Source organism: Hordeum vulgare, chromosome 5H (assembly GCF_904849725.1).
Source record: "Hordeum vulgare subsp. vulgare chromosome 5H, MorexV3_pseudomolecules_assembly, whole genome shotgun sequence".
Lineage (NCBI taxonomy): Eukaryota > Viridiplantae > Streptophyta > Magnoliopsida > Poales > Poaceae > Hordeum > Hordeum vulgare.
In genome coordinates this window covers 293,337,563-293,481,741 of record NC_058522.1, presented here as the reverse complement: position 1 = coordinate 293,481,741, position 144,179 = coordinate 293,337,563, and the positions used below count along the sequence as shown (strand labels likewise).

General features: G+C 45.9%; 1 protein-coding gene and 1 long non-coding RNA gene across 6 annotated transcripts; one reads left to right on the top strand and one right to left on the bottom strand.

Annotated features, from left to right (window-relative positions):
- The first annotated feature begins 48,702 nt into the window (after nucleotides 1–48,702).
- LOC123397889 lies at nucleotides 48,703–51,558 on the top strand. Its single transcript, XR_006610035.1, has 2 exons — nucleotides 48,703–49,183; nucleotides 51,089–51,558. It is a non-coding gene; the product is annotated as an uncharacterized LOC123397889 (long non-coding RNA).
- A 318-nt stretch (nucleotides 51,559–51,876) lies between these two features.
- LOC123397888 (tRNA-uridine aminocarboxypropyltransferase 2) lies at nucleotides 51,877–100,372 on the bottom strand. Of its 5 annotated transcripts, none has more exons than XM_045092407.1 (3): nucleotides 99,479–100,372; nucleotides 98,285–98,599; nucleotides 51,877–52,172 (listed from the first exon to the last, which is right to left on the bottom strand). In XM_045092407.1, the coding sequence occupies exon 1, from the start codon at nucleotides 100,339–100,341 to the stop codon at nucleotides 99,562–99,564; it is 780 nt and encodes a 259-aa protein (XP_044948342.1). In that variant the 5' UTR covers nucleotides 100,342–100,372; the 3' UTR covers nucleotides 51,877–52,172; nucleotides 98,285–98,599; nucleotides 99,479–99,561. The 5 variants fall into 5 exon arrangements, with proteins under 5 accessions (XP_044948342.1, XP_044948344.1, XP_044948343.1 ...); XM_045092409.1 differs by having other exon boundaries at nucleotides 98,448–98,599; XM_045092408.1 differs by lacking the exon at nucleotides 51,877–52,172 and having other exon boundaries at nucleotides 97,719–98,384; nucleotides 98,448–98,599.
- Nucleotides 100,373–144,179: the final 43,807 nt, after the last annotated feature.

Below are 144,179 nucleotides of genomic sequence, written 5' to 3'. Positions count from 1 at the left end.
TATGATTGTTTTTTTTGTGTTTCTTTTTGCGTTTGTGCCAAGCAAAACCATTATGATTAGTCTTGGGGATGATCGTTTGGTCATGCTGGAAAAGACAGAAACTTTCTGCTCACGAAAAGAATTTTCATTTTTTTTTCTGCAAGAGATTTTGAGTTGATTCTTTTTCTGCTGATTTCTACGCAAATTCTTCAGGCTGTCCTAATTTTTCAGAATTTTTGAAGTACCAGAAGTATACGAAGTATACATATTGCTACAGACTGGTCTGCTGTTAACAGATTCTGTTTTTGTTGTGTTGGTTGCTTATTTTGATCAAACTGTGGATAGTATCGGGGGGTATTAGCCATGGAAGATTGAAAATATAGTAACCCAACATCAACATAAGTATAATTTAAGTTTGCTACAGTACCTAAGGAAGTGGTGGTTTGCTTTCTTATACTAATGTTATCACGAGTTTCTGTTAAAGTTTCGTGTTGTGAAGTTTTCAAGTTTTGGGTGAAGTTCTTATGGACAAAGAGATAAAGAGTGGCAAGAGCTCAAGCTTGGGGATTCCCAAGGCACCCCAAGAGATTCAAGGATGTCGTAAAAGCCTAAGCTTGGGGATGCCCCGGGAAGGCATCCCCTCTTTCGTCTTCAATCCATCGGTAACGTTACTTGGGGCTATATTTTTATTCACCACATGTTATGTGTTTTGCTTGGAGGGTCTTGTATCGTAGTAGTCTTTTATTTTTGTTGTGTCACAATCATCCTTGCTTCACACCTAGAGAGAGAGACATGCACTCACCGTGATTTTGTCGAACTTCACTTGTATCCTTTGGTAGACAATTCAGCTCACATGTGCTTCACTTATATCTTTTGAGCTAGTTGATTTTGCTCTATGTGCTTCACTTACATCTTTAGAGCACGGCGGTGCGTGGCTTGGTAGTTGATCTATGCTTTAAAAGTAGTCTCAAAAGGGGTAGTTATCCAAAGGGATATGAAAACTTCCACCTTCATGTGCATTGAATAGTTAGAGAAGTTTGATTCATCTCAATTAGTTTTGAGTTGTGGTTGTGGTAACATTGAAGTTATGCTAGTAAGGTGTTGTGGATCTAGAAATACTTGTGTTGAAGTTAGTGATTCCCGTAGCATGCACGTATGGTGAACCGCTATGTGATGAAATCTGAGCATGATTAGTCTATTGATTGTCATCCTTTGCGTGGCGGTCGGGATCGCGCAATGGTTTATACCTACCAACCCTTCCCCTAGGAGTATGCGTTGAATGCTTTGTTTCGATTACTAATAAAACTTTTGCAACAAGTATATGAGTTCTTCATGACTAATGTTGAGTCCATGGTTTAGATGCACTTTCACCTTCCACCATCACTATCTTCTTTAGTGTCGTGCAACTTTCGCCGGTGCACAAAACCCACCAGTAGCCTCCCTCAAAACAGCCACCATACCTACCTACTATGGCTTTTTCAAATTCATTCCGATATATATTGCCATCCAACTACCACCATGACATGTGCCACCACTTCCACATTGCCATTGCATGATCGTAAGATAGCTAGCATGATGTTTCCATTAATGTCTATGCCATGCTAGATCATTGTCACGGTACACTACCGAAAGCATTCCATATAGAGTCATCATTCCATATACCTACTAAGTGCATTGTCCCATGTGAGGAAATAAAATAGGCCAAAGATGCCCACCAAAAAAAAAGAGGCCAAAGAGCCCACCAAAAAAATGATGAGAGAAAAAGAGAGAAGGGACAATGCTACTATCCTTCCACACTTGTGCTTATTAAGCAACATGATCTTCATGATTGACAGTCTCTCGTTTTGTCACCACCATATAGCTAGTGGGAAATTTTCATTACATAACTTGGCTTGTATATTCCAATGATAGGCTTCCTCAAAATTGCCTTAGGTCTTCGTGAGCAAGCAAGTTGGATGCACACCCACTAGTTTTCTTTAAGAGCTTTTACATACTCTTAGCTCTAGTGCATCATTTGTATGGCAATCCCTACTCATTCACATTGATATCTATTGATGAGCATCTCCACAGCTAATTGATATGCCTAGTTAATGTGATTATCTTTTCCTTGATTGTCTTCCAACCTCCACCACACTCCACACCACTTATAGTGCTAAAACCATGGCTCACACTCATGTATTGCGTGAGAGTTGAAAAGGTTTGAGAAAGTAAAGGTGTGAAAACAATTACTTGGCCAATACCGGGGTTGTGCATGATTTAAATTCGTTGTGCAATGATGATAGAGCATAGCTAGACTATATGCTTTTGTAGGGATAACTTTCTTTTGGCCTTGTTATTTTGAAAGTTCATGATTACCTTGCTAGTTTTTTTGAATTATTATTGTTTCCACGTCAATAGCAAACTATTGTTTTGAATCTAATGGATTTGAACATTCACGTCACATAAGAGGAGTTACAAAGGACATCTATGCTAGGTAGCATGAAAGCATCAAAAATTCATTCTTTATCACTTCCTACTCGAGGACGAGCAGGAGTTAAGCCTGGGGATGCTTGATACTTCTCAAACGTATCTATAATTTTTGATGGTTTCATGTTGTTATCTTGTCATCTTTGGATGTTTTATGTACCTTTTATATCTTTTTTGGAACTAACTTATTAATTCAGTGCCAAGTGCCAGTTCCAGCTTTTCTATGTTTTTGGCTCTTTTTATATCTGATTTTGGAACGGAGTCCAAACGGAATAAAATCCCCGAAATAAATTTTTCCCGAACGGAAGAAGATCAGGGGGCTTGAGGGCCAAGCCAGGAGAGCTACGGGGGGCCCACAAGCCCTTTAGCCGCCACCAGGGGGTGGCGGCTAGCAGGCTTGTGGCCTCCCTAGCGCCCCCTGACCTAGCTCCTTCACCTATATATTGCCTAAAATACACAGAAAAATCAAAGAATCCAAGAAAACACTTTTCCGCCGCCGCAAGCTTCCGTTTCCGCGAGATCTCATCTGGAGACCCTTCCCAGTGCCCTGCCGGAGGGGACTTTGGAGTTGGAGGGCTTCTACATCAACATCATCGCCCCTCCAATGACTCGTGAGTAGTTCACTTCAGACCTACGGGTCCGTAGTTAGTAGCTAGATGGCTTCTTCTCTCTCTTGGATCTTCAATACAAAGTTCTCCATGATCATCATGGAGATCTATCCGATGTAATCCACTTTGGCGGTGTGTTTGTCGAGATCCGATGAATTGTGGATTTGTGATCAGATTATCTATGATATATATTTGAGTCTTTGCTGATTTCTTATATGCATGATTTGATATCCTTGTAAGTCTCCCCGAGTCTTGGGTTTTGTTTTGCCAACTAGATCTATGATTCTTGCAATGGGAGAAGTGCTTGGTTTTGGGTTCTTACCGTGTGGTGACCTTTCCCAGTGACAGTAGGGGCAGCAAGGCACACATCGTGTAGTTGCCATAAAGGGTAACAGATGGGCTTTGTCGTAGATATGAGATTGTCCATCTACATCATGTCATCTTGCTTAAGGCGTTACTCTGTTCTTTTGGACTTAATACACTAGATGCATGTTGGATAGCGGTCGACGTGTGGAGTAATAGTAGTAGATGCAGAAAGTATCGGTCTACTTGTCTTGGACGTGATGCCTATAGAAATAATCATTGCCATAGATGACGTCACGACTTTGCGTGGTTCTATCAATTGCTCGACAGTAATTTGTTCACCCACCGTCTACTTGCTTTCATGAGAGAAGCCACTAGTGAACACTACGGCCCTCGGGTCTATTCACACTAATCGTTTCCACTTTTGCTTTCACTTTGCTTTGTTACTTTGTTGCTTTCAGTTCTCACTTGGCAAACAATCTATAAGGGATTGACAACCCCTTCATAGCGTTGGGAGCAAGCTTTTTGTGTTTGTGCAGGTACTCGTGATACTCCTTCACTGGATCGATACCTTGGTTCTCAAAACCGAGGGAAATACTTACCACCGCTGTGCTACATCACCCTTTCCGCTTCGAGGGAACTTTGGAGTTTGGAGACCCTTCCTGGTGCCCTGCCGGAGGGGACTTTGGAGTTGGAGGGCTTCTACATCAACATCATCACCCCTCCAATGACTCGTGAGTAGTTCACTTCAGACCTACGGGTCCGTAGTTAGTAGCTTGATGGCTTCTTCTCTCTCTTGGATCTTCAATACAAAGTTCTCCATGATCTTCATGGAGATCTATCCGATGTAATCCTCTTTGGCGGTGTGTTTGTCGAGATTCGATGAATTGTGGATTTGTGATCAGATTATCTATGATATATATTTGAGTCTTTGCTGATTTTTTATATGCATGATTTGATATCCTTGTAAGTCTCCCCGAGTCTTGGGTTTTGTTTTGCCAACTAGATCTATGATTCTTGCAATGGGAGAAGTGATTGGTTTTGGGTTCTTACCGTGTGGTGACCTTTCCCAGTGACAGTAGGGGCAGCAAGGCACACATCGTGTAGTTGCCATAAAGGGTAACAAGATGGGCTTTGTCGTAGATATGAGATTGTCCATCTACATCATGTCATCTTGCTTAAGGCGTTACTCTGTTCTTTTGGACTTAATACACTAGATGCATGCTGGATAGCGGTCGACGTGTGGAGTAATAGCAGTAGATGCAGAAAGTATCGGTCTACTTGTCTTGGACGTGATGCCTATAGAATTAATCTTTGCCATAGATGACGTCACGACTTTGCGTGGTTCTATCAATTGCTCGACAGTAATTTGTTCACCCACCGTCTACTTGCTTTCATGAGAGAAGCCACTAGTGAACACTACGGCCCTCGGGTCTATTCACACTAATCGTTTCCACTTTTGCTTTTACTTTGCTTTGTTACTTTGGTACTTTCAGTTCTCACTTGGCAAACAATCTATAAGGGATTGACAACCCATTCATAGCGTTGGGAGCAAGCTTTTTGTGTTTGTGCGGGTACTTGTGATACTCCTTCACTGGATCGATACCTTGGTTCTCAAAACCGAGGGAAATACTTACCACCGCTGTGCTACATCACCCTTTCCGCTTCGAGGGAACACCAATGCAAGGCTCCAAGGCCACGGGGAAATCCTTTGCATATTTTCCTAGGAAATCCCTAAAGGCGTAGCCGTAGCAGAAGGATTCCTGGTGCCGTTGCTGAGGAGTATCAAGACAAGAACAGTCTCCCGTCAGCACGTGTTTCTGGCGCCGTTGGAAGGTCTTTTGTTGCAGTAGCAGGCCCCGAGATACCTCTCCGTCACACGGAGTGACAAATCCAAGTCTTGATCCATACTAACTCAACGGACACCTTCGAATATACTTGTAGAGCATCTTTATAGTCACCCAGTTATGTTGCGACGTTTGATACAAACAAGGTATTCCTCCGGTGCCAGTGAGCTATATGATCTCATGGTCATAGGAATAAATGCTTGACACGCAGAAAAACAGTAGCAACAAAATGACACGATCAACATGCTACGTTCATTAGTTTGGGTCTAGTCCATCACATGATTCTCCTAATGATGTGATCCCGTTATCAAGCGACAACACTTGCCTATGGTCAGGAAACCTTGACCATCTTTGATCAACGAGCTAGTCAACTAGAGGCTTACTAGGGACAGTGTTTTGTCTATGTATCCACACATGTATTGTGCTTCCAATCAATACAATTATAGCATGGATAATAAACGATTATCATGAACAAAGAAATATAATAATAACTAATTTATTATTGCCTCTAGGGCATATTTCCAACAAGTGCTGGCATGCCAAAGGGAGCTACTTATGAAGATCAGAGAAAGTTCCAGAAAGCCAACACTATGTTTGTGGGATGCGTTGTGAGTGTTCTTGCTGACCATCTGTGTGATGTGTACATGCACATGCAAGATGGAAAGACACTGTGGGATGCACTGAAAGCTAAATTCGGTGTGACATATTCAGGCAGTGAACTGTACATCATGTTGAATTTTCACGACTACAAGATGGTGAATAACCGTTCTGTGGTTGAACAAGCTCATGAGATATAGTGCAGTGTTAAGGAACTGGAACTTCTCAAGTGTGATCTACCCGACAAATTCGTGGCTCGGTGCAGATTGCAAAGTTTCCTCCTTCATGGAGAAACTTCGCCACCTCTCTGAAACATAAGAGACAGGAGATATCTGTTGAAAGTATGATTGCATATCTTGATGTTGAAGAGAAAGCTCGGGCTAAAGACACTACTGAGAAAGGAGGTGAGGTTCAGCCTACCGCCAATATTGTATAGAGGTACCCATAAAACAAGAACAAAGGAAAGAACAGGTCTGTTTTCAACAAGCATGTAAAGACTACTACCTTCAAGAAGAAGAAGTTCAACAAGGATGAGTTGGAGTGCTACGCGTGCGGGAAGCTCGGTCACTTTTCCAAGGAATGCTCAAAACATGCAGATCGTAGAGGGAAAACGGGCTCCAAAACTGTCAACATGGTGACCGCTAGCAATACTAATGGGTATGGTAATTTACCTATTGTGCTTTCAGTATTTCAATCATATTCATGGTGGATTGGTTCATGTGCTAATGTCCATATTTGTGTTGACGTCTCTTTGTTTACTTCTTATTAGGTCACAAGGGATTCTCCCGTCCTAATGGGGAATGGGTCACGTGCTTCTATTCGTGGCATTGGCATGGTGGACCTGAAGTTTACTTCCGGAAAGATCATGCAACTACCAACTAAGGAACGTGCAGCATGTCCCTACTATGAATAAGAATCTAGTTAGACTCTCCCTTCTATATCAAGATGTGTTTAAGGTATTTTTAGAGTCGAATAAAGTAATTATGTCGAGATTTGGAAAATTTATAGGCAAAGGCTATGAATGCGGAGGCTTGTTCCGTTTTTTCCTTTCATATTTTTGTAATAAGTCAGTAAACCAAATTTGTGCTAGTATTATTGATGATACAAGTGTTTGGAACTCTCGTTTATGTCATATTAATTTTGGTTTAATGTCTCGTCTATCCAGTATGAGTTTAATTCCTAATTTCACTATTGCCAAAGGTTCTAAGTGCCATAGTTGTGTGCAATCAAAGCAACCTCGAAAGCCTCATAGGGCTACCGATGAGAGAAACTTGGCACCTCTAGAACTCATACATTCTGATCTATGTGAGATGAATGGTGTGTTGACAAAAGGTGAAAAGAGATATTTCAGGACGTTGATTTATGATGCAACTAGATTTTGCTATATTTATTTGTTGCAAACTAAAGATGGATCCCTAGTTTACTTTAAGATCTATGAAGCATAAGTTGAATCAACTAGAGAGAATGATCAAGCGTTTTTGGCCGGATCGCGGTGGAGAGTACTTTTTCTAAGTATTCGACGAATTTTGTGAGGAACATGGTATTATTCATGAGAGGACACCTCCCTATTCGCCCCAATTGAACGGGTTTGTCGAGAGGAAAAACTGCATGTTGACTGACTTGGTGAATGCCATTTTAGACACTGTTTGTTTATCTATGGAATGGTAGGGGAGTCTTTGTTGACTTCATGTCATGTCATGAATAGAGTTCCTAACAAGAATAAATAGAAAACCCCTAATGAAAAGTGGGTCAGGAGAAAACCATCACTTTCTTATTTGCGCACTTGGGGATATTTGGCAAAGGTCAATATTCCTATTCCTAAGAAATGCAAACTTGGACCAAAGACAGTGGATTGTGTCTTTGTGGGTTATGTTGAGCGGAGCATTGCTTATAGGTTTTTAGTAGTGAAATCTGAGGTTCGTGATATGCATGTAGGTACTATAATATAATCTCTTAATGCAACATTTTTGAGAATATATTTCCTATGAAATATATGCATAGTATTGCTAGATTTTCTTCTCAGATAAATTCCGAATCTAGTAAATTTGATGATTATATTGAACAATCACCTGAGGAAGTCCATGAGAAGGATAGCGATGAAGTTCCTGTGAGGAGAAAAAGACAAAGGGTTGCAAAATCCTTTGGTGATGATTTCATTGTATACCTTGTGGACGATACTCCCAAGTCTATTGAAGAGCGTATGCATCTCCGGGTGTAGATGATTGGAAAGAAGTGGTTCATAATGAGATGGACTCAATTATTTCTAATGGAACTTGGGAGCTAACTGGACGACCTTATGGTTGTAAACCTGTGGGTTGTAAGTGGGTGTTCAAAAATAAGTTAAGGCCTGATGGTACTATTGATAAATACAAGGCACGTCTTGTGGCCAAGGGCTACACACATAAAGAAGGCGAAGATTATTTTGACACCTATTCACCTGTGCTAGAATGACCACCATTTGGGTGCTACTTTCCCTGGCTGCCTCCTATGTTCTGATCATTCATCGGATGGATGTGAAGACAACTTTCCTAAATGGAGAGTTGGAAGAGGAAATTTATATGGATCAGCCTTATGGGTTTGTGGTAAAAGGTGAAGAGAGTGTGCAAGTTGTTAAAATCTTTGTATGGTCTAAAACAAGCACCTAAGCAATGACATGAGAGGTTTGAAAGAACTCTGACATCTGCGGGGTTTCTCATTAACAAGGCTGATAGGTGTGTTTACTATCACCATGGTGGGGGCAATAGTGTCATATTATGTTTGTATGTGGATGACATATTGATCTTTGGTACAAACATTGTTGCGATCAATGAGTTCAAGTCTTTTCTATCAAAAAAATTTGACATGAAAGATCTTGGAGAAGCCGATGTGATCCTAAACATCAAACTTATTAAGGATGAGAGCGGGGTTACTCTAACGCAATCTCACTATGTTGAGAAGGTCTTGAGCCGTTTCGGCCTTATGGATAGCTAGACTTCTCGAACACCTTATGATCCCAGTGTGACACTTTGAAAGAACAAGAAAGAAACAAGGGATCAATTAAGATACTCTCAGATTGTCGGTTCTCTCATGTACTTAGCTAGCGCCACAAGACCAGACATCTCTTTTGCTATGAGCAAATTAAGTAGGTTCATGTCCAACTGAGGTAATGATAATTGGCATGCACTTGATAGGGTCTTGCGCTGTCTCAGAGGTACGATGAGTTATGGAGATGAGACTCCAGAGAAAAAATGAAAAATGAGGGAGGCCAAATGAGCCCACCAAGAAAAATGAGGGATGAGACTCCTTAAACCTACAAAGTAGTTTTATTCTTATTCTAGGTAAAGCGAACGTTGAGTTTGCGCAGGGTTGTATCGATGATCGATAGAACTTGAAGGGAATAGTAATTCTACCTTTAGCCATCCGTTGGGTTCGACACTCTTACTTATCGAGAAAGGTACAATTAACCCCCTATATTTGTGGGTTATCAAGGCCATGTATAGGTTCTGTAAGGTTGTGATTGCAGTGTTTAGCCCTGAGTATTTGAAAGAGCCAAATGTTGCAGATACCACCCGCTTGTTGGCAATGAATGCGTGCAGGGGTTTCTCGGGGATGCTTGGTAGCATAGACTATATGCACTAGGAGTGGAAGAACTGCACTTCTGCTTAGCAGGGGCAGTTTAGGGGCGACGTCAAAGCTTGCACCATCATACTCGAGGCCGTGGCTTCACAAGGTCTCTGGATTTGACATTGTTTCTTTGGCATGGCCGAATCTCACAATGATATCAACGTGCTTCAACGCTCTCTGGTGTTTGCAAGGCTTGCTGAAGGTCTCTGCCTAGAGATGAATGTTAACATCAATGGCCACAACTAAAATAAATGATACTACGTAGCTGGCGGTATGTATCCTCAATGGACTACTCTTGTGAAGACAATCGCCACCCTATAGAAGAGAAGAGGAAGAGATTTGTCCAAGAGAAAAAAGTGCTAGAAAGGATGTGGAGCGTGCCTTTGGTGTTCTGCAATCTCGACCGGACATCGTTAGGTATCCTCCTAGAACTTTAAGCACCAAAAAGTTATGGGAGAACTTTGAGCACCAAGAAGTTATGGGAGGTGATAACTGCTTGTATGATTATGTACAATATGATCATAGAGGATAAGCGTCCAAAACGTATCTATGACCAAGGAGTTCACTTTTACGGTGACAACATCGTGCTTGAACATAGAGGAGCGACAACGTTTGCACAGTTCATCAAATTTGATCGTCAAATGCGTGATTGGAAAAGTCAAATTCAGCTGTAAGATGATTTATTTAAGCATATATGTGCTCGCGATGCCAACCAACAGATGTATCTTTTTATGTATTTGATATAATTTAATTTTTATTTGACTTCTGAACTATAAAATATTTGTTTTATTGTCAACTTTACAAAATGTTTGTATTTTGTTTGAATTATATAAACTGGTATTAAATTTACATATATTTAAAAAAGACCAATCACTAGGACCAAAATGCGTCCGTGCGTTGTGTGCCTGATCGACCCAAATACAAAAGTAACTGACGACGAATAGACGGGCGAGGACAAAATGGACGTCCGTTCTACTCAGTCAAGGTTACTCCTAACATTGTTCGGTCATCGAGCTCGAGCCCGACGACAGATTTGGTGGCCAGCCCTACCCTGCCGAACTGCAAGAAGATGCAAGACAGGCAAAAAGGGCAAGTAGCTGTAGGCAGCAGCACTGCATCAGCGGCAGTGTGTCTTCTCGGGTCCTGGGGACATCGATGCTGGCGGCTGTGTCATTTTCCTTGGTGGAAAAGGCATCGTTTGTATCGCCCCAAGACCAGCTCGTTGACCTGAGTCTGGGTATTTTTTGGAATGTTGGCAGGACCTGAGTCTGGGTACTGGCACTGTGCAACATGCAAGTCAAGCAATAGATGCCTCTTCCGAGTGTGCAATTTGGTTCCGGTGGCGACTCCAAGTGTGACGGAGTATTTAACGAAAAACTATCATATTTTAGGCAAACGTGATATCACTTTACGATTTTGTACGAAAAACTATCATTTTTTTCTTAATCTATCGCAAAAAACTATCAAGTCGTCTAACCGTCCGCTTTATCCACTCTAAGCTCGAATCTGACCGGTTGGGCCCACTAACCAGCTGCCACCGGCCAACCGTGCACTGCCGCGCATTAACGGCCGTTAACGACGCGTTTGCGGTCTGAAGAGGTCGGGTGAGGTCAAGATCTGAGCCAGCCCCCTCTCGCTTCACTCTCTCCCTCTCTCTGACCTAAGGTGTCGGCCGCCATGGCGTCGGTGATTTCGGACGGGGGCGGCGGCGATATGGGTGGCGGCGACGGCGACAGCGACGACGGCGACGGTGGCACAAGTTTGGACGGTGTAGGCTCTTTCTCTGAAGTTGATAACTGGTTAGGGAGCACTAGTTACGCGATGCAGGCAGGCTTGCAGCAGCCGGAGGTACCGCTTGTCCAGTCATCGCCGACGCCTGGATGTTTTATGGGTTGCAGGTATGAAAATATCATCTGCTTGGTAAGATGTGTTTGTAGGAGCATGTTTTCTTCAATCTTAGATTTGCCATTAAAGTAGGATATTTCTGTTTTTTGAACATGTATAGTAAATTGTATTTCAATTCAAGTCATGAGCACTTATTTATGGAGTTTGGCTGACCAGAAGTGGGACATATGGTTTCATTTTAACGAAACAAACCCTATGAAAAGGAGTATATATGAGACAGATATTTCTTTTCTTAATCTACAATCACTCATTGCTAGTGAAGGGTATGGGGAGAGTGATTACATGTACTATGTGAAGGAGGAGGGAATTGGATATGAAAGAGTAAAGTATTTAGGTAATGAAGCTAGTGTTCATGAAATGTTGGAGGTTTTTCATCATGTGAAGGTTGTGAACATAAAGGTTGTGAGAAATGTTCAACCTGCAAGTAGTACACAGGCTAATGAGAATTACATGAACACTCAAGAGAGATGCAGTGTGAAAAAGGTAGTGGAGCAATCTGAGCTTCAGAATCAGATAAATGATAGAAAGGCTCGGCTTGAGAGGAGCAGTATTCAGAAAGAGACAGATTTGAACCACTTTGAAGGCGACACTGAAGTGTCTGAATTTTGTTCTGATAATTCAGTTCATTCAGATGGGAGTGTTGAAGCTGTTCAAATGGAAATAGAGTGTGCCTCTGAAGAGGATAGAGCATTGGAAATAGAGTGTGCCTGTGAAGAGGATAGAGCATTGAAATTAACTACTGTTGTGAAACATGTGAAGAATCCTGGTCCAACTAGCAGATGTCACAATGAGGTAAAGAATAAACAAATTCAAGATTGGTTTCCTGAAGAAGATGAGTTTTGTTTTGCTGGTGATTTAGGCATAAGTCATGAGGAAGAACAAGATGAAGTTGAACTACCATACCTCCTGAAGAAGCCAAAGAGTAATAAGAAAAAGATGAAGGATAGGGTATGGTTTGACTCATCAATTCCCAATTCACATTTACTGTTGTGCAAGAGCTTGTGTTTTGAGAGTGTTTACCAGTTCAGAGAAGCATTAAGGGATTTTCATATAAGGACTTCGAGGTCTTTTCACTACCACAGGAACTCCCCAACAAGAATTATTGTTTGGTGTTCACAGAGAGAGCATGATGTCAATTTTTCATGTGTGCCTCCAGGATAGCTCATGAAAGTACTTTTTGCATTAAGAAGTGTAACATGAAGCACACTTGTCCAGCATCAGCAGAGAACACAAAGGTTACTACTAACTGGCTTTCCAAAGCAGTTGAGCCTTCTCTTAGAGTAGATCCTAGAACACATGTGGATGCACTTATTAAAGACAGCAAAGTCAAGTTTTCAGTTGATGTATCAAGGAGTGTGGCCTATAGGGCAGGGAGGAAGGCTATTAAGGTTGTGCAAGGTGACCAGAAGGAGCAGTACTACAGACTGAGGGACTACCTACAAGCAGTTATTGATACAAACCCTGGTAGTAGGTGTATAGTTACAACATTTGAGGACACGGAAAACCCTGCACCAACTCCTAGATTTAAATACATGTTCTACTGCTTGCATGCATTAAAGCAAGGATTTCTTAATGGATGCAGGCCCTTTATAGGTAAATTTACAACTGCATTTTATTCAGAATATCTTGTTGAGAAAATTATGGTAGCTAATTTGGGTATGCATGCAGGGATTGATGGTTGCTTCATCAAGCTAATCACTGGACAACAAATTCTTGCAGCCACAGGAAGAGATGGCAACAATAACATCTACCCCATAGCCTTTGGTGTGGTTGACAAGGAAGATTCTGATTGTTGGACATGGTTCCTAACCCAGCTAAGATGCTGCATTGGAAGTGGAAGCAAATTTGGAATCTACACCATTATTTCTGATAGGCAAAAGGTATGCACCCTGTCTCTGCTAGTAGTTCAGAAATATTGCATGAAGTGTTCCCTGATTCCCCTCAGAGATACTGCCTTAGGCACATATATGCAAAATTTCAGTCAACTGGCTTCAGAGCAGCAGAACCAAAGAAGCTAGTAGATCAGGCTAGCTACTCATTCACCAACATGGCCATGAATTAGCAATGGCAGAGCTAAAAGAAGAGTGTGAGGATCCCTGCAATTGGCTTGAGAAAATTCCATAGGAGACTTGGTGTAGGTCTGCAATGGATTATAATTGCAAAACTGATCTTGTTGTGAACAATCTTAGTGAGGTTTTCAACAAAATGATCCTTGATGTTAGGGCCAAACCAATTAGAACAATGTTTTGAAGGAATTAGGACTAAGCAGATGATCAAAAGGCAAAAGACTAGGGGAGTCTAGAAGGTGGATGATCACACCCAACTATTAGAGAAACTGAAGGAGAATAAGAAGTATGCCAAATTTTACGAGGCACATAGGGCTCGTCCTGCCATTTGGCAAGTGTCGAGTGGTGAGAAACACTATTGTGTGAACATTGCTACTAAATCATGTTACTGCAGGAGGTGGGACATGACAGGTGTGACATGCAATCATGCAATAGCAGCAATCGGCAAGCTTCATATGCACCCAGAGGACTTTGTGCATGATCTTTTCAAAAAAACACTATATATTAAAGCATACAAAGACATTGTGTACCCTGTCCCTGGTCCTGAATTCTGGCCTGACACCCATACCCAGGATATTGAGCCCCCAGTGTTCAAAGAAAAAGCAAGCAAGAAACAGACAGCTAGGAGGAATGGCCAGTTTGAGGTGCCTCCACCAAAGGACACAAGCAGGATGGGAACAATTACATGCAACAATTGTGGTCTACAAGGTCATAGATATACAAACTGTGGGAAACCTAATGTGTTTAGCGTTGCATAGAAAAACCTAATGTGTTTAGCGTTCACACATCCCAGCCTCATCTACTCCACCAGTTGGTCCTAAAGCAACGAGGAACAGAAAAACAGCAGCACCTAAGAGAGGTTCAGCATCAACAGTCTCAACATGACCAATCAAGTCTTCACGAGCACCTAAGAGAGGTTCAGCATCAACAGTTTCAATAGGACTAGCCAAGTCTTCACCAGCACCTCCAAGAGGATCCGCAGCAACAAGAGCTCCAAATGCAGTAAGGGGATTCAATGCACCAAGAACATCCACTCGAGAACCTGTGATATCATCAGGCAAGAGGAAGAGGAGACCTACTAGCAAGTTTGCAGCCTATTTCAGTGCAAGTAGAAACCATTGAAACTATATTCTGGTACCTGAATGTTGAGTGTATGCTACTAAGTTTGTGTTCTGCTACTTGAATGTTGATTGTATACTACTAAGTTTGTGTTCTGCTACTTGAATGTTGATTGTATGCTACTAAGTTTGTGTTGTGCATGTCAAATGTCAAATGATTTGTGACAGTGGCAAGTGCATGTTCTGAAATGTTCATATGAATCAGTAGTTACACTCAACTTCATTTTCTAAAACCGGAAAAAACAAATAAAAAAACAAAAATAGTTTGGCCTGGGGCTCGAACCCAGGACCAGTGTGTTGTAACCCTGCGTGCAAGGCCAATGGGATAGTGCAAGTGATTTGTTTGACTAGCATCGGCCAAACCTAATGTGTTTAACATTGCATATCTGTTGCCATTTCGGATTCTCAGGCATTAATACGTGTCCGTCGACCGCTATCTTTGCCCACTCGTCGCTCGCACCACCCACTACCCTTCCCCTCTCTCGTGTCAAAATCCACGCCGACAACCACCCCACCGCCATCACCATGGACCAGACCTGGGCTGGAAGAAGGCCGTCGAAGAGCTCACCGGCAACAACCAAGAGTTCTGCGCCCAGTACAGGGAGATCGCGCGCTTGTTCCCTAGTGTCCAGATGGTGAGGAACCACGCCCGCGGCCTTGTGAAGGTCATGATGGCTGCTGAAAAGTAGCGTGACTTCCCTCACGGCTTCACCGTCCCGCCAGCGACCATTCTTTTGTGGGCGATGCGCGGGGCTCCCCCGACCCTAGGCAGCGCGCCCGTTGGTGGATGTACCGCTCATCCACCACGTCACCGGCAGGCAAGGATCCTGCGCGCGTTGCGTACAGGGTGGATCACGTCACCGACGCTATCCTTGCTCTCCCAGATGACGACTCCGAGGTGGACTCATGTAATAACTCTGACGACGAAGTGGAGGAGCTCGTCGTACTCTCTGACGACATGCCGGATGTGCAGCTGTTGGCGCCCGTACTCAACGCAGTGGAGGGGCACAAGAACCTCCCAATTGACGTGGAGAAGCCGTTGGAGGTCGCAGATCTCCCAGAGGTCGTCGTCGTGAAGCAAGAAGTTCTGGAGGAGGATGTTGTCGTGGTGTTGGCACCGGGTAAGAAGAAGAGGGCGACGGGGAAGAAGACTGTGGTGCGCCATTCCGAACGCTTGAAGATGCTGAAGAAAGAGGAGTGAGATGCTATCTTAAGTTTCGTCGATGAGATGCTATCTTCAGTTTCGTCAGTTAGATGCTATCTTTAGTTTCGTCGGTCCTATGTTAGTTTAGTAAGTTAGACTGTCGGTTTGGTCAGCACTATGTCAATTAACTATCTATGTCAGACTATCTATGCCAGTACTATGTTATCAGTTCACTAAGTTCAGTAAGCTAGATATTGATAACACATCCTATCTATGTTATCATTTCCAAGTATGTCACTACTGTCACAGTCTCATCATAGATAAAACCTTCTTACTTACTTAACTTAGTATAGTAGGTCTTAACATAAAATTCGTTACATCATAGATAAAACCACCTAGTTCTTAAACCATCATAGATAAAACCATCTTGATTCCAAGGCCAGCTATATATATAGGCCTAATAATTACTTAACTAACACATCAAGCACTTCACTTATCCATATTGCCTTGATCCTCTCCAGCTTAACTTTGCTGCCATGCCCATCCTTGAGTAGATCAACAATCATATACTCCGGCTTCTTCTTCTCTTCCTTAAGTAGGTCCCTGTCCCCCTACACTTGTTGGGGAACGTTGCATGGGAAACAAAAAATTTCCTACGCACACGAAGACCTATCGTGGTGATGTTCATCTACGAGTGGAGATTAGATCCACATACCCTTGTAGATCGCTAAGCGGGAAGCGTTAAGAAACGCGGTTGACGTAGTGGTACAGCTTCGTGATTCAAATCACCGTCGTCCCACGATCCGTTCCAATCTAGTGCGGAACGGACGACACCTCCGCGTTCAGCACACGTACAACTCGATGACGATCTCGGACTTCTTGATCCAGCAAGAGAGACTGAGAAGTAGATGATTTATCCAGCAGCGTGACAGCGCTCCGGTGGTGGTGATGATCTACTCCTAGAGGGCTCCGCCCGAGCTCCGTAGAAATCCAATCTAGAGGAAGACCAATGTGGTATAGGTTTGAGTTGCACGTGGCAAAGTTGTGTCTCAAAAGCCCTAAAACCACCAATATATATAGGAGGAGGGGAGGGGCTAGCCTTGGGGCTCAAGGGAGCCCCAAGGGTGCCGGCCGAAGGGAGGAGGTGGACTCCCACCCCAATTCGGTTTGGGGAAGGAGTCCACTCCTTCCTTCCCACCTCCCTCTTTCCTTTTTTTTTCTTTCCTTTGGTATTTTCCACTTGTGGCGTGATGACCCACAAGTGTAGGGGATCTATCGTAGTCCTTTCGATAAGTAAGAGTGTCGAACCCAACGAGGAGCAGAAGGATCTGACAAGTGGTTTTCACCAAGGTATTCTCTGCAAGCACTGAAATTATCGGTAACAGATAGTTGTGTGGTAAGTGATACGTCCATTTTGCATCATGTTTTCATGTTGATATTTATCGCTTCTTGGGCTGTTATTTCACTTCACGGTACAATTCTTATGCATTTTCTCACTTATTTTGCAAGGTTTACATGAAGAGGGAGAATACCGGCAACTGGAATTCTGGCCTGAAAGTGGAGCAAGTTTGAGATACCTATTATGCACAACTCCAAACGCCGTAAAAATCAACGAGGATTTTTTCCCTATTTATCAACAATACTGGGCCGAAGAAGTGCCAGAGGGGCGCCAGGGGGTGGCCACAAGCCTGCACGGTGCGGCCACCCCCCAGGCCGCGCCATGGGGCTTGTGGGCACCCTGCTGGCCCACTTGCCCCCCTCTTTTGCTATATGGAGGGTTTCGTCCAGGAAAAAAATCAGGGAGGAGCTTTTTCGTGGTTTCACCGCCGCCACGAAGCGGAACTTGAGCAGAACCAATCTAGAGCTCCGACAGGACGATCCTGCCGGGGAAACTTCCCTCCCGGAGGGGGAAATCGTCGCCATCGTCATCACCAACACTGCTCTCATCGGAGGGGACTTGTCTCCATCAACATATTCATTAGCACCATCTCATCTCCAAACCCTAGTTCATCACTTGTAACCAATCTCCGTCTCGCGACTCCGTTTGGTACTTGTAAGGTTGCTAGTAGTGTTGATTACTCTTTGTAGTTGATGCTAGTTGGATTACTTGGTGGAAGAGTTTATGTTCAGATCCTTGATGCTACTCATTACCTCTCTGGTCATGAATATGATTATGCTTTGTGAGTAGTTACTTTTGTTCCTGAGGACATGGGATAAGTCATGCTAATAGTAGTCATGTGAGTTTGGTATTCGTTCGGTAATTTGATATGTTGTATGTTGTTTTTCCTCTAGTGGTGTTATGTGAACGTCGACTACATAACACTTCACCATTATTTGGGCCAAGAGGAAGGCACTGGGAAGTAGTAAGTAGATGATGGGTTGCTAGAGTGACAGAAGCTTAAACCCTAGTTTATGTGTTGCTTCGTAAGGGGCTGATTTGGATCCACTAGTTTAATGTTATGGTTAGACTTTGTCTTAATTCTTCTTTCGTAGTTGCGGATGCTTGCGAGAGGGGTTAATCATAAGTGGGATGCTTGTCCAAGTAAGGGCAGTACCCAAGTGTCGGTCCACCCACATATCAAACTATCAAAGTAACGAACGCGAATCATATGAACATGATGAAAACTAGCATGACAGAAATTCACATGTGTCCTCGGGAGCGTTTTTCCTCCTATAAGACTTTGTCCACGCTTGTCCCTTCCTACAAAAGGGATTGGGCCACTTTGCTGCACCATTGCTACTTTTGTTACTTGTTGCTTGCTACGAATCATCTCACCACACAATCACTTGTTACCGACAATTTCAGTGCCTGCAGATTTTACCTTGCTGAAAACCACTTGTCAGATCCTTCTCCTCCTCGTTGGGTTCGACACTCTTACTTATCGAAAGGACTACGATTGATCCCCTATACTTGTGGGTCATCAGTAAGATGATTCGTAGCAAGTAGCAAGTAACAAAAGTAACAACGGTGCAACAGAGTGGCCCAGTCCCTTTTGTAGCAAGGGACAATCCTGGACAAAGTCTTATAGGAGGAAAAGCGCTCCCGAGGACACACGGGAATTTCTGTCATGCTAGTTTTCATCATGTTCATATGATTCGCGTTCGTTACTTTGATAGTTTGATATGTGGGTGGACCGGCGCTTGGGTACTTCCTGTACTTGGACAAGCATCCAACTTATGATAACCCCTCTCGCAAGCATCTGCAAGTACGAAAGAAGAATTAAGACAAAGTCTAACCATAGCATTAAACTAGTGGATCCAAATCAGCCCCTTACGAAGCAACGCATAAACTAGGGTTTAAGCTTCTGTCACTCTAGCAACCCATCATCTACTTACTACTTCCCAATGCCTTCCTCTAGGGCCAAATAATGGTGAAGTGTTACGTAGTCGACGTTCACATAACACCACTAGAGGAAAAACAACATACAACACATCAAAATATTGAACGAATACCAAATTCGCATGACTACTTATAGCATGACTTATCCCATGTCCTCAGGAACAAAAGTAACTACTCACAAAGCATAATCATACTCATGACCAGAGAGGTAATGAATAGCATCAAAGATCTGAACATAAACTCTTCCACCAAGTAATCCAACTAGCATCAACTACAAAGAGTAATTAACACTAGTAGCAACCTTACAAGTACCAATCGGAGTCGCGAGATGGAGATTGGTTACAAGTGATGAACTAGGGTTTGGAGATGAGATGGTGCTAATGAAGATGTTGATGGTGATGAGTCTCCTCCGATGAGAGGAGTGTTGGTGATGACGATGCCGACGATTTCCCCCTCCGGGAGGGAAATTTCCCCGGCATGATCGTCCTGCCGGAGCTCTAGATTGGTTCTGCTCGAGTTCCGCCTCGTGGCGGCGGCGAATCCTCCGAAAATCCTCCTCTTGATTTTTTTTAGACCGAAACCCTTCTTGTAGCAAAAGAGGGGGGGCAGTGGGCCAGCAGGGAGCCCACAAGCCACCTAGGCGCAGCCAAGGGGGTGGCCGCGCCTAGCAGGCCTGTGGCCACCTGCTGGCGCCCCTCTGGCACTTCTTCGGCCCAGTATTTTTTATGAATCCCAAAAAAATCCACGTTATTTTCACGGCTTTTGGAGTTGCGCAGAATAGGCATCTCAAACTTGCTCCTTTTTTAGGCCAGAATTCCAGCTGCCGGCATTCTCCCTCTTCATGTAAACCTTGCAAAATAAGAAAGAAAAGGCATAAGTATTGTACCGTGAAGTGAAATAACAGCCCAAAAAGCGATAAATATCAACATTAAAGCATGATGCAAAATGGACGTATCAACTCCCCAAGCTTAGACCTCGCTTGTCCTCAAGCAAAAGCCTAGATGAGTAAACATGCCCACATGTTTAGAGAGAGAGAGGTGTCGACAAAACAAGATACGAACATGCAGGCATAATGATCATGATCAGAACAGCAATACAAACATAGAATCTCTCATGCTAAAGTGACAATTCCTTCATAAAGTAAAGTATGGACCAAGAACCTTACTGAGAATTAGCAACCGAGAGCCTTTAGTCATTGAAGCAATTGCAATTTATCACAACATCAGAAAGAGTCAAATAAGAGCTTGTAAAGAAAATCCACATACTCAATCATCTTTTCGTTCTCTACAATTGCTACAACTCACGTGGTACTCATGAGATAAAAGTTTCAGTTGGACACTCCTGCTGGCTACGCCTATAGGGATTTCCTTGGCAAGTATGCAAAGGATTCCCCCGCGGCCTTGGAGCCTTGCCTTGGTGTTCCCTTGAAGAGGAAAGGGTGATGTAGCACAGCGACGGTAAGTATTTCCCTCAGTTTGAGAACCAAGGTATCAATCGAGTAGGAGGATCGCGTCAAGTCACAAGTACCTGCACAATCACTAAGAGCTTGCACCCAACGCTATGAAGGGGTTGTCAATCCCTTATAGATTGTTTGCTAAGTGATAACTGAAAGCAAAAAGTAAACAAAGCAAAGTAAAAGTAAAAGCGGAGATGATAATTGTGAGTAGACCCGGGGGCCGTAGTGTTCACTAGTGGCTTCTCTCATGAAAGCAAGTAGACGGTGGGTGAACGAATTACTGTCGAGCAATTGATAGAACCGCGCAAAGTCATGACGTTATCTATGGAAATGATCATACATATAGGCATCACGTCCAAAACAAGTAGACCGATACTTTCTGCATCTACTACTATTACTCCACACGTCGACCACTATCGAGCATGCATCTAGTGTATTTAGTTCATAAGAACAGAGTAACGCCTTAAGCAAGATGACATGATGTAGATGGACAATCTCAAATCTATGATGAAAGCCCATCTTGTTACCCTTGATGGCAACAACACGATGCGTGCCTTGCTGCCCCTTCTGTCACTGGGAAAGGTCACCGCATGGTATGAACCCAAAACCAAGCACTTCTCCCATTGCAAGAATCATAGATCTAGTTGGCCAAACAAAACCCAAGACTCAGAGAGACTTACAAGGATATCAAATCATGCATATAAGAAATCAGCAAAGACTCAAATATAATTCATAGATAATCTGATCACAAATCCACAATTCATCGGGTCTCGACAAACACACCGCCAAAGAGGATTACATCGGATAGATCTCCATGAAGATCATGGAGAACTTTGTATTGAAGATCCAAGAGAGAGAAGAAGCCATCTAGCTACTAACTACGGACCCGTAGGTCTGAAGTAGACTACTCACGAGTCATTGGAGAGGCAATGATGTTGATGTAGAAGCCCTCGAGCTCCAAAGTCCCCTCCGGCAGGGCACCGAGAAGGGTCTCCAGATGAGATATCGTGGAAACGGAAGCTTGCGACGACGGAAAAGTGGTTTCGTGGACGCTCTTAGTTTTTGGGATTTTATGGAATATATAGGCGAAAGAGCTAGGGCAGGGGAGCTCTAGGGGGGCCACAAGCGTGGTAGCCATGGACCCCCCTTGCCGCGGCTATAGGGCTTGTGGGCCCCCTGTGGGCCTCCTGCCTTGGCTCTCAAGTCCCCCAATCTTCTTCTGTTCTGGAAAAATTCATTTCGGGGATTTTATTCCGTTTGGACTCCGTTCCAAAATCAGATCTGAAAAGAGTCAAAAAGACAGAAAAAACAGGAACTGGCACTTGGCACTGAATTAATAAGTTAGTCCCAAAAAAGATATGAAAGGTATATAAAACATCAAAAGTTGACAAGATAACAACATGAAACCATCAAAAATTATAGATACGTTTGAGATGTATCAGACACACAGAAAGATAGGGGCTTATAGTTTCGCCTCCCAACCATTTACCTCAAGGGTAATGTCAACAATAATAATTCATGAGTACTTACCTCCAAGTTGACATGTGAATATAGATCTTTTCCAAGCATATGACGTTAGCCAAGATAAAGGCGAAATAAGGAATTGGTGAAGATCACCATGACTCTTTCTAGGGCAAAAAGTAAATGTACATGATAGGCCCTTTGCAGAGGGAAGCAGAGGTTTTCATGCGCTTTTGAGGTTTGGATGCGTGTCCTCTTAGTGCGGAGGAACATCACTTTATATTGCCTCCAGTGATAAAGAACTTTATTATGCAGTTTGTCGCTTTTATGTCTTCCTCATCACAGGTTCGTACAAAGCTTATTTTCCACACACTAATAAATCATACATATTAGGGAGCAATTTTATTGCTTGCACCGATGACAACTTACTTGAGGGATCTTATTCAATCCATAGGTAGGTATGGTGGACTCTCATGGCAAAACTGGGTTGAAGGTTTGTGGATGCACAAGTAGTATCTCTACTTAGTGCGGGAGGTTTGGCTAACATGAGGTGGAAGCAATCGTCACATGCTAAGGGATCTCTAATCATATAACATTGTTCGAAACCAAGCAAACACAATTCATTATGTTGTCTTCCTTGTCCAACATCTACTTCTAAGCATGTCATAGTTTAGTGAGTGTTCACAATCATAGATGGTGTCAAAGATGATATATTTGTATGTGAAACTCTCCTTCCTTATCACTTCCTATTAATTGCAACAATGACCAAGGTCTACGTTTGTCTACCCTCAACAAGTTTCAATCGTCATTCTTTTTATATGCGAAGCCATCACTTCCCATAAGATCATTACATGATCTTTCATGCTTTTGTTCTTTTCTCATCCTTTTGATCATGGCATGAATCAAGGCCCTTAGCTAAGACACTCGTTATTATATGGCTCACGAGCTTGAATACATCGGGGTGACACAAAGGAAAACTCAAGCCTAAAACACTAAGACCTTTATTCTACTAGAGAAAGAGAAAACTGAAAAGGAACAAACTAAAAAAAGGTAAAGGCAAAAGATGTGATGGTGATACGATACCGGGGAAACTCCCCCAAGCTTGGCACAAGCTAAGGTGATTGCCCATACCCATGCTTAGTTGTCTTCCTTTGGAGGTGATGGTGGTGGAGTTGTTGTAACATGGGTCTGATCCTCCGTCTTCCAAGGCATAGGTGCTCCATCATGGAAAGATGAACGAGTCTCCGGAATCCTCAAATCTACAGCCAACCATATTCATTTAAATCTATACTCATACTCACAGTTTTGGTTCTGCAGGTCATAGATCTGGGCTTGGAGGTGATCAATCCTCTCATAGAGCCTGGAGGGGTGCTTCCCAATGTCATTGGCATCAATCTTGTGCTTGTTGATGAACTCCGTGATCATCATGTGGTTGGCGTTGAGTCCACACTGCACCATCTGTCACATCCATGGAACAATAATCAACTATAGCATTGTGCTCATATCTTCTTTGCATTGCATCCAAGAAAATTGCAACAAGATCAAAGCAAGTGGTGAAGCAAAACTCAAAAGCCCTAGCCACTTCTCAAATTCAAAGAAATTCTAAACTTGTTCAAATCAATGAACCCTAAATGGCCTCAAGAAAAGTTCAACTTTTCTAATAATTCATGGAAGCAAATAAGCAGTGAAGAAAACTATTTTCATAACACTTTTGGCATTTTATTTAAATGCAAAAAGCTACTGGATTCAAGTTTAAATTTGAATTCAAAACCTTTAAGTTTTCAAAGATGCTGAAAATTCTGGAATGGTTGGATATATTCCAACAAATATTCTGGTGTGTTCAAAATAATTTTATAAACTATTTTGGAGCTGAAATAAAAAAAACAAATCGAAATAGTTAGTAAATCAGAAAACAAAACATGAAAAGAAATGAGGAAAGACCTACCTGACGCTCACCTCGCCCAGGCCCAGTCCCTGTGTTGTCTTCCTCCTCGCCAGTAGGAGCAGGAGGTGGCCGCCGCGACGTCGGGCGCCTCCACGCAGTTCCCTGCCTGCCTGGCCGCCGCTTCACGCTGGCGCGCACGGGGATAACCTCCCTGAGCACTGGCCTATCCATTCCCGTGCTCCATTTTCCCCCTCTCCTCTCGCTTTCTTCCTCCCCTTCTGCCACCATTGACAGGAGCTCGAGCTCGAGCTGCCCGTGCCTCAGGCCACTAGTTCTTTCCCCCGAGTGCCCCATTCACTCCGCCTCGACGAGCTGGTCCTCCCTGCAGAAGCCGAAGGTCCCCCGAGCCCTGCAACGCCCACGACACCGTCGTCTTCAAGCTTCGGCCGCCGGCGAGCTTCGATCGATTCGTCGCCTACAGCGCCTCCCCGAGAAAGCTAGCGCCACCACTGCACTCCCCGTGAGCTAGCGCAACTTTTCCCCAAGTTTTCCCTGTCGATCTCTTCCTCTAGGCCTAGTTCCACCGGAGCCCGACGAGGACCGCCGCTGCAACTCGTCGCCGGTAGCTTTCCGGTGAACGGTTGGTCCATCTGAGGCCACCAGCAGCTTCAGGCCGTCGCGTAGATGCTTTAGGAGCCTAGCATCGCGTGATTTGACCCTATTTTCGATGACCTCGACGATGGCCGAGCATTGGTCGCCGCCGAGCTCGTCGCCGGCGTCGATTCCGGCCACCCCAGCCCCTGGGGTTTGCCCCATCGTGCGCACCGTCGAGTGGCCGATCTCCCTGTGGTCTCCGCCGTGCGTTTGGTCGTCGGAGACGAGTTCCGATACCCTCCGCCGTCTCTAGTGTCGCCGAAGGCTCACCGCCGGCGAGGACGACCTCGCCGCCGGTGGATCTCAGCTGGCCTGAGCCACTGACGCGTGGGGCCAGCCTCTCGATGATTCTAGTTAATAAAATTAAAATTAATTAAACTATTAAGTCACTGACATGTGGGTCCACTTCTGTTAATTAGCTAATTAAGTTTAAAACTAATCTAAAACTGACCAGGGTCACTGACCAGTGGGTCCCACTGGTCAGGTTTGACTTTCAACGGCCAGTTGAACCTGCTGATGCCATGCTCACGCAATAAGTGAATTTTCTGTTTCAAAAGAATTCCAGAAAATGCCCAAAACTTCTAAAACTAGTAGAAATTAATCTGTAACTCCAATGAAAATAATTTATATATGAAAAAGTATTAGAAAAATCCAACGAATTTGAATATGTCATTTTCAAATATGTTTAAAAATGTCAGTGGACCAAAACATGTAGAATAATGAATAGGTTAAATTAAATAACGGCTTTGGAGTTGGAATTTGAAAATCATTTGAATTTCACTTCAAATGCTATGATCAAACATTGTTCAATCACTACCAGCAACTTAACATATCATTCCCATGCATGTTAAAAACAAGTTGATCTAAGCATCAGGTCGAATCAATTAAAACGGTATTCAAGAATACCTCGTTTGAAGTGATATTGAATCTTATTCAAATCAACTTCAAACCTAATAAATGTTAGCTATATTAGCATACCACCTTGCATCCTCATACCATGCTCATGCATCATCTTGTTGCATATGATTGTTATTGATTGTTGTCATTTCTATCGGTAGGCTCCGCTCCTCTGGATTCCACTGAATATCCGACTGACGGATATTGTCCCTCCTCTAAGCAACAAGGCAAGCAACCACTTTGATCATCCCGATAAATCCCATGTTCTGGCTCCTGCACTTACTTATTGCATTAGGATTAAATGCTCAAATGCTTTTGCCATGTTAGTTGAACCCACTTCCTTTGCATGACCTGTCTTTGTCACAGTAAATAGCTGAACCTTGCAACCTAGCATACCTGGTAGATGCTTGAGCCATGATGTGCCTTATCCTTCTATGCATGCTATGCTTAGAGTTGTGTATGGTCTGTCATCTGGGAGATGAACAGAATTGTGAGAATGCGTTCAGTAAGTAAAGGTTGTGTGTTGAACCTGATTTGCTAAAGGTACCGGTGAAAGGCTATGTAGGAGTACATGGTGGGTTGTTTCATTGGAACCGTCCTTAGGAACTGAGTTCCGTGTATGTAATCCAAGATGAGATACTACCACATGATTGGGCCTGAAATATGACCCGCTTGACTTACTAATCGCTTAGTACTCAGTCCAGGAGTTGCAAGTAGTTTCTGGTGTTTATAGTCATGTTGGAGGCCGTGCATAGCGCTGACCTGAGAGGTGGGCTATGATGCGGTAGGCAGTGGCACGGTGTACCAAGTGGCACCCGTATGTTGGGCTTGGGAACCCTGAGCACATCGTTTGGGGCCATGGCAGAAACCTCGGCCGGACTTCCGTGCGGGTTACCCTCAGATAGGCGATAGACCTGGACCAAGTACTAGTGTGGTTAACGGTCGTGGCCGACTCCCTCGCTGGGCTTCCGCTTGAAGGTTGCCGAGGTGCATGACGTGCACATGGCGATAAGTGGCGAGAGCGTGTGTGAAGAAGTACACCCCTGCAGGGTTATGATCTATTCGAATAGCCGCGCCCGCGGATATGGACTACTTGGAGACATATGTTGTTCATAGATAACTTCAATGGCTACTCATAAAATCGTCAAGATAAGCGTGAGTGTCGTGGACGACATTTCCGATTGGAGACGGACTGATTCCACGATGGAGTATTGTTGTGGTGTTAGTGGACTCGTGTGCGAGAAATCAAGTTGTCAAAAATTGTTTTAAAATGCAAGTTGTTTAGCCACGAGTCAAATGCTGGCTTTCCGCATGAAACCCCACAAATCCTTATTGATACATTGCATAAGTAGATAGTTATCCTAAAGTCTTGCTGAGTACCTCCGTACTCATGTTTGCTTAATATTTGTTGCAGAGATTGTTAATGACCCTAATGGAGGGTTCTTCCTAGACATCGACGACGACGAGTAGCTAGTATCCCAGCTACGATCTGGCCCTAGGGTGGTTCTGTAGTATAATCAGGCCATGTGCCTTCTAGTTTCATCTGTCTGTACTCAGACAGCTTATCTACTTCCGCTGGCTTGTAACTTGAATGACTGTTATGATGGGTCCTGAGACCCCTATTGTGTAATATTATGTGTGTGGCTCTTCCGAGCCTTTTAAATAAAATCTTGTATGTTTATGGTTATGTTGTGATGCCATTGATGTATTTGTACATATCAGTATGCCATGTGTACGTGTGTCATACTTGATATGTATGGGGTTCGATTACCTAGCCGTAGGCTTTAGCAGCATTCCTTACAGGGAAATGCCCGTTTGTGATCCAACGAGCCATGGTAGTTCGCTACTGCTCCGAACACCTTGGTTGACCGGCATGTGTCCTTCTTAGCTGTTGTGTGTGTCCCCTTTGGGGAAATGTCACGCGATGTAATGGAGTCCCTGTACCTTGCTACGACTCGTCTACATTCACTGGTGACCGACACCTGCTTTGCTGGGTCATGTATGTGTGTCCCTGTGCGGAACTGCCACTTTGGTTTATGACTAGACATGTCGATCCGGGTTCTTTGTCATTGGATTGCTAGCGACACAACTGCATACGCGAGTCAAAAGGCGCGAACGGTCCCGGCTAAGGTAAGGCTGCAGTCGCGGGGTTAACCGTGTGTGAGACAGCAAGGAGATGCGATGTTTTACAGGCTGGATTCCTATGGCTTAGGATCGGGGTCCCGACAGCGTTGGTATCAGAGCCTGACTAACTATAGGACTACTAAGCCAAACTGGTCGAAGTTGAGTCTAGAATTGCTTTAGTTATATATAAGGGAATTGTTTGTGGAAGGGAACGTAAGATTCTTGTTCTCTTCTCAAGTTATTCTATTATGGTCATCCTCGTCTTTTCTGCGGGAATTAAGGACTAGGTTACTCATCTTCTTCTAGGCTTGTGTTTCTGATCGGTAGATTATAAGACTACGGGTCGATAGATTTTGGGTTTCTTTTATTCCTAGGAAAAGGAAGTAAGTTTCACGATCAGAGAATTGAACTTGATAGTTGAGTGGTTACGCTATCCTATTTGTGGGGTTGTCTCAAAATTATTTTGAGCATTTACAGCCGTTATGCTGCCCAATTTTGCATTCAGAGCTCTAATGCTTTTGCATTACTCTCTATTTTCAGATGCCTGGCCGTCCTTCTCGTCAGGTGGTTCGTCTGACCAGGTGCATTGATGTGTCGAGTCATACGGCCATGCCGGTCAGGGTGATGTCGGTGTGCGGTTACCGCTGGTACCCAGAGTACACAGTGGAGGAACAATACCGAGACTTCAACCAGAGCCAGTATATCTGCACTGTTAGGGTATTTCCAGACTACCCTAGAGCTGAGGAGCCAATCCATTGGTCCTATGGATTGGGAGTCACTGTTGACATGGCAGTACAAGATGTTGTCTATTCAATGCTGACCATTATGAGGGCGAGACATGCACTACTGCAGAATTCAGAGTTCTGCTATGTTCCTGCCTCTCAGCCAGGTGAAGAGGGATACCTCAGTGGGGTCTATTTTGATTCCTCTATGGAGGATCCGCTATTGCAGTCCACTGCTGAGATGCTAGACAACAGAGACAGGGATGCTCGTGCTCTCCGCATGGAGCTTTATGCTACACGTGCTCGTCTGTGGACGGCTTTGACGCAGCTGGCACCGGTAGTCCAGACAGGGTACGGAGATATGGAGATGTTGAACCCTGTTAGAACCCATCTTCCGGCCCATGTTGACTGGCCCGCTATAGGAGGAGTCACCCCTCTTCGGGGACCCCTACTACCACCAGTCAGGGGACCAAGGCCACATCCGTGTCCTTACGGATCCCAGGGATCTCAGGCCAGAGTATTTCCTGATCCGCAGGTGGAGCTTCCAGGCCATGGAGGCAATCTTTATGAGATGTTCTATGCGGATGCCTGAACCGTGAGTGGAAGGATGATATGGTAGTAGTTGTACGTTCACAGTCCTGTGTGACTTGTGAAGTATGTTTGTGATGTGAAATGAATTCCGGAGGCCTAGATAAATAATGTATAGGAAGCGTGTAAGCCTCTGATGAGTAGTTTCATAATTTCAGTAGTTTGCTCTTCGGTTAAGGTTGTACTGAACTATGTAAGGGTGTGTATGAACCATGGTGTATATATAGCAGTTGCTTGTTACAATGTTGTTCGGATATTCATTTCCGCATTCCATGTGTTCAGTGCATTCTTAATCCATAGCTAGCATTAATGATGATTTTGGTCTAAACTGTGAGTTTGCTTCTCAGGATGGTGTTCACCAGGTTGAACCGTGCCCCTGCTCATGAGCAAGGGGAGGGTAGTCAAGCGTCGCAGGAAGACCTGCCTCACCCGCCCTCTCTGGCGGAAGTGATGCTTGAGGCAGAGAGAAACAAAAGGGAGACCAACCGACTGTTAGAGCGTATTGAGCAGAATACGACTCGTCAGCCTAGGAATGTTGCAGTGTCCCTCAATGACTTTGTGAAGCTGAATCCTCCAAAGTTCCATCACTCCGTCGATCCCCTCGAAGCTAATGATTGGTTGTGCAGTATTTCACGTAAGATTCGCTCTGCGAATGTTTCTGAGGCCGACAAGGTGACCTTTGCGACGTATTTTCTGGAAGGACCCGCCAATCTGTGGTGGGAGAACTTTGAAGCTATGCGTCTTGCTGAACCAGCAGCCACATGGGCAGACTTTAGTGCAGCCTTCCGTCTGCACCATATTCCAGAGGGCCTGATGGACAGAAAGAGAGAGGAATTATGTGCATTCACCCAGGGCAAGTTGACCGTGGATGCCTATAGCCGCGAGTTCGGTAACCTCGCCCGCTATCCAACATAGGAGGTGTCTACTGATGCCAAGAAGCAAGCAAGATTCCGTAAGGGTCTGAGCCCTGAGCTTCGTCGTGATTTGCGCCTCCATGAATGTACAAGCTTCCAAGCCCTGGTTAACAAGGCGATTAGTGCTGAGACTGGCCATACCGACTTCGAAGCCACAAAGAAGCACTCCCGTGACTTTGGCTCGTCATCTGGTTCCGCGTTTCCAAAACGCAGGCTGTGGGTTCCAAACAGTTCTCTGCCGCCAAGATACACTCCGAGGCCATCCTATGTGGCGCCTCAGACGAATCAGTCTAACCCTCCAGTAAAAACTTATGGTGGTCTAGCTAGCAATGCTGCACCACGTGCCAACCAAGTGATATGCTACAAGTGTGGAGAACTAGGGCACTATTCCCATGAGTGTCCTCAGAATGTGGGTGCCAAGCAACCCGGAAATTCTGTCGGGCAAAGCTTACTATGTGAAGCCAACTCCTGCACGTGGTCGTGTGAACTATGTTTCAGCAGAAGAAGCTGCAGAGGATCCCGACGTCATTTTGGGTACGCTTCTTGTTAATCATCACCCAACGTCTGTTCTTTTTGACACTGGGTCTTCTCATTCCTTCATTTCATAAAGTTATGCACAGTTGCATAACATGTCTTTCTATGATATGCCAATTCCATTGGTTTTCCAAACTCCTGGTAGTAAGTGGAAAACCTCTAGGATAACCTCTGACAATAAAATTCTAGTAGACAGGCTAGTTTTTCTAGCCTCATTGATAGCCCTGAAATCTTCGGATATTAATATCATCTTGGGTATGGACTGGATGTCAGCTCACTATGCCAAGATTGATACTCATTCTAGAAATGTTCAGCTTACCCATCCCTCGGGTGAGATAGTCAATGTCTCTACTCGAGTTGCCAAATGCCAACTCTATTCCCTCAATGCCAACCCTCTTCCGGAACTTGAAGACATTCCGGTAGTCCGTGACTTCCCGGATGTTTTTCCAGAGGAACTGCCAGGAATTCCACCTGACAGAGATGTAGAGTTCGTAATAGATCTTGTTCCGGGAACTGTTCCAATAGCCAGAAGACCATATAAGATGGCACCCCTGGAGCTAGCCAAACTTAAGAAGCAACTAGATGAGGCCTTGAATAAAGGTTTCATTCGTCCTATCTCTTCTCCTTGGGCTTGCCCTGTCCTCTTCGTCAAGAAGAAGGATCGAACGGATCGGATGGTTGTAGATTATCGACCAGTGAATCTGGTCACCATAAAGAACAAGTATCGGCTCCCCAGGATCAACGACCTGTATGATCAGCTCACTGGATCCTCAATCTTCTCAAAAATGGATTTGAGGTTGGGATACCATCAAATCAAGATCAAGAACGGGGACATTCCAAAAACGGCTTTTGTTACTCGTTATGGCCAATACGAGTACACCGTCATATCCTTCGGTTTAACCAATGCCCCAGCCACCTTCTCTCGCTTGACGAATTCAATCTTCATGGAGTATTTGGATAAATTCATCGTGGTATACCTCGATGATATTCTCATCTACTCGAAGAACGAACAAGAACATGCCGAGCATCTAAGGCTGGTATTGATGAAACTTCGAGAGCATCGCCTTTATGCCAAGTTTTCAAAATGTGAATTTTGGCTACCAGAAGTGACCAATCTGGGTCACGTAATCTCTGGTAAGGGTATTGTTGTCAATCCCGAGAGAGTTCAAGCTGTCCTTGATTGGACTCAACCAGCACGGTTAAGCAAGTTAGGAGTTTTCTTGGTCTAGCGAGCTATTGCCGCCGCTTTGTCGAGAATTTCTCCAAGGTTGCAAAGCCTCTAACTGAACTCCTCAAGAAGGATAAAAAGTTCAAGTGGACACCACAATGTGAGCATAGTTTTCAGGAACTGAAAAGACACCTAACTTCCGCACCTGTGTTGCTACCACCAGATTTTTCTAAGGACTTTGTTATCTGTTGCGATGCCTCCTGACAAGGATTAGGTTGCATTCTCATGCAAGATCGTCATGTGATTGCATATGCATCTCGACAGTTGCGTCCACATGAGGATAATTATCTTACACATGATCTTGAGCTTGCAGCTGTAGTACATGCACTTAAAACCTAGCGACATTACCTTCTCGGTAATCATTGCGAAGTATTCACTGATCACCAAAGTCTGAATTATATCTTCACGCAGCCGGATTTGAATCTCAGGCAAAGACGGTGGGTTGAGTTGATCTCGGATTACGACTTAGGGATAACTTACACCCCGGGGAAGGCCAATGTTATGGCTGATGCACTAAGTCGTAAATCTTATTGTAACAATTTGATGCTACAACAAGGTCAACCACATCTCTATGAGGAATTTCGGAAGTTAAATCTTCATACTTTCCTCAAGGATTCCTTTCTACCCTGGTGGTGAAGCCTACCCTTAAGGATCAAATTATAGCTGGCCAAAAACGTGATAGGGGTATATCACGGATCAAGGAGAATATTATTAGCGGAAACGCTAATGAATTCTCCATGAATGATCAAGGTGTTGTGTTCTTCCAGAATCGTCTAGTGGTTCCTAAGAATCCACATCTAAGGCAGTTAATCCTTAAGGAGGCTCATGATTCTCCTCTCACCATTCATCCCGGTAGTACTAAGATGTAGCAGGACCTACGCCAGAGGTTCTGGTGGACTAGGATGAAGAGAGAAATTGCTGAGTTCGTTGCTAACTGCGACGTTTGTCGTTGAGTTATGGCAGAACATCAAAGGCCTGCTGGCACCCTTCAACCTTTAGCTATTCCTGAATGGAAATGGGATAAAGTCAGTATGATTTCATTACCGGATATCCCAAGACTAAGAAAGGAAATAATGCTATCTTTGTGGTCATTGACCGTCTCTCCAAAGTAGCTCATTTTTCTTCCAGTTCGTGAGAGTATAACAGCTAGCCAGCTAGCAGAGTTATATATCTCTCAAATAGTGTCTCTTCATGGTGTTGCCCTGGAGATTAACTCAGACCGTGGGAGTATCTTTACTTCTCGTTTCTGGGAAAGTTTTCAGAATGCTATGGGGACTCACTTATCTTTTAGCACTGCTTTCCATCCGCAGTCAAGTGGTCAAGTAGAAAGAGTGAATCAAATCCTGGAAGATATGCTCCGAGCTTGTGTTATGTCGTTCGGTATGAATTGGGAGAAGTGCCTTCCATTCGCCGAATTTGCTTATAACAATAGTTATCAATCAAGCTTGGGAAAAGCCCCTTTTGAAGTTCTTATGGACGAAGATGTCGAACACCTCTTAATTGGTCAGAAATCGGAGAGAGGCAACTCTTTGGGCCGGATATGATCCCGGATTCAAAAGAGCAGGTTCGCATTATTCGTGAAAAGTTGAAAACAGCCCAGTCTCGTCAAAAGAGCCAATATGATCGTCATCATAAGGCTGTGACCTTTGAAGTTGATGAGAAGGCTTACCTTCGGGTTACAGCTTTGAAGGGTACCCATCGATTCGGTATCAAGGGCAAATTGGCTCCTCGTTACATTGGTCCTTTTCGCATTCTTGCCAAACGAGGAGAAGTTGCCTACCGGTTGGAACTTCCTCCGCATCTTTCCAAGGTTCATGATGTCTTCCACGTCTCGTGACTCAGGCGTTGTTTTTCGGATCCTATCCATGAAGTGGACCACGAAACGCTTGATCTCCAAGATAACCTTTCATGCCGAGAATACCCTGTGCATATTCTTGATCAAGCTGAGCGTACCACTCGACGTCGAAACCTTAAGTTTCTTAAAGTTCAATGGTCAAATCATTCTAAAAAGGAGGCAACATGGGAAAGAGAGGATCGTCTCCGACTTGAGTATCCCGCGTTATTCCCGACGACTTCTAAATCTCGGGACGAGATTCTTTTGAGTGGGGGTGAGTTGTCACATCCCTGGAACCCTAATCAAGTATAACATTGTGCTCATATATTCTTTGCATTGCATCCAAGAAAATTACAACAAGATCAAAGCAAGTCGTGAAGCAAAACTCAAAAACCCTAGCCACTTCTCAAATTCAAAGAAATTCTAAACTTGTTCAAATCAATGAACCCAAAATGGCCTCAAGAAAAGTTCAACTTTTCTGATAATTCATGGAAGCAAATAAGCCGCGAAGAAAACTATTTTCATAACACTTTTTGCATTTTATTTAAATGCAAAAAGATACTGGATTCAAGTTTAAAATTGAATTCAAAAACTTTAAGTTTTCAAAAATGCTGAAAACTTCTCGAATGGTTGGATATATTCCAACAAATATTCTGGTGTGTTAAAAATAATTTTATAAACTATTTTGGAGCTGAAATAAAAAAACAAATCAAAATAGTTAGTAACTCATAAAACAAAACAAGAAAAGAAATGAGGAAAGACCTACCTCACGCTCACCTACCGAGGCCCAGTCCCTGTGTCGTCTTCCTCCTCGCCAGTAGGAGCAGGAGGTGGCCGCCGCGATGCCGGGCGCCTCCACACAGCTCCCTGCGTGCCTGGCCGCCGCTTCGTGCTGGCGCGTGCGGGGATAACCTCCCTGAGCACTGGCCTATCCATTCCCGTGCTCCATTTTCCCCCTCTCCTCTCGGTTTCTTCCTCCCCTTCTGCCGCCATTGACACGAGCTCGAGCTCGAGCTGCCCGTGCCTCTGGCCACTAGTTATTTCCCCCGAGTGCCCCATTCGCTCCGCCTCAACGAGCTGGTCCTCCCTGCAGAAGTCGAAGGTCCCCCAAGCCCTGCAACGCCCACGGCACCGTCGTCTTCAAGCTTCGGCCGCCGGCGAGCTTCGATCGATTCGTCGCCTACAGCGCCTCCTCGAGCAAGCTAGCGCCACCACTGCACTCCCCGTGAGCTAGCGCAGCTTTTCCCCAAGTTTTCCCCGTCGATCTCTTCCTCTAGGCCTAGTTCCACCGGAGCCCGACGAGGACCGCCGCTGCAGCTCGTCGCCGGTAGCTCTCCGGTGAACGGTTGGTCCATCCGAGGCCACCAGCAGCTTCAGGCCGTCGCGTAGATGCTTTAGGAGCCCAGCACCGCGTGATTTGACCATGTTTCCGGTGACCTCGACGATGGCCGAGCTTTGGTCGCCGCGGAGCTCGTCGCCGGCGTCGATTCCGGCCATCCCAGCCCCTGGGGTTTGCCCCATCGTGCGCGCCGTCGAGTGGCCGATCTCCGTGTGGTCTCCGCCGTGCGTTTGGTCGTCGGAGACGAGTTTCCGATGCCCTCCGCCGTCTCTGGTGTCACCGGAGGCTCACCGCCGGCGAGGACGACCTCGCCACCGGTGGATCTCAGCTGGCTTGAGCCAGTGACGGGTGGGGCGAGCCTCTGGATGATTTTAGTTAATAAAAATAAAATTAATTAAATTATTAAGTCACTGACATGTGGGTCCACTTCTGTTAATTAGCTAATTAAGTTTAAAACTAATCTAAAACTGACCAGAGTCACTGACCAGTGGGTCCCACTGGTCAGGTTTGAGTTTCAACGACGAGTTGGACCTGCTGATGCCATGCTGACGCAATAAGTGAATTTTCTGTTTTAAAAGAATTCCAAAAATGCCCAAAACTTCTAAAAATCATAGAAATTAATCTGTAACTCCAATGAAAATAATTTATATATGAAAAAGTATCACAAAAATCCAAGGAATCTGAATATGTCATATTCAAACATGTTTGAAAACGTTAATGGACCAAAACATGTAGAATAATGAATAGGATAAATTAAGTAAATGCTTTGCAGTTGGAATTTGAAAATCATTTGAATTTCACTTCAAATGCTATGATCAAACATTGTTCAATCACTACCAGCAACTTAACATATCATTCCCATGCATGTTAAAAACAAGTTGATCTAAGCATCAGGTCGAATCAATTAAAACGGTATTCAAGAATACCTCGTTTGAAGTGATATTGAATCTGATTCAAATCAACTTCAAACCTAATAAATGTTAGCTATATTAGCATACCACCTTGCATCCTCATGCCATGCTCATGCATCATCTTGTTCCATATGATTGTTATTGATTGTTGTCATTTCTATCGGTAGGCTCCGCTCCTCCGGATTCCACTGAATATCCAACTCACGGATATTGTCCCTCCTCTAAGCAACAAGGCAAGCAACCACTTTGATCATCCCGATAAATCCCATGTTCTCGCTCCTGTACTTACTTATTGCATTAGGATCAAATGCTCAAATGCTTTTGCCACGTTAGTTGAACCCACTTCCTTTGCATGACCTGTCTTTGTCACAGTAAATAGCTGAACCTTGCAACCTAGCATACCTGGTAGATGCTTGAGCCATGATGTGCCTTATCCTGCTACGCATGCTATGCTTAGAGTTGTGTATGGTCTGTCATCTGGGAGATGAACAGAATTGTGAGAATGCGTTCAGTATGTAAAGGTTGTGTGTTGAACCTGATTTGGTAAAGGTACCGGTGAAAGGCCATATAGGAGTACATGGCTGGTTGTTTCACTGGAACCATCCTTAGGAACTGATTTCCGTGTATGTAATCCAAGATGAGATACTACCACATGCTGGGCCCTGAAATATGACCCCGCTCGACTTATTAATCGCTTAGTACTCGGTCCAGGAGTTGCAAGTAGTTTCTGGTGTTTATAGTCATACTAGAGGCCATGCATAGCGCTGACCTGAGAGGTGGACTGTGATGCGGTAGGCAGTGGCACGGTGTACCAAGTGTCACCCGGATGGTGGGCTAGGGAACCCTGCGCACATCGTTTGGGGCCGTGGCGGAAACCTCGGTCGGACTTCCGTGCGGGTTACCCTCAGATAGGCGATAGACCTGGACCAAGTATTAGTGTGGTTAACGGTCGTGACCGACTCCCTCGCTGGGCTTCCGCTTGAAGGTTGCCGAGGTGCATGACGTGCACTTGGCGATAAGTGGCGAGAGCGTGTGTGAAGAAGTACACCCCTGCAGGGTTATGATCTACTCGAATAGCCGCGTCCGCGGATATGGACTACTTGGAGACATATGTTGTTCATAGATAACTTCAATGGCTACTCATAAAATTATCAAGATAAGCGTGAGTGTCGTGGACGACATTTTCGATTGGAGACGGAATGATTCCACGATGGAGTATTGTTGTGGTGTTAGTGGACTCGTGTGCGAGAAATCAAGTTATCAAAATTTGTTTTAAAATGCAAGTTGTCTAGCCACGAGTCAAATGCTCGCTTTCCGCATGAAACCCCACAAATCCTTATTGATACATTGCATAAGTAGATAGTTATCCTAAAGTCTTGCTGAGTACCTCCGTACTCATGTTTGCTTAATATTTGTTGCAGAGGTTGTTAATGACCCTAATGGAGGGTTCTTCCTAGACATCGACGACGACGAGTAGCTGTCATCCCAGCTACGATCTGGCCCTAGGGTGGGTCTGTAGTATAGTCAGGCCATGTGCCTTCTAGTTTCATCTGTCCGTACTCAGACAGCTTATCTACTTCCACTGGCTTGTAACTTGAATGACTGTTATGATGGGTCGTGAGACCCCTACTGTATAATATTATGTGTGTGGCTCTTCCGAGCCTTTTAAATAAAAGCTTGTATGTTTATGGTTATGTTGTGATGCCATCGATGTATCTGTACATATCAGTATGCCATGCGTACGTGTGTCATAGTTGATATGTATGGGGTTCGATTACCTAGCCGTAGGCTTTAGCAGCATTCCTTACAGGGAAATGCCCCTTTGTGATCCAACGAGCCATGGTAGTTCGCTACTGCTCCGGACACCTTGGTTGACCGGCGTGTGTCCTTCTTAGCTGCTGTGTCTGTACCCTTTGGGAAAATGTCACACGATGTAGTGGAGTCCCTATAGCTTGCTACGACTCGGCTACATTCGCTGGTGACCGACACCTGCTTTGCTGGGTCATGTATGCCTGTCCCTGTGCGGAACAGCCACTTTGGTTTATGACTAGACATGTCGATCCGGGTTCTTTGTCATTGGATTGCTAGCGACACAACTGCATACGCGAGTCAAAAGGCGCAAACGGTCCCGGCTAAGGTAGGGCTGCAGCCACGGGGTTAACCGTGAGTGAGACCGCAAGGAGATGCGATGTGTTACAGGCTGGATTCCTATGGCTTAGGATCGGGGTCCCGACACCATCTCTTGAAGACCTGTTGCTCCATTGCTTCGAGCCTCGCCTCCATGCTTTCGGTCTTCTTAGCCCCCTCAACATCACGGATGTGCAACATCCCCTCACGCATCTCGATAGATTGAGGGTGTTGCAGCACTCCCGCGAGGTAGGGATTGATGACCTTCTCGAAGATCTTGTCCTTCGGAGCTTTTGGGGACGTCATAGCGATCTAGATCAGCAGCAGAAACAAGCTCGAAACGAAAACAGAGGAAATTTGCGTGATACGAGGGTCAGACCTTTCGGGAGAATATATAATGATTTTTTCCAGACCAGAAGGAGTATTCTGCATGAAAACGGAGTCCGGGAGGCACACGAGGTGGCCACAAGCCCCCCAAGTGCGACCAGGGGTGGGCCCGCTCCTGGCAGGCTTGTCGCCTCCTCGCGCGCTTTCCGGACTACTTCCAATTTTTCTATTTTTTCAAATATTCCAAAACGGAGAAAAATTCCTACTGGAAAAGTTTTGGAGTCTGTTTTCTTACCAAATCACATACCTCTTCATTTTCGGAGTCTGAAACAGGCTGATATCCCTTAGGTATTCTTCCGGAGTTATGGTATTGATAATATTGCTTTCAACATTTATGGGAGTACCTGAGATATAATGCTTGATTCTCTGCCCATTTACCACTCCCGGACAATTACCTTCCGTGTTGTTGATCTTGATGGCACCGGGACGATATACTTCCTCAACAATGTAAGGACCTTCCCATTTAGAGAGAAGCTTGCCTACAAAAAATCTTAAACGAGAATTATATAGCAAGACATAATCACCTACATTGAACTCACGTTTTTGTATCCTCTTATCATGCCACCTCTTAACCTTTTCTTTGAACAACTTGGCATTTTCATATGCCTGAGTTCTCCATTCATCAAGCGAGCAGATGTCAAATAACCTCTTCTCACCAGCAAGTTTGAAATCAAAGTTGAGCCCTTTGATTGCCCAATAAGCTTTATGCTCTAGCTCAAGAGGTAAATGACAAGCTTTACCGTAGACCATTTTGTATGGAGACATGACCATGGGATTCTTATAGGCAGTTCTATAAGCCCACAGTGCATCATCGAGCTTCTTAGACCAATTCTTTCTAGACCTATTGACAGTCTTTTGCAGAATTAGTTTAATCTCTCTATTGCTTAGCTCTACTTGACCACTCGACTGAGGGTGATATGGAGACGCAATTCTATGGTTGACATCATACTTAGCAAGCGTCTTACGAAAAGCACCGTGAATGAAATGTGAACCACCATCAGTCATTAGATATCTAGGGACTCCAAATCTAGGGAAAATAACTTCTTTAAGCATCCTGATAGAGGTGTTGTGATCGGCAGTACTAGTGGGGATAGCTTCTACCCACTTAGTAACGTAATCAACAGCAACTAGGATATGAGTATACTCGTTGGATTTTGGAAAATGTCCCATATAATCAAAGCCCCAGACATCAAATGGTTCAATGACAAGTGAATAGTTCATAGGCATTTCCTGACGTTTACCGATATTACCTATTCTTTGACATTCGTCACAAGACAAGACAAACTTATGGCCATCCTTGAAGAGAGTGGGCCAATAGAAACCTGATTGCAATACCTTTTGTGCAGTTCTATCTCCCGCATGGTGTCCTCCATAGGCCTCGGAGTGACACTTCTGTAGGATCTGTCCCTGCTCATGTTCAGGTACACAACGTCTAATAACACCATCTACTCCTTCCTTATAAAGGTGAGGATCATCCCAAAAGTAATGTCTCAAGTCAAAGAAGAATTTCTTTTTTGCTGGTATGTGAAACTAGGTGGTATATATTTGGCAACAATATAGTTAGCATAATCAGCATACCATGGTGCACTACGTGAATCATTGATGACATTCAATTGCTCATCGGGAAAGCTATCATCAATAGGTTGTGGGTCATCAAGAACGTTCTCCAACCAAGACAAGTTATCTGCTACGGGGTTATCAGCACCCTTCCTGTCGACAACGTGCAAATCAAATTCTTGTAGAAAGAGAACCCATCTGATAAGTCTAGGTTTAGCGTCTTTCTTCTCCATGAGGTACTTAATAGCAGCATGGTTAGTGTGAATAGTGACTTTGGAATCAACTATGTAAGACCTGAACTTTTCACATGCAAACACGACTGCTAAAAATTCCTTTTCCGAAGTAGCATAGTTTCTTTGGGCACTGTCTAGAGTTTTACTAGCATAGTGAATAACATTCAGCTTCTTATCAACTCTTTGCCCTAGGACAACACCAACAGCATAATCGCTAGCATCACACATGATTTCAAAAGGCAAGTTCCAATCAGGTGGTTGAACAATAGGTGCAGTTATCAAAGCCTTCTTAAGTATTTCGAAGGCTTCCTCACAATCATCGTCAAAAACAAAAGGAATATCCTTTTGCAAGAGATTGGTAAGAGGCCTAGAATTCTTAGAGAAGTCTTTAATGAACCTTCTATAGAAACCAGCATGACCAAGGAAACTTCTTATACCTTTGATATCTTTGGGGTATGGCATTTTCTCGATTGCATCAACCTTAGCCTTATCGACTTCAATACCTCTAACAGAAATTTTATGACCTAAGACGATGCCTTCATTAACCATAAAGTGTCACTTCTCCCAATTCAAGACAAGATTGGTATCTTTACATCTCTGCAAGACCCGATCAAGGTTGCTGAGGCAATCATCAAAAGAAGGCCCGTAAACGGAGAAGTCATCCATGAAAACCTCGACAATCTTTTCACGAAAGTCACAGAATATAGCCATCATACATCTTTGAAAGGTGGCAAGTGCATTACATAAGCCAAAGGGCATACGTCTATAAGCAAAGGTACCGAAAGGGCAGGTGAAAGTGGTTTTCTCCTGATCAGATTGTGCAACTGGTATTTGGGAGAAACCAGAATAACCGTCTAGAAAGTAGAAGTGTGTGTGTTTAGATAGTCTTTCTAGCATTTGGTCGGTAAAAGGCAAAGGGTAATGATCTTTCCTAGTGGCTTTATTCAATTTCCTAAAATCGATCACCATCCTATAGCCAGTGATAATCCTCTGTGGGATCAATTCATCCTTATCATTTGGGACAACGGTAATGCCTCCCTTCTTAGGTACACAATGCACCGGACTTACCCAATCACTATGAGCAACATGATAGATAATACCCGCTTCCAGGAGCTTTAGTATTTCTTTTCTTACTACCTCTTTCATCTTAGGATTCAATCTCTGTTGATGATCAGCAACTGGTTTGGAATCAGGATCAGTTTTAATCTTGTGCTGGCATAGAGTGGAACTAATGCCCTTGAGATCATCAAGAGTATATCCAGTAGCAGCACGGTCCTTCCTCGGAGTTTTTAGTAACTTCTTTTCTTCATGCTCTGAGAGGCTAGCACTAATAATAACAGGATATATATCTTTTTCATCAAGATAAGCATACTTAAGAGTATCTGGAAACTGTTTAAGCTCGAACACATGATCGCCCTTTGATGGGGGTGGTTCCCCAAGCAGTTCAACGGGCAAATTATTCTTAAGGATAGGATATTGTTCTAAGACAGCTCTATCTATCTCATCCCTTTCATCCATATGCATATCATTTTCATGCTCAAGCAAGTATTGCTCTAAAGGATCAGTAGGAGGCACGGCAATAGAAGCTAAGGCAATAGTTTCATCCTTACTAGGCAACTCTTTTTTATGAGGTTGTCTACCAAACTTGGAGAAATTGAACTCGTGTGACACACCTTCAAAGCCAACAGTGACAGTTTGCTTCTCACAATCAATATGAGCATTGACAGTATTGAGAAAAGGTCTGCCAAATATGATGGGACAAAAGCTATCTTGAGTGGTAGCAAGAACGAGGAAATCAGCAGGATACTTCGTTTTACCACACAAGACTTCAACATCCCTAACAATTCCCACAGGGCAGATAGTATCTCTATTGGCAAGCTGAATAATGACATCAATAGGCTCTATCTCAATAGGTGCAATCTCGTCTTTTATTTCATCATATAAGGATTGAGGTATTGCACTAACACTAGCACCCACATCACATAAACCATGATAACAATGATCTCCTATCTTAAAAGAAACAACAGGCGTGCCAACAACAGGCCCATGTTTGTCTCTAGCGTGAGGTTTAGCAATTCTAGCAGCATCTTCACATAAGTGAATATCATGGCCATAAACATTGTCGGACAGCAGATCTTTGATAATAGCAATACTAGGTTCAACTCTAATTTGCTCAGTGTAGGTGTTCTAATGTAGCCTCTACGTATCACAGTTGAAGCTTTAGAATGATCCTTTATCCTAACAGGGAAAGGTGGTTTCTCAATGTAAGCACTGGGAACAATAGGATCATTATAGGCAATGACTTTCTCTTCAACTGGATTGGGCTTAACTACATTGACTTCTAAAGGAGGATGATATTTAAACCACTTCTCTTTGGGGAGATCTATATGAGCAGCAAATGATTCACACAGTGAAGCTACTATCTCAGAGTCAAGTCCATACTTAGCGCTAAAATCACAAAAAGTATTTGTTTCAACAAAGGATTTTACGCAATCAAACTTGAAATTCATACCTGACTCCTTACCTTCTTCAAGCTCCCAATCTTCAGAGTTGCGTTTAATTCTCTCCAATAAATTCCATTTGAACTCAATATCTCTCTTCATAAAAGAACCGGTACAAGAAGTGTCAACCATGGTGCGATCATCATGAGAAAGCCGAGCATAGAAGTTCTGAATGATAGTTTCTCTCGAGAGCTCATGATCGGGGCATGAATATAACATTGATTTAAGCCTCCCCCAAGCTTGAGCGATGCTTTCTCTGTCACGAGGCCAAAAATTATAAATATAATTCCGATCACGATGTACTAGATGCATAGGATAAAACTTTTGATGAAATTCCAATTTCAACCGGTTGTAGTTCCACGATCCAGTATCATCACATAGCCTATACCATGTCAACGCCTTATCCCTCAAAGACAAAGGAAAGACCTTCTTCTTGACCTCATCCTCGGGCAAACCTGCAAGCTTAAATAAACCACAAACTTCATCTACATAGATTAGATGCGAGTCTGGATGTGATGTTCCATCTCCTGTAAAAGGATTAGCCAGAAGTTTCTCAAGCATACCCGAAGGAAATTCAAAGAAAATATTTTCAGTAGGTGCAGCAGGTTGAGGAGCAACTCTTTGTGCTTCCGTTCGAGATGAAGATACCCCGAACAAGCCCCTCAAAGGATTAGTTTCCATAGTGACAAGTGACAATAAATTTCAGCACACTATATGAATGTATCCTTACCAAGTTCCACTTATCAAAGGCGCTTCATTCCCCGGCAACGGCGCCAGAAAAGAGTATAGATGACCCACAAGTGTAGGGGATCTATCGTAGTCCTTTCGATAAGTAAGAGTGTCAAACCCAACGAGGAGCAGAAGGATCTGACAAGTGGTTTTCAGCAAGGTATTCTCTGCAAGCACTGAAACTATCGTAACAGATAGTTGTGTGGTAAGATGATTCATAGCAAGTAGCCAGTAACAAAAGTAACAACGGTGCATCAAAGTGGCCCAATCCCTTTTGTAGCAAGGGACAAGCCTGGACAAAGTCTTATAGGAGGAAAAGCGCTCCCGAGGACACACGGGAATTTCTATCATGCTAGTTTTCATCATGTTCATATGATTCACGTTCGTTACTTTGATAGTTTGATATGTGGGTGGACCGGCGCTTGGGTACTGCCCTTACTTGGAAAAGCATCCCACTTATTATTAACCCCTCTCTCAAGCATCCGCAACTACGAAAGAAGAATTAAGACAAAGTCTAACCATAGCATTAAACTAGGGGATCCAAATCAGCCCCTTACTAAGCAACGCATAAACTAGGGTTTAAGCTTCTGTTACTCTAGCAACCCATCATCTACTTACTACTTTCCAATGCCTTCCTCTAGGCCCAAATAATGGTGAAGTGTTATGTACTCGACGTTCACATAACACCACTAGAGGAAAAACAATATACAACACATCAAAATATCGAACAAATACCAAATTCACATGACTACTTATAGCATGACTTATCCCATGTCCTCGGGAAGAAAAGTAACTACGCACAAAGCATACTCTTACTCATGACGAGAGAGGTAATGAATAGCATCAAAGATCTGAACATAAACTCTTCCACCAAGTAATCCAACTAGCATCAACTACAAAGAGTAATTAACACTACTAGCAACCTTACAAGTACCAATCGGAGTCGCGAGACAGAGATTGGTTACAAGTGATGAACTAGGGTTTGGAGATGAGATGGTGCTGATGAATATGTTGATGGTGATGAGTCCCCTCCGCTGAGAGGAGTGTTGGTGATGACGATGGCGACGATTTCCCCCTCCGGGAGGGAAGTTTCCCCCGCAGGATCGTCCTGCCGGAGCTCTAGATGGGTTCTGCTCAAGTTCCGCCTCGTGGCGGCGGAAAATCCTCCGAAAAGCCTCCTCTTGATTTTTTCAGACCGAAACCCTTATTGTAGCAAAAGAGGGGGGTCAGTGGGCCAGTAGGGAGCCCACAAGCCCCCTAGGCGCGGCCAGGGGGGTGGCCGCGCCTAGTAGGCTTGTGGCCACCTGCTGGCGCCCCTCTAGCACTTCTTCGGCCCGGTATTTTTTATAAATCCCCAAAAAAATCCACGTTAATTTTCACGGCTTTTGGAGTTGCGTAGAATAGGCATCTCAAACTTGCTCCTTTTTCAGGCCAGAATTCCAGCTGCCGGCATTCTCCCTCTTCATGTAAACCTTGCAAAATAAGGGAGAAAAGGCATAAGTATTGTACCGTGAAGTGAAATAACATCCCAAAAAGCGATAAATATCAACATGAAAGCATGTTGCAAAATGGACGTATCATGGCGCCATGGCCCTCTTGGGCTGGCCTCGCCAGCCCACTGAGGGCTGGTGCGCCACCCTAGGGTCGCTCGGCTCACTCCCGGGTGGGTGGGCCCCTCCCGGTGAATACCCGAAACCCATTCGTCACTCCCGGTACACTGCCGGTAATGCCTGAAAACTTTCCGGTGACCAAATGAAACCATCCTATATATCAATATTCGTTTCCGGACTATTTCGGAAACCCTCGTGACGTCCGTGATCTCATCCGGGACTCTGCACAACCTTCGGTCACCAACACATATAACTCAACTATACTAAACCATCATCGAACCTTAAGTGTGCACACCCTGCGGGTTCGAGAACTATGTAGACATGACCCGAGACACTCCTCGGTCAATATCCAATAGCGGGACCTCGATGTCCATATTGGATCCTACATATTCTAATAAGATCTTATGGGTTGAACCTCTGTGCCTAGGATTCATATAATCCCGTATATCATCCCCTTTGTCCTTCGGTATGTTACTTGCCCGAGATTTTATCGTCGGTATCCGTATACCTATTTCAATCTTGTTACCGGCAAGTCTCTTTACTCATTATGTAATACAAGATCCCGTGACTTACACTTGAGTCACATTGCTTGCAAGGCTTTTGTGACGTTTGATACATAAGGTATTCCTATGGTGTCAGTGAGTTACATGATCTCATGGTCATAGGAATGAATACTTGACACGCAGAAAACAATAGCAACAAAACGACATGATCACATGCTACGTTTATAGTTTGGGTCTATTCCTTCACATGATTCTCCTAATGATGTGATCTAGTTATCAAGTGACAACACTTGCGTATGGTCAGAAAACCTTAACCATCCTTGATCAACTGGCTAGCCAACTAGAGGCTTGCTAGGGACATTGTTTTGTCTATATATCCACACATGTATTTATGCTTTCATTCAATACAATTATAGCATGGATAATAAACGATTATCTTGAAACAGGAAATACAATAATAACTATTTTATCATTGCCTCTAGGGCATATTTCCAACAACACTTCCTTCATGGCTTTCCTCATGTTCTAAATGATATCTGCTTGGTTTTGAAGAATGCACCTTTGCTCCTTGGCAAGCTTTAGCTTTTCCATACTTATCTCAATATTTTGCCTGATCCTCAAGTTCTTTCTTCTTTTTATTTAGATCATTGATTGCCTCACTGGTATACTACATGTCATGAGACATCTTGCTATCTTGATAGTCAAAATGCTTGGATACATCTTCCACCAACTGGCTGTAGCTGTTTGACACGAAGTCAATTTCCTTCTTTAGCTTGCCCACCTCTTTCTCATGAACTTGTTTGTCCTTCACCCTACCCAAGTTCTGCTCATGGTACATGTCCCAAATCCTTGCTAGGCACCTTTGTAGAATCTCTGGCCAAGTACCATCCACCCACTCCACCACCCCACAGTTGACACCTTCATCCTATAGAAGCTGTTTTTTAAAATTAAGCACCTTACTAACAAACTTAGTACATATAACGGAAGTCATAAACTCAGTTTAGTTAAGTCAAAACCTATGTTTAGATCAATGCTCTCTGAATTCAGCTACCAGAATCTATAATTTTACAAATCTAAGCACATAGCACCTTATTTAGCAGCAGAGATAAATCCAGTTAACAGTTATATTCAGTTAACAGATATATTTAGTTAACAACTACTATATTCAGTTAACAGTTAACACTTGTTCTCGGTTTCAGTCAAGTGTTTAAATTCAGTTAACAATAAGGCACTTGTCTCCACACATCACGCATCTATGCACAACTTAATACCTGCTGCACCGCACATCTCCACCAGCAAAACACATCACACACCACACATCTCCACCAGCAAAACAAGCAAGCGTTCAAGATTTAATACCTGCTGCACAGGACAACCGAGGAATCGCCTCCCAGTCAAAGTACCTTCGAAAGCTACCATCTTCTTCGGCCTCTGATGATGCATCATGCACGTCACCTCAGATGCAGTGAAAGAACCACAAAAAGATGGATCCTCCATAGTGTCGGGGGTTTCCTGCAAAAGAAACTTGGAATCAAACCAAATGAAACTTGGAATCTCGAATTTGGATGACCTAACCGTAACCCTAACTATGTTCCATCATTAAGTACTTACAAAGAGATGAGTATCCATTGAAACCATGCGTACGTCTTCGTCCGAGCTCTCCTCGTCATTCCAGGATGCCATCCTCAAGTTCTACCGGCAACAATGTCGGCGACGGCGACGGCGATATGCTCAGAGGACGAGGGAAGAGTGAGAGGATGAGGATGAGTGAGCGAGCGAGGAGGGAGAGAGTGGCTGAGCTCGCTCTCACCATGGGCCCACTTATTGGACCACCAACAGCCGCTTCCGACCGCACACGCGCCGTTAATGACAGTTAATGCGCGGTCGTCCACCGTTGGCCACGCTGGCGCCTGAACTATGTGCCGGGCTTGGCAGAAACGGGGTTAAACGCGGCGAAGTGGGTGGTTAGACGACTTGGTAGTTTTTTTGCGACGGATTACAAAAAAAGTGGTAGTTTTCCGTGCAAAATCGTAAAGTGGTCGTTTCTGGACACGTTTCCCTGAAATGTGGTAGTTTTTCGTTAAATACTCAGTGTGATGCCACCAGACGAGAAGCTAGAGCTACACAACTGAGCTTTGTAATATACCTGGGCGTGTTTCCTTTTCTCTAAAAACAACTGAAATACTACTATTGGCATCCATGTCCGTGTTTTGCCAATAGAACGTGATCCCTTTGTAACACCCCATCTATGGACCGTCACCCTATACTTCGTAGCTGGGCCTGGGCTACGAGAGGGCCCGTTCATTGGAGGTTAGTTCCCACATGACACAAACTACATATGCAATCGAGACACCAGACGGACTGCACCGCGTGTGGTGAGGCAACGACACCTAATCCAAGCACCGGTTGTGCCAACGCAATAGATTTCCGACGTTGTGAGTCCGAGTGTTGCCGTCGGGTGGCAGACTCCCGGGAGCGACGGAGCGCAGGCCGTGGACGGAGATCTCCTCCTCGGGGCTGTGTGGGATGAGCTCATGGTCGATGGATCTAGAGGTGAAGGACTCGAATCCGCTACCCGCCAATGACGAAGAAAGGCATAGATCGGCGAAGGTGAGGTGAGGTGGCAGATGGGAGTCAACGAGAGTTGTCGTGGTTTTATCATGACAAATGTCCTCGTGAAAAACTTAGGTGTGAGGCCGTCGTCATGGGATGATCTGGGCCCAGGCAGCCGAGGCCATTGCCTGGGGCATACGATTTTTTCTAAGCCTATATTTAAATAAAAAATTGGTTTGGCCTCGGGCACAGCCCACTTACAAGCCCAGTTAGGCAGGCCAACTGGCCGAGCCGCAAGTGCCCAGGCCATCGTTGCTTCCTGCCCGCACGACCACAAGCACGGATGGGCGAACTAGCGAAATTCCCTATTTGACGCTCTCTGCGTCACCGTGTCGATGCTTCCCACAGGGGCATCGAGCTATCGTTTGAGAATGGGCCGACCCATTTACATGCCAACACCTCCGGTTTTGGAAATCTTCTATAGGTTTGCATCCGGGTTTTCCGGTTTTGGGAACTTTCTAGAAGATTCACTGAACCGGTTTTTCTTTTTTCTTTTTTGTTTCCTTTTTTCTATTTCTGTTTTAAAAATGTTCTGGATTTTCTAAAAATGTTTTGAAATTTGAAAAAATGTTTCGAAATTTGTAAAATGTTCCAGAGAATTTAAAAAATGTTCAGGAATTCAAAAAAATGTTCCAGATTCAAAAAAATGTTCTGGATCTGAAAAAAATGTTCAGGAATTTAAAAAATGTTCCAAAATTTAAAAAATGTTCCGGAATTTAAAAAAATGTTCTGATATTTTTATTAAAATGTTTCTAATTTTTCAAAAGAAATGTTCCCAAATTTGACAAAAGGTTCCAAAATATGAAAAATGTTTCGGAATTTGAAAAAATATTCTGAAATTTGAAAAAATGTTTCGGAATTTGAAAAAATGTTCCAGAATTTAAAAAATGTTCAGGAATTTTAAAAAACGTTTAGGAATTCAAAAATATGTTCCAGAATTTTAAAAAATGTTTCGAAATTTTAAAAAATGTTCTGATATATTTACTGAATTGTTTCGGATTCTTCAACTACTAGTCGCTAACTTTTTTTTAGTCTTCAGATTCGCTCTGGTCGGTCCAGTCGGGGCTAACTTGGGTCGGTCCAGTCTGAGCGACCCCCTGTGCCCTGTGCGTCCGCTCGGCGGTTGCCGCAACCAGCGACGCGGTCCCCGAACTAGCCACCATTTCTTCCCACGACTTGGACGAACCCTAGGCGAACCTGCGTGCCGCCATCGCTGCCCGCCGCCGCCACTGCTCGGCACCGCCACCCGCCCTCGTGTCGGTCGATCCTATCGTGTCGGACACCCCCTTCCAGTCTGTTGCCCGTCCCTTATATCCCTTGTGCGGCCGTGCGACATCAGGTTGCGCCGCTTCAGGCTGCTGCTCTGTCTGGTGAGGCACGCGAGCGGTGACTCCGACGAGGTACTTGATCCCTTCTGCTTGGCGTCCGGTGAGCTGGTTGTTTGCCAGGAGACTTAATACCTTGATGCCCCTATTTTATTTTCCAAATGCCACTGTTAGATGATAATTTTCATTGCTAGATGCGACCCTTGTTTCTTGATGCCAATGTTTGTTCGATGTGGAAACCTATTTAGACATTTAATAGATGATGCATAATCTATACAATGATGCAGATAATGTTGCACAAAGAACCACGACCATGGGATTGATAAAATGGAGTCCTTTGAGTTTGTTCTCGTTTTGCATATTATGATCAAATTATTAGGCACGACTAACAACGTGTCACAATGCTTGCAACTAAATATTATCTTCGGTGCATTATTAGTTATGCAATATAGATTGATTTTCGTATGCCTTGAAACTAATTCTTTTTACGTAGTTTTTAGCCCTTAATTTCTCGCCTGGGGCGTCGGTCAATCCTGGGTCCGTCACTCGCCGTCACAACTAGGTAGCAGCTTGAGAGGGGTTGATTGAAATCGAGAGACGCGAGTTTATCCAGGTTCGGCCGCTCCGATGGTGGAAAAAACCTACGTCCTGCTTTGTGTGTATTGATGATAATCTCGATTACAAGGGGCTATTTCGCTATCTCGAGTCATGAGGATTTCCAATCTGTCTATCTCTAATGACTTGTTTTGTCTAGACTTCCCTCTTAGGGTGCCCTGTCCCTCCTTGTATAAGTTGAAAGGGTAGGTTTACATGTAGAATCCTACTGAAACTAGGACTAGTCTTTCTTGAATCCTATTCCGAGTTTTGCTTTCTTGTGAGGGAATTCCACCTCTTCCTGGGCCTTCTTTGTGAGCCGGCCGTCCAGGCCTCTCCATGAGTCGCCTTCCACCGTGTTGCACGCTGGGCCTTTGGACTTGTCATCCCGGTAGACCCGGCAAGCAAGGTGACCCATGAGCCGTCATGTGATGGACCGGGTCATTCCTCCTGGCCGAGTCAAACCGTGGGGTATATCCCCAACATTAGCCCCCAGGTTAATTTGAATTTATTCATGGTAAGCTCCCATCTTCCATTGAGTCGGCCTCCAATGCTTTGGCTTGATGAAAAAATTGGGAATAAAAGAAACCATATGATGTTGAGTCGACTTCTATTGCTTTGACTTGGAAAAAATTATCGGGAATAAAGAAATCCATGTGATATTGAGCTGGCTTTCAATGCTTCAGCTCCACCAAGAAATTGAATCTCGACCAGTCAAATTGATCGCTTAAAGGTGTTCTTCCCCCTTTTTTTTTAAATCTCCATTTTACCTGTAACTCCCAAGCTCCGAGTTTATCACTTTATGATGACTTGTTGCTTTGCGTAGAAAAATACCTTGACTGTGTAGCCCCCAAATGCCGGGTCGTCTTGCCTGCAGCAGCCTGGGACATATAATTGTCTTATACTTATAAAACTACAACCAGTGTAGCCCCCAAGTGTCGGGTCATCAGTATGTGATGGGTCGGGTCTTCAATTTGGACCTCATAATCTGTTAAACAGTTGAATAATGTAGCCCCCAAGTGTCGGGTCGCATACGTGCAACGTCTTAGGACCTCAGAAAATTTGATCTGAGTAGTGTAACCCCTAAGTGTCGGGTCGTTTGCGTGCAGCGACTTGAGGCTTATATGTACTTCTCCTTTAAAAACATCATATGATGTAACCTCAAGTTCCGGATAGTTTCCTTGCTGCGACTTAGGACTGTGTGAGAATAATATAACCCATCATAATGCATTTCAGAAGTTCTCTTAAACTTATATGAATCCTTCACCATGGTTTGAAATCTGGATGGATTCCTTGAATAGCATGCCTCCTTTATGCAATCAGTTTCCCAGATGTTTGAAATCTGTAAATTTTCTGATATGACGATTGACAAGTGGGTAAACACAGATGGGATTGATCTCTTCCGCAGACGGCTCCATCCCCCACTTGATGGTATGTGGAGTAAGATGCAAATTGTTGCCAACGGTATTCCTTGTCCGCAGGAACGGATCAGGTTGGCTGGGCTCATAGCTCCACCCGCAAGTTCACTACCAAGTCCATGTATAACCAGCTTGAAAAAAAAACATTACAGGGTGTGACTTTCATTGGATTTGGAAGGCAAAGATACCATTGAAAATCAAAATCTTTCTCTCGCAACTTTGCCGAGATGCTATCTTGACTAGTGATGTCATGAGAAGAAGGAATTGGCATGGTAATAACAAATGTTCGTTCTGTGCTAAGCGTGAGACCTCGCATCACTTGTTCTTTTTATGCCCTACGGCTAGGATGGTGTGGTGGATTGTTGGGGCAGTCTTCGCAATACTACTCCTGGTGCTATGTTTTCTTGCCTGGTGGTTCTAAGTTCTATACTTTTGGCTTGGTTGTTGTTTGTTGGGCTATTTGAAACAGTCGTGATCATGCTACGTTCGAATTTAAACTTCCTAAAACTCCATTTGAGATTGTTTACTCTGCTTGTGTCTTCATTTTTGAACGAATCAAGGACAGCAGGAGAGGGTCCTATTGACATATATATTTCCTTTTCAAAACATTACATCCATGGTTACATCTTTTTTGAGCCAGTTAGGAGTGAGACTCATGTCCTAGAGGCACTCCCTGCCCTAATCTCCACAACCATCATGGGTGAGGATGGTATTGGGAGTAGGACCTTTTTTTAGAAAAGGAGAAATCCCTCCGACTTCTACTATGCATGCGGCCACTTTTATTAACGAAAAGTAACAAACATCCAGAGGTTCCGAACAAGCTCAAAACGAGGAGCGCAAAAATAAAAAGTCTACAAAAATATGCCACAACCGGCGAACATAGGCCTAGATGCCTAACCATCTATCCTATTACTGGACCACCATCCAAACCTGTTGTACATATCCCGAGCTACCATCTCCCACCGGATAGACCCAGTAGCCATAGGCTCCTTAGTTTCCGCATGAGTGAGTAACGATCATGTACGGATCAACGTCGATGCCCTGTAGAGTACCTGCAAGAAATTAACATTTGTTTGTCTATTAAAGGTCACGTCATTCCTACAGTTCCAAATAGCCCACAACAATGCACATACTCCTATACGAATATGTCTAGCAAAAGTTATGTGGACCCCATTTAGCCACGTCCCAAACAACGTATCCATGCTATCCAGAGGTGTGATATTAAAGGCTATGCGGACTGTTTGCCACATGATTTTTGCGAGTGGACAATGGAGAAAAAGGTGTTTGATAGTCTCATCATGGTCACAAAAGCTACATCTTTTACTTTCCTCCCAATTTCACTTTGCCAAATTATCCCTAGTAAGAATCGCCTTCTTGTGGACAAACCACATGAAAACTTTGATACGCAAGGGCACTTTCACCTTCCAAATATGATTAGACTTAGGTAATGGTGTTGTGTCAATACGGCTCAAATACATCGATTTGACAGAAAAGATGTCATTAGGCGTTAGTTGGTAATGAAGCCTATTCGGGTTCATCCGATAGCTGGACATCTGAAAGGACGTAGATGTCGCCTAGAAGGGGGGGGGGGGTGAATAGGCGCTTTAAAATAATTAAGGTTTAGACTTGAACAAATGCGGAATAAAACTAATGTTTAATATGTCAAGCACAAAACCTCAAACAACTAGGCTCACCTATGTGCACCAACAACGTATGCTAAGCAAGATAAACAACTAAGTGATAACAAGATATATGACAATGAACAATATGGCTATCACAAAGTAAAGTGCATAAGTAAAGGGTTTGGGTAAGAGATAACCGAGGCACGGGAAGACGATGATGTATCCCGAAGTTCACACCCTTGCGGATGCTAATCTCCGTTGGAGCGGTGTGGAGACACAATGCTCCCCAAGATGCCACTAAGGCCACCGTAATCTCCTCACGCCCTTGCACAATGCAAGATGTCGTGATTCCACTAAGGGACCCTTGAGGGCGGTCATCGAACCCGTACAAATGGCAAACCTTGGGGGCGGTCACCGAACCCATACACGTGGCAACCCTTGGGGGGCGGTTACCGGTACCCGTACAAATTGCTCGGGGCAATCTTCACAACCTAATTAAAGACCCTGACGCTTGCCCGGAGCTTCACACCACAATGATTGAGCTCCGAGACACCATCAAGCTTCTAGGACGCCAAAGCATCCACGAAGAACAATATCTAGGGTACTAAATACCAAAGGTAGTAAGCTTCTCAACTTCTCACTTCCACGTATCACCGTTGAGAACTCAAATCGATGCAACTAATGCAATGGCAAGAACACACGAAGTGGTCAAGTCCCTCACACTCAAATCCCTCCACAACAACGAAAGCTATGGAGAAATATGAGAGGAAGAACAAGGAGCTCACAAAGAACTCCAAGATCTAGATTCAAGGGGTTCCCCTCACATAGAGGAGAAAGTGATTGGTGAAGATGTGGATCTAGATCTCCTCTCTCTTTTCCCTCAAGAACAAGCAAGAATCATTGGAGGAATTGAGAGTTAGCAAGCTCTAAGAATGTCAACAATGGAGGTAGAACAAGAGCTCAACGGATGGATAAGACCAAGGGGGAAGAAGACCCCCTTTATATAGTGGGGGTAAGGAATCAGACCGTTACCCCCACTTACAGCCCGAGCCCAGCGGTACTACCGCTGGCTCCAGCGGTACTACCGCTGAGCCCATGGTAGCGCAAAGATACTACCGGGGCAACCACCGCCAAGAAAGTCTTCGCAAAAATGTCCGACGCAGTACAACCGTAAAGATGACGGTACTAAAATCTTGGAGCGGTACTACCGCTGACCAGGGGCGGTACTACCGCTGGGACAGCGGTACTACCGCCAGCTCTAGCGGTACTACCGCTAGGGCCAGCGGTACTACCGCTCGCCACAGAAACAGCCATAACTTTGGCATACGAGCTCCGAATCGAGCAAACCCAAGCTTGTTGGATTCAGGACGACAAGAGCTATCCAAACAGCGATGTGAGTCCAATGATATAGAGATGTGAGTCCTCTATGAATGAAGAACTGGTAAGAACTCCAACATCGAAAACATCATAGTAGATGCATATGGACTCCATTTTCGATGAACTCGAGCTTGTCATGAAGATGACCATAAGCTCTAAAACTCACAAAGAGAAACACCAAACAAGAACCAAGAAGTATGATGCAAGGATGCAAATGGTTTGAGCTCTCAACGAACGATACGATCAAGCTACTCACTTGAGAGCCCCCTTGATAGTACAACAATCTATCCTAAACAGAAAACCTATCAAGGGCAAACCTATACCTTGCACCTCGTCCTCTTGAGCTAGATGATGATGATCTTGGCTTCCTCAAGATGGACCACCTTTCTTGATTGCGTTGGCTTGATGAAGACTAGTTGATTGCTCCCCCATACTCACTATGGGTGAGCCACTCTTCAGCATATCTTCACAAGTCCATTGCCACCACAATGGACGGTAAGCTTCAAGCATGATATCTTCGTGCTGATCCACTTGAACTTGCACACCGCAATCTTGATGACGATCACCACTTGACATCATCCTTCATGGGTTGTATGAGATCTTCCTCTAGACGCAAGCCCATGGAAACACACCTAACCCCCACATAGAACCCTCACAAAGACCATGGGTTAGTACACAAATACGTACTGGACAATGCTTACCATACCATGGGATCACTTGATCCCTCTCGGTACATCTTGTACGCTTTGTGTGTTGATCATCTTGATTTACTCTTTGTATGACGATCTTGATCAACCTTGTGTCTCTATGACCATTCTTTAAATAATATCATGAATACCACCTTGGTCATCATATAAACTCCTTAAACCCAACAGATGGACTTCAAGAAGTGCCTATGGACAAATCCTATAAATATAACTTAAGGCAACCATTAGTCCATATGAATTGTCATCAATTACCAAAACCACATATGGAGATACATGCTCTAACAACATCCATGAGTCTTGTGACTAGGTGTAGCCAAGCCTCCCATCTATGACCTAGTAAACCTCGTCGGAATTGAATATTTAGAGGATTTGACTGTAATACTATGGCAACATAAGCCTCCTTGCGTTGAACAATATAATAGAGAGATGGATACTGTATAGCCAAGGGCGTCTCCCCCAACCACGTATCCTCCCAGAATCTCGTAGACTTTCCATTGATAAATTTAGCTTTGTGAAAGAAACCCGCTTTCATATTCATCAAGCCTTTCCAGAAAGGTGAATCATTGGGTCTAACTGTTACCTGGGCCAAGATTTTAGATTGTAAGTACTTATTACATAAAATTTGTACTCACATTCCTTCTGTCTCCACAGATAATATGAACATCCATTTGCTTAGCAGACATCTCTTCTTAACCTCTAAATTCTCAATTCCCAAACCTCCCTGGTGCTTGGGTCTGCAAACAATATCCCACCTAGCAAGCTTGTATTTCTTCTTAACTTCATCACTCTGCCAGAAAAAGCAGGATCGATAGAAGTCCAATCTTTTCCGTACCCCTACCGGTATCTCAAAGAAGGACACTAAGAACATTGACATGCTCGTTAGAACCGAATTAATCAGTATGAGCCGTCGTCCGTATGACAAAAGCTTACCCTTCCAGCAGCTTAGTTTTTTCTCAAATCGATCCTCAACACATTTCCACTCTTTGTTTGATAACTTATGGTGATGAATTGGTATGCCTAGATAGCTAAACAGTAGACTTCCCAATTCACATCCGAACAGTTGTTTATATTTATGTTGTTCATCTTTGGCTCTCCCAAAGCAGAACAATTCACTCTTGTGAAAATTAATTTTCAAGCATGACAACTGTTCGAACAAGTACATAATAAGCTTCATATTTCTCGCTTTTGCAATATCATGTTCCATGAACAAGATAGTGTCATCAGCATATTGTAGGATAGACACCCCACCATCCACTAGATGCGGAACGAGTCCACCTAAGTGGCCTTCCTCTATAGCCCTTCCTATTAGAATTGCCAACATGTCTGCAACTACATTGAATAGGATAGGGGACATTAGGTCTCCCTGCCGAAGACCTTTGTGCATTTGAAAGTAATGACCCATATCATCATTAACTTTAATTCCAACGCTACCTTTTTGTACAAATGATTTGACGTGTTTCCTCCAAACCTCGTCAAATCCCATCAAATCCCTTCATATGTAAGGCTTGTTGAAGGAAAGGTCATTTAACCTTATCATAAGCTTTCTCAAAATCCACCTTGAAGATAACCCCATCTAGTTTCTTCGAGTGAATTTCATGTATGACAACCACACCCTCTAGTATGTTTATGTCCAGCATGAAAGTCATTTGACTAGGCTGCACCACTGCATGCGCGATCTGCGACAATCTATTCGTCCCCACCTTTGTATAAAATTTGAAGCTCACATTAAGCACGCAAATAGGTCGAAATTGTTCAATGCGCAGCGCCCCTTCCTTCTTTGGCTACAACGTAATTGTTCCAAAGTTAAGATGGAAAAGCTGGAGTTGGCCATTGAATAAGTCCTGAAACATCGGTAATAAATCACCCCTAATAATGTGCCAACATCTCTTATAGAACTCAGCCCGGAATCCATCCGGTCCTGGTCCCTTATTGTTTTTCATTTGTGAAATAGCCTCAAACACCTCTTTCTCCGAAAAAATGGTGCGGTTAACATCTCATTCTCGTCATTCCCGAGCTGAGGAATATCACTGCTCATCCTTGGACACAAAGTTATCATCATGCTCCCCGAATAGTTGCTTATAGTATTCAGAGATATAAAACTTTAAATTTTCATGTCCAACAATCGTACCCTCGTCTTCCTCAAGTTGGTAAAAAAACATTTCTGTGTTTTCCATTCGCAATGAGATGGAAATATTGCGTGTTGTTATCACCGTAAACAACCCGTCGAACTTCAGCTCTAAGAGCCCATTTCAACTCTTCTTCTCTAAGAAGTTGTTTAAGATTATGTTCTGCATGCGCTCTAGATGACCTTTCGTTGTCATCTAACGGCGTGGACTCAACTTTTAAGTCTAGCAGATTAATAAGATTGAGAAGTCTTTCTTTCTCCTTTTTATATCTGCCGCTTTTGTGCTTAGCCCAACCTCTTAGGAACTGCCTCAGGTGCCTAATTTTATTTTGCCAACGGTCGACATTAGATACCCCCGTTGTGACCTTAGCCCATTCTCTAGCTATTAGGTCCATAAAGCCTTCTCTCTCAAACGATGCTAACTCGAAAGAGAATATTCTTGTTACCAACATGTGTTGCGTCACCCGAGTCGAGTATGGTCAGAAATCGCTCTCTGCAACGCTCGTGCAGTTACGAGAGGGTATTTCTTCTCCCACTCCACACTAGTGAGAATCTGATCCAATTTCTCAAAAGTTGGATTGGGAAAGGCATTGGCCCAAGTAAATTTTTTGCCCGAGAGCTCAATCTCTCGCAGATCCAAGCTTTCAATAATTGTATTAAACATAAATGACCATCTGCCATCAAAGTTGTCATAGTTCTTTTCCTCCCTACGACGAATGATATTGAAGCCCCCCCCCCAACTAAATCGGTAGCCGCTCATCTCCACAAATCCGGACAAGGTCAGCTAGGAAGCTCATCTTCAACTCTGGCTTGGCGGCACCATAAACTGCCACAAGTGCCCATTGGAAGCCATCGTCCTTGGAGCGCACCCTAAATTTTACGGCGAAGTCCCCGTACACTACGTTCCGGACATCAAGCGACTCGCGCCTTACCCCAAGTAAGATCCCACCGGACCTTCCTCTTGGCGGTAAACAGTGCAAATCAAACTCAATACCACTGGAGAGAGTACTAAGAAATTGTGATGTGAAATTATCTCTACCGGTTTCCATTAGGGCAATAAAATCTAGTTTGTGCACAAGTGTTGCTTCCGCTAGAAATTTTCTTTTAGCCAAGTCTGCTAGACCGCTGCTATTCCAAAAGATTCCTTTCATCTGTCATAAAAAAATGGTAGTCTTTAAGTCTTGCGCTTCTCGAACCAGAGATTCAGGATACACCTTTGTCTTCCAAGTGTGTTTCGGCTTATCCTGTTCAGCCAACCAATCCATATAACCAGTCCCAAATTGTGCGCAAACATTAGGTTGCGAAGGGTCCATATAACCGCCTGAACCGAAATTGTTACCCTCTCCAGGCATCATTGGCGGTGGCATAAGGTCCTCACATAGACCCTCTAATGTCGTCATCCCTAGATCATTAATACCAGATTCATTCATAGATTTGCATGCTGCAATATTCCTAAGCATCTCCATAGCTCTCTCAGCCTCTAAGTCTAAAAGATCATTCACATATTTCGAAATTTCCTTCCCATTGTTACCCAGAGACACCCCTAGTCGGTTTGCGTTTAAAATAATATCATCATCAGAGAAATGCAAGATAGAACAATTCGTATTAACCGGCATACATGTAGTTGCCTCAATGTCACGGAGCTTAGCCACCCGCATGCCACGGCTCATGTGAAGATCATCGACATCCGGCCGAGCTTGAAGACGGCTACTCGTCCGCCTATCTCCTGTTGCCGGGTCGGGGATCCCTCCGAAGTCAATAATCTCCTCGGTGGTATGCCCAAGCAGACCGTGGCCTCTTGCCTCCCGTCTAACAGGGCTAGACTGCGTACCTCCGGCAGATGCACCATCATCCATCGTGTGTCCGGCAACGCGATCGTGCAAACTTCGTTCGGTGCCAACAACCAGATGCAAACCAAGGTTGCGGTCCCTTTCGACGCAGCCAGCAGAGTAAGTCATCGCTAAAGCCATTGGGATATGGCCACCAGCCGACATCCCAACCGCTTCCGAAGTCCCTGAGTTCCCCTTAGGGGTATAGGTGGCCGCACTGGCCCCAAGCTGCCTGGATGCCACCATCACAGGAGTTGGCGTCCGTTGATCCAGACTCCGGTCTCTGGGTGTCACAGTCATCCTCGACGAGGTTTCTACCGACATAGGCCTAGCGGGTGTAGACGTCGTGATGGCCCCCGGTGTCGCCGACGACGAAAGTGGTGGCAGCTCATGCTCCACCGGATCATCCAACTCCACCCTGACACCCCATAGACGGTCAAGTGTCGAAGCCCGCTGAAAGGATCCAAACCTCAACTGATTCGTCTGGGTATGCGTATGTGGTTGTTCCTTCGCAAGGCTAGTCTCAACCGGTTTGGCCGACGGTGCCTTGCCTCTATCAGCATCATCCTCCAGGTTTGATCCATCACCCCGTTTCCCATCTCCGCCGTTACCGTCCTCAATATCCATATCGACGCTGTCAGCCAACTCCTGAAAGTGAGTGCTCTCCTCTATCTCAATATCCAAGTCAAATCTACGACAGTCGTAAGCCCACCTCACAGTATCCGGAATATGCTCAATGCTAACCACACTTACCAATAACCGAGCTACCCCCTACGCCCGAGTGAAAGGCATATCCACCTTCTCTGTTTTACCAATGAGAGACCCGAGACTCCAAACGTACGTGGAGCTCCAAGAAACCTGACCCACAGCTGAGAGAAAGGAGTTCCCACGGGCCCCTTCTGAGTTCAAGCATCAAACTCAAGAACACAATTGTTGTTTGGAACCTTGCCCATCCCAAATTTCATCAGCCTCGCAAGATCCTCCTTAGTAGGAAAATCCATCCTAAAAGCTGGTCTTCCAGCCTTAGTGGATCCCACTGGAAGCTAACAGAAACCAACTCATGCAGACGTTGCACAACCTAATTTGAAGTCAATGATCTACGAGTCACCCTAACAACCCCCGTCCGCGAACTGTCCAGAGACGGCGTGGTCGAAGTCGAGCGCAGTGACTCAAAGAACATAAGCTCCGGACGACAGGCCCCATAGATAGTGACCACCGGCTTTGGCCTTGGGAGCAAAGGACACTCTCCCTTGTCATGTCTCGGCTTACGGCAAATGTCACACAGCTCAACCGAGCACTCAGCCACAAAATGCCCCTGCCCTCCACATCAGAAACAAGTCATCTTTTTTTTTGAGCCAACTTTTTAGTTCTCTCCCCATCAAATTTTTCGCTAGCATTGTCAAACGCGCCGGTCGGACTAGCAACAATCTTTGCCTTAGTGACATTAACCCCTGCTAGAGCCCGGACGGCCTTCATGGCCTCACCCGAGAGCGACGCAGAGGTAGCAGCCGCACCATCAGCAATAGTTGGCATCATCGACCCAACATCTGCGCTTCCTGATGGCTTCGGGGGAGGGTCATCCCGATCTTGGTCGCGGCGCGGTGGTGGCCTTCTTCCACCTCCCCGCCCACCATGGTTAGGACGGTATGGCGGCCGGTTGCGGTTCAGCGGACCCATTGCACCCACAACAAACGGTCCAGAAGGGGCATGCAAACCCTGCCATCTCCATCACCAAGGCCACCCCCGGTAGAGGAAGAACCACGGTGAGTCCCGTCACCATACACACCATAGCCATCGTCCCCCAGCGCCCACGAGAAAAATTCTGGCCAACAATATGCGACTGGAAGTCTCGCCCTCCGCCGCCAAAGTCACCTCGCCCGCTGTCGGGGTTTTGTCACGGCAGATGTCCTCGTGAAAGGACTTAGTGAAGGAGCCATCACACCTTGGTGGCGACTCAAAGGGGGTGAGCGGAAGCGAGACTCGGATTTACCCAGGTTCGGACCCTCGTGTGGAGGTAAAAGCCTACGTCCTGCTTTGCGTATATTGATGGTGGATTCGATTACAAGGAGGGCGTAACTCGCCTGACCTAGCTCTCGATGATTTCTAACCTAAGCTATCTACCCTAGAGACTCGCCTTTATATACAGGTCAAGACCCTCGGGTTTACAAAGTCCTGGCCACGTTACAAATCGTGGCCTTCCTTATCTCTAAATCATCGTATCCTCCAAGCTAGGAAAATTCCTTGGCGGCTTATCTTTTCCATCATTCCTGAACCGCCATCTTGCTTCTGGGCCTTGGCGGCTAACCGACGAAGATCCTCCTATACACCTCAGGCCCGGGCTAAGGATTATGCTGACCATGTATGTATGAGTCGCCCTCTTCCTGACCCGGCCCATCAAGGCGGGTCCTACCGCAGGTAATATCCCCAACATTAGGCCCCAGATTGACTTGAATTTATTCATGCCAACAAACTCCCATGGTCGTCTTGGGTGACTCGTACTACTCTCACCCCTTCTTCAATAATCGACAAGCCGCCAACTCTCACAAATTATCTGAGTCACCAGGTCATTTTATTGATGACATCACTTTCTCCGCCATTCCCGGGATTTTGATGACATCACTCCTAACGGATCCTATTTCGTCTTTATCCTGTTATCCCAAAAATCCTTTCGGCCACATCGTCTTCTCCAGCCGCACCTCGTGTGCCATCCTCGACTTTTGCTACAGTAATGCATGTAATTAAGCGGCAGTGATCCCGCACTAATGATGCGACGTCACCGTGAATTATATCAATGATCTCGTGTTAGTTGAAACCGAATCAAAATTCGAAACTTAAAGATAGAGGCGAACGAGAAAAGATTTCGGTTGTTGAAATAAAAATGTGAGGGGAGTTATAAAAATTCTCTAGCGAATTATAAATGCGAATCAGGCACTTTTGGAATTATTGGTAGTCCCAATATATTTAAAAGAGAAACTTTAGGTAAAATAATTATAGTAAATGAAAATAAATAAATAAAAAAAGTATTAAAAATATATATGATAAATTGTAAAAGAAAGTAAATAATAATAAATAATAATAAAGAAAGAAAAGGAAAAATACCCCCGGCCCAACTAGGCCAAAAATGGCCCAGCCAGGCCATCCCTAACCAGCCCACCCACGTGGGGTATAAAGCCCCCAGGGGGCAACCCTAGCCGAGCCTGCCCCCTCCCCTCCCCCTGGCCGCCGCCGCCACCCCACCCGCTCGCTCGCCAGCCCCCCACCTAACCCTCTCGCCACGACCTCACCAACCTCCCGCACTCCCTCCCCACGACCCCTCCCCACCAACCCCGCGAGACCCTCCCTCCTCTCGGCCTAACCCTCCCTCCCCACTGACAGTCCCTCCCCCAGATCGACACCTCCCTCCTCTCGGTATCTCTCTCAGCCTCCCCACAAGAGAGAGCCCCACAGCCTCCCAGATCGACCCCCCCACCGACAACTCCCTCGCCTCCCATCGACACCCATCCCCCCATCGAGCCCCCATCTCCCATCGGCCACCCCCCTGCGTTTCCTCCGCCGGTGGCCCCTACGTCGACCCCGTCGGCCACACGAACCCCATCTCGCCGGCCTCACCCCTCTCGGCGGCTCCATCCCTGGGGCCCCCTCCTCGCCGAGGCCCCTCTCGGCGACCCTTCGGCCGGCTCCCCTCGCCAACACCATCCTCATCGGAACCGCGTCACCACCGTCACCGCCTCGTCCTCCTCCTCGCCGTCTCCTCCGCCTCCCGAGAACTCCGGCTTCACCGGGCCCTCTCGTCAACGTCGGTGAGCCCCTGTTCGGGCTCCTCCCACCATCTCCTTCCTCGCGCCGTCCCGGTTCCATTCCGGCAAACGGCGCTCCGTTCCGACGCCGTTAGGATCAAGTAGTTGGTGTTGGAGATGTCCCGCTCTCTCTTTGTGGTTTAGAGTTTGAGAGTTCTTTGTAGTTGTTAACACAGAGAGTTAGGAGATGAGATGAGAAAAAGAAAAATAAATAAAAAGACGTATGTATGTATGTATTAGATGTCGTACATATTTTGTATGTATGAGATGAACGTATGTATGTATTTATGTATTTAGGTATGTGGAGAAATACGTTATGTTTTATATGGGTAAATATGGGTATGTGGCCTAAGCCACTTACCGGTGGGCCAACCCACCTCGCTATCTATGACAGGGAGGCCCCACACCCTCTTTTAAAGAAAAGTGAAAATAAAAATACAAAAATAAAAATATGTTTTCATTAAATAAATAAATAGATATATTATTTAATTAATTAATTGGGTAATTAAAATAATTAGAGTATGACACGTGGGTCTCCCACTAAATTAATCTGATTAATTACTATTTAATCTTAATTAAAAACTTGTGTCTATGACGCACGGGACCCACTAGTCAGTTGACCAGTCAAGTGCTGACGTTAGCATGACCTACTGCTGATGTCACAATAGCTTTTAATTAAATTAGTTAAATTTGTTTTTAATTTCCAATTATTCAATAAAACTTTAAAAATTAATATAAAATAATTTGTAAGTCAGATCAAAATATTTTCAACATGAAAGTTGATCAACAGAACGAGACGAACCCAGATACACGGTCCATTCGTTTGTCACGCGTCCCTAGCATAGCAAACATGGAACTTTTCCATCATTTCCAGTCTAACCGGTAGTAGCCCGAGACCCGGAAAATATCGTGAGATATTCTTCCGACCCGTCTATGACGGATGTTGCTGCGTTAGCTCATGTCTAGCCTGCATCTTGCCATGTCATGCATTGTGTTGCACCGTTGCTATTATTTATTATTTCTTCCCCCTCTTCTTACCGGTAGACCCCGAGACTGACACTGTTGCCGGGTACATCTACGACCCTATCGATCAGTCCTTTGCCGCACAGCAGCAAGACAAGCAAACCCCCCTTGATCATTCCTATATCGCCTATGTCTTTCTTCCTACTGCTTGCATTAGTATTTTGCTACTGTTGTAGTTAGCTCCTATATCTGATGCATAGCCTGATTTTGATGAACTGCTACTTTCAGCATTGTACTTTAAATCTGCTTAGTATAGGTGGAGCAGTCATCCCCTCTGACCCCGTAGTCCAGTTGCCCTGCTTGTTTTCAAATCTCAATCCCTGATCGACGAGCCAGACCCGACACATCACATACACCCCTTAGTTGTACGACGCTACAGAGATAATATCGGGTACTGAGGGTGACACCTTGCTAAGTACTCCTGATGATATCTCTGTAGTATAGCTAGTCGGTCGTGGTTATCGAGGGTGATTCCTCTTTCACCATTCCCGACGATGCCTCTGTCATGCAACCCCTCAAGTGTGGGACCCCCGAGGGTGATTCCTCTAAGCCCACCTTGACGGATACATCGTTCGAAATCCAACGAGGGTGATACCTCGGATTCCCCCCGATGTTACAACCACACAGTTACTCGACCATGTTACTGGGATCATTGGTGATTAGTTGTTAAGACGGGTGGATTCCCGCGAGATTGTGTCGATGGCCTAATTAAAATGTTAATGAATTTGGGTATTTGATATGGGTTGGTCGGAGACCTTTTCGCACTAACCATCTGTGTGGGAAGAATTATGGGTACTCGACGTCCCGGTATCAGCCGAAGCTCTTCAGACGTCAGTGATGTAACGGCACGCGCCCGAGTGGTCCCGAGATGCATCACGCTTGTGATTAAGGGGTGTTAGGACTGACGTCGGCCGCCCTCGCATCGTGCAGGAGCGCGGAGGGGAACTGGGCCCATGAACCCTTTGCGCTTAGGATTTAGACCGGCGGGCTGTCCTCTCTGCTGAGCTTAGGTGGGGCTGCGACGTGTCGATACTCCGAGGCCGGGCAGGACCTAGAAAAGTGTGTCCGGCCAGAGTGTTATCGAGCGCGTCAGGACATGTGGTGCACCCGTGCAGGGATGAAAATTAACTATTCGAATAGTCGTGTCCACGGGTACAGGACGACTTGGAGTTGTGCCCTGATCTTATACAACTACAATTGTTACTTAACTGGAATTAGTTGCCTCGGGATTGCTTCCTCGCAGGGAGTCGAGGGAGGATCTCTGGGCATGACCTCTCTTTAATATTGCTGCAACAATATGACTATTATTTGTGTTACCTTGCTCTACTCTCGTCTATTGCTGCAAGACCCTGAAGATGCTAGTCTTCAATAGGACTAGGCCTTTCTCTCTATTCTCGCATTGCTGCAGTCAGTCCACATATAAACCCCCCTTCTTTGATACTGATGCATACTTAGAATAATTCTGATGTAAAACTTGCGAGTACTTTGGATGAGTACTCACCGCTGCTTTGCTCCCCCTTTGCCCCCTTGATCCGTGCTGCAACCAGATGATGGAGCCCAGGAGATGGAGGTCCCCGCCGACGACGACTGCTACCCCGACGGTGCCTACTACTACGTGGAGGCCGCTGATGACCAGGAGTAATTAGGAGATTCCCAGGCAGGAGGCCTCACCTCGTTCGATCGTTGTATCTTTTGTGCTAGCCTTCTCTAAGGCACCCCATGTTTTATGTCTGTACTCAGATATTGTTGCTTCCGCTGACTCGTGTGTTTATCGAGCTTCCGTATTCTAGCCCTCGAAGCCCCTGGCTTGTAATATGAAGCTGATGTTGTTTTATTTGTGTCTAGAGTTGTGTTGTGATATCTTCCCGTGAGTCCTTGAGTTTTATCGTACGCATTTGCGTGTATGATTAGCGTACGATTAAACCGAGGGCGTCACACCTCGACCACCTCGTCACCGCCGAAGCCCCGTCGCACGTCGTCGCCGTCCAGCTGCTTCCCGAACCAGTCGAGGGCACGACCGCCGTCGCGGGACTTCCTCAATCCTCGCCCGGCTTCTCCTTCTTCCTTCAGGTAAATCTCCTTCTCCCAGTAGGAGTAGATCCGAATCTTCGCATTTCTTAGGTCAGTACCAGAACTCCATGAACGCCGCATCCCCTTCCTTTTTAGCCCATCTGGATGCGGCATCGTAGACCCATATACGAAATGATAATCGCGGTAGTTCTTGTCATGTTCCCCATCAATCCGTTGTTCCTCCGTTGCTCATAGATCTACGCACCATTTTTCACAGTGTTGTTTTGCGTTCTGCGGTGTTTGATCCTTCGGCCAGCATTATTTTCTCTATTGGAAACGCCCGTAGATCCGTAAATTATCGCTTGACGTTAGAAACATGTTTGTCCTCCAATCGAGAATGTCCCGAAGGAAAAAACCTTTTTAGAACCGTAACCCGTCTCCTTTCTCCACAGCGAGTTAGAATATCCCGGTAGATACACCTTTGATCATTTAGCTGGCGAGTTGTAATGTCCGTGTAGATACACCTTTGATCATTTAGGTGGCGAGTTGTAATGTCCATGTAGATACACCTTAGATTATTTAGCTGGCGAGTCGCCATTCCGCAGTTCCTGACAACCCGCCCTGTTCTTTCCTTTTGTAGTTATGGGCACTATCTCGAAACGCAACTGGCTGCCAACTCAGGTCAATGATGCCTATCTTGAGAAATTTGTAAAAAAGGGTAATCTAGATCCCAAGGAAGTTACTGGGTGGCGGACTGCCTTCGGGGAAACAATTCCCCAACCCGCCGAAGGAGAGGTAGTCGTGTTTGCTGATCATTTGGAGCGAGGTTTCAAGCCGCCCGGCTCAAAGTTTTTTAGAGACGCCCTGCATTTCTTCCACCTTCATCCTCAAGATTTGAGACCAAATTCCATCAGTAATCTTTGCTAGTTTCAAGTTTTCTGTGAAGCTTATCTGCAAATTGAGCCCACCGTGCTATTATTCCGGAAATTTTTCTATCTGACCGGCCAGACAGAATTTGCCCATGGACCTAGCTTAAAACTGGGAGGAGTCAATATTCAGCGGCGTCGTGAATACGGGTTTCCGGCTGTCATCTTGCCTAGTCATCCCAAAGGCTCGGCAAAGACTTGGTTCTACTGCCGCGACACTTCTCCACCCAACGAGAACCCTCTGCCAGCCTTCAGGGAAGATCGCCTACCTATGGACTTCGAGTTGCCCGAAAAGTTGACTGAAGAAGAAGAAGCCACATTCGTTCCATCTTTGGAAAGGTGAGGGCTCTTACCGCCAACAGTCTTACCGGGATTGACTTGATCCGCTGTTGGGTAGAATAGAGGATTCTGCCCTTAAGCCGCCGGAATGGTTTGATGTGTGAGTATGATGGCGACTTGAACCACCCCCAATGCTTTTACAATGTGAGGCTCTTGGAAGAAGACATTGTCAATATCATAAAGACGCTATGTGGCGAGCCTATTGAAAATTGCTCCAAAATTGGGCTCAAACCCTTCTACATCACCAACCCGGCTCCAGAGGTAAACAACCCGACTCCAAGATGTAACTTTTTCATATGCTCATTTATGTTTCTGGTCTTGAGCCTTTCATCATGCTTAATCAGAGGGATTCGACGTTCTGGACCTGGAGAACCAAGACGATTGTAAAGAAGACAACCAAACCTCCCTCCAAGACGAAGAAGAAGAAGAAGAGCAAAGGCAAAGTTGCAGTCAAAGAGTCATCTGCCGTTGGCGAGTCTCGTGTTGTTGAGGAGCAGTCAGAGGTAAAATTTCTCATCTTTATTGCTTCATTTTTTACTTGTACTTATGCTTTACCGCCTTTGTTTATAGGATGATGACTATGAGAGTCAAGATGAAGATGTTGAGGTAATTTCCGTTTCTTCCGACTCAACTTCTTCTCTCCCCAAGTCGGCCACGCGAATTTGTAAGAAAGTTCCCATGTCTCACCCGGATGCTCATCTGGACCCCAATTTCCTTTTGAAGAAGGCGAGTTACACATCTAAACGCCATACTCGAAGCCATTCTAGAGACCTAGTGTCCGGCTTACCTGAAAGAACAACTGGTCGAAAACGGCAAAGCGAGGTATGTTTCCGCAATCATCTTTTCCTTCTTGTGTAAGGTATTCTCGCAATTTATTCAATCCTTGGATTCTTGTTCATCAGGTCTCACCTCCTTCGTCCGGCGACTCGGCAATGTCGACTCTCCCCCCAATGATTCGTGTTCAGGGGTAAGTGTCTTTACTAACATGTTCTTTCAATCATCAATGTCTTCTGTTCCAATATTGGTACCTTTGTTTCTCAAAGCGCAAGCAAAGAAGAGGAAGACATGTGACTCATCTTCAGCTCCCAAAGTGGCTGAAATGTCTAGTAAAGGCGCCTCCATCCCAGAGGCTCCAGAAGATCCAGCCGAAATCTAGGGCGATACTTTTGATGATATTCCTGATATCCGAGTCGAGCTTTCAAGCCCTCAAAAGGAGGTGATTGAAAACGTCAACCCGCCCAGTCCTGCTAAGACGCCTGAAGATCCAGACGCAGTCGTTGTTACTAGTACTGATTATTCTAAGCCTGCAACCGCGGTGTTAACCACACATACGCCAAAAGATGCCCAAACATTTGCAGAGAAGGATATCACCAAGCTGAAGCTTCCCCATTATGAAAAATTGGAGTTTGAAGAATTATATTCCGGTTTTATGAGCCGCCTGGAAGCAAGCCGTGAGATGGAGAAAAGTCCGTCCAACTTGATGCGAGTCAAACATGAGGTATGACATCTTTATCTTTGTTAATATATCCTCCCATTAGCCCTCGAAAGGGCGGGTCATCCATGATGAATCGTACTTTTGCATCATTCAGCAATGTTTAGCTCCCAAGGGTCGGGTCATCTTTTTCAAAAGATGAGCCGTGTCTTGTAAAATTTCTTCAACCTGTAGCCCCCAAGGCCGGGTCATCGTTTGAAAGATGATCCGGGTCTTGAATTTGTAATATAAAATTTCTTCAAGCTGTAGCCCCCAAGGGCCGGGTCATCTTTTGAAAGATGAGTCGGGTCTTTGAATATAAAATTTCTTCAACCTGTAGCCCCCAAGGGCCGGGTCATCTTTTGAAAGATGAGCCGGGTCTTTGAATATAAAATTTCTTCAACCTGTAGCCCCCAAGGGCCGGGTCATCTTTTGAAAGATGAGCCGGGTCTGGAATGAAGGTATGACTTGAAAAGAATTAAGTCATATATTAGCCCACAAGTGTCAGGAATGTTGCTTGCAGTGGTCCATAAACTTGCTTCCCCAATTTTTTGTTTGCAGGAATCCTTGACTCGGGTCAACTCAACCTTGACCGGTTTAAAAGAAAGCTTAGCCGAACAACAGGATGCTCGGGCTAAGTCTGAAGAAAAATGTCATCTGGCCCTTGCTGACATGGAGAAAATGAAAGCTGAACACAAAATGTTTGAAGATAAGGCCCATGCTGAACAAGCCGCCATCTTAAAACGGGCGGAACAAGCCGAAGAAAAGCTAAAAGCTGCTCTTCAAGAACTTTCCGGCTTAAAGCATCATATCTTCAACATGACCCAAGCTATATTTGGTAACTGTCAATTCCCTTCTTCTAAAAAGTGCTGCAAAGCATGTTGCAAATGCTAATTATCTCGTTTTGCCATTCATAGGTCCACGAGCCGCCACCCTGCAGAATGACTGCATTCTGAACCTGAAAGCAATTTATACTTTCACAGAGCAGTTATACACGGGAGGCATGATGACTATGAAGGTCGTGATGGGCAACAGGGAGCCCATAAAATCCATCAAGCACATGCTGGGTTGCGTGTCAACATTGCCGCCTCAGGTAGAAGAGCTAAAAAGGTCCGCCGCCCTAAAGGAGCACTAACCACCCTAAGCCGGTGTCTGGCCTATGCTCCCGAACTTAAGCCGGAGGAGGTAGCTGCTGGCTTTCCAGAGTTAAAAGATGATGCGTCAGATTTCACCGAGGAGGACTACCATCATTGTGTGAAAGAGTCTCGCTCCACGGCGACTCAGCTAGCAGCCGGCCTGGACTTCGGCAAATACTAGGCGGCTTACGATGAACACAACAAAAGAGTGACTCCTCCTTCGTATGAAGTCACCAGCCTGACTCCTCGACGCCGTAAGAATCCTTTCGATTTTGACGTTGATCTGTCCGCCATCTTGACTGAAGAAGACGAGTTCGTCGCCTTGACCAATTGCAATTGGAAACTGGGCGACTTACAGATCGAAGACGGCGAAAGCTCGAAGTAGGGTGACCCGGAGGCGGCTTGAACTGCATTGTCATGAAGCTGATCCTCCAAGAATATTTTGATCCCTTTCTGATCGGGATATGATGCCTGGTATGGCCTGGTGAGCCATGTAATAGTCTTAGGATTCAGGAAAACAGTATGATAACCGTACCTTGCAATTTGTGTTTGGAAAATTCAGTCGTCATTAATATGAATCGCCTTTCCCAAAGCTTTGTCATGTTTTGACAAAAAATGTTCTTTGCCCTGTTTTTCAGAGAAAAACAATAGGCCGGCTCAGTGAGTCGCGGCAGGTTATAAACAATGAGCCGGCTCAGTGAGTCGCGACGGGTTATAAAAAATTTATGAAACCTTTGGGCGATGCCACAAAGATAATCATAAAGTTCGTCGGCTCGATGAGTTACGACGGGATAGGACGAGTTTGAAAAAATCTAGTGCTACCCCAAGAAGGCTTTTGCAACAGCCCTAGTTGTTTAGACCGGCTGATCAGGCGCAAGTCAAGCTTCAGTGAAGCAGGTTCAGTGAACCCATAGTTTGTCTATTTTCCATGTGTCGGCTCTCGCCAGTACCTTTCATGTTTTAACCAAGGCAAGTTCAGGGTCCAAAAGTGGATTGACTCGCCAAGAGTACATGGGACCATAAGGCGAGTTGTCAAACACACAGTCCAGTATAACCATTGTAATGCATTAATTTTTCACTAGCCAAGAGGGTATTCAGGCTGAACTTAGTGAGTGGAAGCCCCCAAATGACCTATGATTAGGGAAAAGCGAGACATAGGATTGCAGAAGCGTATACGCTCTTACTGCAAAACGACTTGGGAGCTAGTAGCCCCCAAGTAAGCCGGCTTAATTCTCAAAACCATATAACGTGCCCATGTTTGAACCGTGCAGCGTGGCAACTTTGGTCATCTTTGCCGTATCAACATCCAGTTTTGAAATAAGCGCAACGTGGCGACTTATGCTCTTTGATGTTGATAGCGTCCATGCTTGGACGACTTATAGAACAATAAAGACTCATGCTTTCAAGAAGCTGAAACGGCAAAAGACCCCGAAGTTCGTGGGCACCTGCTTTATTGCTTTATAAATAAAATAAAAGATTACAAATTCGAAATTATAAACATAAGTAAGGAGCCAGTGGTTCTTAGTGTAGTATGGCCGCAAGTGGGCGATGTTCCATGGTCGGGTTGTCTCAACCTCTTTTGTTGGCCTATCCGGGCAAAGATCCACCAAGTAATATGAACCGTTATGGAGATTCTTGCTGATGATAAAATGTCCTTCCTATGGAGGGGATAACTTATGCATACCAGTATGATCTTGAATCAGCCGGAGCACTAAGTCGCCCTCTTGAAAAGCTCGACTCTTGACTCGGCGGCTGTGATAACGTCGCAAGTCTTGTTGACAAATCGCCGATCGTGACGCGGCGAAATCACGCTCCTCCTCCAAGGCGTCCAACGAATCTTGACGTGCTAACTCGTTGTCTTGTTCCACATAGGCGGCGATTCGTGGTGAATCATGTCTGATGTCACTTGATAATACTGCCTCTGCCCTGTAGACGAGGAAAAAGGGCGTGAAACCAGTAGATCGATTTGGGGTGGTTCTGATGCTCCATAAAACTGAAGGTGGTTCTTCAACCCAACATCCTGGGATAGGTGCCAGAGGTACCATAAGTCGGGGCTTAATTCCTTGCAATATTTCTTGATTCGCCCTTTCAGCCTGTCAAGTGGACTGGGGTGTGCAACTGCAGAAACGTCAAGCCGGATGTGCTCCTTGGCGCAAAACTCTTGCATGGCTCCCTTTGACAAGTTAGTACCATTATCAGTGATAATACTGTGAGGATTCCTGAAGCGGAAAATCAACTTCTTCAGGAACTTGACGGTCGTGTCTGCATCACAGCTGCTAACCGGCTCCGCTTCAACCCACTTGGTAAACTTGTCAACCGCCACCAATAGGCCAGTCTTTTTATTGGACGACATCTTAAAAGGACCAACCATGTCCAGCCCCCAGACCGCAAACGACCATGTAATTGGGATCATCCGTAATTCCTGAGCCGGCACATGCATCTGACGTCCAAATTTTTGGCAGCCATCACATCGGCGAACTATATCCTCAGCATCCGCATGAGCTGTCAACCAGTAAAACCCATGCCTAAAGGCTTCGGATACCAGAGAGCGTGACCCGGCGTGATGACCACAGTCGCCCGCATGAATCTCATTAAGAATCGCACACCCCTCCTCAGAAGAGACACACCTTTGAAAAACTCCAGAAGTGCTTCGCCTGTGTAACTCGCCTTTATGTATGATCATGGATTTGCATCGGCGGACGATTTGGCGGGCCAACAACTCGTCAGTAGGTAACTCGCCTCGCGCCAGATACGCCATGTAGGGGATCGCCCAATCCGGGGTAGCACGGAGAGCCGCCACAAGTTGAGACTCGCGATCAGGAACTGCCAAGTCTTCCTCTGAAGGTAACTTTATCGATGGGTTATGCAATACATCCAAAAATACGTTAGGAGGAACCGGCTTATGCTGTGAGCCAAGTCGTGAGAGAGCATCAGCTGCCTCATTGAGCCGCCGATTAATGTGATCAACCTGATAGCCATGGAAGTGACCCGTCACGTCTGACACAGCATGCATGTAAGCCGCCATCAGAGGATCTCTGGAATCCCATGTGCCAGAAACTTGTTGTGCCACTAGATCCGAGTCGCCCAAACATCTGACCCGGCTGAGGTTCATCTCTTTGGCGATTCTCAACCCATGGAGCAAGGCTTCATACTCCGCAGCATTGTTGGTACACGGAAACATGAGTCTAAGGACATAAGAAAACTTGTCTCCCTAAGGCGAAGTCAATACCACGCCAGCCCCCGAGCCCTCCAGATGTCTAGACCCGTCAAAATGGATTGTCCAATACGTGTGATCATGTATGTCTTCCGGAATTTGTAACTCGGTCCAATCGTTGATGAAGTCCACTAAAGCTTAGGATTTAATAGCCGTGCGGGGGATATATTTCAAGTGATGGGGACCAAGCTCAATGGCCCACTTAGCAATCCGCCAAGTTGCCTCTTTGTTCTGTATAATATCACCAAGTGGGGCAGAACTGACTACCGTGATAGGATGCTCTTGAATGTAATGTTTCAGCTTCTGGCTCGCCATAAACACTCCAAAACCAACTTTTGCCAATGCGGATAGCGTTGTTTGGAGAGGGTTAGGACTTCGCTGACAAAGTAGACCGGTCGTTGAACCGGGTATTCCTTCCCTTCTTCTTTGCACTCGACGACCACTGCAACGCTTACCGCTTTAGAGTTGGCAGCAATGTACAGGAGCATAGGCTCTTTGTTAGTTGGGGCAGCCAAGACAGGCGGCTCAGCCAACTGTTTTTTCAAGGCTTCAAAAGCTTCATTGGCTTCATCCGTCCAAACGAAGCGATCGGTTTTCTTGAGTAGCTCATAAAGAGGGATGGCTTTCTCCCCAAGATGGCTTATGAAACGACTTAGGGCTGCAATACGACCCGCCATGCGCTGAACTTAGTTGATATTGGCCGGCTTGCCAAGCGAAGTGATCGCTTCAATTTTATCCGGGTTAGCTTCGATGCCTCTCTCTGATACCAAAAAACACAATAACTTTCCTGCGGGAACACCGAAAACACACTTGGTTGGGTTGAGCCTCATTTGGTACACACGCAAATTGTCAAAAGTCTCCTTAAGGTCTTCCAAAAGTGACTCTTTCTTCTGGGATTTGACCACTATATCGTCCACGTAGGCATGAACATTGCGCCCAATCTGGCTCTGCAGGCAATTCTGGATGCAGCGCTGATAAGTCCCCCCTGCACTCTTGAGCCCGAACGGCATAGACACATAATAGAAAGCCCCAAAGGGGGTTATAAATGACGTTTTCTCCTGATCCGCCAGAGCCATCTTGATCTGGTGGTACCCTAAATAAGCATCCAGGAAACATAGTCGCTCGCAACCCGACGTAGAGTCGATGATTTGATCGATGCGAGGGAGGGCAAAAGGGTCCTTTGGGCAGGCCCTGTTGAGGTCGATGTAGTCGATACACATGCGGAAAGTACTGTTCTTCTTGAGCAGTAAAACCGGATTAGCCAACCATTCAGGGTGGAAGACTTCATCGATGAATCCAGCGACCAAGAGTCGGACGACTTCCTCCCCAATTGCTTTACGCCGTTCTTCGTTGAAACGACGAAGATACTGCCGAACGGCTTTATTTTAGGATCAATGTTAAGGTGATGCTCAGCGAATTCCCTCGGTACACCTGGCATGTCAGAAGGTTTCCATGCGAAGATGTCCCGATTCTCATGGATGAATTCGATGAGCGCGCTTTCCTATTTGGAATCCAGACCCGTCCCAATGGTGAACTGTTTGGATGAGTCGCCAGGCGTGAAGTCTACCACCTTCGTGTCATCCGTTGGTTTGAATTTGAGGGGCGGCTCTGAATCGATTGTAGGTCTTTTGAGCGACGTCATATCCACCGGGTCAATATTAGCTTGATGAAACTTGAGTTCCTCAGCCGCGCAGGCTGACTCGGCGTAAGCTGTGTCTCCTTCCTCGCATTCTTGAGCTATTCTCCTGTCCCCATTGATTGTGATGGTTCCTTTAGGCCCCGGCATTTTAAGCTTCAGATAGACGTAGCATGGGCGGGCCATGAAACGAGCGTAAGCCGGCCTTCCAAACGGTGCGTGATAAGGGCTTTTGATCTTGACCACCTCAAACATGAGGGACTCATTCCTGTAATTAGACTCCGTGCCAAAATCCACATTAAGCTTGATCTGCCCAACAGGGTACGCCGACTTACCCGGAACAATGTCGTGAAAAACCGTGAAGGAGGGCATCAAATCGTTTTCCGAGAAATTCATCCGTCGGAAGGTATCAAAATATAAGATGTTGATGCTGCTGCCGCCATCCATAAGAACTTTGGACAATGTGTATCCCCCGACCTGGGGCGCCACGACCAAAGCCAAGTCGTCAGGATTATCGACCCGCGGCAGGTGATCCTCCCTACTCAAAACAATGGGCTGCTCAGACCAATTGAGGTACCTGGCGAGTGCCGGCTCAATCACGCTGAAGGCCCTGCGTCTCACCTTCTGGTCCCTCTTGCAAGTGCTGGTGGTGAACACATGATATTGCTCGTTGTTTAACTGTTCGGGGTTATTCTAGAAACCGCCGTTTATCATCCTGTGGCTGGGAACCGTTGTGAGGAGATGGTTGTTGGAAAACGCCCTGCATGTTGTGTTGCTGATTGCTCCGAGCCTGATGCTGCCCAGGATTAGGCTTTGACCCGCCCTGCGGGCTCAGGTTAGGGAATCCGCCAAACGGATTTCTATGTGGCCCGGCCGTGCCAAAGCGTTCCTGTTGGCCACCGTGGTTGCCTCCTTGTCCCCTTTTGAGTGTTTCGGCGCGAAACTCCTGCATCACATAACAATCTTCCCAAGAGTGGGTAGACGGACCGTTTGCGGTGGCGTGTTGCGGGCAAGGGCCCTTGAGCATCTCATAATAGTTGCGTGGTTTCTTCCCGCTAAAACCCCGTTTCGGCTGACGCTGGTTCCCGTTGCCAGCGCTAGTGTTGGCAACGAAATCGGTGACGCCTTCCTGCTGCCTCCTTTTGCCCTAACCCGCGGGGTGGTGGTAGCCTCGCCCCTGGAATTGAGAGTGGCCTCTTGACAACTCGCCTCTCCTGGCGGTGCTGACTTTGTCGTCATCCTCCGCGGGGTCTTTAGTGTCGTCTGCCTCGGCGTACCTAGTCAGGGTGTCCATCAATTCTCCCATGTCCTGTACTTTACGCTTGAGTCGCCCAAGTTTTAGCACCAAGGGCTCGTAGTGACAGTTTTTCTCCAAGATCAACACGGCCTGAGCTGCCGAGATGCCCTCTAACGAACGGATCACCTCCGCAACTCGCCGTGTCCAATGATGGGCCGATGTGACAGCCCGAGACCGACGTTCCAGAAGATTCCCCCCTTTATTCCGTTTTCGTCGTGTGTTTAGTTTTTATTCGTTGCATCGTCATGTAGTTGCATCATTGCATCATCCATGGCATCATGTCATCTGTGTTTTATCGGTGTTGCTTGTTGCTTCGTGTTGTTGGGTGTAGTGTTTCGGGAGTGGCGTCATTTCTTGGCGCGATGAGAGAGGGAGCGTGAGAGCCACCGCTAAACCCCGTTGCACCGCCGACCTAAACCTTCTCCCCTCCTCTCCCCTCCTAAGTTGTTTTGTGGTTTTTCTAAAGATTTCTAACTTTACCCCTCTTCCAAAATATTCGTCTTCTTTTTAAAAGTCCTTTTATTAAACGTAGGGGCAACCCTTAGGTTTTAATTTTACTCTCCGGTTGTTTCATTTTAAAAAACTCTCCCATTTTATTTTCTCTTTTAAAAGGCTTTTACTTATTCTTTGAATAAAGAGGTTTTAATTAATTCTTTCAAAAAGGGGTTATTTTTATCTTGTTGTTAAAAGAGCTTTATTTTAATTCTTTTTAAAAGGGTTGTGATTTTAATTCTTTAAAAAAAAGGGTTTTGATTTTTTTTGAATTCTTTTAAGTAGGGTTTTATTTTAATTCGTAAAAGGGGTTTCATTTTATTGTTTAAAAAAATGCCCAAACTATCTTTAAAGTTCGGGTATAATTTTCAAAGGAGGAAATGCATTTTGTTTTATTTTTTTGTTAGAAGCTTTTCTTTGTGTGAGATTTTTTTTCCTGTTTTTAAAGTAAAAAAAAATCAAAAATAGAGAGAGGAGGACCCCAGGCCAAGGCCCAGCCGGCCAAGGCCCAAGGTCCAGCCTCCCTCCCGTGCCCTAGCGTAGCCGTGCCCGATCCCATCTCCCTCCTCCCCTCGCTCTCTCTGCTCCTCCTCCCGCATGCGCGCGTCACCGCCCCAGCGCCCCCTGCCGCCGCCTCCTCCTCCCGCGTCGTGCCGCGCCTCCTCCTCCCGCGTCGCGTGGCCACCGCCTCGCCTCTGTTCCCGTGCGCCCCGCCGGCTCGCCCCGCCACCAGACCGCCCTCAGCCCCGCGCCGCCAACCCTCGGCCTCGCCGCACCGCCGACCGCCTCGCCGCCCCCTCGGTCCGCCGCATCGTCTCGTCGCCAAGCCCCTCCTGCCGCCTCCTCCTCGTCCCGAGCGCACCGCCCCCTGTGCCCGAGGCCCGCTGCTGCCGCCGCCCACCTCCAGGCCGCCGGTGCACGACCCGCGCGCCGCCCTGCCGTGCCCGCCGCCGCGTCCTCCCCGCGAAGGAGCTCGCCGGCCCCGAGCTGCCGCAGCTCCGCTGCCGGAGCTGTGCTACCGCCAAGCTCGCCTCCCTCGGCCCGGGTCGCCTCCATGCTCTCTGCCATGGCCGACCTCGTCCGTCCCCGTGCGCCGCCGCCTCTGGCCTCCGTTGGTCGCCGCCCTCGCCTGCGGACCTGCGCCGCCCCGTGGAGCCGCCTCCATCTCCCGGCCGGCCCGAGGTCCTGCCGGCGCCGTTTTGCCTGCGGCTGTTGCTGTCCCTGTTGGTGTAGTTGCTGTTTTGTACTGCTGCGCCACTCCCGCTGCTGCAGTTTGCTGTTGCTGTCCAGTGTTGCTGTCGTGGGCTTGCTGTTGCTGTCGTGTGGTGTAGCCTGCCGCCGTTGTGCCGATGCTGTTAGCCTGCTATGCCGCTGTCTGGCCGATCCGCTGTGCTCTTGCTGCTTGCTGTTGCAGTTTAAAAGATGCCCAGGTGCTGTAGTAGTTGCTGCTGCTGCCGTTTGTGTTGCTGGTGTTGTGCCGTAGTTGTTGCCTGTGCGCTGCGTTGCTGCTGATGGCATGCTGTTGTTGCCGTGCTTGCGCTGCTGCCGTGCGTTTGCTGTTGTAGCTTGCTTTGCTGCTGCTAGTTTGCATTGCTGCTAGTGGTAGGTTGCTGCTTGCTAGTGCTAGTTGCTGTGCTAGACTGCCGTTTTGCTCTGCTGTGCCGCTTGCCTGTGGTTGCTAGCTGCTTAACTAGTTGCCGTAGGTTGCGGCTTGGTTGTCGTGCTGCTTGCCGTTGTCTACCAGCGCCGATGCTTTTGCTATGGTGCCGCATGCGTCGCCGTGTGCGCCGTCCCCCTCCGCTGTGGAACCGACAAGATCGCCGAGTACCACGACGCCCCGACGACCCCGAACATATTCGGATTCGTGAACGACTACCGACGCCGAAGACCGTCTGCCGACGCCGAGAGTACGACTACCGTTGACGAGACCGTGTACCACTACTACAACTACCGGTGTGTGTACGACTACTTCCACGACGACCACGACGTCCGCTTCGACCGAACCCCTCCGATTCGCACGCGTCGAAGGTATACCGATGGGACATGTCGCGTACCGTGTGCTAGTGTTGTATGGATGTGTGTGTTGTACAAGTCGAATGCATGTATGCACCGTATTTATGCACCGTTTGTTTGCACCGTTTATTTGCCGTGCACGTCGTCCTCCTTTTCGTCGAGCCCTCGACATATGGGAACCCGAGATACGGGGTCACCCCACCTTTATGTACCGTTCCCGCACGCGCTCCCTATTCGTTGTCACCGATATATCGTTGAGTATCGGGATAGGAACGTTGCCGTGGCATCGTTTCCGATTTGCCGCCATGGTTCCCTCTCGCTCGCCATGACGACACCATGCTTATTTCCCTCCTAGTCGTGATGTGTTGAACTCGCATGCATAATGCATCCATGGCATATTTATTTTGTGTTGCCTGTTCTTGTGCCGTAGCTCCATTCAAAGTCCGACGTGCTGTCGACTAGGTTGTCATGTAGGTTCACCGCTCACCCCTTGCCATGTTAACAACATTTAATATTGCCGTGATAATTAACGGGAGTTAATTAAATATTTAAACGTGGAGTTTCGTCGATATGCAACCCGTTGCATATCGAGCTTCATTTAATGTGTAGTGTATGTGTGAGGTGTTTTGCCGTGCCATCCCGTGCATCGATGACCTGTTCATGCATCATATTAGGGTTGCATCATGTCTTGCTTGTGGTGGTGAGTACTTGTGTTGATGTTTGTTTCCGGTTTCCTCCGTCTCGATAGAGTTCCGCAAGCGTGTCGGAATGTGAGGACCGTTCGACTACGTTAGTTCGCCGACTTCACCGAGTTGTTCTTCTTCCAAGCGGGATCTCAGGCAAGATGATTATTTCCCCCAGATACCATTACTATCATTGCCATGCTAGTTATTTCGTTGCTACCGTTCATGTCTCGTTGCCTACCACCTGTTAAATATCAGCCTCTCAACAATGCCATGATTACCATCAACCTGTTCACCCTAGCAAACCACTGATTGGCTATGTTACTGTTTGCTTACCCTGTTGATAGCGTTGCTAGCTGCAGGTGCTTTTGCTTCCATGTGAAAACATGGGTTCCTTGTCATATCACCCTATTAATGCTATTTATTTTAATGCACCTATATACTTGGTAAAAGGTGGAAGGCTCGGCCTTTCTAGCCTGGTGTTTTGTTCCACCTTTGCCCCCATAGTTTCGGCTACCGGTGTTATGTTCCATAAACGAACGCTCCTAACACGATCGGGGTTGTTATGGGGACCCCCTTGATAATTCGTTTTAGATTAAAGCTGGTCTGGCAAGGCCCAACTTTGGTACTACATTTGCCTAATCACTAATAAACTGCATAGGGAGTAATTAACCCGAGGTAATTTAATCAACCCCCGAGCCAGTGCTCCTCATGAGTGTTGGTCCAAACTAGAGCCGTTTGCGGGGCCAACCCGGGGCAACTCGGGAGATTTCTATCAGGCCACCGTACGCTGTGCTTATCCGTCGTGTCCTGAGAACGAGGTATGCGACTCCTATCGGGATCGTCGACACGTCGGGCGGCCTTGCTGGATTAGTTTTACCTTTGACGAGATATCTTGTGCATCGGGATTCCGGTGATGCTTTGCGTAATCTCAGAGTTGAGGTTTTCCACTAGGGAATCCGACGAGATCGCGAGCTTCGTGATTGAGGATTTCTATGCGGCTTGTGGTAATTTGTGATGGACTAGTTGGAGCACCCCTGCAGGGTAAATCTTTTCGAAAAGCCGTGCCCGCGGTTATGTGGCAACGTGAAAACTTTGTTTAACACTGGTTCTAGACAACTTGAAGTTAACTTAATTAAAACATGTCAACTGTGTGCGTAACCGTGACGGTCTCTTTCGTGAGTTCCTTCTCCGATCGAGGACACGGTGGGGTTATGTCTGACGTAGGTAGGTGTTCAGGATCACTCATTTGATCATCAGTAGTTCTCGTCTGTTATGCGTAGATCTTCCCCCTCTTATTTCTGGTACTCGTAAGTTAGCCACCATATATGTGCTTAGCCGCTGCTGCAACCTCACCACTTAACCATATCTCACCCATTAAGCTTTGCTAGTCTTGATACCTTTGGAGATGAGATTGCTGAGTCCCCTGTGGCTCACAGATTACTACAACACCAGTTGCAGGTACAGGTAAAGGTTACGTGACGCGAGCGCGTTGACTGTTCATTTGGAGTTGCTTCTTCTTCTTCTTCTTCTTCGATCTAGGATGGGTTCCAGGCCGGCAGCCTGGGATAGCAAGGATGGACGTCGTTCTTCTTTTGTCGTTTGTTTTCGTCCGTAGTCGGACCCTGCTCTTACTCTTGATGATTATGTAATGTGCTGATGTGACTCTGATGTAGCTTGTGGCGAGTGTAAGCCAACCCTTCATATATCTCATCTTTTCAGTACATGTACTTGTAACGATATCCATTCTTGCGACACGACGAGATGCGCTTCTATCCCTGACGAGGCCCTCGTGCCAAATTGAGGATAGGGTCGCATCTTGGGCGTGACAGCCGACTCGTCCGAGCGCTGGACACAATGTTGTAGGTCGACGATGGTCATTGGTCGTTTGCAGGTTCCTCTGAAGTTTTTAACGAAGCGTTCTTTTAACTCGGCCCAGGTGTTGACGGAGTTGGGTGGCAGGCTCTTCAACCATGTGCGCGCTGTTCCTTCGAGCATCATGGTGAAGTACTTAGCGCAGGCCGCCTCGCTCACATCGAGCATATCCATCGCAAGCTCGTAGCTCTCAATCCATGCGCCTCGCTCTAGGTCAGGCGTATAATTGGGTACCTTTCGTGGGCTTTTGAAATCCTTTGGCATACGCTCGTTGCGAATGGCGGGTGCCAGGCAAGGCACCCCGACATGCCTACCACCGGTTTCGGCCGGCGCGGGAGACGGCAAGGTATAAGCCGGATAACCCTGACCCGTCGCGGCCGCCGTTTCCATGAGGCGGGTTGGTCTGTAGCAGACGTCGCTGCTCACTGGTCACTGCTGGCGGGTCATCATGGCGACTCCTGGTGTGACTCGCCTAGGGCGTGGAATGTAGCACTTCGCGGCTATATGAATACTACGCCTGTGGCACTACCGTTGTTTTTAACATCTCGATAGCGTTCCTTGCCTCCACTTCGGCCGGAGAGTTTCCGTGAATGGGGAGGGATTCAAGGTGGCGGGTCGCTGCTAGCATGTTGTCGACGGGATTCGAGAAGTGACCATGTGGTGTCTGAAAACGGGGTGCATGAGTCTCCATGGGCTGAGGTGGTGGTCGAGCCGGCTCGCCTCCTGGGGCGGCCTGCCATGGCCGATTGGGTTCCATCCCCGGTGTATGTGGGCTGTCGAAGAGCCGGGTTGGATATAAATCAGCCGACAGGTGGCCGCGATGCCTCCTCTGGTGGATCGCATCAAAAGCACGTTGTTGTCGCTCAAGCCGCCATCCCTCAGTATTCAGTCGCTCTGTCTCTGCAGTAATCTGGGTCCGCTGTCTCGCCATCGTGGCGGCTTCTTCCTCTATGTGGCGCTGGATTTTGGCCATGTCTTCCCTCAATTTTGCTAGCTCGGCGTTGACAGTTTCTTGGTTTTCCGTTGTCACAGGAATCGCCATGAGTTTGGATGTTTCTACTGCCAGATCCGCCATGGATTGGGCCAGAGCCTTCCCCGATCCGCTGGCTTCGTTGTTACCCGCCGGGTTTGGCTGAGGCGGTGCTGCCCCCGCCATGTAGATGGCGACTTGACGGTGTGGACCCATGACTTCCTCAGGGATTACTGCCTCCGGCAACCCCCCAAGTTGTCCTTCGCGGAGAGTGTATATTGAATCTGTATCGCCCATGGACGATTCGTCGTCCGAATTGACGGGAGTGATCTCCTGGATCACCGGCTCATCGGTAGGTCGATTCCCTGCGTAAAACCAACGAAAACGCGACGTGTCCTGACCTGTTGTTTGGCGGGACGGACGTACCGAGCCAGCTCGATGATGTTGGTGACGGTGTCCGGCTCAGGCACGGGTGCTCAGGACAACATCTCGATAGCAAGGATGGACGTCGGGTTATGTCTGACGTAGGTAGGTGTTCAGGATCACTCATTTGATCATCAGTAGTTCTCGTCTGTTATGCGTAGATCTTCCCCCTCTTATTTCTGGTACTCGTAAGTTAGCCACCATATATGTGCTTAGCCGCTGCTGCAACCTCACCACTTAACCATATCTCACCCATTAAGCTTTGCTAGTCTTGATACCTTTGGAGATGAGATTGCTGAGTCCCCTGTGGCTCACAGATTACTACAACACCAGTTGCAGGTACAGGTAAAGGTTACGTGACGCGAGCGCGTTGACTGTTCATTTGGAGTTGCTTCTTCTTCTTCTTCTTCTTCGATCTAGGATGGGTTCCAGGCCGGCAGCCTGGGATAGCAAGGATGGACGTCGTTCTTCTTTTGTCGTTTGTTTTCGTCCGTAGTCGGACCCTGCTCTTACTCTTGATGATTATGTAATGTGCTGATGTGACTCTGATGTAGCTTGTGGCGAGTGTAAGCCAACCCTTCATATATCTCATCTTTTCAGTACATGTACTTGTAACGATATCCATTCTTGCGACACGACGAGATGCGCTTCTATCCCTGACGAGGCCCTCGTGCCAAATTGAGGATAGGGTCGCATCTTGGGCGTGACAAGTTGGTATCAGAGTAAGGACCGACCTAGGAGCCCCCTTGATTGATCGAACTTGGCTGAGTCGAGTCTAGTGAAAAACTATTTGAGTCTAGTTATATATCGGAGAGTAGGATTCTTTTTTCTCCTCTTCTATGCTCTGGTGAGGAATCTTGACGTAATAATTTATTCTACTCCTCTTCTCACTCAAATTTTTTTTAGGATCACGCGGATATTCTTGGGATCTATATGATGCCGATGTGACGGAGTTCTGTCTTGGTGCCTCCTGTCTGACTTGATCTTCTTCCGGGGAGTTGCGCTCCAGGGGATTCTTGAGCACATCGTTATCATTCAGATTTCTTAGTATCTCAGAACGAAGGACGTTCGTAATTGCTTCAATACTAGTAGTGGCGAGATAACCCCGATGTCCCCAGTACTGGTGCAGATTGTTCGGGAGTACTGCCATACTTTGTATCGTTGTGATCACGAGGGTCTGTAGTAGATGAAGGTCTGATATTCTGGTCGTGTGTTGACGGATGTGATACAAGTGACGGTTTAGTATAGGAGTTGTGTGATATTACTCCTTGTATCCGTGTACCAGATTGCATGACCAGATATTTCGGGAATTCATAGGTGGGAATTCAAGTAGTTGCTTATAGGACAATCTTCCAACAAATGCATGATGTTAGGTTGGGGTTCGACATCTAGTGGATTCGTTTGTTCACGGTCGACTTACAGCGGTAGACGTTGTGTCTTAAAGAGTCCTTGTAGCTTGCTACGACTCGGGGACGCTTCGTATGTCGGGTGCACTGCCTTGCACTTGGTAACTACTGTAAATCGTGACCGTGCGATCCTGTCCACGAAAATATCGAACGGAAATCTTTCTCACGAGTTTGTTCTGGCTTGTTTCATAAGCCTCATCCTTTGTTTTGTTGGATATGGTAATTCAGTTGCTTCGATGTCAAGTGGTGTTTTCAGATCCTTACTAATTTGTGTTCTCATATTTTTATGTGAGCGCTAATTCGTTTGTTCAATCAGTTGTCTTATCAATTCTTGTCAACCGGAGTCTTCGTATCAATTCCATTCAACCAGTGTGTTTCTCTCCAAGTGGATTCAATCCTCCCTAATTGTTGCAGATCATTCTCTCAATTCTTTCCGGAGTTCTCTCATCTGTCCCAAGTTGTCTTTGTTTTTCCCCGCCCTCCCCGCCCTTTTCTTCAGTGATTGGATTTCATCCAACTGCATTTCATTTCAGTGATGCTTCCGCTATCTCTTCTTTCTTTCGTAACCGGTGATTCATCGTGAAGATTCTCAGGAGCTTCGTGTCATATTTGTTCAATCTTGTCATCTTTTCCGGGGAATTTAATCCAGTTGTTCGTGTTCATCATATCCTTTTCATCCTTGTAATTCTTTCCTTGGTTGGAAATTTTTATTAGTCTATCTTCTTGTTGTCGTTTCTCTCTATTCTATCCGGAGCGTTGAAGTTATCTCAGAATTCTTGTTCCCAATTCTTTATTTATTTCGAGGTGCTCAACCTCATCTCGTTCTCTTCATACCGGTGCAATATCAATCTTTCTAATAATCTTTCTACGGTGATTTCTTTGAGTGGGCCCATAACCCACAGGTTCTTTCCCAGGATCTTACCTGGCTCCTTAATCTTTTTCGGAGGTCTTTAATTCTTTTCTACTATGACGTATGTGTGATTTCGCCAGTCATATTCATTCTTCAAGATCAATTGGAGTTAATTCTCATATTTGGCTCAACCTTGCATTCTTCATTATTCCGGAGGTCTCAGTAATTCTTGGTGTTGTTCTCGATCATTCTCAGCATGCTATTCGAAGGAGTGTTCCTCGTAAATCTTGCCCCGTTCTCGTGAAGATTGTCAGCTCAGCTTCGTGTTACCCTCTCGTTATTTCCAATAATGAGTAATTCCTTTCGTGCTACTCGGTGCAGTTCTGAGTTGTTTTTATTTCTCGTTCCTCCGAAGGCCATCATTTCGGAAGACTTCTTCGTTCTCAGCTTTCAGCTTTCATCCTCAAATCTTCTCAATTGTTGTCTCTTCGTTCGTCTCTCAATTATTCTGGTGTCTTGTTTAAATTTCTCTCTCAGGTGGATCAAGATCTCTTCATTCTCATGTTTATCCATGCTTTCTTGGTATTCCCATTCAATTGGAATTCTTACCCGTGCTTCTTTCATTTTGGCTTCAAGTGGTGCTTATCTCTCTGCCTCTTCTAAATTCATATTTAGAGGAATAAGTTGTATGCTAGATCCGTTGCTTGTCATCAATTATACTTGATGAAGGATGAGCATAACATAATTCTTATTGTTCTTCCTTCTTCCAAGAGATTTCAATTCTTCTTCCGGAGTGGCTCTTGATATCAATTGTTTTCTCAAGTGCTCATCTTTCTTGTCCGAAGTCCCAAGTCTATCAGTATCTCTCTGTAAAGCTTCATCTATATCATTGCAAGGCCTTTAATCTTATTCATTTCTACCTTGATATCTTTGCATCATTCTTTTGTATACGGAGGTCCTTCTTGGTGGTTCATCAAGGTTTCAATCCATTCTCAAGTGTTCTTGAAGATTCTTGCTGGAGTACCTCAAGTATTCGTTCTCTTGCATTCCCAAGTGCATTTGTTCTTCCTTTATCCTTGAGGTGGCATTATAGCCTTCTTGTTAGTGTAGGAGCCTCGAAGAGTTTTCCTTTCAAGAATGAGATAATTAAACCCACCAATTCTATGATCATGAGTCATTTCAACCCATGATTTCTTCATTGAGCTATCTTGGTTTGGACTTCACCTTAAGCTTCCCTATGGATTGTGCTATCATGGTGCTTGTCATTAATCCAAGTTCTCAATGCATCCTTTTGGTGTAAGAATTGTTCTTATCTTGTTGCTCCCAATACGTCCTTGTTTCTTTTAGTGGTTGGTGGTCACCTCATATTTGTTGAGATGATTTCCATAAGCTCACTACTATCTTCTTCGTTGTTGGTTTTTCAACTACTAAGTCTATTCTATGACCGGAGGCTCTTCAATTCTATTGTGATAATTGTTGTCATTCCGTTCTTCATTCTCTTCTTCTGTATGAGCTAGTTCATATTCTCTTGTTCCGGAGGCATTGTGATATTGCTCTTTTGGGTCTATCTTGTTGTTCTAGCAAGATCATGGTCTCCCCTTGCTCTATTTAGTTGTTTGTTATGAATATTGTCTATTTCTTCTACCTTTTCGAATTTTTTGTCCCATTTTCCTACCGAAGTGCTGCCGAAATTTTCCGTGAATTCTGGCTTCTTTCTCATATCATTCCTCATCTCTATGCAACCTTCAAGGATCGTTGGTTTCACTCGTTTGTCAAAGAAGCGACTAAGTTTTACCTTTTACTTTTCTCTTCCTCTCCCCCTTTCATTCTTAGATCTCGGGGCGAGATCTTCTTGTAGTGTAGGAGAGTTGTGACAGCCCGAGACCGACGTTCCAGAAGATTCCCCCCTTTATTCCGTTTTCGTTGTGTGTTTAGTTTTTATTCGTTGCATCGTCATGTAGTTGCATCATTGCATCATGCATGGCATCATGTCATCTGTGTTTTATCGGTGTTGCTTGTTGCTTCGTGTTGTTGGGTGTAGTGTTTCGGGAGTGGCGTCATTTGTTGGCGCGATGAGAGAGGGAGCGTGAGAGCCACCGCTAAACCCCGTTGCACCGCCGACCTAAACCTTCTCCCCTCCTCTCCCCTCCTAAGTTGTTTTGTGGTTTTTCTAAAGATTTCTAACTTTACCCCTCTTCCAAAATATTCGTCTTCTTTTTAAAAGTCCTTTTATTAAACGTAGGGGCAACCCTTAGGTTTTAATTTTACTCTCCGGTTGTTTCATTTTTAAAAAACCCTCCCATTTTATTTTCTCTTTTAAAAGGCTTTTACTTATTCTTTGAATAAAGAGGTTTTAATTAATTCTTTCGAAAAGGGGTTATTTTTATCTTCTTGTTAAAAGAGCTTTATTTTAATTCTTTTTAAAAGGGTTGTGATTTTAATTCTTTTAAAAAAAAAGGGTTTTGATTTTTCTTGAATTCTTTTAAGTAGGGTTTTATTTTAATTCGTAACAGGGGTTTCATTTTATTGTTTAAAAAAATGCCCAAACTATCTTTAAAGTTGGGGTATAATTTTCAAAGGAGGAAATGCATTTTGTTTTATTTTTTTGTTAGAAGTTTTTCTTTGTGTGAGATTTTTTTTCCTGTTTTTAAAGTTAAAAAAAATCAAAAATAGAGAGAGGAGGACCCCAGGCCAAGGTCCAGCCTCCCTCCCGTGCCCTAGCGCAGCCGTGCCCGATCCCATCTCCCTCCTCCCCTCGCTCTCTCTGCTCCTCCTCCCGCATGCGCGCGTCATCGCCCCAGCGCCCCCCTGCCGCCGCCGCCTCCTCCTCCCGCGTCGTGCCGCGCTTCCTCCTCCCGCGTCGCGTGGCCGCCGCCTCGCCTTTGTTCCCGTGCGCCCCGCCGGCTCGCCCCGCCACCAGACCGCCCTCAGCCCCGCGCCGCCAACCCTCGGCCTCGCCGCACCGCCGACCGCCTCGCCGCCCCCTCGGTCCGCCGCGCCGTCTCGTCGCCAAGCCCCTCATGCCGCCTCCTCCTCGTCCCGAGCGCACCGCCCCCTGTGCCCGAGGCCCGCTGCTGCCGCCGCCCACCTCCAGGCCGCCGGTGCACGACCCACGTGCCGCCCTGCCGTGCCCGCCGCCGCGGCCTCCCCGCGAAGGAGCTCGCCGGCCCCGAGCTGCCGCAGATCCGCTGCCGGAGCTGTGCTAGCGCCAAGCTCGCCTCCCTCGGCCCGGGTCGCCTCCATGCTCTCTGCCATGGCCGACCTCGTCCGTCCCCGTGCGCCGCCGCCTCTGGCCTCCGGTGGTCGCCGCCCTCGCCTGCGGACCAGTGCCGCCCCGTGGAGCCGCCTCCATCTCCCGGCCGGCCCGAGGTCCCGCCGGCGCCATTTTGCCGGCGGCTGTTGCTGTCCCTGTTGGTGTAGTTGCTGTTTCGTACTGCTGCGCCACTCCCGCTGCTGCAGTTTGCTGTTGCTGTCCAGTGTTGCTGTCGTGGGCTTGCTGTTGCTGTCGTGTGGTGTAGCCTGCCGCCGCTGTGCCGATGTTGTTAGCCTGTTATGCCGCTGTCTGGCCGAGCCGCTGTGCTCTTGCTGCTTGTTGCTTGCTGTTGCAGTTTAAAAGATGCCCAGGTGCTGTAGTAGTTGTTGCTGCTGCCGTTTGTGTTGCTGGTGTTGTGCCGTAGTTGTTGCCTGTGCGCTGCATTGCTGCTGATGGCATGCTGTTGTTGCCGTGCTTGCGCTGCTGCCGTGCGTTTGCTGTTGTAGCTTGCTTTGCTGCTGCTAGTTTGCATTGCTGCTAGTGGTAGGTTGCTGCTTGCTAGTGCTAGTTGCTGTGCTAAACTGCCGTTTTGCTCTGCTGTGCCGCTTGCCTGTGGTTGCTAGCTGCTTAACTAGTTGCCGTAGGTTGCGGCTTGGTTGCCGTGCTGCTTGCCGTTGTCTACCAGCGCCGATGCTTTTGCTGTGGTGCCGCATGCGTCGCCGCGTGCGCCGTCCCCCTCCGCTGTGGAACCGACAAGATCGCCGAGTACCACGACGCCCCGACGACCCCGAACATATTCGGATTCGTGAACGACTACCGACGCCGAAGACCGTCTACCGACGCCTAGAGTACGACTACCGTTGACGAGACCGTGTACCACTACTACAACTACCGGTGCGTGTACGACTACTTCCACGACAACCACGACGTCCGCTTCGACCGAACCCCTCCGATTCGCACGCGTCGAAGGTATACCGATGGGACATGTCGCGTACCGTGTGCTAGTGTTGTATGGATGTGTGTGTTGTACAAGTCGAATGCATGTATGCACCGTATTTATGCACCGTTTGTTTGCACCGTTTATTTGCCATGCACGTCGTCCTCCTTTTCGTCGAGCCCTCGACATATGGGAACCCGAGATACGGGGTCACCCCACCTTTATGTACCGTTCCCGCACGCGCTCCCTATTCGTTGTCACCGATATCTCGTTGAGTATCGGGATAGGAACGTTGCCGTGGCATCGTTTCCGATTTGCCGCCATGGTTCCCTCTCGCTCGCCATGACGACACCATGCTTATTTCCCTCCTAGTCGTGATGTGTTGAACTCGCATGCATAATGCATCCATGGCATATTTATTTTGTGTTGCTTGTTCTTGTGTCGTAGCTCCGTTCAAAGTCCAACGTGCTGTCGACTAGGTTGTCATGTAGGTTCATCGCTCACCCCTTGCCATGTTAACAACATTTAATAACGTGATAATTAACGGGAGTTAATTAAATATTTAAACGTGGAGTTTCGTCGATATGCAACCCGTTGCATATCGAGCTTCATTTAATGTGTAGTGTATGTGTGAGGTGTTTTGCCGTGCCATCCCGTGCATCGATGACCTGTTCATGCATCATATTAGGGTTGCATCATGTCTTGCTTGTGGTGGTGAGTACTTGTGTTGATGTTTGTTTCCGGTTTCCTCCGTCTCGATAGAGTTCCGCAAGCGTGTCGGAATGTGAGGACCATTCGACTACATCAGTTCGCCGACTTCACCGAGTTGTTCTTCTTCCAAGCGGGATCTCAGGCAAGATGATTATTTCCCCCAGATACCATTACTATCATTGCCATGCTAGTTATTTCGTTGCTACCGTTCATGTCTCGTTGCCTACCACCTGTTAAATATCAGCCTCTCAACAATGCCATGATTACCATCAACCTGTTCACCCTAGCAAACCACTGATTGGCTATGTTACTGTTTGCTTACCCTGTTGATAGCGTTGCTAGCTGCAGGTGCTTTTGCTTCCATGTGAAAACATGGGTTCCTTGTCATATCACCCTATTAATGCTATTTATTTTAATGCACCTATATACTTGGTAAAAGGTGGAAGGCTCGGCCTTTCTAGCCTGGTGTTTTGTTCCACCTTTGCCCCCATAGTTTCGGCTACCGGTGTTATGTTCCATAAACGAACGCTCCTAACACGATCGGGGTTGTTATGGGGACCCCCTTGATAATTCGTTTTAGATTAAAGCTGGTCTGGCAAGGCCCAACTTTGGTACTACATTTGCCTAATCACTAATAAACTGCATAGGGAGTAATTAACCCGAGGTAATTTAATCAACCCCCGAGCCAGTGCTCCTCATGAGTGTTGGTCCAAACTAGAGCCGTTTGCGGGGCCAACCCGGGGCAACTCGGGAGATTTCTATCAGGCCACCGTACGCTGTGCTTATCCGTCGTGTCCTGAGAACGAGGTATGCGACTCCTATCGGGATCGTCGACACGTCGGGCGGCCTTGCTGGATTAGTTTTACCTTTGACGAGATATCTTGTGCATCGGGATTCCGGTGATGCTTTGCGTAATCTCAGAGTTGAGGTTTTCCACTAGGGAATCCGACGAGATCGCGAGCTTCGTGATTGAGGATTTCTATGCGGCTTGTGGTAATTTGTGATGGACTAGTTGGAGCACCCCTGCAGGGTAAATCTTTTCGAAAAGCCGTGCCCGCGGTTATGTGGCAACGTGAAAACTTTGTTTAACACTGGTTCTAGACAACTTGAAGTTAACTTAATTAAAACATGTCAACTGTGTGCGTAACCGTGACGGTCTCTTTCGTGAGTTCCTTCTCCGATCGAGGACACGGTGGGGTTATGTCTGACGTAGGTAGGTGTTCAGGATCACTCATTTGATCATCAGTAGTTCTCGTCTGTTATGCGTAGATCTTCCCCCTCTTATTTCTGGTACTCGTAAGTTAGCCACCATATATGTGCTTAGCCGCTGCTGCAACCTCACCACTTAACCATATCTCACCCATTAAGCTTTGCTAGTCTTGATACCTTTGGAGATGAGATTGCTGAGTCCCCTGTGGCTCACAGATTACTACAACACCAGTTGCAGGTACAGGTAAAGGTTACGTGACGCGAGCGCGTTGACTGTTCATTTGGAGTTGCTTCTTCTTCTTCTTCTTCTTCGATCTAGGATGGGTTCCAGGCCGGCAGCCTGGGATAGCAAGGATGGACGTCGTTCTTCTTTTGTCGTTTGTTTTCGTCCGTAGTCGGACCCTGCTCTTACTCTTGATGATTATGTAATGTGCTGATGTGACTCTGATGTAGCTTGTGGCGAGTGTAAGCCAACCCTTCATATATCTCATCTTTTCAGTACATGTACTTGTAACGATATCCATTCTTGCGACACGACGAGATGCGCTTCTATCCCTGACGAGGCCCTCGTGCCAAATTGAGGATAGGGTCGCATCTTGGGCGTGACAGCCGACTCGTCCGAGCGCTGGACACAATGTTGTAGGTCGACGATGGTCATTGGTCGTTTGCAGGTTCCTCTGAAGTTTTTAACGAAGCGTTCTTTTAACTCGGCCCAGGTGTTGACGGAGTTGGGTGGCAGGCTCTTCAACCATGTGCGCGCTGTTCCTTCGAGCATCATGGTGAAGTACTTAGCGCAGGCCGCCTCGCTCACATCGAGCATATCCATCGCAAGCTCGTAGCTCTCAATCCATGCGCCTCGCTCTAGGTCAGGCGTATAATTGGGTACCTTTCGTGGGCTTTTGAAATCCTTTGGCATACGCTCGTTGCGAATGGCGGGTGCCAGGCAAGGCACCCCGACATGCCTACCACCGGTTTCGGCCGGCGCGGGAGACGGCAAGGTATAAGCCGGATAACCCTGACCCGTCGCGGCCGCCGTTTCCATGAGGCGGGTTGGTCTGTAGCAGACGTCGCTGCTCACTGGTCACTGCTGGCGGGTCATCATGGCGACTCCTGGTGTGACTCGCCTAGGGCGTGGAATGTAGCACTTCGCGGCTATATGAATACTACGCCTGTGGCACTACCGTTGTTTTTAACATCTCGATAGCGTTCCTTGCCTCCACTTCGGCCGGAGAGTTTCCGTGAATGGGGAGGGATTCAAGGTGGCGGGTCGCTGCTAGCATGTTGTCGACGGGATTCGAGAAGTGACCATGTGGTGTCTGAAAACGGGGTGCATGAGTCTCCATGGGCTGAGGTGGTGGTCGAGCCGGCTCGCCTCCTGGGGCGGCCTGCCATGGCCGATTGGGTTCCATCCCCGGTGTATGTGGGCTGTCGAAGAGCCGGGTTGGATATAAATCAGCCGACAGGCGGCCGCGATGCCTCCTCTGGTGGATCGCATCAAAAGCACGTTGTTGTCGCTCAAGCCGCCATCCCTCAGTATTCAGTCGCTCTGTCTCTGCAGTAATCTGGGTCCGCTGTCTCGCCATCGTGGCGGCTTCTTCCTCTATGTGGCGCTGGATTTTGGCCATGTCTTCCCTTAATTTTGCTAGCTCGGCGTTGACAGTTTCTTGGTTTTCCGTTGTCACAGGAATCGCCATGAGTTTGGATGTTTCTACTGCCAGATCCGCCATGGATTGGGCCAGAGCCTTCCCCGATCCGCTGGCTTCGTTGTTACCCGCCGGGTTTGGCTGAGGCGGTGCTGCCCCCGCCATGTAGATGGCGACTTGACGGTGTGGACCCATGACTTCCTCAGGGATTACTGCCTCCGGCAACCCCCCAAGTTGTCCTTCGCGGAGAGTGTATATTGAATCTGTATCGCCCATGGACGATTCGTCGTCCGAATTGACGGGAGTGATCTCCTGGATCACCGGCTCATCGGTAGGTCGATTCCCTGCGTAAAACCAACGAAAACGCGACGTGTCCTGACCTGTTGTTTGGCGGGACGGACGTACCGAGCCAGCTCGATGATGTTGGTGACGGTGTCCGGCTCAGGCACGGGTGCTCCAATCTTGCCGATGAAGACGTGGATCTTGCCGAAGGGGGCCCTGTATCCAGATTCGATTGAATCGGCCTCAGGTCCCCACTGCGAGTCGATGAAGTATTTTCCACGGCGGCTCTTCGTCATGATGCCGACCGCGTAGCTTCCTAACCCTAGAAGGGCTCCCTTTGAGAACTCAACTCCACCATGTGTAGGCCCCACGGTGGGCGCCAACTGTCGGGGTTTTGTCACGGCAGATGTCCTCGTGAAAGGACTTAGTGAAGGAGCCACCGCACCTTGGTGGCGACTCAAAGGGGTGAGCGGAAGCGAGACTCAGATTTACCCAGGTTCGGCCCCTCATGTGGAGGTAAAAGCCTACGTCCTGCTTTGCGTATATTGATGGTGGATTCGATTACAAGGAGGGCGTAACTCGCCTGACCTAGCTCTCGATGATTTCTAACCTAACCTATGTACCCTAGAGACTCGCATTTATATACAGGTCAAGACCCTCAGGTTTACAAAGTCCTGGCCACGTTACAAATCGTGGCCTTCCTTAACTCTAAATCGCCGTATCCTCCAAGCTAGGAAACTTCCTTGACGGCTTATCTTTTACATCATTCCTGAACCGCCATCTGGCTTCAGGGCCTTGGCGGCTAACCGACAAAGATCCTCCTATACACCTCAGGCCCGTGCTAAGGATTATGCTAACCATGTATGTATGAGTCGCCCTCTTCCTGATCCGGCCATCAAGGCGGGTCATACCACAGGTAATATCCCCAACACCCGCCGCCGCCAAAGTCACCACGCCCACCTCCGCCATAGTCGCCCCTACCTCGAGGTCCCGTCTGCCCGCCGATCGTGGCCCCTTGAGCGGCACCTCTGCCCGCCCCAGACCGCGCCGGGGCTGCTTGTTTGGGTGGTGGCAGCTGGTTACCACACCCATCCATGGATGGTTTCGCCGGCAATGGAGGCGGAAGAACCCTGGCCGCTCTGCCCGCACGAACACACGGGAACCTAGGACGATTCCTACGTGAGAACCCTAGACGTAGCCACCAACGCAGCAACCGGGAAGGAAACAGACTCACGTATCGTGATCAGCGCGTCTTGATTGGAATGACACCGGCTTGGACTCTAGTCTGGGCCAAATACCCAGTCTCGTCAGAGCCCACCACTAGCGCAATTTGATCTGGCCTAACCAGGTCCAACAGAGAGTTCAAATGAGCTGATCGGATCTCGACGAACGAGCTTGCCGGTACTGCCTCCGTCCCCGGCACGGCCACCGGACGTCGCCGACTTTTCTTATTCCGAACCTTCTGCCACGAAGAAGTATCGAGGGAATCAGATAACGTTAGCAGAGGTAGCAGTACCTTGGGCAGTGGCCCCTGCCATGGTCGGAACGCCTTCGCCGCCGTTCTGCGATGCACCACACGTCTGGCCATCTCGACCTTGTCGTCGCGATTAAGTCCAAGCCTTGTCGGATCATCCGTCGGTATCACTGCATCCACCAAGCCGGCTACCTCCTCCTCCGAGTAACCAACCTGAAATGCCTCACAGATAAGGTCAGATGGGGTGGGAGATGCAATCTGCAGCGACGAACCTCCGACGGCGATCTCATCATCGTCCTCCTCGTCTTCGTTCTCCGCCAGCACCCAGAAACGCCCACCCGGTCTTGAATCTGCATCCGATCGAGGGAGATGGACAGCGGCGGTAGCGATCGCCTGAATGCCTCGACAATCGCCTATCCCCTTTTTTCGGTCATTCGTTCGGTCCTGAGGTGGTCCTCAATTGGGAGTAGGACCTAGCCTAGAGAGACACTTGTGAGCGAGGAGATAAGTGAGTTACAACAAGTTTTCTACAAGGGTGGTGATAAATCCAGAGAGGGACGGTTTTGTCCTATGGACTAGTAGGGCAAAGCCGGTTTTGAATCTCTCCCGCCATGAGGCATAAGTGTGAGGTATCTTCTGAAATAGCATGCGGTTGCGTTCCTTCCAAATGCTCCAAGCAGAGAGCATGAAGAACATGGAAGTCCATCTGCTCTTCCCTTCATGTAACATACTCAGCCTGTCTCCAGCGGGGTTCCAGTTGATTCCTAAGGCATTCCAACATCTCTAGCTGAAGAGGCACAGGAAGAAGAGGTGCTCCACGGTTTCCTCTGTATTTTGGGTACACAAGATACAGTTCACACCATCCTCAGTTTTGTAGTGTCTCCTCATTAGCATATTCTTTGTGTTGATTCTGTCCGCAAGTAGCAACCACACGAAGGCCTTGATCTTCATTATGCATTTGGACTTCCAGATCCAAACAAAAGCCGGGTTTGCGATCACATTTCTGAAGTAGAAATTATAGTACTTGGCCGAGGTGTATGTTGGTCCCCAAACGCAGGTCCACACATCATTCATAGAGTCGTTTGGAATAGTGTTGGAGGTCAGTGATTGTAGACACCTCGGTTCTTCTCTAGCTTGGACAGCAAGGGGGAGATGGAAGCCTTCGGACAGTTCAGTAATCGATAGGAAGTCAGCAACAGAAGCGTCCGCTAGTTTTGTGAACGAGAAGGCCCTGGGAAATGAGTCCTAAAAAATGTGATCTTTCCACATGTCTTTCCAGAAGAGGGTAGAGGTTCCGTCTCCAATGGTTACAGTTGTGATCCCTCGGTAAGTGTTGCTCAGGCTCATCACATCTCTCCACCAGAAAGATCCGCACGTCTCTTCTGCATGGGGGACTTTTTCTTGGTAATAGGTAGTCCATATCAGTTGAACCCAGAGGGACTCTTTTTTGTTGTAAAAGCTTGTGTCTTTATTAACTACTGGGAAAGTGGGAAGGGCTCCTGAAAGGTGAAGATCGGGAGGCAATGGAGAAATTAAAGGTGCGCAAATGTTGAAGGATAACACCACCAACATGATGCGGATCTGTGTTGTTGCTATAGATGACTCGCCGGCGCCTCAAAGGGAGATTGTGCTGCCTCCTTCATGATATTTTGCTACTGGACTGCCATCCCCTGCATGTTGTTTTGGTGGTTCACCCTGGCTTTGTATAGGCTAGTTCCCTGCCCCTGCGTGTGTGTGTGTTGGATGCTCATCTGTGGAGCTGGTGCTTCGTACTGTTAACTAAGTAGTTTATGTGAGATGTAGGTGTCGTCGGGTTTTCGTCCACACAGCAGGCGTCTCGTAGGCGAGTTCCTGTGATGGGTTTCCCAGCGATGCGTTGAACTCGCTCTCCCCTTTCCCGCCTCCTTATTTCTGGTTTGGAAAACTTTATGTTTCCATTATGAAAGTAATGGAAAGGGGTTATGGCCGGTTCAACAAAAAGGTGGTGCAAGAAGAGTTGGTGTGCAGTGTTACTGTGTTCACTGTCGCTGAAGGTGGTCGCATCCCAACCATGGCTGCCACCTCCGCGAGTGGAGCTCTGTGCCAGGGGAGTTGGCCGACCATCATGGCCCCCGCCACAAACATGCACTGTGTTGTTGCTGTCAGGGAGTGATTCTATTCTGCCACTGATTGAGCTGAAACCATGGCCGGATACATGAACGAGTGAAAGCAGTGTAGGTGTAATGGACAAACTACAGCATGATGGCTTTTGGATGTCTAATCTGCTTCATGGGTTTGTCTGGAGGAGGAAGGCTGGCTCCAGCAATCTCTTGAACAAGACTGAAAAGCAATTGATGGTGGATGTCCTCGAGTTTCATAGAGTAGCTGTTGGGTGTTATTTACATGGTGTAAACTTGGAACTGGTGAGCATGAAGCTGTATAAAATGGTAAGCATCAATCCGAACACGACACCAAGAACGCGGGATCCAGTAATTCTACTTTTTAGTCATGAGATAGGTAGTTGTCACCGTTGAGCTTTAGACACATGCAAGTTTCTTTTGTTGTTGGATTCTGACGACCCAACGGATGCTCTGTTTTGCATTGACTCCTTTGCTTTAAAACCACAACAGTACAAATGGTTGGAACAGTTTGCTGAAGAGTACAAGGGTGATAACCCTCTGGTGCTTTCTAAGATGGTTGACAATGGTCCTTTGAAGGACTCTTCATGGACCCAAATACTCAAGTGCAATAGAAAATATTCAGAGAACTGGCATTGAGTTGGGAGGACTAAACACTACCAAGCACACTTATGAAGAAGATTGCAATTTCTTTCATCAGCTTGTGATTAGCGGTGCGATCATCCCCAAGCACATACTACTACCATATTGATCCAGGTGGCTTGGCTCTTCGGCTAGACAAGTGTGGCGGCATTCCCGATTCAAAAATGTTCATCATCAGCTTGAGGGCAAGCCGAATTTCAAGGGAGGAAGAGTGTAACACCCCACCCATGGGCTGTCACCCTATACTTAGTAGCTGGGCCTGGGCTACGAGAGGGGCAGTTCATTGGAGGTTAGTTCCCACACGGCACAGACTACATAGGCAATCGGGAGAGCACAGAGGATGGCTGCCAAGGAATGAATGTTCTGAATCCCATCTCATGTTCTTCCGGTCCTCGCCTCCTTCTCTGATCCTCACCCCAGTTCTCCCAAATTATCCGAAATCTATCCAAATACTGAGCTGATTTGTGCATCCTCGATCCATCCAACGATCGAGTCGTGACACCCTCTACTCTACTCTACTACTACCTCTATAACTTAATATAAGACGCTTTTTGACACTGACAGTGTCAAAGATGGGGTAGCAGCTCATCTCATCTTAAGTTCTACAGGTCAATGAGGGTCGGTCGGAGGATACAATGTGAATCATACTGCAATCTAGCAGGCTAACATCTAAAGAAAGGGTGGTGTCTACAGTGTACAGGCCCTAAGACTCCAGCAGTACAAAAATACCAAATCAATCTAGCAGCAAAGAATGGACTTTTGACAGCTTTTAGGCCTTCACTGCAAAAATAAAACATTTGACCCGTAGCACACATGTCTCCAGATTTCCCCTCCAGACTGCAATAACATTTCCTAGTTTCATCGCACAAGATGCCCAGGAAACCAACGTGTGTTACTGTTGCTGATCAAATTCTCCAACTTGGATAATTTTTATTTTATTTTGTAAAATGCAATTATTATTTATCTATAACAAAGTCACTTTTAACATTGCACAACACACATGCACATGCTAACTCTAAATAGGCACATAAGATCCATGATGCATATTCTTTTAAGAGCAAAATTGACTTAAGCGGAAAAGCTCAAAAAGTGAGGCATCGCATGAGATATAAAGTGCTTAGCATGTACTCCCTCTGTTTACAGAGGGAGTAGTCCATATTAATTGTCGCTGACTTGGTACAACTCTCATAATTCACTTCTAGCACCCGCCCACAGATGGCAGGCTCATTCTTATACTCCCTCCGTCCCAAAATTCTTGTCTTAACTTTGTATATAAATGGATGTATCTAAATACTAAAACGTGACTAGATACATTCATATCTAGACAAATCTAAGACAAGAATTTTGGGACGGAGGGAGTATTTCTTAATGCGGTCTAAGGAGCAAAACTTCCCAGGAGTACATCATGGGGGCTAGGGCCAATGCCGGACGATGCAGGGATGCAATCCATGAAATCAGAGAGAGCGTGCAGTCTGGATAAAGGACAGAGCCACAGCCCCATGGAGATAACTGGTGTGTTTAGAAAGATTTTTCTTTTCAAAACCCAGCTCTACCCAGTAGAAACCGCAGATGCTGACGCTCAAAGCCCCTTGGAGAACTTGCATTCTAGAGTGTAAAAGGTTTTTAAGTTATCATTGGTCTACACTCTACAGAAGTTCCTTTGGGTAGATGATACCTTTTCATGGTGGACCCTTAAATATCATCCTTGTTGAGTTCTAAGCCCCTTGGAGGACCCGCAGATGCTGACGCTCAAAGCCCCTTGGAGAACTTGCATTCTAGAGTGTAAAAAGTTTTTAAGTTATCATTGGTCTACAGAAGTTCCTTTGGGCAGATGATACCTTTTCATGGTGGACCCTTAAATATCATCCTTATTGAGTTCTAGTTCATGTCTGTCTCCATGAGCATTAAGGTCTTCAGAAAAACTACACCAAGATAGTCCAAGCAGTGACAATTTAAGCCTTTAAACCACTTGGCATGAGTGGTTCGCTATCTGAAAAAAAAAATTTAAGCCTTTAAGGCGAGTATAAGAACTAGAGATAGAGCATGGATACTAATGCAAGCTGAATGAGAGCAAACTCATGGGGTTTGATGATATGTACTCCCTCCGTTCCAAAATACTTGTCCTGGTTTTAGTTCAAATTTGAACTAAAACTAGAATTAAAACCATGACAAATAATTTGGAATGGAGGGAGCACTGATTTGTGACATTGCATAAAAGAACACTAAGCTCAGGAAGAAAGGTGTTTATGTGCACTCATGAGGGTTAATCTACTTATTCAGATTTTACGGTCAACAATGCTTTCTGAGGCAGAAATGGCATGGGCACCCGAGTGAACATAAATGGAGGCGTCTAGCACAGTTTCTCAATTGCTGAACAGGGCACACCATTGTGCTTTTATTGTCAAGCGTGGTCTCAGTCAGTTTGATAAGCAAATGTTCTTTAGGTAGCATTAGTTTCTCATAGCAACAGTACCAATATTGATCGTGCAGTGTGCTAGTATCACCAATCTGTGTAGTTTACTCAGTGGAATGATACTTTTTCGGGAACAGTACAATGAAAATTTTATGGTGTTCTATTCACTGGACATAGGAAATTTCAACTAAGAAACAATTGAAACTTGCTCGATTAGGGGGGACACACAAAAGGATTATTCTCCAATCTAGCATACACATGTTGGCATATTCTTATACCATCTTTAAAAAGTCCCACGTGTATGCTGTTGCAGCAAAGTTCTGTGCCAAAACCTTCAAAATGAAATAACAGAACTCACTTCAATTTTGTTACATCTAGTCACTGGTCAAAACAACCATAAGTGCTAAGCTAAGTAAGTAAACTACCAGCTCTGTGCTAGAAAAAAGGAGATCAAACCTTGATGACTGACAGTGATGGCCTCTGGGGTGACGCAACAACAATAGAGGGAACGCAAATCTGCAGAAATTCAGTCACAACAATCAGGCATTCCTCTTCATCTCCTGCTCCCTCTTGATATCTTTCTTCTTCCTCAGCTTCACTCTCGGCTTCATGGTACGGTGCTGCAGATGATCGGACTGGAAGGCCACCATCGCCCTGAGAACCCTGATCATCGGCTCCTCGATCTGCGCACCGCTTCCCTCCGGCTCAAGCAGCCGCAGCGCCCTTGCGACTGCCTCCATCGTGCTCAGGCACCCCTTATGCGGCTCCTTCTTCACCACGAGCTCCGACTCGAACATGCTGTCCCCGTCCACGCCGCTATCTACGGGCAGGGAGACGGGGATGGCGAACGAGGAGATGAACGGGAGGCTGGCGGCGTGCATCTCCTTGGCCTGCTTCCAGGTGCCATCGAGGAGGAGGAGGATGGGGTTGGAGCGGACGGAGGGAGGCGTGGAGCGGCACCAGGAGGTGAGGTCGGAGGCGGCGGGTGAGGGGAAGAGGAGGAGGACGGGATTCGGGGAGGGAGGGGGGATGAGTTGGGTGGAGGAGGGGCGGAGGCGGCGTCCGGGGAGGAGGTGGAGGTTGGCGAGGCAGCGGGCGAGGAGGGGGAGGGTGGAGAGCGGGTTGCGGTGGAGGGCGTGGGGGTGGTGGAGGACGACGACGGTGGTGGATGTGTGGAGCGGGGTGTGGGGCATGTGCGGGCAGAGGCAGACGCGGGACGGGCGGCCGCAGCCGGCGTGGCAGATGGCGCGGCCGGGTGGTGTGGGTGTGTCGCCGGCATCGTCGTCGGAGGCGGAGGAGAGTGGGAAGTCCAAGTCCATCTTGCAACTTTTCTCTTTTCTCAAGAGAAAAGTCCACATCACAACCCTACACTAAGAGCCCCCTCCCCCCCCCCCCCCCCCCATACCTTTTTTAGCGCGAGCGATGCAAAATCGGTCGAGTCGCGCCTTAACTACTCGTTTAGCACCGATTTGACCTCAAAAAATAACCGGCGAACCTGAACCGAACCCAGCTCCTCGGGGGCGTCTGGGAGCGTCGGGCGAACTGAAAAGCCAAGCGGACCCGCTGTGTCGGTCGCAGCCGAGCTATTCCCGTCGTTTTCTCCCCCTTCCTCCTCCCTCTCCCTCCATTTCCGCGCCCCTCCCGCCATTCTTCTCCCCACTCCCGCCATCCGGTCGCCATGCCGTCAAAAAAGAACTACACCTTCCCTCGCCTCGCCACCCCTGCCGATTCCAGCCAGCCGAAGTCGATGCCTATGCCGGCGGGCGTTTCGGACGCCGAGTGAAGGGAGGACGTCCAACACCAGGAGGCGGTCACAACAGGCTGGAGGAGGAGGCTCGACGCCAAGAAGATCAGGGACGCGACGGAGGCAACGAGGGCGACAGCGGCGATCGATCAGGAAGAGTTGTCCCGCGCGGGGATGATGAATTCGTCCGGCTGCAACCCGCAGGCCGCATGGAGGAGCCTCCAGGGCGTTTCGTCGGCCACCCTCTCGATGACGATGCCGCCCTCGGGGTACGTGCCCTCGCTTGGCTACTCCGACGACAACGTGCATGGCGACTTCAACCCCAACACCACCTTCTCGCATGGCGCGTCGCAACGTTCCTCCCACATCGGTTTCGGCCACGACCCGCGTACTCCCTCGCCCGTGTTCAGCGCCGGCCTCAATACCCAGTACAGCTACTCGTCGGCGGCATACTCGTCGGCAGCCTCACCTGCGTTGTCTCTACGTCGTGGTGTCCTTTCATTCGCGCCCAGTTTGTCGCTGCAGTTTAATTACGCCCGATGCCGACATGGACGGTATCATCACAAGCGGCTCTGTCGCCGCCGCATCACACCCAAAGTTCGGCGTGCAGGATGAAACAATGGACACCACGGTGACATTGACGACGAGCTCGACGACACCGAGGAGGAGGAGGGGTAGGAAGAGGCGGCGGAGGTGGAACCGGAGCCAGTGCCGCAGAAGAATGGAAGGAAGAGAAAGCGGCGGCTAACGCCAAGTGAGCTGAACCCCGCGTCAAGTGGGCGTCCAAGGAAGATGAGTGCCTTGTCGAAGCGTGGAACACTGTCAGCATCAACCCGATCACCGGCATGAATGAGAACACTAACACTTACTAGGGGAGAATCAAAACGACGTTCGACGAAAGCAAGCTGGTCGACCCAGACTTTGCCACCATCCACATGGACCGCGGCGAGAAGGCCAACAAGTGGCATGGCATCGTCGAGGAGGTCGCTGCTCGCCCAGAAAGCGGCGCGAACGTCGAGGGTCAGGTATGGCCAAAGTTCGCCGGTCCTACTTCATCGTGTCGCCGTGTGCTTTGACGACATGTTTTGTCCACGTTTTTTGTGCAAATGATTCGGATGTTCGCCATGTACCGGGCCGACAACAAGGACCAAGAGTTCAGGTTCCTTCACGTGTTCTCCAGGATCGACTCGTGCGATAAGTGGAGGGAAGTTCAGCTCGCTCTCGACAAGGCCAAGGAGGCATACAACTCGGACGCACGTGCCCCGGCGACGGTAGAAGGGTGCCCAGATGGCACCAAAAAAGCCAGTGCGGCGAGGGACGCGGCGCCCGCTGCCCAACAGCTGTAGGCTTTGATCGAGCAATGCATCATCAACGTCAAGAGCAGCGCTGCCAGGAGAGAGGAGAAATCCTATGCGCCTCGGGGACCAAACCTAGGGGCGCGACTCGAAACTCGCTCGCCCCCAGGGCGAAAATAGCGGCGGTGCAACGCCAAAAACGCTATCGCCGGGGTACATTAGGATCCAAACGGCTAGAGATGCTCTAACCACTCGGTTTAAGATTTACCCCTCAACTTTATCGGTCGTTCTACATTCTTAGGTCGCGCTTCGTTCGTCGGTTTTCCATCTTATTAAATACATGTTTATTAAATTTACCGATGTAAGTTACAGATCCATAGTTATTTTCACACTGCATGAAAAAAACTATTTCCACACGGAAAGCGAAACGACGGGCGGACGCTCGTATTTTCCTTACCAAGGTATTTAGTAGCAAAACGACAATCCAAACAGGGCCTTAACTTTTCGTACGGTTCAGAAATCAACCCTCCCACCGGCTTTGCCTTGCTTTGACCCTTTTCGACATTGTTGCTTACTGACTAGATAGTGACACATCATCTTTCACTCTCCTAAGAGCATGATTAATAATATATCGAACTTCTCGCAATAAGATGTTGCCATATCATCTATTGTCAACATATACATTTACTCATATAACAACATACAACAAGGTTTACTATAAGATGGGCTATAATATTAATACTTTTTCATATTATATCTATCTCTTTCTTTACATTTATTACATATGTCTAGGAATATGCATATAGCTAGTCTCGTGCATAAGAGCACATTCCCCTTACTTTTTCATGTCTCTATCCTCCACATAGCAAAATTTTCATGTAAGCGGGCTTATAGCCTACTATTGTACTTGCTATAATAGTAGAGTCAACTCCTTGCCATATGATGTTATCATGTCACATATAGTCATTATTTATAATCACTCATACAATAAAGTTAGCTATAAGGTTGGCCATAAGAGAACTACTTTTTTCATCCTCTCTTTATCGCTTTCTTCATATTTATTGCATTTGTCTAGGAATACACATATATCTAGGCTCTTGCATGAGGCCTCTCCCAATGCTTCATCTTGTACAGGTGCTAAGACTGCCATGTAGGCAAAAAACTGATGTGTCAAGGTAATTAAGAGGAGAGAAATGAGTATGGTAACCCCAAGAAGAAACAGTGTCAAGCGCGTGAACCTACGAAAAAACACTTAAATGAAATAAACTCGCCAATGCACGAAAAACTTTAGTTGCTAAATCATTAAATGAAGGATGCTTAGCAGCAATAAGTTAAGCACCTATGCATTGGGTGCTTTAGTTGGTAAGTCCTTTAATGTGCTTAGCACCTTATCTTAGCACGGATGCATTCGAAGTAGCATGAGAGCCCGCTCCTACTATTTTTTATGTATATCTCCTCCACATAGGCAAAACTATCATGTAAGTGGGCTATAACCCACTATTATACTTGCTCTAACACGTGGGACCCACCTAATGGGGTCACCTACTAGTGGTAGGGTCATGGACCTGACATCTCGAGCCCACCTAGGATCCCATATGACCATCATTGTCTCAGGACTACAGATGCATTCACAAGCATACCTCGGATCCACTCGTATCACGAGAGTCACTCGGACGTCCTCCCGCGAGTCAGTCATCCACCAACACTCAGTCAAAAAAGAGGTGTGGACGACATGGGAGCTATAACGGTCGAGTGACTTAACACCATACATGAAGTACAGTCAAGACTAACGTTACCTGTGACATCCATATTTATGGTTGTAGTTTGTAGTAACTCATGTAGTTACTCGCACTGAATGCCCTTGTAATGGAGCACGACGGGGTCCTGGCGAACTCTATATAAGCCACCACCGAGCTCCATGGCAAGGGTTCAACACCCATTGTAAGCAGACACCCCTAGAGAAAACACAAGGCCTTTGGGCACGAGACATAGGGTCTTTACCTCTCCGAGAGGGGTCGGAACTCGCTAAATCCAAGTGAGACACATGTGTTGTAGCTAGGATTTGCCTTCATTCATACCCCTAGTACTATTGTCAGGATCATTCCCTCGACAATTGGCGCCCACCGTGGGGCTGCGCGTCTAGAGATTTTCGGCGCATGTGGAGTTTTTCCAGCCATCATGATGACCCTCGGCAAAGAAATTTTGTTCGGTTCACTCAGCTTCATCGTCGACGACTCGACGTGGCTGCAGGAATCTCCGCTGCACACGGATGCGTTGCCCGCCCATGGCACGGCACATTTCCATGCAACTACATTCAGAATCCTTCTCCGGAAGCCGTCGGTCCCATACCGCTTGGCGCCCGTTCACTTCGTTGGATGTCATCGCAAGCGCTCTTGGATCTCACGACTTTAATGTTAGATCAAGCACGTTGTGCCCCTCCAGGCTACAACAAAAGAGGTAGCCACGCTCGACTCTGACAAGCCCACCCTCGATTTGTTCCCCTCCTCACACGATGGCTCCTCCAACGAGTCCGAGTGCGAGAGAAGTGAGACTGCTGCAGAGATTCTGATGGACGGCGCAGTGATGGCTCAGAAGTATAGGGGATCCATCGTAGTCATTTCGATAAGTAAGAGTGTCGAATCCAACAAGGAGCAGAAGGAAATGATAAGGAGTTTTCAGCAAGGTATTCTCTGCAAATGTTGTGAGTAACAGTAGTAGATAGTTTTGCAGCAAGATAATATGTAGCAAGTAACAATAGTAACCAAGGTGCAACAAGGTAGCCCAATCCTTTTTATAGCAAAGGATAGGCCGAAGAGTATCTTATATGAAGCAAGCACCCCTAAGGACACATGGGAATTTCTCTATATTCATGTTCATCATGTTGAGTTGACTCATGATACTTGTGACCTGCGTTCGATTTTCCGTGAAGAGGAACGGGTTATCCCAACACAATGTGGGTAAGTATTTCCCTCAGTTGTGAAACCAAGGTTTATCGAACCAATAGGAATATCAACAACAACCGACTTCAGCACATGCACACAAAAGAACAAACAACTTGCACCCAACGCGGCAAGAGGGTTGTCAATCCCCTTGGTCTCGTTATTTGAAAGCACGTAAGATGTGTAGATAATTTTAAATTGCAAAATAAATTGAAAACAAGTAAATGGCAGCAATGTATTGAAGGTTTTGTAAATATATGGTGAATAGACACCGGGGCCATAGTTTTCCCTAGTGGCATCTCTCATGAAAACAACATACGGTGGGTAAACAAATTATTGTTGGGCAATTGACAGAAAAACGGATAGTGATGCGATATTCATGGCAATGATCATGTGTATATAGGAATCACGTCCATAAACAAATAGGTCGACTCCTTCCTTCACCTATTACTATTACTCCAGTCATCGACCGCTATCCAACATGCATCTAGACTATTAAGTAAAACAGAGTAATGCATGGAGAACGATGACATGATGTAGACAGAGTGAACTAAAGCAATATGAATAAACCCCATTATGATATCCTTAGTAGCAGCAACACAAAGACATATCTTGTCCCCTTCTGTCACTCGGATATAGAAACTCGCCAGGTTGAACCTACTACAACGCACCTCTCTCATCAAAGAAATATCAGTCTAGTTGGCCAAACTATTTTGATAGATCAGAGAGAATTACAAAGCTATCATAATCATGAACATAAGAATCATATTAGTATTCAGAGAAGACTCAAATATTTATCATGCATATTCTGAACATAAACCCACAATTCATCGGATCCCAACTAACACACCGCACAAAAGGATTATATCATATGAATCAAAGCGAAGATGCGATAATCATTGTATTGAAGATCAAGAGAGAGATTATCATCTAGGTACTAGCCATGGACCTATAGGTCTGTGGTGAACTACTCACACATCATTATGAGGGCAGCAAGGCTGATGAATAGGCCCTCCATGATTAGTCCCCCCTCCGGTAGGGTGCCGGAATGGACCTTGAGATGGCCTCCCATCGAAACAAAGACTTCCGGGAGCGTAAAAAGTGTTTTGGGATAACATTTAGGGTTTTGGATATATGAGAATTTATAAGTCAGAGAACGGAGTTGGGAGAGCCTTAAGGGCCCCACAAGCCATTAGGGCGTGCCCCCTAGTTCGCCCCGTGTTGGCTTGTGGGGCCCTCGGGTGGCCCCCAACCTTCTTGTGATACTCATTGGTCTTCTTTTGGTCGTGAAAAAAATCTCCAAAAAGTTTCAGGTCAATTGGACTTCGTTTGGTATTTAAAACCTAAAAAGTGAAAAACATGCAGAAAACAACAACTAGCACTGAGCACTGGGTCAATAGGCTAGTGCTCAAAAATAATATAAATTGGTAAATAAATACTCAAAAAGTATCCTAGAACGATAATATATAATCATGGGACAATAAAAAATTATAGATACGTTGGAGACGTTTCAAGTATCCTCAAGCTTAATTCTTGCTCGTCCTCGAGTAGGTAAATGCCAAACACAATTTTTTATGTGACATGCTACCCATTATGTAACCTTATGCATGTATGCTCATTAAGAAACAATGAATTAACAAACACTAACCTAGCAACACTTATAAGTATAAGCAACAAAATCATTAATCTTTCAAAGTATACGATCTTCAAAGATTTTTTTACCCCCATTAATCTTATTATATTATCAAGGCATGGCTCCATCTGCACTACATTAATACAAATGTCAAGCACTACGGTGCCCAAGTGAGGCAATTGGATCATACTTTTTCAATATGCATCAACTTTTTATTGGGGAACGTCGCATGGGAAACAAAACATTTCCTACGCTCACCAAGATCAAACTATGGAGACTAACATCTACGAGAGGGGGAGTGCATCTGCATACCCTTGTATATCACTAACCGGAAGCATACATAACACGGTTGATGTAGCCGTATGTCTTCATGATCCAATCGCAATCCATCCCAGCCCAACACCGAACAGACGACACCTCCGCGTTCAGCACACGTACGACTTGATGACGTCTTCGCCTTCTTGATCCAGCAAGACGGGCGAAGTAGTAGATGAGTTCCGGCAACACAACGACGTGGTGTCGGTGGTGGTGAGAATATTTCCGCACGGCTTCGCCAAGCACAACGGAATTAGAGCGGAGGATGAACTGGGGGAAGGACATTAGAACCACACTAGCTTCTAATTAAGAGGATTAGAGGTAGCTAGGGCTAGCTTTAATTAGTCAACTAGAACAAACTATAGGAGGCTCTAAAACTTGTGATCTAGGGGCTAGCCCTCCTGCTCTATTTATATATTGAGCCCTGGGGTTGTAACTTGGGGAGAGGGCTGATGACCCACAAGTATAGGGGATCAATCATAGTCATTTCGATAAGTAAGAGTGTCGAACCCAACAAGGAGCAGAAGGCTCTGATAAACGGTTTTCAGCAAGGTAATAACTACAAGCACTCAAAGTAGCGGTAACAAGTGATGGTGTAGTGAGGTGAAATGTAGCAGGTGAAAAGTAACAAGTAACAAGAGTAGGAATGGTGCAGCAAACTGGCCCAATCCCTTTTGTAGCAAGGGACAAGCCTGGACAAAGTCTTATAGGAGGAAAAAAGCTCCCGAGGACACACGGGAATTTCTGTCATGCTAGTTTCATCATGTTCATATGATTCGCGTTCGTTACTTTGATAGTTTGATATGTGGGTGGACCGGTGCTTGGGTACTGCCCTTACTTGGACAAGCATCCCTCTTATGATTAACCCCTCTCGCAAGCATCCGCAACTACAAAACAAGAATTAAGACAATGTCTAACCATAGCATTAAACTGGTGCATCCAAATCAGCCCCTTACGAAGCAACGCATAGACTGGGGTCTAAGCTTCTGTCACTCTAGCAACCCATCATCTACTTACTACTCCCCAATGCCTTCCTCTAGGCCCAAATATGGTGAAGTGTTATGTAGTCGACGTTCACATAACACCACTAGAGGAAAAGACAACATACAACATATCCAAATACCGAACGAACACCAAATTCACATGACTATTAATAGCATGACTTATCCCATGTCCTAAGGAACAAAAGTAACTACTCACAAAGCATAATCATAATCATGATCAGAGAGGTAATGAGTAGCATCAAGGATCTGAACATAAACTCTTCCACCAAGTAATCCAACTAGCATCAACTACAAAGAGTAATCAACACTACTAGCAACCTTACAAGTACCAATCGGAGTCGCGAGACGGAGATTGGTTACAAGTGATGAACTAGGGTTTGGAGATGAGATGGTGCTGATGAAGATGTTGATGGTGACGAGTCCCCTGCGATGAGAGGAGTGTTGGTGATGACGATGGCGACGATTTCCCCCTCCGGGAGGGAAGTTTCCCCGGCACGATCGTTCTGCCGGAGCTCTAGATTGGTTCTGCTCAAGTTCCGCCTCGTGGCTGCGGCGCCTCCTCGAAAAAGTTCCGCCCTGATTTTTTCCGGACGAAACCCTTCATATAGCAGAAGAGGGGGGGGGGCAGTGGGCCACCAAGGTGCCCATAAGCCCTGTAGCCGCGGCTAGGGGGGTAGGCCGCGGCTACCAGGCTTGTGGGCCCTGTTGGGGAACGTCGCATGGGAAACAAATATTTTCCTACGCGCACGAAGACCTATCATGGTGATGTCCATCTATGAGAGGGGATGTGTGATCTACGTACCCTTGTAGACCGTACAGCAGAAGCGTTAGTGAACGCGGTTGATGTAGTGGAACGTCCTCACGTCCCTCGATCCGCCTCGCGAACCGTCCTGCAATGAGTCCCACGATCTAGTGCCGAACGGAAGGCACCTCCGCGTTCAGCACACGTACAGCTCGATGATGATCTCGGCCTTCTTGATCCAGCAAGAGAGACGGAGAGGTAGAAGAGTTCTCCGGCAGCATGACGGTGCTCCGGAGGTTGGTGATGATCTCGTCTCAGCAGGGCTCCGCCCGAGCTCCGTAGAAACGCGATCTAGAGGTAAAACCGTGGAGATATGTGGTCGGGCTGCCGTGGCAAAATTGTGTCAAATCAGCCCTAAAACCTCCGTATATATAGGGGGAAGAGGGGGAGCCTTGCCTTGGGGTCCAAGGACCCCTAAGGGTTTTGGCCGAGCTAAGGGGGGCAGCCCTCCCCTTCCAAACCGAGTCCAACTAGGTTAGGAAGGAGGAGTCCTTCCCCCTTTTCCCACCTCCTCTTTTTTTTTCTTTTCTGTTTGATTTTTCTTCCTATGGCGCATAGGGCTCTTTTAGGATGTCCCACCAGCCCACTAAGGGCTGGTGTGCCACCCCCAATGCCTATGGGCTTCCCCGGGGTGGGTTGCCCCCCCGGTGAACTCCCGAAACCCATTCGTCATTCCCGGTACATTCCCGGTAACTCCGAAAACCTTTTGGTAATCAAATGAGGTTATCCTATATATCAATCTTCATTTCCGGACCATTCCGGAAACCCTCGTGCTGTCCGTGATCTCATCCGGGACTCCGAACAACATTCGGTAACCAACCATATAACTCAAATACGCATAAAACAACGTCGAACCTTAAGTGTGCAGACCCTGCGGGTTCGAGAACTATGTAGACATGACCCGAGATACTCCTCGGTCAATATCCAATAGCGGGACCTGGATGCCCATATTGGATCCTACATATTCTACGAAGATCTTATCGTTTGAACCTCAGTGCCAAGGTTCATATAATCCCGTATGTCATTCCCTTTGTCCTTCGGTATGTTACTTGCCCGAGATTCGATCGTCAGTATCCGTATACCTATTTCAATCTCGTTTACCGGCAAGTCTCTTTACTCGTTCCGTAATACAAGATCCCGCAACTTACACTAAGTCACATTGCTTGCAAGGCTTGTGTGTGATGTTGTATTACCGAGTGGGCCCTGAGATACCTCTCCGTCACACGGAGTGACAAATCCCAGTCTCGATCCATACTAACTCAACAAACACTTTCGGAGATACCTGTAGAGCATCTTTATAGTCACCCAGTTACGTTGCGACGTTTGATACACACAAAGTATTCCTCCAGTGTTAGTGAGTTATATGATCTCATGGTCATAGGAACAAATACTTGACACGCAGAAAACAGTAGCAACAAAATAACACGATCAACATGCTACGTCTATTAGTTTGGGTCTAGTCCATCACGTGATTCTCCTAATGATGTGATCCAGTTATCAAGCAACAACACCTTGTTCATAATCAGAAGACACTGACTATCTTTGATCAACTGGCTAGCCAACTAGAGGCTTGCTAGGGACAGTGTTTTGTCTATGTATCCACACATGTAAATGAGTCTTCATTCAATACAATTATAGCATGGACAATAAACGATTATCTTGATACAAGAATTATAATAATAACTATATTTATTATTGCCTCTAGGGCATAATTCCAACAGTCTCCCACTTGCACTAGAGTCAATAATCTAGCCCTCACATCATCATGCGAATTACATTGTAATAAATCTAACACCCATACAGTTCTGGTGTTGATCATGCTTTGCCCGTGGAAGAGGTTTAGTCAGCGGGTCTGCTACATTCAGATCTGTGTGCACTTTGCATATATTTACGTCCTCTCCTTCGATGTAGTCGCGGATGAGGTTGAAGCGTCGTTTGATGTGTCTGGACTTCTTGTGAAACCGTGGTTCCTTTGCCAAGGCAATGGCACCCGTGTTGTCACAGAACAAGGTTATTGGATTCAGTGCTCTTGGCACCACTCCAAGATCCGTTATGAACTTCTTCATCCAGAAACCCTCCTTAGCCGCCTCCGAGGCAGCCATGTACTCCGCTTCACATGTAGAATCTGCTACGACGCTTTGCTTGGAACTACACCAGCTTACCGCACCCCCATTAAGAATAAATACGTATCCGGTTTGCGACTTAGAGTCGTCCGGATCTGTGTCAAAGCTTGCATCGACGTAACCTTTTACGGCGAGCTCTTCGTCACCTCCATACACGAGAAACATCTCCTTAGTCCTTTTCAGGTACTTTAGGATATTCTTGACCGCCGTCTAGTGATCCACTCCTGGATTACTCTGGAACCTACCTGCCATACTTATGGCCAGGCTAACGTCCGGTCTAGTGCACAGCATTGCATACATGATAGAACCTATGGCTGAAGCATAGGGGACGGTGCGCATATGCTCTCTATCCTCATCAGTTGCTGGGCACTGAGTCTTACTCAATCTCGTACCTTGTAAAACTGGCAAGAACCCTTTCTTGGACTGTTCCATTTTGAACCTCTTCAAAACTTTATCAAGGTATGTGCTTTGTGAAAGTCCTATCAGGCGTTTTGATCTATCCCTGTAGATCTTAATGCCTAGAATGTAAGCAGCTTCTCCTAGGTCCTTCATAGAGAAACTTTTATTCAAGTAATCCTTTATGCTCTCCAAAAACTCTATGTTGTTTCCAATCAGCAATATGTCATCCACATATAATATTAGAAACGCAGAGCTCCCACTCACTTTCTTGTAAATACAAGATTCTCCAACCACTTGTATAAACCCAAATGCTTTGATCACCTCATCAAAGTGTTTGTTCCAACTCCGAGATGCTTCCACCAGTCCATAAATGGATCACTGGAGCTTGCACACCTTGTTAGCATTCTTAGGATCGACAAAACCTTCGGGTTGCATCATATACAACTCTTCCTTAAGGAAACCGTTAAGGAACGCCGTTTTGACATCCATCTGCCAGATTTCATAATCGAAAAATGCAGCTATTACTAACATGATTCTGACGGACTTAAGCATCGCTACGGGTGAGAATGTCTCATCGTAGTCAACTCCTTGAACTTGTGAAAAACCCTTTGCCACAAGTCGAGCTTTATAAACGGTCACATTGTCGTCAGCGTCCGTCTTCCTCTTAAAGATCCATTTGTTCTGAATAGCCTTGCGGCCCTCAGGCAGTACTTCCAAAGTCCACACTTTGTTCTCATACATGGATCCTATCTCGGACTTCATGGCTTCTAGCCATTTGTTGGAACCTGGGCCCACCATTGCTTCTTCATAATTTGTAGGTTCATTGTTGTCCAACAACATGATTGATAAGACGGGATTACCGTACCACTCTGGAGCAGCACGTGGTCTCGTCGACCTGCGTGGTTCGACAGAAACTTGAACTGGAGTTTCATGATCATCATCATTAACTTCCTCCTCAACCGGCGTCGCAACGACAGAGGTTTCCCCTTGCCCTGCGCCACCATCCAGAGGGATGAGAGGTTCGACAACCTCGTCAAGTTCTATCTTCCTCCCACTCAATTCTCTCGAGAGAAACTCCTTCTCGAGAAAAGCTCCATTTTTAGCAACGAACACTTTGCCCTCGGATTTGAGATAGAAGGTGTACCCAACTGTCTCTTTTGGGTAACCTATGAAGATGCACTTTTCCGCTTTGGGTTCCAGCTTTTTGGGCTGAAGCTTTTTGACATAAGCATCACATCCCCAAACTTTAAGAAACGACAACTTTGGCCTTTTGCCATACCACAGTTTGTATGGTGTCGTCTCAACGGATTTTGATGGTGCCCTATTTAAAGTGAATGCAGCTGTTTGTAATGCATAACCCCAAAATGATAATGGCAAATCGGTAAGAGACATCATAGATCGCACCATCTCTAATAAAGTACGATTACGACGTTCGGACACACCATTACGCTGTGGTGTTCCAGGCGGTGTCAACTGTGAAACAATTCCACATTGTCTTAAGTGAGCACCAAACTCGAAACTCAGATATTCACCCCCACGATTAGACCGTAGGAACTTGATCTTCTTGTTACGATGATTTTCAACTTCACTCGGAAATTGCTTGAACTTTTCAAATGTTTCAGACTTGTGCTTCATTAAGTAGACATAACCATATCTACTCAAATCGTCAGTGAAGGTGAGAAAATAACGATATCCGCCGCGTGCCTCTACGCTCATCGGACCACACACATCGGTATGTATGATTTCCAACAAGTCACTTGCACGCTCCATTGTTCCGGAGAACGGAGTTTTAGTCATCTTGCCCACACTACTGAAATTCAGAAATTTTCCGTCTGCCAAGGCGGACGGCAAAGGGGGCAACCACGGACGGCAAAGGCTTTGCCGCCTGCCCCCTCATGGCAAAGTAGACGGTAAAAAAAATCCGGTGAAGAGGCTCTTTGCCGTCTGCTTTCACAAAGCGGACGGCAAAGAATATTTGCCATGAGGGGGCAGACGGCAAAATAAATGGGACGGCATATATTGCAACGTCCCCGTTAAGTGTTAACGGCAGGCCTCCTCTCTTTGCCGTCTGCCTTCCCCCCTTTGCCATGTGGGGGCTGACGGCAAAGAGGGGAGAGAGAGGGGGTAGATTCCCCCTTTGCCGTCTGCCTTCCCCCCTTTGCCATGTGGGGGCAGACGACAAAGAGGGGAGACAGAGGGGGCAGATTCCCCCTTTGCCATGTGCCTCCCCCCTTTGCCATGCGGTGGCAGACGGCAAAGAGGGGAGAGAGAGGGGGCAGATTCCCCCTTTGCCATGTGCCTTCCTCCCTTTGCCATGTGGGGGCTGACGGCAAAGAGGGGAGAGAGAGGGGGCAGATTCCCCCTTTGCCATGTGTTGGCAGACGACAAAGAGGGGAGAGAGAGAGGGGGCATATTGCCCCTTTGCCATGTGCCTCCCCCCCTTTGCCATGTGTTGGCAGATGGCAAAGAGGGGAACCAGCCCCTTATTTATTTATTTTTTGTTATATCCAGCATTTTTAACAATAATCAAGATATATATATATATATTTAACATAAATAAATTTCTTTCCGTACTCATAACCATATTAAAATAACTCTCATCAATAGTGCATACATATTATGCAAGTTACATCCGTACCAAACCATATATTACACCAGTTTCATCCACGTGCATACAAAGTTTCATATATTCATATACTACAATAGTTTCAATACAACCCATGGTACAAGAAATCATCTTCAAGCATTCCATCAACCAAGCTTCCCGTGAAGTGAAGGTAATCTGCAAAATGACAAATAAGAAAGTTAGAAAAATAATACTAGATGAAGTAGTGTATATATAGGTTATTTCGGAGAGAAATTAGCTAAGTATAGACCATTTAGGAGCTAACTAAGCTAATTATGTCATTTAGGTGGAACCCTAGCTAACTATAGGAGAAGAGAAAGAGAAGAAGAAGTAAAAGAAGGAGGAGGAGGAGGAGAAGGAGAAGGAAGAGGAGAAGAAGAAGAAAAAGGAGGAGGAGGAGGAGGAGGAGGAGAAGGAGAAGGAAGAGGAGAAGAAGGAGAAGGAGAAGAAGGAGAAGAAGAAGGAGAAGGAGCGGGAGCTCCTTCTCCTTCTCCTTCTCCTTCTTCTCCTTCTCCTTCTCCTTCTTCTCCTTCTTCTTCTCCTTCTTCTCCTTCTTCTTCTTATCCTTTTGTCCCCTTCTTCTCATTTTTCCTCTTTCTTCTCCTTTTTCCTCTTCCTTCCTTTCATTTTCCTCTTTTTCTCTTCTTGTCCCCTTCTTCGGGCTAAATTGGCTAAGAATGCCTTTGTGGAGCTAATTATGTCATTTCGAGGATAATTAGCTAAGTATAGGTCATTTTTTATTAAATAGGCCATTTTGGAGCTAACTAAGCTAATTATGTCATTTCGTAGGATAATTAGCCAATTTAGCCTTTCTTGGATAAGTCTAAGCTACGTAGAAGAAGATATAGAGAAGAAGAAGTAAAATAAGGAGGAGGAGGAGGAGGAGGAGAAGAAGAAGGAAGAGGAGAAGAAGAAGAAAAGAAGAAGGAGAAGGAGCAGAAGAAGGAGAAGGAGAAGGAGGAAGAAGGAGGAAGAAGAAGGAGAAGGAGGAGCTCCTTCTCCTTCTCCTCCTTCTTCTCCTTCTTCTCCTTCTTCTTCTCCTCCTCCCTCTCCTCCTTCTTCTTCTCCTCATTTTTCCTCTTCCTTCCTTTCATTTTTCCTCTTTTTCTCTTCTTGTCCCCTTCTTCGGGCTAAATTGGCTAAGAATGCCTTTTTGGAGCTAATTATGTCATTTCAAGGATAATTATCTAAGTATAGGTCATTTTTTATTAAATAGGCCATTTTGGAGCTAACTAAGCTAATTATGTCATTTCGTAGGATAATTAGCCAATTTAGCCTTTCTTGGATGAGTCTAAGCTACGTAGAAGAAGAGATAGAGAAGAAGAAGTAAAATAAGGAGGAGGAGGAGGAGGAGGAGGAGAAGAAGGAAGAGGAGAAGAAGAAGAAAAGAAGAAGGAGAAGGAGAAGAAGAAGGAGAAGGAGAAGGAGGAAGAAGGAGGAAGAAGAAGGAGAAGGAGGAGCTCCTTCTCCTTCTCCTCCTTCTTCTCCTTCTGCTCCTTCTTCTTCTCGTCCTCCCTCTCCTCCTTCTTCTTCTCCTCATTTTTCCTCTTCCTTCCTTTCATTTTTCCTCTTTTTCTCTTCTTGCTCCCTTATTCGGGCTAAATTGGCTAAGAATGCCTTTTTGGAGCTAATTATGTCATTTCGAGGATAATTAGCTAAGTATAGGTCATTTTTTATTAAATAGGCCATTTTGGAGCTAACTAAGCTAATTATGTCATTTCGTAGGATAATTAGCCAATTTAGCCTTTCTTGGATGAGTCTAAGCTACGTAGAAGAAGAGATAGAGAAGAAGAAGTAAAATAAGGAGGAGGAGGAGGAGGAGGAGGAGAAGAAGAAGGAAGAGGAGAAGAAGAAGAAAAGAAGAAGGAGAAGGAGAAGAAGAAGGAGAAGGAGAAGGAGGAAGAAGGAGGAAGAAGAAGGAGAAGGAGGAGCTCCTTCTCCTTCTCTTCCTTCTTCTCCTTCTTCTCCTTCTTCTTCTCCTCCTCCCTCTCCTCCTTCTTTTTCTCCTCATTTTTCCTCTTCCTTCCTTTCATTTTTCCTCTTTTTCTCTTCTTGTCCCCTTCTTTGGGCTAAATTGGCTAAGAATGCCTTTTTGGAGCTAATTATGTCATTTCGAGGATAATTAGCTAAGTATAGGTCATTTTTTATTAAATAGGCCATTTTGGAGCTAACTAAGCTAATTATGTCATTTCGTAGGATAATTAGCCAATTAAGCTTTTCTTGGATGAGTCTAAGCTACGTAGAAGAAGAGATAGAGAAGAAGAAGTAAAATAAGGAGGAGGAGCAGCAGCAGGAGGAGGAGGAGGAGAAGAAGAAGGAAGAGGAGAAGAAGAAGAAAAGAAGAAGGAGAAGAAGAAGGAGACGGAGGAAGAAGGAGGAAGAAGAAGGAGAAGGAGGAGCTCCTTCTCCTTCTCCTCCTTATTCTCCTTCTTCTCCTTCTTCTTCTCCTCCTCCCTCTCCTCCTTCTTCTTCTCCTCATTTTTCCTCTTCCTTCCTTTCATTTTTCCTCTTTTTCTCTTCTTGTCCCCTTCTTTGGGCTAAATTGGCTAAGAATGCCTTTTTGGAGCTAATTATGTCATTTCAAGGATAATTAGCTAAGTATAGGTCATTTTTTATTAAATAGGCCATTTTGGAGCTAACTAAGCTAATTATGTCATTTCGTAGGATAATTAGCCAATTTAGCCTTTCTTGGATAAGTCTAAGCTACGTAGAAGAAGAGATAGAGAAGAAGAAGTAAAATAAGGAGGAGGAGGAGGAGGAGGAGAAGAAGGAAGAGGAGAAGAAGAAGAAAAGAAGAAGGAGAACAAGAAGGAGAAGGAGGAAGAAGGAGGAAGAAGAAGGAGAAGGAGGAGCTCCTTCTCCTTCTCCTCCTTCTTCTCCTTCTTCTTCTCCTCCTCCCTCTCCTCCTTCTTCTTCTCCTCATTTTCCCTCTTCCTTCCTTTCATTTTTCCTCGTTTTCTCTTCTTGTCCCCTTCTTCGGGCTAAATTGGCTAAGAATGCCTTTTTGGAGCTAATTATGTCATTTCGAGGATAATTCGCTAAGTATAGGTCATTTTTTATTAAATAGGCCATTTTGGAGCTAACTAAGCTAATTATGTCATTTCGTAGGATAATCTTCTCCTCCTTCTTCTCCTTCTTGTTCTCCTCCTCCCTCTCCTCCTTCTTCTTCTCCTCATTTTTCCTCTTCCTTCCTTTCATTTTCCTATTTTTCTCTTCTTGTCCCCTTCTTCGGGCTAAATTGGCTAAGAATGCCTTTTTGGAGCTAATTCTGTCATTTCAAGGATAATTAGCTAAGTATAGGTCATTTTTTATTAAATAGGCCATTTTGGAGCTAACTAAGCTAATTATGTCATTTCGTAGGATAATTAGCCAATTTAGCCTTTCTTGGATGAGTCTAAGCTACGTAGAAGAAGAGATAGAGAAGAGGAAGTAAAATAAGGAGGAGGAGGAGGAGGAGGAGGAGGAGAAGAAGAAGGAAGAGGAGAAGAAGAAGAAAAGAAGAAGGAGAAGGAGAAGGAGAAGGAGGAAGAAGGAGGAAGAAGAAGGAGAAGGAGGAGCTCCTTCTCCTTCTCTTCCTTCTTCTCCTTCTTCTCCTTCTTCTTCTCCTCCTCCCTCTCCTCCTTCTTTTTCTCCTCATTTTTCCTCTTCCTTCCTTTCATTTTTCCTCTTTTTCTCTTCTTGTCCCCTTCTTTGGGCTAAATTGGCTAAGAATGCCTTTTTGGAGCTAATTATGTCATTTCGAGGATAATTAGCTAAGTATAGGTCATTTTTTATTAAATAGGCCATTTTGGAGCTAACTAAGCTAATTATGTCATTTCGTAGGATAATTAGCCAATTTAGCTTTTCTTGGATGAGTCTAAGCTACGTAGAAGAAGAGATAGAGAAGAAGAAGTAAAATAAGGAGGAGGAGCAGCAGCAGGAGGAGGAGGAGGAGAAGAAGAAGGAAGAGGAGAAGAAGAAGAAAAGAAGAAGGAGAAGAAGAAGGAGACGGAGGAAGAAGGAGGAAGAAGAAGGAGAAGGAGGAGCTCCTTCTCCTTCTCCTCCCTCTTCTCCTTCTTCTCCTTCTTCTTCTCCTCCTCCCTCTCCTCCTTCTTCTTCTCCTCATTTTTCCTCTTCCTTCCTTTCATTTTTCCTCTTTTTCTCTTCTTGTCCCCTTCTTCGGGCTAAATTGGCTAAGAATGCCTTTTTGGAGATAATTATGTCATTTCAAGGATAATTAGCTAAGTATAGGTCATTTTTTATTAAATAGGCCATTTTGGAGCTAACTAAGCTAATTATGTCATTTCGTAGGATAATTAGCCAATTTAGCCTTTCTTGGATAAGTCTAAGCTACGTAGAAGAAGAGATAGAGAAGAAGAAGTAAAATAAGGAGGAGGAGGAGGAGGAGGAGAAGAAGGAAGAGGAGAAGAAGAAGAAAAGAAGAAGGAGAAGAAGAAGGAGAAGGACGAAGAAGGACGAAGAAGAAGGAGAAGGAGGAGCTCCTTCTCCTTCTCCTCCTTCTTCTCCTTCTTCTTCTCCTCCTCCCTCTCCTCCTTCTTCTTCTCCTCATTTTTCCTCTTCCTTCCTTTCATTTTTCCTCGTTTTCTCTTCTTGTCCCCTTCTTCGGGCTAAATTGGCTAAGAATGCCTTTTTGGAGCTAATTATGTCATTTCGAGGATAATTAGCTAAGTATAGGTCATTTTTTATTAAATAGGCCATTTTGGAGCTAACTAAGCTAATTATGTCATTTCGTAGGATAATCTTCTTCTCCTTCTTCTCCTTCTTCTTCTCCTCCTCCCTCTCCTCCTTCTTCTTCTCCTCATTTTTCCTCTTCCTTCCTTTCATTTTCCTATTTTTCTCTTCTTGTCCCCTTCTTCGGGCTAAATTGGCTAAGAATGCCTTTTTGGAGCTAATTCTGTCATTTCAAGGATAATTAGCTAAGTATAGGTCATTTTTTATTAAATAGGCCATTTTGGAGCTAACTAAGCTAATTATGTCATTTCGTAGGATAATTAGCCAATTTAGCCTTTCTTGGATGAGTCTAAGCTACGTAGAAGAAGAGATAGAGAAGAAGAAGTAAAATAAGGAGGAGGAGGAGGAGGAGGAGAAGAAGAAGGAAGAGGAGAAGAAGAAGAAAAGAAGAAGGAGAAGGAGAAGAAGAAGGAGAAGGAGAAGGAGGAAGAAGGAGGAAGAAGAAGGAGAAGGAGGAGCTCCTTCTCCTTCTCCTCCTTTTTCTTCTTCTTCTCCTTCTTCTTCTCCTCCTCCCTCTCCTCCTTCTTCTCCTCATTTTTCCTCTTCCTTCCTTTCATTTTTCCTCTTTTTTCTTCTTGTCCCCTTCTTCGGGCTAAATTGGCTAGGAATGCCTTTTTGGAGCTAATTATGTCATTTCGAGGATAATTAGCTAAGTATAGGTCATTTTTTATTAAATAGGCCATTTTGGAGCTAACTAAGCTAATTATGTCATTTCGTAGGATAATTAGCCAATTTAGCCTTTCTTGGATGAGTCTAAGCTACGTAGAAGAAGAGATAGAGAAGAAGAAGTAAAATAAGGAGGAGGAGGAGGAGGAGGAGAAGAAGAAGGAAGAGGAGAAGAAGAAGAAAAGAAGAAGGAGAAGGAGAAGAAGAAGGAGAAGGAGAAGGAGAAGGAGGAAGAAGGAGGAAGAAGAAGGAGAAGGAGGAGCTCCTTCTCCTTCTTCTCCTTCTTCTTCTCCTCCTCCCTCTCCTCCTTCTTCTTCTCCTCATTTTTCCTCTTCCTTCCTTTCATTTTCCTCCTTTTCTCTTCTTGTCCCCCTCTTCGGGCTAAATTGGCTAAGAATGCCTTTTTGGAGCTAATTATGTCATTTCGAGGATAATTAGCTAAGTATAGGTCATTTTTTATTAAATAGGCCATTTTGGAGCTAACTAAGCTAATTATGTCATTTCGTAGGATAATTAGCCAATTTAGCCTTTCTTGGATAAGTCTAAGCTACGTAGAAGAAGAGATAGAGAAGAAGAAGTAAAATAAGGAGGAGGAGGAGGAGGAGGAGGAGGAGGAGGAGGAGGAGAAGAAGGAAGAGGAAAAGAAGATGAAAAGAAGAAGGAGAAGGAGAAGGAGGAAGGAGGAAGAAGAAGGAGAAGGAGGAGCTCCTTCTCCTTCTCCTCCTTCTTCTCCTTCTTCTCCTTCTTCTTCTCCTCCTCCCTCTCCTCCTTATTCTTCTCCTCATTTTTCCTCTTCCTTCCTTTCATTTTTCCTTTTTTTCTCTTCTTGTCCCCTTCTTCGGGCTAAATTGGCTCAGAATGCCTTTTTGGAGCTAATTATGTCATTTCGAGGATAATTAGCTAAGTATAGGTCATTTTTTATTAAATAGGCCATTTTGGAGCTAACTAAGCTAATTATGTCATTTCGTAGGATAATTAGCCAATTTAGCCTTTCTTGGATGAGTCTAAGCTACGTAGAAGAAGAGATAGAGAAGAAGAAGTAAAATAAGGAGGAGGAGGAGGAGGAGGAGGAGAAGAAGGAAGAGGAGAAGAAGAAGAAAAGAAGAAGGAGAAGGAGAAGAAGAAGGAGAAGGAGAAGGAGGAAGGAGGAAGAAGAAGGAGAAGGAGGAGCTCCTTCTCCTTCTCCTCCTTCTCCTTCTTCTCCTTCTTCTTTTCTTCTCCTCCTCCCTCTCCTCCTTCTTCTTCTCCTCATTTTTCCTCTGCCTTCCTTTCATTTTTCCTCTTTTTCTCTTCTTGTCCCCTTCTTCGGGCTAAATTGGCTAAGAATGCCTTTTTGGAGCTAATTATGTCATTTCGAGGATAATTAGCTAAGTATAGGTCATTTTTTATTAAATAGGCCATTTTGGAGCTAACTAAGCTAATTATGTCATTAGATGGAAGTCTAGCTATTTTGGAGCTAACTAAGCTAATTATGTCGTTAGATGGAAGTCTAGCTATTTTTTATTAAAACACTAGAAATAACACACCTAAGTTAGGGTGAAGCAGGGTGGCTCTGGCTTGTTTCACTTGGAGAAGGCTGCCCTGGAGAAGGCTCGACTATAGAAGGGTCGTGCGATGCGTTTCGGGACATATTCTGCACCAAACATCGTTTGCAATGTGTAGTTAGCATGAGGACACTCTTAAGATCACTCCATTGAAATGAAACTCACCGTCCCCGCCACGTTAATGACTGGCATCGGCGGAGGGACTTGGCCGTTCTTCTCGCACATAGACTGTACATTTGGTTTCGACAGGTCAAACTTTTTATTTATTAATGAAACGGACATTCAAATGCAAGATTTGAAATAACATGAAGAAGAAACTTACCACGAAGAGCTCGTATATGCCCTGGTAGACGCTTCATTCCGTGCCCTCTCCGCCTCCACCAATGCAGCCGTCCTCTCCTCCAGCTCCCTAATTTCCTTATCCTTCTCCGCCATAGCCGCCTGCATTGCCGCTCTCTCTTTCTGAATAGCAGCCTGCAACACAACTCATTGTTAGCAATGTAATCATATTGGTTCCAACACACAACATAATGCGGAAAGATAGTTGAGTCCATTAAACTAACCTCGACGGCGAGCTCGACTGGCCGTGGACGACGTGTTATCTCCGGACAAGAGCTCGTTTGGCGTGCCTTTATCTGCCGGAGAGTGCTAGGACAACGTATAAGGCCGTCTCCAATGGCGATCGAGCCATGGGGCCTCCCGTTGCCAGCTATCATCACCAGCTCTGGATCAATAGGCCCCTCGCTCGGGTTAAAGTCCTCCCCTTTCCTCGCCTTCCCGTGATCTCTGTACTTCACGAGCTTGTCGTGGGAGGAGATGTTGGTGAAGTTTTCTGGATGCTCGAGGTCACACTCAGAGAATGCCTTGACCTTCTTGTACGAGGCAGTATGGGCCATCGCATACAGGTCGTACATCTGTGGCGCCTCCGTCTTATTGTGACGCGCCTAAAAGAGAGAGAGCAGAAAATTGTATTGGTAAAGGGCTCAAGATAGCATTAAGAATGAATTGCATGAGGCATGAAGCAAACCACATACCCAGTTCTCGCCAAATTGGATTAAGTTGACGCTCCCTTGATTGTGTGGCACGCCAACCATTTTGCCACGCCTCTCCTTGGTGTTGTTGTGGCTGGTCTCCCACGTTTTGGAGCACCACTGATCCACCAAGGCCTCCCAACAATCCATCTTATCCACACACCATCTCGGGGGCACCTAAGTTAATAAAGAGAAATTTGAGTGCGTAAGAACCAAATCAAGGAAACTAACTACCAAGCCTTAATAATATGTAATTACCTTCATGTAATGCTCCTTCTCCATCTTAGCATCACGGCACTTCACCTTATCAATCCTAATACGCCGCGTGGCATAGTAGTCTCGAACAGCCTGCACCCGAGCCTCGTGCCAAAAGTTTTGAAGTAGGCGGCGACATTCGGTTTCGATAACCTTTGCCGCGTCATCCTCATATCCCTCCTCACACCTGTAGAAGGTCTGCAAACGAGACAACACCGATTAGTACAATAAATAGCTATGGTTAATTTATAATTGTGTGAAAGAGAAATTACCCAGAACTTTCGGATCACCATGTCCGCCCTCGTGTCACACAAAACACCGTCGATCTCCACCTCCGGCGGGGCCGGGGCACCCAAGTAGTGCTCCCAGGTCATGCCTACCTCTCGCTCCCGACCGGGCAACGTAACAAACCCTGGGAAGTTTTGACGGCAAAGAACACCAAGGATGCTGTTGGGCTTGCGGACACCCTTGGCAACAATCCAACCCCTACAGTATGACAAATTGAAGCCAAAACATTAGATATTTGAGAAAACGCGAAGGCAAAAGGTTAAATAAGAGTAAATTAACTTACTTGTCCCCATTTGGCCTAATCGACCACCTCTGCTCGGGGGTCGCTGGCACGAGCGGGAGCCCCGAACTACCACGCTGGTAGACGGTATCCCCCTCACCCAGCTCCTCGTCGCTACCAGCATGGCCAGTTGGCTCAGGCCAGGTATCCCACTGGGTCTCTTGGGACGTACCCTCATCCTTGCTGTGCTCCGCAGTCGTCTGGAAGGAAGCCTCTGGGACACGAGTCTCGTGGGTCGAAGGCTCGTCGACCCGAGGCTCGTGTAGCCTCCACCTCAGACGAATCCACCCTAGAAGTCCTCCTGTGCTCAGGTGAATCAGCTTGGGGTGGTGGCGGAGACCGTGTAGCCCTACCTCTCCCGCGGCCACGTGTACCTTTAGTACAACATAAATACCAACATGAGTAATAAAATGTATATAAATACCAATATGCATACAACATGAGTACAACATAAATACCAACATGAATACAACGTGTACCTTTAGTGCCTCTCGGCTTCGCGGGTGGTCGACCTCCTCTCACGGGGGGCGCTCCTTGCATAGTAGAGAGCAACACTCTCCTAAGAGGCGAGGCAGGAATGGAAGTACCCATCCCATCACCCGCCGACGAAGAAGCAGCCGCGGCGTGCTTTCGACCCTTTCCCACCATCTTTCAACACCTGTCGTGACAAAGAGTAAATGAAATTAGTACAACATAAATACCAACATGACTAATAAAAATTGAATACCTAACATGAACTCAAAATTTATATATAGTATAATAGTTGAATACCTGACATGAACTAATAACAATCGTCCTCGTCTATATATGCTTCGGGGTCAATAAATGCATCATGATCATCACTATCATCAATAAATGCATCATCATCATCACTATCTAGAAGAACATGTGGAATGCCACCATTATGTAATCGGCCAAGAAGTGACAGGTCATCCGCAGCAGTAACCTCTTCTTCTTCCAGCTCTTCCTGTTCAGGCTCAGGGGTTAAGACGGATTCACTGTCTCTGTCTACTTCAATGTTCTGGGGTGAAGTAGAGCGGTTCTTGAAACGTTTCTTGGACATACGTGTTTCTTGGAAGAATTCTCCTTCATATGTGTCTGGGTTAATGTGAGGTTCGTAATCCTCTTCATTGAGGGTAGGTGGTCTAAAATGTGGTGGCACTTCATAAACGACATCCCAACCTTTGAGATTTGGATCAGTTTGGCAGGCCCACGGTAGATAGAAAACTTGTGTCGCCTGTTGAGCCGTAATATAGACATCGGGAACATCTAAGTGGGTGTTTTGGTTGATTTCGACTAGTCCTATATGTTCATGAGTCCTTCTAGTCTCCCTCGGCTCAAACCAATAACATTTGAAGACTACGACGGTCGGTGAGTTTTCACCATAGAATGGAAGTTCATAAATTGCTTCAACCCTTCCATAATACTCGGTGTCTCCTTCGCCGATAGCAGAGACAGAACAATTTGTAGTCTTTAGGTCGGGCATAGATAGCTCTTTGCCAAAGGTACGAAAGTGATACCCGTTGATGTTGTATTTGTCAAATGAACGGACCTTATAGTCAAAACCATTAGCGACTTGTCTCAACTCGGCGTCCATAGACTCTGCATCAGCCTACAAGTTTAAGACGAAAGAATGGATGCATTAGCCGCAAATTAGACCAATAAATCAAATGGGCCCTTAATGGTAATTAATTACCCTTTGTTTGAACCAAGAGATGAAACCAGGATAGTCGCCTCCATGCTTTGCGAGAAGCTCATACTCTTCGACGGAATCCTTTTCGATGACCGCTCCATCCGAGAATTCGGCGACGTATCGACTATATCAAATATCCGGGAATAAGAGTAGTTCAAAGCAATTAGAAGTTGCGGAACAATAAATTACCGAGAACTTACTCGATGTACGGCCGCATTTCTGTTAGGTTGGTGAAGATATACAATGAAATGGTCCGCCATTCTTCGACATCCAACGATTTCCCTTTCGAAGCACCGGATGGTGCGAGCTTACCTTTGAATAGGCTGAGGTTGGATCGAACTTTTTCTCGATCGCCATCATTGTACCGAGGCTTCGGGTTATGCAAATGATGATTTTTGGCTTCGTAGTGTGCTGTCACGAAGTTTGCCGCCTCCTTAGTAATGAATGCCTCGGCCATCGATACTTCAATTCTACGTTTATTTTTACACTTAGCTCGAAGCGTCTTCTGCATCCTCTCAGTTGAGTAGCACCATCGATTTTGAACGGCCCCCCCCCATTCTTGCCTCGGTCAGGAGATGCAAAATCAAATGTTGCATTGGATTAAAGAAGCCCGGTGGAAAGATCTTTTCTAATTTGCAGACCAACTCCGGCGCCAACTCTTCCATTTCATCTGGCACGCCATGCGATAGTTCTTTCGCACAAAGAGAATGGAAGAAATAGCTCAGCTCTGCCAGTACTAGCCATTCATCCTCAGGGATAAAGTCACGCAACATCACCGGCATTACCCGCTCAATCCATATGTGCCAATCATGACTCTTGAGCCCAAATATTTTCAATTTCTCAAGACTCACTCCCCTCTTTAGATTCGCAGCATACCCATCGGGGAACATCAACCGCATTTTCACCCACAATAGCATTTCCCTCATAGCTGGCCTTTCAAGATTGAACCATGCCTTTGGCTTCGCTATGCTTTGCTTTCCTTTCCGTTGTCGCAAGTTTTGCAACGGTCTATCACATAGAGCCTCCAGGTCGATTCTAGCCTTAGGATTATCTTTTGACTTCCCCTCTATGCCGAACAATGTACCAAAAATGGCCTCCGCAATATTCTTTTCAGTGTGCATCACGTCAATGTTGTGTGGGCAAAGGAGGTCTTTGAAGTAAGGGAGATCCCATAAGCATGACTTGTGAGTCCAGGCGTGTTCCGTATTATACCCTTTGAAGTATCCTGGACGCAAAGGATCAGGCTCAAGAGCGTTTAACTGATCAAGGGTCTGTTGGCCTGTCAACGCAGCCGGTGCAGTGTTTTTGACAACTCTACCTTTGATGAAATTCTTCTTGTCTTTTCTAAACTTATGGTCAGGATCCAGGAATTGTCTATGCATGTCGAAGCAAGAATACTTGCGACCAGCCTGCAGCCAACGGAACTGAAGAGCTGCCTTGCATGTGGTGCACGGGAACCTTCCATGCACACACCAGCCAGCGAATAGCGCAAACGCCGGATAATCATGCGTCGAGTACATGTACCACACATGCATTTTGAAATTTGTTTTGGTAGCCGCATCGTAGGTCTTGATCCCATTATCCCAGGCTTCTTGCAACTCATCCTTAAGCGGCTGCATGTACACATTCATATTCTTCCCCGGATAGTTGGGCCCTGGAATTATCAACGTCAGGAAAATGTTCTTTCTTTTCATAATCTCTCCGGGTGGCAAATTTAGTGGAATGACAAATACAGGCCAACAACTGTATTGTGCTGCCGTCATACCATACACATTGAACCCATCCGTGCTGATGGCAACTCTAGGTTGCCTTGGATCTTCCGATTTATCCTTATGTAATGCATCGAAGTGCCTCCACGCAAAACCATCTGAAGTGTGTACCAGCATCTTGTTCCCATCCGCATCTAGTTCGGTTCTTTTGCCCAATTTGTGCCATGTCATCTGTCTGGCCGTCTCTTCGACCATGAAAAGACGTTGAAGTCTTGGTACGATTGGCAGATATCGAAGAACACTAATGGGGATTTTGGTCTGATTCTTCTCACCCATGCCGTTGTCTACCACAATATACCTGGAAGAATTGCAAATGGGGCAATAGTTCAAGGCCGCATACTCAAGCCTAAATAAGGCACATCCATTTTGACAGGCATGTATCTTCTCATAGGGCATCTTAAGTACACGGAGGATTTTCTCTGACTGGTACAGGTTTGATGGCAGTACATGGCCTTTGGGTAGAAAGCGTCCAAATATCGTCATCATCGCGTCGTAGCATTCTCTGCCTAGGTTGAATTGAGCCTTCAGAGCCATTACTTGTGCGATGGCATCCAGCTGACAAAGCTTAGTCTGCTCGTGGAGAGGACGTTTTGAAGACTCCAGCATTTCATAGAAGGCCTTTGCAGATTCCTTCATCTCATCGTCCGAATCACGAGCATCATCAAAGTCTTGCACCATGTCTTCAATCCCGGTACCATGCTCGTCGGTGCGACGACGAATCACCTCAGCTCTGGCACGTTGGTCAGACTCACCATGAAAAGTCCACACCGTATATTTAGGCATAAAACCCCACTTCTGCAGGTGTTTACCCATTTCAAACTCTGTCTGCTTTTTCCAGTAGTCGCAGTTGGGACAGGGGCACCATGTTTTATGCTGGCCATTTGCAAATGCGACTCTCACAAACCCCCTGGTTTTTGTTAACCATTCATGGGTCATGTCTTTCTGACTAGGGTGACCAGTGTACATCCAAGCACGATCACTCATGTTCCCTAGCTACCTATGGGGGCACAAGAAATAAATATATAATTCATCATCTATATTCATACGCTAATCAAGTTTGTCAGTTTTATTACGTCCATGCAACCTACACGCTAATAGGTAAAGATAGGTCCTAATCCCACCCGAGTATGTGTAGACTGGGTTCGTTTTCCCATGCTCTGCTCCAGATGCGACGCAGAATTTCGACAGCACCTCCCCGCTGTTCTCCTGATACACGTCCCGGCAATAAGCAGAGAGGATGTGTACCCGGAGAACAACAGGGGAGGCACTGACGAAATTCCGCATCGGATCCGGAGCACAGCATACGGGAAAACAAACCCAATCTACACATACTCGGGCTGTCCATGGATAATGTTGGACAATTCGAAAGGATGGCGGTTATAAATATGCAAAGAAATGCATATTTATAGATGTCGCCCTTTCGAATGGGAGACGCATACTGGTCACGCATACTCTTGATTGAAGAAACCTATAGCTAGCAAGTTTCATCGGCACGAAGACCGGGACAGAGCAAATTAAGGGGGTAGGAGGAGAAGTCATTTGTGCTCACCAACAACGCAAGGGCGGAGCTCGTCCAACGCACGTGGAGGTCGTCGAACAACTGCACATTGAAATTCACCCGATCAACACAAATATGATGTTTTTATAATTAACATAACTATATGACCTAACTCATAACTATGTGGGTCAGTGTCATCGGGGGTCGAAGGTCACTGGCGTCGGGGATTGGGGTCTTTTCGGTCAACAAGAGGCCGAAGAGGTGTCGGGGCTCGGGGGTTGGGGGTCAGTGGCGTCGGGGGTTGGGGTAGGGGGTCGGGGGTCGAGGGTGAGTGTTGTCGGGGGTCGGGGGTCGGGGGTCGAGGGTCAGTGGTGTCGGGCGTCGGGGGTCGGGGTAGGGGGTCGGGGGTCAAGGGTGAGTGTTGTCGGGGGTCGGGGGTCGGGGGTCGGGGGTCGAGGGTCAGTGGCGTCGGGCGTCGGGGATCAGGGGTCAGTGGCGTCGGGGGTCGGGGTCGGGGGTCGGGGGTCGAGGGTGAGTGTTGTCGGAGGTCGTCGAACAACTGCACATTGAAATTCACACGATCAACACAAATTTGATGTTTTTATAATTAACATAACTATGTGACCTAGCTCATAACTATGTGGCTCAGTGTCGTCGGGGGTTGAGGGTCACTAGCGTCGGGGGTTGGGGTCTTTTCGGTCAACAAGAGGCCAAAGAGGTGTCCGGGCTCGGGAGTTGGGGGTCAGTGGCGTCACGGTCGGGGTAGTGGGTCGGGGGTCGAGGGTGAGTGGCGTCGGGGGTCAGGGGTTAGTGGCGTCGGGGGTCGGGGGGTCGGGGGTTCGCGTACTACGGCATCTCCTCCAACTTCATCAGCTACCTACCGGCCCGCTCGGGGAGAGCATGGCCGCCGCCTCCGCCGTCAACGCCTGGTCCGGCGCCGCGTCCATGTTTCAAAATTTCATTGTTTTGTCCGGTGGAAGCACACACACCACAACATAGTGCTTCCCACGTCGCTGTGCTCATGAATCAGTTGGACCGGGTCGATCTTTTTTTTTTGGGAGGGTACCGGGTCGATCTTTGAAGATAGAATAATGTGCTCAACCCTAAACCTTTTTCTTTTCTAATGACACCACTTTTTTCTTGAAACACATCATCAGTACTCCCGAGTCAAAAATATATATTGTTTTTTAGCCATTCCGATGAAGAGGTACTATGAGAAAAAAATATTTTTTGTACATAATAAGTGTCACATGTGTGACACAGAACACATCGGCGTTTTCAAACTACAAATACCATTAAATAGAAACAAAACCAAAAAAACACATCATGCTTGACAACTAATGTTATCATCCTCGTGTCATTAATTTTACCATAAACAATTAGCATATATAGTATAACCTAACAAACTAATTACCACAAACTAATTACCATGAACCTAAAAATGACAAAAGAGAAAAAAACAAAGAAAACAGAAATAAATTTACCTAGGGAGGAAGGGCGGTGCAGGGAGGAGGGGCGGCGCAGGGAGGAGGGGTGCCGCAGGGAGGAGGGGCGGCGCAGGAGGGGCGGTGTAGGAGGGGCGGCGCCGGGAGGGGCAGGCGCCAGGGGAGTGGGCGGCGCACAGAGGAGGGGCGGCGCAGGAAGGAGGGGCGGCACGGGGCAGGCGGCGGCGCGAGGCAGTCGGTGGCGCGGGGCAGGGAGGAGGAGCGGCGCGGGGCAGGCGGCGGCGCGGGGCAGGGAGGAGGGGCGACGCGGGGCAGCGGCGCAGGGCAGGCGGCGGCGCGGGGCAGGGATTCGAGCAACGGGTGGGCTACGTGGGAAGGGTTGGAGGGCGGCGGGGGTGCGCGTGTACGTGGCAAGGCTGGCGCGCCTTTGCCGTCCGCCGCGCTTCTAGGCGGACGGCAAAGGCCCCCAAGGCCGACGGCAAAGGTCCCGGGGGGGAGGCACCGGGTGGGGGGTTTGGTTTGGTGGGCCGCCGTCCCCTTTGCCGTCCGCCTCGCTCCCAGGCGGACGGCAAAGGCCCCCAAGCAGACGACAAATTTTTGAATTCCAGTAGTGCCATGAGGCATGGTTCGCACGTGTCAAGTGAATCAAAGTCAAGTGACTCCAAAAGTCCATTGGCATGGAGTTTCTTCATGCGCTTTACACCAATATGACCTAAGCGGCAGTGCCACAAAAATATGGCGCTATCATTGTTAACTCTAACTCTTTTGGTCTCAATGTTATGTATGTGTGTATCGCTATCAAGATTCAATATGAACAATCCTCTCACATTGGGTGCATGACCATAAAAGATGTTACTCATAGAAATAGAACAACCATTATTATCTGACTTAAAAGAGTAACCGTCTCGCAATAAACAAGATCCAGATATAATGTTCATGCTCAACGCAGGCACTAAATAACAATGATTCAAGTTCATAACTAATCCTGATGGTAACTGAAGTGAAACTGTGCCGACGGCGATTGCATCAACCTTGGAACCATTTCCTACGCGCATCGTCACTTCATCTTTCGCCAGCCTTCGTCTATTCCGCAGTTCGTGTTTCGAGTTGCAAATATGAGCAACAGAACCGGTATCAAATACCCAGGCACTACTACGAGAGCCGGTTAAGTACACATCAATACCATGTATATCAAATATACCTGATTTTTCTTTGGCCGCCTTCTTATCAGCCAGATACTTGGGGCAATTGCGCTTCCAGTGACCCATACCCTTGCAATAGTAACACTCTGTTTCAGGCTTAGGTCCAGCTTTGGGTTTCTTCGTCGGATTGGCAACAGGCTTGCCGCTCTTCTTTGAACTACCCTTCTTGCCTTTGCCATTTCTCTTGAAACTAGTGGTCTTATTCACCATCAACACTTGATGCTCTTTACGGAGTTCAGACTCTGTGACTTTCAGCATCGCAAACAACTCGCCGGGAGACTTGTTCATCCCTTGCATGTTGTAGTTCAACACAAAGCCTTTATAGCTTGGCGGCAGTGATTGAAGGATTCTGTCAGTGATAGCTTCTTGCGGGAGTTCAATCCCCAGCTCAGCTAGACGGTTTGAGTACCCAGACATTTTGAGCACATGTTCACTGTCAGACGAGTTCTCCTCCATCTTGCAAGCATAGAATTTATCGGAGGTCTCATACCTCTCGATCCGGGCGTTCTTCTGAAAGATAAACTTCAACTCCTGGAACATCTCAAATGCTCCATGACGCTCAAAGCAACGTTGAAGTCCCGGTTCTAAGCCATACAAGACTGCACATTGAACTACTGAGTAGTCCTCCTTACGTGCTAACCAAGCGTTCTTAACATCCTGATCAGCCGTAGCGGGTGGTTCATCTCCTAGCGCAGCATTAAGGACATAATCCTTTTTCCCAGCTTGTAAGATTAGCTTAAGATTACGAGCCCAGTCTACAAAGTTGCTTCCATCATCTTTCAACTTAGCTTTCTCTAGGAACGTATTAAAATTCAGGGAGACTGTCGCGTGAGCCATGATCTACAACACAAATATATTGAAAGTGGACTTAGACTATGTTCAAGATAATTAGAGTTTAACTTAATCAAATTACTCGCTAAACTCCCACTCAAAAAGTACATCTCTCTAGTCATTTGAGTGGTTCATGATCCACTTACACTAGCTCAAGTCCGATCATCACGTGAGTTGAGTATAGTTTCAGTGGTAAGCATCCCCATGCTAATCATATCATCTATATGATTCATGATCGACCTTTCAGTCTCATGTGTTCCGAGGCCATGTCTGCACATGCTAGGCTCGTCAAGCTTAACCCGAGTGTTCCGCGTGCGCAACTGTTTTGCACCCGTTGTATGTGAACGTTGAGTCTATCACACCCAATCATCACGTGGTGTCTCGAAACGACGAACTGTAGCAACGGTGCACAGTCGGGGAGAACACAATTTCGTCTTGAAATTTTAGTGAGAGATCACCTCATAATGCTACCGTCGTTCTAAGCAAAATAAGGTGCATAAAAGGATTAACATCACATGCAATTCATAAGTGACATGATATGGCCATCATCACGTGCTCCTTGATCTCCATCACCAAGCACCGGCACGATCTTCTTGTCACCGGCGCCACACCATGATCTCCATCAACATGTCGCCATCGGGGTTGTCGTGCTACTCATGCTATTACTACTAAAGCTACACCCTAGCAAAATAGTAAACGCATCTGCAAGCACAAACATTAGTATAAAGACAACCCTATGGCTCCTGCCGGTTGCCGTACCATCGACGTGCAAGTCGATATTATCTATTACAACATGATCATCTCATACATCCAATATATCACATCACATCATTGGCCATATCATATCACAAGCATACCCTGCAAAAACAAGTTAGACGTCCTCTAATTTTGTTGTTGCATGTTTTACGTGGTGACCATGGGTATCTAGTAGGATCGCATCTTACTTACGCAAACACCACAACGGAGATATATGAGTTGCTATTTAACCTCATCCAAGGACCTCCTCGGTCAAATCCGATTCAACTAAAGTTGGAGAAACTGACACCCGCCAGTCATCTTTGATCAACGGAGTTACTCGTAGCGATGAAACCAGTCTCTCGTAAGCGTACGAGTAATGTCGGTCCGAGCCGCTTCGATCCAACAATACCGCGGAATCAAGAAAAGACTAAGCAGGGCAGCAAAACGCACATCACCGCCCACCAAAACTTTTTTGTTCTACTCGAGAAGACATCTACGCATGAACCTAGCTCATGATGCCACTATTGGGGAACGTCGCATGGGAAACAAAAATTTTCCTACGCGCACGAAGACCTATCACGGTGATGTCCATCTACGAGAGGGGATGTGTGATCTACGTACCCTTGTAGACCGTACAACAGAAGCGTTAGTGAACGCGGTTGATTTAGTGGAACGTCCTCACGTCCCTCGATCCGCCCCGCGAACCGTCCCGCGATCAGTCCCACGATCTAGTGCCGAACGGACGACACCTCCGCGTTCAGCACACGTACAACTCGACGATGATCTCGGCCTTCTTGATCCAGCAAGAGAGACGGAGAGGTAGAAGAGTTCTCCGGCAGCGTGACGGCGCTCCGGAGGTTGGTGATGATCTCGTCTCAGCAGGGCTCCGCCCGAGCTCCGCAGAAACGCGATCTAGAGGTAAAACCGTGGAGATATGTGGTCGGGCTGCCATGGCAAAATTGTGTCAAATCAGCCCTAAAACCTCCGTATATATAGGGGGAAGAGGGGGAGCCTTGCCTTGGAGTCCAAGGACCCCTAAGGGTTTCGGCCGAGCCAAGGTGGGCAGCCCTCCCCTTCCAAACCGAGTCCAACTAGGTTTGGAAGGAGGAGTCCTTCCCCCTTTTCCCACCTCCTCTTTTTTTTTTTTCTCTTTGATTATTCTTCCTATGGTGCATAGGGCTCTTTTGGGCTGTCCCACCAGCCCATTAAGGGCTGGTGCGCCACCCCCAATGACTATGGGCTTCCCCGGGGTGGGTTGCCCCCCGGTGAACTCCCGGAACCCATTCGTCATTCCCGGTACATTCCCGGTAACTCCGAAAACCTTCTGGTAATCAAATGAGGTAATCCTATATATCAATCTTCGTTTCCGGACCATTCCGGAAACCCTCGTGACATCTGTGATCTCATCCGGGACTCCAAACAACATTTGGTAACCAACCATATAACTCAAATACGCATAAAACAACGTCGAACCTTAAGTGTGCAGACCCTGCGGGTTCGAGAACTATGTAGACATGACCCGAGAGACTCCTCGGTCAATATCCAATAGCGGGACCTGGATGCCCATATCCTACATATTCTACGAAGATCTTATCGTTTGAACCTCAGTGCCAAGGATACATATAATCCCGTATGTCATTCCCTTTGTCCTTCGGTATGTTACTTGCCCGAGATTCGATCGTCAGTATCCGTATACCTATTTCAATCTTGTTTATCGGCAAGTCTATTTACTCGTTCCGTAATACAAGATTCCGCAACTTACACTAAGTCACATTGCTTGCAAGGCTTGTGTGTGATGTTGTATTATCGAGTGTGCCCCGAGATACCTCTCCGTCACACGGAGTGACAAATCCCAGTCTCGATCCATACTAACTCAACGAACACCTTCGGAGATACCTGTAGAGCATCTTTATAGTCACCCAGTTACGTTGCGACGTTTGATACACACAAAGTATTCCTCCGGTGTTAGTGAGTTATATGATCTCATGGTCATAGGAACAAATACTTGACACGCAGAAAACAGTAGCAACAAAATAACACGATCAACATGCTACGTCTATTAGTTTGGGTCTAGTCCATCACGTGATTCTCCTAATGACGTGATCCAGTTATCAAGCAACAACACCTTGTTCATAATCAGAAGACACTGACTATCTTTGATCAACTGGCTAGCCAACTAGAGGCTTGCTAGGGACAGTGTTTTGTCTATGTATCCACACATGTAAATGATCTTCATTCAATACAATTATAGCATGGACAATAAACGATTATCTTGATACAGGAATTATAATAATAACTATATTTATTATTGCCTCTAGGGCATAATTCCAACAGGCCCCTGGCAGCTCCCCTCTCGTACTTCTTTCGCCAAGTATTTTTTATATATTCCCAAAAAATTCCACGTTGATTTTCAGGGCATTTGGAGTTGTGGAGAATAGAGGACTTAGACTTGCTCCTTTTCCAGTCCAGAATTCCAGCTGCCGATATTCTCCCTCTTCAAATAAACCTTGCAAAGTAAGAGAGAAAAGGCATAAGTATGGTACCAAAAAGTATAATAATAGTCCGTAAAGCGATAAATATCAACATGAAAGCATGATGCAAAATGGACGTATCAACTCCCCCAAGCTTAGACCTCGCTTGTCCTCAAGCGAAAACCAATATCCATAAACATGTCCACATGTTTAGGGATGAAGGTGTCGAAAAAACATAATACGGACATGAGGGCATCATGATCACACATAGAACAACAATACATCATAAATATTCTGATGGGAAAGTAACAATTCCTTCACAAAGCAAAGTATGAATCAAAAACCTTACCGAGAAGTAGCCAACAACAGTCCATAGTCATTGAAGCAATTGCAATTTATCATAACATCAGAAAGAGTCAAATAAGAGCTTGTAAAGCAAATCCACATCCTCAATCATCTCTTTTGTTTTCCACAATTGTTACAACTCACGTGGTACTCATGGTATCAAAGTTTCAGTTGGACACAGAGAAAGATAGGGGCTTATAATTTTGCCTCCCAACCATTTACCTCAAGGGTAAAGTCAACAAAAGCATAAGTACTCATCTCCAAGTTGATATATGAATATAGATCTTTCCCGAGCATATGACATTCACCAAGATGAAGACGGAATAGGGAATTGGTGTTGATCACCATGACTTTCACAAGGACACAAGTAAAGGTACAAGATAGGCCCTTCGCAGAGGGAAGCAGAGGTTGTCATGCACTTTTAAGGTTTGGATATACGACCTCTTAGTATAAAGGAATGTCACTTTATATTGCCCCCTGTGATAAAGAACTTTATTATGCAGTCTGTCGCTTTTATGTCTTCCTCATCACAGGTTCGTACAAAGCTTATTTTCCATACACTAATAAATCATACATACTTTAGGTAGCAACTTTTTATTGCTTTCACCGATGACAACTAATGTCTACTACGCAACCTTCTCCTTGTAGACGTTGTTGGGCCTCCAAGTGCAGAGGTTTGTAGGACAGTAGCAATTTTCCCTCAAGTGGGTGACCTAAGGTTTATCAATCCGTGGGAGGCGTAGGATGAAGATGGTCTCTCTCAAGCAACCGTGCAACCAAATAACAAAGAGTCTCTTGTGTCCCCAACACACCCAATACAATGGTAAATTGTATAGGTGCACTAGTTCGGCGAAGAGATGGTGATACTAGTGCAATATGGATGGTAGATATAGGTTTTTGTAATCTGAAATTACAAAAACAGCAAGGTAACTAGTAACAAAAGTGAGCACGAACGGTATTGCAATGCGTGGAAACAAGGCCTAGGGTTCATACTTTCACAAGTGAAGTTCTCTCAACAATAATAACATAATTGGATCATATAACTAGCCCTCAACATGCAACAAAGATTCACTCCAAAGTCACTAATAACGGAGAACAAACGAAGCGATTATTGTTGGGTACGAAACCACCACAAAGTTATTCTTTCTGATCGATCTATTCAAGAGTTCGTAGTAAAATAACACGAAGCTATTCTTTCCGTTCGATCCATTATAGAGTTCGTACTAGAATAACACCTTAAGATACATATCAACCAAAACCCTAATGTCACCTAGATACTCCATTGTCACCTCAAGTATCCGTGGGCATGATTATGCGATATGCATCACATAACCTCAGAATCATCTATTCAACCAACACATAGAACTTCAAAGAGTGCCCCAAAGTTTCTACCGGAGAGTCAAAACATGTGCCAACCCCTATGCATAGGTTCCCAATGTCACGAACCCGCAAGTTCATCACCAAAACATACATCGAGTACTCACATGAATCCACGTGTGCCAACCCATATGCATAGGTTCCCAATTGTCAGAAACCCGCAAGTTGATCACAACAGATAGACACGTGCAAGACATACATCAAGTGTTCTCAAAGACTCAATCCGATAAGATAACTCCAAAGGGGAAACTCAATTCATTACAAGAAGGGAGAGGGGGAAGAACGTCATAATATCCAACTATAGTAGCAAAGCCCGCGGTACATCGAGATCAAGACATCTCAAGAACACGAGAGAGAGAGAGAGAGAGAGAGATCAAACACATAGCTACTGGTACATACCCTCAGCCCCGAGGGAGAACTACTCCCTCCTCGTCATGGAGATCACCGGGATGATGAAGATGGCCACCGGAGATGGATTCCCCCTCCGGCAGGGTGCCAGAACGGGCTCCAGATTGGTTTTTGGTGGCTACAGAGGCTTGCGGCGCCGGAACTCCCGTTCTAGGTTTCTTTCTGGAGGCTTCTGGATTTATAGGACCAGATGGCGGTGGAGTTGCGTCAAGTGGGCCCCTGAGGAGCCCACAAGCTTGGTAGGTGCGGCTTGTGGCTTCCTCGGGACCCCTCTCCGGTATCTTTTTCTTCCGGTATTTTTGATATTTTCCATAAATAATCATCGCGAAAGAATTATTCCGTTTGGACTCCACCTGAAAAAGGGTCAAAATCAATAGATTAGTCCCAATAAAGATATAAAAGGCATATAAAACATCCAAAGTTTGACAAGATAACAGCATGAAACCATCAAAAATTATAGATACGTTGGAGACGTATCAAGCATCCCCAAGCTTAACTCCTGCTCGTCCTCGAGTAGGGAAGTGATAAAGAATGAATTTTTGATGCTTTCATGCTACCTAGCATAGATGTCCTTTGTAACTCCTCTTATGTGACATGAATGTTCAGATCCGTTAGATTCAAAACAATAGTTTGCTATTGATGTGGAGACAATAATAGTTCAAGCAAACTAGCAAGGTAATCATGAACTTTCAAAATAACAAGGCCAAAAGAAAGTTATCCCTACAAAATCGTATAGTCTGGCTATGCTCTATCATCCTTGCACAACGAATTTAAATCATGCACAACCTCGGTATTGGCCAAGTAATTGTTTTCACACCTTTACTTTCTCAAACTTTTTCAACTCTCACGCAATACATGAGCGTGAGCCATGGTTATAGCACTATAGGTGGAATGGAACGGTGGAGGTTGTGAGACAAAAAAGGAGAAGATGGTCACATTGACTAGGCATATCAATGAGATATGGAGATGCTTATCAATAGATATCAATGTGAATGAGTAGGGATTGCCATGCAAGAGATGCACTAGAGCTATGAGTATGTGAAAACTCTTAAGGAAAACTAGTGGTTGTGCATCCAACTTGCTTGCTCACGAAGACCTAGGGCAATTTTGAGGAAGCCCATCATAGGAATATACAAGCCAAGTTATATAATGAAAATTTCCCACTAGCTATATGGTGGTGACAAAACGAGAGACTCTCAATCATGAAGATCATGGTGCTTAATATGAAGCACAAGTGTGGAAAGGAGATAGTAGCATTGTCCCTTCTCTCTTTTTCTCTCATTTTTTTGGTGGGCTCTTTGGCCTCTTTTTTTTCTTTTTCTTTTATTTATTTTGGTGGGCATCTGTGGCCTCTTTTTTTCACATGGGACAATGCTCCATCAATGATGATCATCACACTCACAGCTCAAAACTTAGAGCAATGATGACTCTATATGAAATGCCTTCGGTAGTGTACCGTGACAATGGTCTAGCATGGCATAGACATCAATGGAAACATCATGCTAGCTATCTTATGATCATGCAATGACAATGTAGAAGTGGTGGCACATGTCATGGTGGTAGTTGCATGGCAATATATCTCGGAATGGCTTTGAAAATGCCATAGTAGGTATGTATGGTGGCTGTTTTGAGGGAGGCTATATGGTAGGTTTATGCACCGGCGAAAGTTGCACGGTACTAAAGAAGATAGTGATGGTGGAAGGTGAAAGTGCATCTAAACCATGGACTCAACATTAGTCAAGAAGAACTCATATACTTGTTGCAAAAGTTTTATTAGTAATCGAAACAAAGCATTCAACGCATACTCCTAGGGGAAGGGTTGGTAGGTATAAACCATCGCGCGATCCCGACCGCTACATAAAGGATGATAATCAATAAACTAATCTTGCTCAAACTTCATCACATAGCGGTTCACCATACGTGCATGCTACGGGAATCACTAACTTCAACACAAGCATCTCTAGATTCACAACACCATACTAACATAACTTAAATATTACCACAACCACATCTCAAAACTAATTGAGAGGAATCAAGCTTCTCTTTCTACTCAATACACATGAAGATGGAAGTTTTCGTAACCCTTTGGATAACTACCACTTTTGGGACTACTTTCATAGCATAAGCCAACTACCAAGCCACGCACCGCTGTGCTCTAAAAGATATAAGTGAAGCACATAGAGCAAAATCAACTAGCACTAAAGATATAAGTGAAACACATGTGAGCTGAATTGCCTAACTCAAAGGATATAAGTGAAGCTCGACAAAATCACGGTGATTGCATGTCTCTCTCTCTAGGTATGCAGCAAGGAAGATTGTGACACAACAAAAATAAAAGACTCCTACGATACAAGACGCTCCAAGCAAAACACATATCATGTGGTGAATAAAAATATAGGTCCAAGTAACATTACCGATGGATTGAAGACGAAAGAGGGGATGCCTTCCCGGGGCATCCCCAAGCTTAGGCTTTTTCGACATCGTTGAATCAACTTGGGGTGCCTTGGGCATCCCCAAGATTGAGGTCTTGCCACTCTTTATCTCTTTGTCCATAAGAACTTCACCCAGAACTTGAAAACTTCACAACACAAAACTTAAACAAAAACTCGTGATATCATTAGTATAAGAAAGCAAATCATCACTTCCTTAGGTACTGTAGCAAACTTAAATTCTAGTTATGTTGGTGTTGGGTTGCTGTATTTTCACTTTTCCATGGCTAGTACCCTCCGATACTATCCATAGTTTCATCAAAATAAGCAACCAACTCAACAAAAACAGAATCTGATAACAGCAGACCAGTCTGTAGCAACATGCATACTTCGGATACTTCTGGTACTTCAAAAAATCTTAACAACTACGACCGTATGAATAAATTACATATAAACCAGCAGCAAAAAGAATCAACTCAAAAGCTCTTACAGAATAAAAATGAAATTCATTTGGTGAGCAGAAAGTTTCTGTCTTTTTCCAGCATGATCAAACAATCATCAGCCAGACTAATCATAACGGTTTTGCTTGGCACAAACACAAAAAGAAACACAAAAGACACAATCATAACAGAATTATGATAGTGTGGAGAAAACAAAACAGGAAGCAAAAAAGCAAAGAAAAATTTATTCATTGGGTTGCCTCCCAACAAGCGCTATCATTTAACGCCCTTAGCTAGGCATTGATTTCAATGATGCTCACATAAAAGGTAAGGATTGAAACACAACGAGAGCATCATGGAGCAAATGGTTAGCACATTTAAGTCTAACCCACTTCCTATGCATAGGGATTTTGTGATCAAACAATTTATTGGAGCAAGAATCAACTAGCATAGGAAGGCAAAACAAGCATAGCTTCAAAAATTTCAACATATGGAGAGGAAGCTTGATACTATTGTAATAAGTAGAAGCATATGATCCTCTCTCATAGTAATTTTCAGTAGCATCATGAATGAATTCAACAATATAACCAGCACCTAAAGCATTCTTTTCATGATCTACAAGCATAAAATTTTACTACTCTCCACATAAGGAAATCTATTCTCAAGAATAGTAGTGGTAGTATCGTAAAAGACTTGAGCACTACAAATTGTGTCCACAATGAAAAAGCAAGGTTTAGCAAAGGGGTTCTTGAGAGTATGACAAGTTTTATCATCCCTCTTGTTTAAAGCATAAGTATCCTCACAATAATCATCATAGATAGAGGCATGCTTTCATCAAAATGATTTTGATCATTCAAAGTGGAAGAACTAAAAAGATCATCTTCATCAAATATAGCATCCCCAAGCTTGTGGCTTTGCATATCATTAGCATCATGGGTATTCAAAGTATTCGTGCTAACAACATTGCAATCATGCTCATCATTCACATATTCTATGCCAAGCATTCTATATCATTCTTCTTTCAGCACTTGAGCACAATTTTCCTTCCCATCATGCTCACGAAAGACATTGAAAAGATGGAGCATATGAGGCATCCTCAATTCCAGTTTTTTGTAGTTTTCTAGCAAAAGAACATGAAACGAAAAGATTCGATTGCAAGATCTAAAGATATACCTTCAAGCGCTAACCTCCCCGGGAACGGCGCCAGAAAAAAGCTTGATGTCTACTACGCAACCTTCTCCTTGTAGACGTTGTTGGGCCTCCAAGTGCAGAGGTTTGTAGGACAGTAGCAATTTTCCCTCAAGTGGGTGACCTAAGGTTTATCAATCTGTGGGAGGCGTAGGATGAAGATAGTCTATCTCAAGCAACCCTACAACCAAATAACAAAGAGTCTCTTGTGTCCCCAACACACCCAATACAATGGTAAATTGTATAGGTGCACTAGTTCGGCGAAGAGATGGTGATACAGGTGCAATATGGATGGTAGATATAGGTTTTTGTAATCTGAAATTACAAAAACAGCAAGGTAACTAGTAACAAAAGTTAGCACAAACAATATTGCAATGCGTGGAAACAAGGCCTAGGGTTCATACTTTCACTAGTGAAGTTCTCTCAACAATAATAACATAATTGGATCATATAACTAGCCCTCAACATGCAACAAAGATTCACTCCAAAGTCACTAATAGCGGAGAACAAACGAAGAGATTATTGTCGGGTACGAAACCACCACAAAGTTATTCTTTCTAATCGATCTATTCAAGAGTCCGCAGTAAAATAACACGAAGCTATTCTTTCCGTTTGATCCATCATAGAGTTCGTACTAGAATAACACCTTAAGATACATATCAACCAAGAACCTAATGTCGCCTAGATACTCCATTGTCACCTCAAGTATCTGTGGGCATGATTATACGATATGCATCACATAATCTCAGAACCATCTATTCAACCAACACATAGAACTTCAAAGAGTGCCCCAAAGTTTCTATGGGAGAGTCAAAATGTGTGCCAACCCCTATGCATAGGTTCCCAATGTCACGAACCCGCAAGTCGATCACCAAAACATACATCGAGTACTCACATGAATCCACGTGTGCCAACCCATATGCATAGGTTCCCAATTGTCACAAACCTGCAAGTTGATCACAGCAGATAGACACGTGCAAGACATACATCAAGTGTTCTCAAAGACTCAATCCGATAAGATAACTCCAAAGGGGAAACTCAATTCATTACAAGAAGGGAGAGGGGGAAGAACGTCATAAGGTCCAACTATAGTAGCAAAGCCCGCCATACATCGAGATCAAGACATCTCAAGAACACGAGAGAGAGAGAGATCAAACACATAGCTACTGGTACATACCCTCAGCCCCGAGGGAGAACTACTCCCTCCTCATCATGGAGATCGCCGGGATGATGAAGATGGCCACCAAAGATGGATTCCCCCTCCGGCAGGGTGCCAGAACGGGCTCCAGATTGGTTTTTGGTGGCTACAGAGGCTTGCGGCGGCGGAACTCCCGATCCAGGTTTCTTTCTGGAGGTTTCTGGATTTATAGGACCAGATGGCGGTGGAGTTGCGTCAAGTGGGCCCCTGAGGACCCCACAAGCTTGGTAGGTGCGGCTTGGGGGGTGGCCGCGCCTACAGGGCTTGTGGCTTCCTCGGGACCCCTCTCCGGTATCTTTTTCTTCTGGTATTTTTGATATTTTCCATAAAAAATCATCGCAAAAGAATTATTCCGTTTGGACTCCGCGTGAAAAAGGGTCAAAAGCACGGAAAGAACAGGAACTGGCACTTGGCACTGAATTAATAGGTTAGTCCCAAAAAAGATATAAAAGGCATATAAAACATCCAAAGTTTGACAAGATAACAACATGAAACCATAAAAAATTATAGATACGTTGGAGACGTATCAACAACTTACTTGAAGGATCTTACGCAATCCATAGGTAGGTATGGTGGACTCTCATGGCAAAACTGGGTTGAAGGTTTATGGATGCACAAGTAGTATTTCTACTTAGTACGGAAGTTTTGGCTAATATGAGGTGGAAGAAATCGTCACATGCTAAGGTATCTCTAGACATATAACATTGTTTGGAATCAAGCAAACACAATTCATTATGTTGTCTTCCTTGTCCAACATCTACTTCTAAGCATGTAATAGTTTGGTGAGTGCTCACAATTGTAAAAAGTGTCTAAGATGATATATTTATATGTGAACCTCTCTTTCCTTATTACTTCTTATTAATTGCAACAATGACTGGGGTCTATGTTGGTCTATTCTCAACAAGTTTCAATCATCATACTTGTTATATGTGAAGCTATCACTTTCCATAAGATCATCTCATGATCTTTCATGCTATCGTTCTTTTCATACTTTTGATCACGGTACAAACAAAGCCCTTGACCAAGATACTCTTTATTATATAGCTCGCAAGCTCGAATACATCATTGGAGACACAAGGCAAAAGACTCAAACTAAACACTAAAGACTTATCCCACTAAGATAAGAAATAAAACTGAAAAGGAAAGAACTAAAACAAAGGTAAAAGCAAAAGATACAAAAGTGATACGGAACCAGGGCAACTCCCCCAAGCTTGGCATAAGCCAAGGGAGTTTCCCATACCAATGCTTAGTTGTCTTACTTTGGTGGTGATGGTGGTGGGTTGCAACATGAGTCGGATCCTCTGTCTTCCAAGGCATAGGTGCTCCATCATGGCAGGATGAACGAGTCGCCGGAATCCTCAAATCTGCAGCCAAACGTATTGATTTAAATCTATACTCATACTCACAGTTTTGGTTCTGCAGGTCATAGATCTGGCCCTGGAGTTGATCAACCCTGTCATAGAGCCTGGAGAGGTGCTTCCCAATGTCATTGGCATCCATCTTGTGCTTGTTGGTGAACTCTGTGATCATCATGTGGTTGGCGTTGAGTCCACGCTCCACCATCCCTTGGCACTTGAAGACTTGTTGCTCCAGTTCTTCGAGCCTCGTCTCCATGCTTTCGGTCTTCTTAGGCCCCTCAACATCACGGATGTGCAACATCCCCTCACTCATCTTGACAGACTGAGGGTGCTGCAACACTTCCGCGAGGTAAGGATTGATAACCTTCTCAAAGACCTTGTCCTTCAGAGCTTTTGGGGAAGCCATAGAAGTCTAGATCTGCAGCAGAAACAGGTTCGAAACGAAAACAGAGGAAAACTGCGTGATACGGAGATCAAAACCCTTGGGCATATATATATAATGATTTTTTCTGGAGCAGAAGGAGTGCTCCGCAAGAAAATGGAGTCCGGGAGGCACACGAGGTGCCCACAAGCCCTGTAGTCGCGGCCAGGGGGGAGGCCGCGGCTACCAAGCTTGTGGCCACCTCGTGCGCTCTCCGAACTTCTTTTTATTTTTCTATTTTTCCATAAATTCCAAAACGGAGAAAATTTCCTACTGGAAAAGTTTTGGAGTCCAATTACTTACCGAAACACACACCTCTTCATTTTCAGAGTCTGAAACAGGCTGATAAATCCTGTGGAGTTATGATATTGATGATATTGCTCTCAACATTTAGGGGAGTACCGGAGATATAATGCTTGATTCTTTGCCCATTTACCACTCTAGGAAAATTACCTTCCGTGTTATTGATTTTGATGGCACCAGAACGATATACTTCTTCGACAACGTAGGGACCTTCCCATTTAGAGAGGAGCTTGCCTGCGAAGAATCTTAAGCGAGAATTGTATAGCAGGACATAATCACCTACATTGAACTCACGTTTTTGTATTCTTTTATCGTGCCATCTCTTAACCTTTTCCTTGAACAACTTGGCATTCTCATATGCCTGGGCC

Excerpts from the sequence above, each read along its gene's own strand:
- LOC123397888 (XM_045092407.1), bottom strand. The coding sequence starts at position 100,341 with ATGGACTTGGACTTCCCACTCTCCTCCGCCTCCGACGACGATGCCGGC.